Source organism: Teleopsis dalmanni, chromosome 1, assembly GCF_002237135.1.
Source record: "Teleopsis dalmanni isolate 2A chromosome 1, ASM223713v2, whole genome shotgun sequence".
Classification (NCBI taxonomy): domain Eukaryota; kingdom Metazoa; phylum Arthropoda; class Insecta; order Diptera; family Diopsidae; genus Teleopsis; species Teleopsis dalmanni.
Window position 1 is genome coordinate 7292144 of NC_051846.1, and position 114549 is coordinate 7406692.

Below are 114549 nucleotides of genomic sequence, written 5' to 3' on the forward strand. Positions count from 1 at the left end.
AAAAAAAACAATAACAAATAAAAAAGTAGTAAATCCACTAAAGAGGCTTTGCTTGCTGCCGCTGCCTGCCTGCGTGCCTTTGCTACATTTAAACCAGTAACTGGTGCTTGATAGATAGCAAAGATATACTATACTAGTGCGGTTCTTAGCTCTTCACTTAATAGTGCTGCTGCTGCTTCTGCTTCTACTTCAGCTTCTGCTGCTGTTGCTGTTGCTCGTCGTTCGTCATGTCACAAATGCCTTTGTTTAGTTTATTCACTTTTGTTTTTGGAATCTTAATTTTTTTGTTTTCATATATTTGTTATTATTGTTTTTTTTTATTATTTCCATTTTATTTCTATTTTTTTTGCTCTCATAAAATTTGTAGTTTTAAATACTTTGCTTTTGCGATATGCTGTGTGTATGATGTTGTTATTGTACTTGCCTGTTGTTATTGTTATTATTGTTGTTGTATGATCTGTTTGATGGGGATGAACCTGTTGAAAACACAAAATTCGAAAATAGAAATACAAACAACAAAATTTCTTTCTTTCATACGTTCAATTCTGCTTCTTACTTAGTATGTCAATGACCCTACTATAAACATCACATCAAATACAAATGATGAATGCACTTGCGTTTTGTCTTCTTGTACATAAAGGATGTCAGTCAGATTTGTGTAAAAGGATATAAATAGGTACTTTAATTTGTTGTTGTGTTGAAAAGTTTTTAGTCTGCTGCAAATGACATGTAGTGTTAATATTGAACTTTTTGATTAGGGACTTATTGAACTCCAAATATTTTCAAGTACCAAACGCATAGAATGTTTCCATTCGCACTGTAGTGTTGTTTGGTTCATGTTTTGTAGTATAAACAAAATTCTATTGTACCAGAAAGTTTTTCTTTTAGAATTCATTTATTATTTTCATAAACTGTTTGTTTTTAAAAAATTTTTTTAATTTTGGTTAAAATATTCATTAATTTGTATAGCAAAAATATTATAGATTGGAATGTTAGCATTGTTCCAAAAGTTCAATTAAGCTTAAATAATGGCAGATTGTGATATCACTGATTGGCGTTGTTCATATTCAGACTAAGAGTTCAGCGTACATATAACTTTGTTATTATGCCATTCGTTCCAACACAAAATGGCAGCCTTCCACCATATGATACACAGAATGCTAACATTACCCCTTACACAAGCAGCTATCAATGAGGAAACCACACACATCAAGGAAATAGCGGACATCAACGGATACTCCCACAACACCATCGACAGAATTATAAAAAAGAAACGCAGGCAACTATATTCCAGAAACATGACGACCTTAACAACAGAGAAGCCAAAACAAAGAAGGGTCGCCGTAGTGTATAACAACACCGTCTCCAAAGGTCTTAAAACCAAATTGAAAAAATTCAATATCGACCTAGTTTACTCCAGTAGACCACACCAACTCGAAAGTTTATTACCATCCACAAAAGACCCAATCGACTCCTTAGAAAAATGCGGGGTATACAAGATCAACTGCGGCTCCTGCAACAAAGTGTACATCGGACAAACAAAAAGACCCTTATCGGTAAGGCTCGAAGAACACCTAAAAGAAGCGAGGGAAGCACTGAAAAAAATAAACCCTCACATAAAATCAAATGTCGCCAGACATATAATAACGGAAAAACACCACATCAACAAAGAGAATGCCCAAATAATTAAAAACGTAAGGGATACTTGGAAATTAGAAACGGCAGAGAGCATCGAAATACACAAACATCAGGCAACACCGTTACTCAACGGCGATAAGGGAAACGTATCATCATGGCTTTTCAAATACATCCCAAAAAACAAATCCAACCAGTTGACCGAACTACCTGCGCATGATTAAGCCTGAACAACAAAAACTAACCCATCCCACCATTTTTTACCTAACACCCTCAAGGACAAAAACAACAATAACCCTACCAATTAGATTTAAATTATAAGACCTGTAATAAGTATAAATAGCTTGTAAGTTGCATAGATGTTTTTAATATTAGGAATCCTCCTGATGAAGGCAAAAGCGAATTTGCCGAAATACGTATAGAATTATACTAAAAAATAACGCACGAAATAAAAGTTAACATTCTTAAAAAACAAAACAGATTTTAATAGTACATATAACACTGAAAGGCATGACTCCCCTATTCAAGTGAAAGTGAAGCAAACTGAAAAATCTGTACATTTGGCCAAGTTCTAAATTTTGTATGATGACAACTAATTCTGTCGCATCGATAAGAAAAGTGTTACCGAATATCCTAGCTAATAATAGACATTACATATGGAGCGAAACACAGTTACCACCTTATCCGTAGAGCCACAACCCAAGCAAAATTCATTATAAGATACTCTTATAGTATATTTTCCTTGCACGCAGTCAGTACCCGTCAGTACCGATACTGTAGCGTTGAGCAGGTTACGCTTTAGTTGCAGCAGCTGACTGTTACGTTTCTTGTCTTGCTATATTTAAACCATATCGTTCTTTAGATCTAACAGAAGGTTCAACTACCTTTATTTCTTTAGCTATACTCAGATATTGTTTGGTTCTAGTTTCGGCGTTGCATGTAGGATAGCAATATCTGAATAATGAATGTTAGGCAATAGAGTGTCTGGCTTGGTAAACTCGCCTATAAATATTACGTGGTTGAAGCTCTCACCAAAAATTTGATGGCAGCTTAGTTGTCCGAGAAAATTACGATATTTACATCAAAACTCTTGTTGTCTAAGACCCATATTGTTGCTTAGTGCCTCGTCATTGCTTCAACCTGAATTTTTGGGTAGTTGAAGGGAAATGCTGAGACCCAGTTTATTGAAAAATATACCATATATTCTTTCAAAAAATATAGGTTAAATGAAAAATATTTTCAAGCTGTAAACGCTGAAACTGTATAAACCTTTGTATATTAAAAATATTCTTATGAAAAAAAATAATTCTGATCAGTTTATATAACAGTTGTGTAATATAGAATTGGTAGTTAGCTCATTCAAAAATCAAGGATTACTTACATAAATAAGTCATAACAATCCGTTACAAAGTTTCAGCCTGACGTAACATTCAGCCTGACACAACGACGTGATTATACCACAGAAGACATAGTCGCCTTAAACTGTCGCTTCAAATATCTTTTCCGCTGGAGCATTTTCAACTATTCTGATATTAAAATGTTGTTTCATTTCTTTACCCCAAAAATTAAGAATTTAATTTGCTTTGAAAAAAAAACAACAACATCGCTAGATATATGCGTGTCGTTGAATAATATTCTTCATAATTTTTAATGTTGCTTTCTTTGCGAGAAGGAGAATAGTTGACTTATAAAAAATGGTTAAGAGCTGAAATTTATCCCCTAATACTATCAATCTGGTCTCCTGACTTATGTAAGTTTTATGCTCTAGACTGCTATAATAATAATTACTATTACAAATACAAATCAATACACTAATAAATAATTTCACGAACATTAATGTAAAAATTTTTTCAGTCTTTAAGTGAAATACATAAATTGTTTACTGAATACTGTACGTTTGATATTATCATGCTTAATACACATGTTTTGAAAAACAATTATCATCAATAATATATTATCAATTTATTATTGATGACAATTTAATAATAATAAGTAGAAAACGCATATTCAATCTTTTCTAAATCCTCGATGAGTTTTATAGAGTAAAATAAATTCTTTTTATTAATAACATAAAACAGTAATGTATTGTTTATGTTATGTATTGTTTAATTATTATGATATTTATAAATATCTAAATAATGTAAATTAAAAAATGAACTATGCATAAAATACAAATAACACTAATTATATTATTTTGAAACACTAAATATATTATATATTCTTGTAAACCATAAAATGTGAATAAAACATTTTTTCAATGGTTTATGAAGAATATTCAATGTGTTTTGCTAAGACCGGTACTAATATTTTCCCAAAAAATAATATAGTAAAAGATATATATATATCGGTTTTAAAAAGGTCTTTAGCTAACAAATTGAAATGCCTGTAATTTTAATTTTGATTTTAAATTATTTAAAATAAGTTTTAGAAAAATATATTATGTTTTATATAGTATATACAATAGATCGTAGATTGTCTCTTTTAATAATAATAATACATATAATATTAGTAGTACCTAAATAATTCTTTAAAAATTCTTTAAAATCTTTTTTTACAAAAATCAAAATTATGATACTATACCCAATTATAATAGTTAGAACATTTATATGCTACTAATAACTAATTTCTCCCTCTTATTTATGAAATGAAAACATTCTTAATTTTGTTTGCATTAAAAATGTCACACTTCCTATAAAATTGAATTCATTTCAATAACGAAGTAAATCCTTTCACTTCACTCAACCTAGCACACTTATACAATTAAAAATAAATAGCAGTCATTGTGCCAGCTAATAGCACTACAAAATAAAGAAAATAAAAAATATAAAATAATAATAACAAATAATATAAAATAATAATAAAGAATATAAAATAATAAAAATAAAAAATATAAAATAATCAAAATAAAAAAGTGCTGGCTAACATCACTAACAACAGGGAATAACAATATAGAACAAATTTTTGTAGAATCTATTGTATTAGCATTTTAAATGTTAAAATATACTAATATTATATTTTTATATAATATATATATAATGTAAAGTCATTCTTTACAATTCATATAGTTTTTTTTCCATATAGTTTTTATTAACCGTCTCAACCTTATTTTCGGCACTTTTTAGAGTTAAATTACAAACAAAATGCAAACAATTTTTTGTTGTTTTTATGTCAAGGAACATAAAAATGGGACAGGAAATTGCAACTTGTTCACATTTTAATGATATTATAAAACCTCAAATAAACAAGTTTTTGAGCAAAATGTCAGAAAAAGTTATAAAGAAAATGGCAAAGCCATATTGTATATAACATTAACCCTTAATAAAATTTTGTTTATGTACTCATTTTATAGTATTTAATTTCAAAATGCTTTGTTGTTGTTTTTTTTTGTTTTGTTTTGTGTATTTTAAGTACATTTAACGTATTTATTTATTGTATTTTAAAAGTAAATGTTTTTATTAATTTATGTTTTTACTCTGTATATTCGTTTCAGGACCCTGCTGGCATTTTTGAGCTTATCGAAGTCGTTGGCAATGGCACTTATGGACAAGTCTATAAGGTAAGATTTTAATAAAGAAAAAGTATTAATTACCAAAATATAATTTAACGCTAAAAATTTAAAGGCAAAAGTAGATAAAAAAAACAAGAACAAATCAAAACGAAATAGGTATCTAATAAATATTACCTCTTAATGACGAGAACAACTTTGAGGGTTTTTTGGTACATTCAACTTGTAGATTTGCGTGTCTTTTTATTACACTGAACAAAAAAGTATACATACCTACATAACGACCAATTTTTATTGTTATGTTAATGAGCTCTTGCTCAAGGTCTTCAATAGAATAAATTAATAGATACAATGTTTTGTACGAGTATTTACGTCAAATTGATAAAGTCTGCATTGTGGTTTCAAATAAACAGAAATTATGTGCAAATTGCTGAAACACGATTACGCACGAACCGAACGCACAGACTAAGATACAAAATAGCCCACTGACTAATCTTGGTCTGTCTTCTCTTAATTATTTTTCATCTTTAATTTTTCTTAATTTTAATGCAATCATCACATTTTTACTTTTAAATGCTAACAATGGCTTTGTTTATTAGCCTAACAAAGCATTATGCACGCACATATAAACTCGGTGAGTCTATAGTCGGGTCGGTGTTCTGTCTACTACGTCTACTACGGTGTTCTGTCACTTAGTGTTCGGTAGTTGGATTCAGGCCGTGGACTCTTTGTCAGTACAAAAATAGCGCGTTCTTCTGTGACTACAGCACAATTTTTTCATGTTGTCGCCGTTAAATTACTGTTAATGTTAAAGTCAACAACAAATATGGTGGCGTTGCTGTATTGAATTTGACTGTTGCTGTTGTCGTTGTTGTTCTTGTTGTTGACTGTGTTACTGTAGCCGCAGTGTTATGCTCTGCTCACTTGTCTTGAACTCTTGTCAGATACATGTCATAACTTCAGTAGAAAAACGCTTTGTGGGGGTCGGGTTGTATCCGTCGACTACTTTCTTCCACTCTAGTGCGGCGTACGTGTTAAGCTTATGTCACAGAAGACATACTTCAAGAGGAAGTTTTTGTTTTTTTTTTTGTTGCTGCTGTTTTTGTTGTTCAAGCTGTTGTTGATATTACCGTTGTTAGCAACGTGCTGTTAGTCAAATGAAGTGGAATGAGCTTCATTTATTAATTTTAAGTATTTAATTTATGTGGTTTCTTCTTTATGTTTTATTTATAATTTGGTTTTGCTCACCTGCACAAATTTAAATTTGGTTTTTTGCAGTGAGTAGAAAAAATTTCACTTAAAATTTTGTTGTAGTTTCAACTTGAGACAATAGAAATTACGAACTCTATTCATGAATAAACATTTGAGTGAAAGAAAAAGTAGATATAAATCATGTTGAACTTTCAAATTGTCTTATGACTAATTGAAATTAATTTGTCCTAGAAATGTGTATCGCACAAACATCAAAACTTCATTTTTTTTGAATAAACTCGATTATAATTTTATAAATATAATATATTCTTTTTTCAACCAAAAATTCAGTAGGTGTCTATTTGAGTTTGAGTCTTTGGAATAACAATATTATAAGTATTTTTTAAATATAATTTAATTAGACTGCCTCAAGTATTAAATTAGTATGACAAATTATAAACATAATTGAGTCTGACTGTCCAAAATTGTATTTAAATTATACTTAAAGTTTTGTTAGTCCAAAGGATGGAACTCGGACAAATATGAATTGAATTCTTCCTGCATAGTTAGGAGACTTATATTCGGACAAATATGAATTGAATTCTTCCTGCATAGTTAGGAGATGTATATTTTACCTACCAAAAATTAATTTCTGATTAGTCGTACTAATTATCGTACGTAATTATAAAAAGTTAATAAGAACAATTATTGTTTTAAAGAATGTAAATAAATGTATTTATAATATAAAAAAATCTTTAACAACCTTCCTCTAATTACCGTACTTTACTATGAAATGTTAATAAGAACAGTTGTTGTTCTGAAGTATCTGAGCAAATATATTTATAAAATACAAAATTCTTAATTCTTTTATTAAAGTAATTAATGTATAAGATTGCAAATATCACATTTACTATTAAATTATTTTTAATTCATTCTATATCAATCTCTTTAGTCCAATCAACAACCTAAATATTCAAACATACTTATATTTAAAATATATAAAACTCATTGTGCGAGTTAATAATACAACAAATTGAAGAAAATAAAAAACAAAATAATGAAAATAAAACGTGCTGGCTAACTGCACTAAAAACACGGAATAACAAGAAACAAATATCTGTAAAAAACTATTATATAATAATATTCAATGATAAAATATGCTAATATATTTTTATATAACATATATAATGTAAATAAAGTTCATTTTATATGTTCTGAATATTTATGTATGTTCTATATATTCTTGACTCAGATGAATAACTACCAATTTTTAAAGTTGGGGTTTAAAACCACTGAAATCTGAAGAGTGAAAAGCAGAGTGAAGCATGTGTTTTATTTATTCGTGTCCTATTATTGCTAGGAATATATCCAGTATCTCTAGTAATTACTTTTATCCATTTTTTCAGTTTGGCAGTTTGAATTCTTTTTAAATCTGGAATTTTATTATATTTCTACTTGTTACTTAAGAATTAGTTGTATTTTAAAAACCCGTGTTTAAAAAAACATTTTTTACACGACGCGATTGTGTTAATACGTATCAAGCAAAAAGTAATTATTTATTTAAATATCACATATGATACTATTCTTCACATTATTTATCTTATTAGGTTAATATTCATACTATTATCTTTACAAGTTTAGCTTAATTATTCTAAACTGAAAATATATCCTATTTTAATTTGAAAATTCCAAAAAGAAAACATTTTAGAAATTACATATTCGTAGTCTATTCGTAGTTTTGCAAAAACCTTCTTATCCTCCATTTTAAAATCATATGCTTTCAATAATAAACCTGAAAATTTTTTATTAAATCACAATATTTTATTACAGAAATCTTTCTGTTTAATCAACTGATCTGTTATATTCAGATGTTTATGTAGATGATCCCAATACTACTACTTAAATTAATGCAATAAATCAATATATCTAGAAAAACGTTTTCATAAATTATTTCAACTTAGTGCCTGAAATAATCGGAACCAATTATTTACGACTTTGAAACGATACTCACCAATCCCGTTTTAGTTTGAATATTCGCATAGATGGTAGACAGGCATAATGAGTACACAATATAAATCGTTGCTATAATTATTATCAACAATTCAAAGTCTCACAACAAACTCTAATACCCAGTTTTAAAGTTTATATTTAAATGTTATTAAATGTATTTTTGTTTTATTTAATAACAACCCTGTAGATTATAAATCTCTTTCAAAAAAATTTCCGAATAAGTAATTCTTCAAGTAAATCTAGTAATCTGATTTTAAAATTAGTTCAAAATGATAAACACATTGTTAAATGACTTAATGATTGGGATTAATTTTGCTTAGAGATATGTATTTTGAAAAATATTTTTGTTTAAATTGAAGATTATAAATGTGTGTTTTGTGCCCGAAAATGCATTACTGAACCTATATATGAAGACCGAAGATTATGTTTCGGTTCTAATTTCTAAAAACAATAAAAGAGTTTGTGTGGGCGTATGCTCAAGTGACTCAACACACTTAACCCATTAACGCCCGTTGATTGCCTTACAAATAGAAAAATAGGTATAAATACTTTTGCCTCATATTTCGAAGCATATAGTATCTAAAATTAAGCAGTTTTTGTTTGAGGCCACTTAAGATTTCAACATTTCGCGTATTATTATTTTTATTTTCACTTGAAAATTTTTTACTAAACTTTTTATTGAAAACCTCAACGCCCAATGCGATTGGCAAACGAAGAAACTCTGTAATATAGAAATTAATAATAGCCTTTTGGGTTCATTTTGACTGAAGTGTATGAAGTAAAAATAATAGCTTAAAATTTTTTTCTTACATTTTTTTACTCCCAAAATTTGCTTTGTTGACAAGTTGTCTAACGTTTTCTATGAATTTGCGCTTAGTCATTCGCCTTTTTTACGCGTTACAGATAAGAAAATAAAATTATATCTCACAGAGAACTATTATTTTTATAGTTTATGTTACAATTTTAATTATGATTTTTGTTATGAAAATGCGTTAAAATGTGTACTGGATGGAAAGTGGGTTAAATAAATTAGTAATTTAAGTCCCAAGACATATTAATATTATAAGGTGGTAGGTAGTTACTAATGGTTGTCGGGTTCAACACAGACTAAATTGTGTTTCGCTACTTATTATAGAATACTAATAAGACTTCTAATTAAATTATCAGACTTCGTTAAACTATTTAGTCGATGCCATAAACTATCCACTAAGTAATCTTGTTTAAGTCAAGTTAGCAAAATATGAGATACTTTCTATATAGCTGATAGGAACCTAAAATAATTATGTCTTTATTGGTATGTGCTTCTAAAGGTGTTGGTTTGTTCTTCTTCCTTAATGACTTCTGCAATAATCATTGCATGTAATAGACATGAGACATAACGACCTATAAGCTAATGTGCGGGGATACCCTTATACTACTTTATGCAGTGATGATAGCTGTTTGGCTTAAAGTTTCATCTATTCTTATAGTACACTATTTACTTCTTAAATAAAGTGTTAAATTTATAGTAAAATATTGATAAAGTATATCTGTACATTTCGCATTCTTAAGACATAAAGACCTATAAGACAATAAGCAGTGATGATTAAACCTATTTGAATTAAAAAAGTAAAATACAATATCTGCAGATATCGCATTTGAAGATACCTACTTGGATTATAATTTCATTTATTCTTATTACTATTTAATTTTTAAATAAAGTTAAAATTTATAGTAGAATACAGAATACCATATATCTTCAGATTTTGTATTTTATTTTACCTAGTAGCCTTGTATTATTTATGGTTCATTCATTATTGATAATTAAGTCCGCACCTTTTTCTAAACTCTTAATTGAATTTATATTGTTTTTATTTAACATACAAAATTTTCATATTCGAAAATGTTTTTACATATAAGTAATTTAATCCACAAGTGTTTTTGCGTTCTTGTAGTGTGTTAAGTAGTTCATTATACAGTACCATTCCCGTCTTGTATATTGTCGGTTTGTATATATATATTAAAGTCACAATCGTATATTAATTCTCTGGAAACCCACTCAAATTAGCATGAGTAATAAGCAAACGCACGTCAGCAACAACTTTACAATGCACAACAGCCATGAAACTACGAGTACAACCAAACCAGCAAACCAACAATTTAAGTGTGGAACCGACCGCGCAACCGGTAGACATATACAGTATCTGACACTTTAGTTAGGCAAACTGGCGGACGGTGGACTGACTGTCGTGCGAATTATTGCTGTTGCGACTGTGACTGTGACACAACTCATCAGTATTTTAAGAAGAAAAAAAGAGAAGAGAAAATATTAACGTGTTTGGAGGGGGTTTGGAGAAGTAAGCATTCGCACACTCATAACTTGGTTAAATTGAAAATAACAAAGAACGAACTACAAATCATGTGGTTCAGCGCATTTAAGCCTAATCTTAAGGAAATACGAAATAAAACTCCAACTACATTCACAACAACAAAGACCGCGTATGAGTCGAGTATTCGAGTATTCATATTTATTGACAGAAATAACCGGTTTACGCTTTATTGCACAACTATAACGTGTACGTGTTATTCTTATCATCACAAAAAGATACAAATTCCAGCCAAATATTGTGTACAAAAAAAACTCAAAAAAAAAAAATCACAAAAAAGCTGCTTGCATATTTTCTTAGCTTATTCATATAAGCGCAGATTGGCAAAACTCAGTTCACATCTGAACATGATTTAACTTTTTTTTTTGCAATTGATTAGCATCTTTTATATAAACTCAGTTTTGCATTTTGTTAAAATTATTTTAAAAATATTTTATTACTAATTTCTTTGCATTAATTAATATTTAAATTAAGCTACGTAAAAATATTTCACAACTTCATAATAAATGGCTAAACGCTTTTGTTACTTTGTGTCGCTAAAAAAAACGTCAATAAAACTCATAATAAATTCCGGGAACAGAAATTGTTAGGTTATAATAAAAGTCTCTACAATTTTATATAACAAAGTAATTTAAAATATTTTGTGTTTAATAATTTCTAAACTTTTATTGATAAATTTAAATTAACACAAAATATGCCGCTGAAAGTCAATTTCAGAAATTTTGATTTCTTGGAACTATTTAGTAGATATCATGAATGACAAATACAAATGTCACATGGTTTCTGAGATAGTTACATTATTATGTACTTTCGTTCGCTTAGTTTTAAAATAAAAATGTTTATTTATATTTTGAACTCCGTGTGCGAGTTAGAGTAAATTGAGGTAAAGTATATTGAAATTTCCTAGGGTTTTTTTGCACAGCACTTATGGAAGGACGTGTGCGAGTTAGGCCAAGTTGCGTTCTAAATGAGAAAAATTCTAAGTTGCGTCGATAATGTAGCTATGTGTCCATACGTGCTAATAAATGGCTAAATGTGTGCAGTGCAAAAGATCCAAAAAAATCTCCCATTTGGTTTAGCATCAACTTAGCGTCACCCGCACACCTCCTAAATATTTATTTATTATTTTTGGTTAAAAGTTTTTAAATTCTTTTTATTTCTTTTATTTTTTTATTTTATTTATTAAACATGCTAACACCTAATTTACCTAATTTTTATAAATTAACCGTACTCGAAATTCTGGTAAATACCAACATTCGCTGTCATACCGACATACCGAAATAGTAAATTATACTATTTCCTTAAATTTACCAACAATTTACTCGAACTCGCACACGTCCAGAAATACTAAATAACTTTCTTAACAAAAGATTTTATTTTAGTTATGAAACAATTGTTAATATAATTAACTTAGTTTATTATGGAAATCAACTTTAATGATATATGTATAGGTTATGTTGTGAAAAATACAAATGCAAGATTAAATAATTTGTATTAAAAAGGTTTTCTACTCAAAATATATCTGCTTATTGCATACAATTTTAAGAACGCTCTCATATTATTTTTTGATTTTTAATTTTGAGTAAATTTCTTTTTATTTTATACAATATAAAGAGCGTTTTAAAATTCTTCAGCCTTCAGTAAATAATTAGTATATACAAAGGTCAGAGCATGTTAACTTGCCGAAAAAGATGTATATAGGCGATGGAAAAGTGTGTATACTTTACCCTTAAACGTAACTATCTAAACCATACAATATGCCTTCCAAATAATAGCCAGACACCAATAAAGGCACTCAATTCTCATCAGGTGACATCTAGACTGATGATAGAGTATCTCGAAAAGCTAAATATTCTTGTTCAAAACAATTAGATTTGAATTCTATGCATTTTGGGTCACGTTAGAGTTTTCGTTAACGAAATTACAGAAAATGTGTAGCCTCGCTGCATGTAGATCCGGAACCAGGAGGAGGAAACTCTTTTGTACCCATTCAGAAAGAAAGCAGGCTATACTGAAATTATTTACCATGGCTATCACCATCGATATAATTTATAGGAGATTGCAATCTAAAACCGTTTAAGAATTGTATACAACTAAGTAAAAAGAATTTAAGAATCATTATAGAAATCTTGACAAGACACTGTAGAATAAAGTATCTCCTTACGAAACTGAGAATTTTAATTACAAAAATGAAACTTGTAGATTATATACGGAAGAGTTGTTCATTTTAATGTATATATGTGAGCTAATGTAAGTGCCGAGTGCATGTCTGAAATAAATGAATTTAGTTTTGTTAGTTGATATTAATCACCTCAAAAATAAATTATATTAGTAATTCTTTTTTGAATTGAAACTATAAATACCCATTAGTCCCTTGGTAATTCTAATATATTTCCAATGAATGGTTTAAATTATTACATAGAATTACAAAAAAATTAATATAAAAATGCTACTGAATTTGTGTTAATATTATAACTAGATATTTTTGTAAAATTTAATTAAGTCGATAATCAACTGCATATAGTTGATTATGTTATGTTAGTTTATAAAGATATATAGAGTATATATTACGAATTAATGTCAACTATTTGAAGAATATTCATATATGGCGTGCAAATAATTCTCTTATTTTTATATTATTAAATTTTTTTATCATTATAAGAGTATTATTTAAGATAAATAATATAACATATATATACTTGTAAACACAAAGTACAAATATTTGCAGAAATAAAATTCTACAAATAGTTTCAGCATTTCGAAGTATTTTTAAAAAATCAAATATACGTGTAAGTTATCTTTTCTTAAACACAATCTCTCTATTTGCGGTATCTTGAATTGGTTTTATAAATAAAAACTTATTAAATTGAATTTCGTCATTTTCGCAAAACCAATTAAGGCCGTCTTTGTTATAGCAACTATTATCTCAGTCAACAACAGTAAACTATTGTAAATCTGCTATTGTTTCTTTCAATTTGCGCTGTGTTGCTTTCTAACATTAATCACTTAACTTCAAATATTTAAGCACTCGTCTCTTTCCTTAATGACTCAATATAGTCATAAAAATCGATAAGAGTCAAGGCTGATAAATGCAATATACATTTTTGCAAATGTTATCAAAATGGTTTTTACAATGGCTTAAATATTTTGCGCATAACTTTGATTACAATAAATATAACTTCTTTCTATACATTTTTTTTTTAAAATAAAATATCTTTTTATAAGTGAATGAAATTCTAATTATATGTGAATTCATTAATAAACTTTTAAGCGATTACTTATATTTATCTTCATTATATTTTTTGCCTATATTTTTATTCATGGCTCGCTTTTTTTTTTTAGTTAAATTGAATAAAGTTCGTTTTCCTCTTCCTATATATACTCTTTAAATCGAAGAAATGATTTCTGGTTTTTTGATAATTAGAAAACCATGCTAGAGGTTTGAATTTCCCCTTCAATTCTACCTGCTGTAGTTGTGAAAAGGAGTTGTGTTCTTGCTCAGCTCATGCACGAAGGCGACTAAACATTTTAGGGACTCCCTTCCTTGAAGATCTTGAACAATTATAAGAACTCTCACTAAACAGCATTTTAAGCTTTTCCAAAGGTTCTAGGTGGTTTTAAACCCTGCGTTTTCTCACTACATGGTAACACAATGGATCAGTAGGCCTAAGTGGATCCCCTAGGGATCGCCGGTATAACTTACCTACTTACCTTTTTGCTTTTTCGTTTGTTGATGTAATCAACTCATCCAATTAGCTTCTGCGAATATTTTCATTCAACCCATATTGATTGAAACTTCACTTTTGTATCAATAATATCATCTGTTTAATAATTTTCAATTATGATGTGGATTCGTCTTTCATGGCTATTGTAACGAATATTTGAAATTATTTGTCAATATCTTTACTCTATTAAGCTACCACCACTCTACATCTCCCACTTATAGTAAATAGAGTCTCAAATTCAAGTTTAAGAATATTGTGCGGTAACGAGTATGTAATTCAAATCTTAAGAATATAGTACAGAGCTGTCCAAAGTACGGTCCGCGGCTAATGTTTGTGTGGCCTGGTAAAACTATATTATTTTATTTATATGGTATACTAAATAAATGAATTTAAATTGATAAATTCATTTCACTAAATTATAAACGTCTGTATTCGTTAATACGGCCCTCTAATCTGAACAGTGATTTGTATTGGCCCGTGATAACATCTAGTCTGGACAGTCCTGATCTAGTAGACATTAAATGGTGTATTCGCATAAGTTATTAAACGTTTACGTTTAATAATAAATATATCGATGTTATTTTATCGATTTTTAAAGTATCTAACAAAGAATAAAGTATTTATTACTTTCTGCGAATTCACTTTTATCAACAATACTTTGTAAATACTTTCTCTAAAGTAATGATTTTAATGTAGTAGGAAGAAAAAATCACACGGAAGCATATGTGACGCATATTGTGTTTTTGAGATACAATTGATATTCCGTTTTGACATATAACCGAGATTAGATAATAAGATTTGTCATAAAAAAAACATGCAAAATATTTCAAAAATTAAATACATTACTTAAAGGATCACACTAAACATTATTTGTCTTTGCTATTATTATTTATCCTGATATGCGAGGTACGTTTAAATTTCAAATATCGATTCTCATCTTAACATATGGTATTTCTTGAAAACCCAAAAGAAATTTAAGGGATTTATTAGTATGTATATTTTTGAATCAATTGTTAGGAAATAGTTTGAAATGTGTTTTACTATAGAAGTTGAAAGATAAATAATAAGTGAGTGTATATGGTATCATTGTAATTAACAATTCATTTGACGTTTTTGTAAGGTCGAGTTGCTTACAACAGATAGCTGGTGTGAGAAATATGGTTTTATCCTATGATCGGGTTCATAAAAATTTACTAAATGTGTATTGATAGGATTAGACATTGTTATAAGTTCTGGTCCTTCGCCGTGATTTATGAAAGTGAATCCTCAAATACCTGGTCATTCCTGTACTGAAGCAGATTAATTATATATAAATTGAAATGTTAAGTATTTTTTTAATAAAATGTTATTATATTTTTATTCGATTTTATATAAATAAATAAAATTTTATTACTTTTATAAAGTAAACAATAGAGCTAATATTTCTTGTAGCTATATTTAGTCGGGTTTCAGTTTATTGGTATCATTCTAAAATAAACTAAATAATGTACCCTTTCTATGTATTTTTGTCTTGTTGCAAATGTATGTTAAAGTTCTCTTAAAGTTGTAGTTTGATACATACTGCGGAGATTTGACAATACTTCGAAATGTTCTAGATTAGGATGGATGTTTTGTTTTCTATATTTAACTGGGGTTTTGTTCATGTAACACCCCTTCTCGCAAAAGACACATATAACTTAGGTCCTGAAAGTGAGCCTATTGTATAACTTAGGTTGTAGTAGCGGCCTTGTACACCAAAGCCAACTTGAGCATAAATAATGGCCCATTATATTGTATGACTTAAGTAATCAGCTTTTGGGACGAGTTTCATTTGTTGGTTTTGGTATGAATTTGCTAAAAAAATTCTACATCGGAACCTAGGTATTTTAGAACCTATGTCAAATAGTTTATTATTAAGTTTGTATAATTATATAGTGCGAATTTTTATATATTAAAATTTTTTTTTTCATACATCACAGCTTATATGGTTAACTTTTTAAGTTACTTAAACTGTTAATTATTAAGTTACTTAATCGCATTAATTTAAATGTATAATAATATTTATGTATTTATTGTTAATATAAAGCAACCTTCATTAAATGCGTACAAAGTAAATAAAAACTGAGTTCGGTAACGCAATAAACAAATTTTATCTTTGTTTTGTTAGGCCAAAAATACGATGTGTTGCCAATGTCAAAACCATTTTCAAAACAGGCAAAAATTTTTAAAAATAAATAAAAAATAAAAAAAAGCTTTACATGCATAATATGACATAAAACAATTATTACGCAAATTTAACATAAAAGTACAACAGAGTCGAAATCTTTTTAAAAAGTCATTGACATATGATAATTATTTTAGAGCGCTCGTTGTTGCCTGCCTTCCTGTGCCCGCCACAACTTAACAATATTTATTCCATTCATAGGCGAGTATCTGTATCTGTATCTGTGTATAAAACACAGTATAAAGCTACAAGCAACGCTCTATAGATTTTATATTCATAAGACCAACTATAATAGATAAAGACAAATTTACAGTCCAGACTGGTTGACGCATTGACTGACGAACTGTCGCTGGGTCCAGAGTTCATTTTTACGGAAAGAAAGATTATAACTATTAAAGAGCGAAAATGTGAACTTCAAACTAAATTTTTAAACAGTAAAAGATACAAACAATTTAACAATTTTTTCAAGTCAACTTATTCGCAAATGTAGTTTATTTTTTTAATTAAATATAACCATGACATTATTGCACAAATTTTTTTATGGCTGTTAAAGTTGTAAAAATATTTTAGGTATTAATTTAAAGTATAATAATAATGACTAAATATTTTACTTGTTACCTGTTAAATAAGACATTAAATATTTCTACATAAATACAAAAAATTTTTCCATTTTCTGTATGTTCCATTGGTTTTTCCTCTTAACGAAAACTCATCCAAATTTTATCTAAGATACTTTCCCGTTTCACCTCATATAAATTTTTCAATTTTCCCTAAGAAAAGAAAAAAAATTCCCTATGGAAGATAGCACATTTTTCTTACATTTTAGTAAATTTTTCGGCATTATTTTTAATTTTACTTAAATGACCCAATTTCTATTTACTTTTCATGTGCTCTGAAGATAAACACAACATTCACACAGATACGAAGATACAAATGTGTAGAAACTAAAATGCATGCCATAGCTTGGGAATAATTAATAAATTCCAAAAAAAAATTTATTTAATTTTAGTATTAATGTTTGCTTGCATACATAAATGCTCGTTGGTTCGGTTCGTTGGTGGATATCATTGCATTACAAACATTTTATCTATAAAGTGATTTTTTCATTACAGAGAATTAAATTACTGAATCAAGGTTTTTCGTATTTTCGTATTTTGTTTGATAAACGCATATGTTATGTGCTCACTCTAAACTCTAAATGAATTTGAAACCAATATTTGATAGCTAACAAAAATACTTTGCATTTTATGTATAAATGTTTGCGCGCTACATTTCAGAGTTTCATAATATGTTGCACTGCTACTTTATTCATATCTTTAATATAATAATATCACTGCATATATCATACACATAATGGAGGTCGTGGTTTAAGTCAAGGCGGTGGTTATATGTTGTCTGACTTTGGTTAAAGCGATAGTAAACAAATGAATTTATTATTATTCCTTTATATTTTGTTGCATTAACGTACTGTAGTTATTAATAATCAGGTTATGTGGTTAGTATAAAATAGTATCTGTCTTACTGCAGATCTATGTTAATTAGTAATAATTACGAACCGGAGAAATGATTTCCAATTCTATATTTTCTTTCTATTTTTTATAATCTCTAAATTGCTATTGCTGCCTTACACTCTGAAATACTTTTATAAGGACAGTATTTTTCAGTTAATGTAATTCTGTCTCCAAAATTAATCTTCCATTTAATGTTTGTTAGACAATAATTTTAACATTAGATCTGCGGATTTGATTTATGTTTATAAATTACTAATGTCACAACCAATTACTTGTTGATACCGTTGTATGAATCTCAGTTATAATCGCAGTTTTATCACCATTCGCTAAAATACCAATCTTCTAAGTCAGTGTTTTTTTTTGTTTTTTGATAGATAATAGACTATGCAGTCGTTCCCTTTTTGATGGCTGATAAGCAGATGCCTATCAAGAACCGTATCGCGGTCTCAAGGAACAAATGATATCAGTACGTAGATTCGAATCGTTTGTTTTGTAGTCAGTGTCAGAAATGTTTTTCCGGTTATTTTATCATTATCGTTATTGTTACAATATAAAATATAAATTTAGTGAGGAGATTATATTGATAAATACGCTATTTGGATGTGTTACAGAACAGTAGTTATAGAAAATATTATATTTCTCATAAAAAAAGGCTTAGAGGCGGGGGAAATTGAATACATATCAAAAAAATATATTGTTAACACTTTAAAAATTTTGTAACTATTTTGCTTTTTGGTTAAGGGTGGTTATTAGAGATGCTCTACTTACTTTCGCTAATTTTCCTCAATGCTCACTATATCATGCAAAATCGAAACCAGTCAGCTATATGATGCTATATCGTTGATCTTTACGATATATCAAGAAAGAATATTATTAAATCATGCAATAAATAATGACTCTAGAAAATAACAGTATAAAGTCAAGTATGACTTTGGATTAGTTGACTAACGAACACTGGCTCTGAGCCTTAAATTTGGTAGGGTACGGGTTCAATCCTTGGTACTTGCAGTCACAAAAAATTGCGAATAACTAATTATAGGAAATAATTTGATAATAGTGATAATGGTACGGCTGTATGATCTGTCAAAAACTAAACTAATTAAAAAATAATAAAAATTTTGTTGTTGAAATTCACTATTGTTCGAAAACTTTCTATATAATAATAACAATAATAAATAAAATCAAATAAAATAATAAATAAAATCAAATAAAATAATAAATAAAATCAAATAAAATAATAAATAAATAAAATTAAATAATATATTAATAATAAAAAATAAAATAATTTATAATCTAATAAAAGTGTTGCACTAAATTGATTATTATATTTTAAAAGTATCTATGAGATACTATTCTCTAAGTAACAAATATAAAATTCGTTTATAATGAAATTTTATTATTCCTTCAAGTATTTATTCGTTACTACCGATAATAATTTTATAATTTATTTATTTTTTTATCATAATTTTATTTCAATTGATTACTCATGAGTATTGTCTGTTAAGAAATATTTTGAAATTTTTATCGTTAAATCTACTTAGCAAATAAGCAGTTACGACAGTAAACATATCACATTCTGGTCGACGACGGTTCATTTTAAATTTTTCTGAGTCAGGATGTTTTCAGCATAAATTAAACAAATAAAAATTTAAAAAAAAATATATACAAATAAACCCACAAAACTAGTATTGAAATCGAAACGAATCAATTAAAATTTATTTGAGTTGAAAGTAGATTTTGCGTATTACTATGTGAATTTTTTAGTACTATTTTATTTTTATATTTATTTTTTTACATATGCATATATATTTTATATATACATATGTATTTCATATAATTTAATTTTTTCATAATTTAGTTTTTGATAAAATACATTTTTACACTAGAAATATAAACGGCTCTCTAATTTATAGTTTTTTTTTTATATAAATTATTTTGAAATTTTTATTAGAGAAAGCAAAACATTTCAAAATAATACGAGTATCTTAAAACTGAGTGAAGACAAGAAAAAAATAATGATCTGCTATTGTACATTATTTAATTTTATTTCCGAATATAACTATTAATTTATAGATACATAAAACAACGCATTGTTTACATTAAAAATAAAATATTTGCCGGTTCATTGCTCGAACCGGTGTTTCGATCCGATCATAAATTAATTCTCATATTAATCAATTCTTTCATAGTCTTTATGTTCATTGGGTTGGCTGATCTGAAGTTTTGGTTGTGATGCATGCCCGTATTTCCGTATTGTTTTATGCATAAAAACACAAATAAAAAACAATTATTATTTCATTTTAATGAACTGCACACCACACACCGCACACTGTCGCTACTTCTGAGTTGCCTTCATTTCTGAGTTGCTTAACTCACTCAATATCAATTCATTTCATTTCATTAAACTTAATTTTTTGTAGAAATTTTTATTTTATAATAATTGGGCGGCGCATGTTGGTTGTGGGCTTCTTGCCTACAACTTTTCTTTTTATATGATCCATTGACCCGTTGTGACATTTAGTTGGAACCAAATGCGATAATAACGTTTGTTAGTGTGCATCGTGAAAAACATATTTGTACATATAATAATATATCACAAAAACAAAAAAAAAACACAAAAAAATGTGCTCATGCCAATACCGACAGGCTGGATGCCGCCTGTACTGCATATCAAAGATACATTGCACACAGTAACCATTGCCTCTATACCATCAGCAGCGATATTTGCCCTCCCTTGGAGTGAACTTTAAGTTTAAGTATCTTTTATTCAATTGTGGCAAGTAAGATGTAAGATTTTAATTGCAATTTGAATTTTGTTAAATTTATAGTATAGTGTGCTTTTCCTTTTTTATTTTTATTTATAGGGTTCGCTTTTAAACTTTTTAACCTTGCATATGTGTATATAAAATATCGTATGACGACGATGTTGGCTTCGCAGTGAATCAGTATAGATTCAAAAGGCGCTAAATTTTCACAACATATGCAGTTAATTTAACTTTAATTGTATTAACAAAAGTTATGTTTCATTACTTACCCAACTCAACAGAAGTTTATATAACCGCACAACGAAACACAATAAAGGTTTCGATTCATCAGTTTGTGCAACCTACAGTGTACAGTGTGGCTTGGCTCTATAAACAATTTCCCATTGTCAGCAGCATTATGATATTAATTGACTGATTATGCATATTTTTCATTGTTTACGTTCGCATTAAGCTAACCTGTCTTAAAGCAGCACAGCCGTTACAATTGCCTTTTTAGCATTTTTTCCATATACAAGAGTTCCGACAAAAAAATTATGAAAAAAATCGTAGTAAAATATATTTGCCTTCCACTTTTGGAGCCGCACACAGTACCGCTCATACCAATAATTAAAGCCCATAAGTGAAATTTTTCATAAGAGTCAGCAAAATTAGTCAAACAGCTGCAGTTGTTTACTTACCTTAAGCTTTTATCTGCACTTTTATATTAAATGTTTTATGTAATAATTAAATTATTTTGTTTATTATATTCATATTGTTTATAATATGCAAGGCACTCCATTTTAAAGTGCATTAAATTTAAGATATGATAAAACTATGAAATCATAGCGAAATGATATTTGAAGATATTTCGTTAGGAGTTAGTAGATATAATGCCCGCAGAAACGATAGATATAAACTATAAAAGATGATATCTAAGGTTTAGCTGGAGGTGAGAAACTGAAGAAACGTAGTAGTATTATGATATGGTCAATCAATACCAGTGGTTTAAAAGCTATATACCCACAATCATGCACTCATCAACAATGTAAGATTTTTATCCGATTGCGTATGGGACATTCAAAGCTTTTTCATGAACATCTTTTGAGTGGCGATCAGCCATCAAACTGTCCATTTTGTAATAGCACACCATCCATAGATCATATACTTAACGATTGTCCTTTTAATTCTATTCGTAGTAATATCTTTCCCAATATCTCACCAACTAGCGTTTTAAAAACAATTAATGTTAAAAATATACTTTTGATGTATAAATATATTAAAACCTGTAATCTAGTAAATAAAATTTCATTTATAATATCCGAGCTGAAGGCCCTGGCAGTTAGCGCTCGTTTTTCTGATCTTAGTTATAAGATTTTATATTTTGTAATTAATTATAATAAATAAATAAATAAATAAAATATGATATGGTAATGGAAATAATGCATTGATATAAGTAAGATCGACTACACTTAGTACATAATATGCTGGCATTATACATTTAACATTATACATTTAAAGTACTTATTTAAACAAAGAACTTTGTTGTTAAATATATTAATGTCAGCCTAGACTAGAGATAAACAGAGAATACCTATAACAGCGGCCCCAAGTCATGAATTCTTTATTTAATTGGCCATTATAGGCGTGAATCCTCCTTGGACCTGTGTAGTAGTTAGACAACCTGAGAAGTGGCTTGTTGTCGTCAGTTGGTTGTACCGAGTTGGTCCTTTGATCATTCCACCAAAGATGCGGACGTTGTCTATCGCGTTTTGTACCAGTGGGTACCGAATTGAACACCTTTCTAACTGTAAAATTTTCTTCCATTCGCACGACATGACCATACCAGCGAAACCTTTGAATTTTTATGCGTTTAATTATGTTGATGTCTCGGTGTAGCTCATACAGCTCATCGTTCCATCGAATTGTCCAAACTTTAGAAATAGTCTAGAAAAATGTTAGCATGTAGCACACTAACTTTCACACTAACTAACATACTGACTTTCAGCTAATTGACATTGTTAACGAGTCTCGTAATTCTGGACCATAGAAAGTCATGGTCTTATTGCTTTAATAATTCGGACATTTTTTGATCCTTACGTAGAAACTGACAGATATTTCTGAAAAGATACTCATACAGCTCTTCGTTCCATCGAATTGTCCAAATTTTATAAATAGTCCAGAAAAATGTTAGCATGTAGCACACTAACTAACTTTCAGCTAATTGACATTGTTAACGAGTCTCGTAATTCTGCATCATAGAATAGTCTTATTGCTTTAATAAAGCGGACATTTTTTTGAAGCTTACGTAGAAACTGTCAGATATTTCTGAAAAGATACTTTAGAAAGAGTCGTTGTAACAGTCATCTTGTAATTTATATCATAGTAATAATCAATGAATGGGGTGGGATCCCCATTCACTCGTTGTGTATTTAAAAGAAAATAATTAATTAACAGAGGTTTCAATATTAACGATTATGGTAAATACAACTTCTCAAGAAAAAATTTGAGTTTTCTTTGAATATTCATTTGAGAATGAATATTCGGAATAGCTATGTGTTGAATAGCTTTTAACTTCACTAGGTTTTTTATTTCAGTATTTATGAAATTATTTTATTTAACGCATTACAAAAATAAACAAATTATTCTAAGCTATTTTTACGATCGGAGAATAACTTAATATATTTGTTGAATTAAAGATGGTATAGTCGCTCACATCAATAAGTAATATAAGACACCATTAATGAAATATAAACAGCAAATGATATAAAAATTTTTATAAATTTTGTTTTACAATATATATTTTATCGCTTTCATTTTATCTGTAATTAGTAAATAAAATCGTGTGAAACATTTTCTTTATCAAAATTATGAAATATATATGTAACTTTATTATTTAATATATTTGATAATACAAGTACATCCTTAAAATGGATTATAATAGATCCTGATGCTATATATATATTATGATTGTGTTATCAATAGAACCTATAAATGTACGTATTTCAAATTAAATAAAGTTGCTCATTAGGTTGTAATAGAGATCTAGATGCTTCTCTTTGTCTTACCACTTAAATTTTTTTTACTATTTTTAATACTGCGCTTACCATATTTATGCCATTCTTGGACTTTCATATTTCCCTTATTGGGTTAAACGCTATTAAGCCACCGCAAACTTTGAGGACTAACGCGAAGTATGTCTAAAGGCTAAGTACTTTCTAGTACGGGTTGAATGCGATATATCTCCATTCTTGAAAAATATTACTAAAGCTAGTACTAAAACTTTGTATATACTTTTATATTTTTATTACAACAAGCAATTATTTTATTAAATGAAATTATAAAGATAATATATTGTAAATAATAAATAAAATCGTTTTATGTACAAAAATACAGCTTCCTGTGCACTTTCACCATTCACATTTGATTTTCCGTTAAATTTCAGTTTCTAATTTTTCACATAATTTAGTTATTGTTTAGTCTTTTTATAATCTATTAAATGTATAATTAGTATGCAACTACGAGAAACTGGCAAAAAGCTAACCACAGATTTTTATTACTTTCACCTTTAGAATTTCTTTTTTATTAAAAAATGCGACGCACGTCTAATGTAAAATATAACAAGTAATAATTAAAATATAATAGTTTATAAAAAATGTGGTTTTAAAAATATTGGACTATTAAATTTAAAATTAACGCAGCATCTCAAATTAAAATTACGTTACCTTGTTTATTAAAAAAGTGATTTCAAAAAAATCTTTATTATTCTAATCTTTCAGGTTAATTGGATTAAAAACAATTTTTATAGCATTTTTTAAATCAAATCAAATCGCGGCTAAGCAACTATCTAAATACAATGTAAATAAATTCACTTGTTGCTATTTTATAATTGCTTAAATTAAGAGAAAATACTGCAATATGAATCAATTTTATGTTATTTTTCTTGATTCCTTAATCTGATCTAGGAAAATCTGCTTGCACAATTTCCTCTCCAGCTGTTTCAAATTAATTTCAACATTCAATTTCTGGGGCTTCGGTGTGGTGTGTTCGTCTAGTCGCACACATCTAAACATCGAAAGGTGCTATAAGCACTTTTTATTTTTTCTAAATTGCAGAATAACCAATTAGTTTGGAATTTATGCTTTACCCATTTGCTTCTCTTGATATAGATAATTAAACTGTTGTGTTACAAATAGCAGACCATCACCATGCCTCAGTTTAAATATCATGGGTTAATCATGGAAATGAGCATGAATAGCAAACAGAAACCAGAGACCAGAGACTCTATGCAAATTCATGGAAAGCATTTTTATTTTAAATACGACTTTTATAAGGAGAATGGAGTGCAAAAATATTGAATTAATCAAATTCATAATTAAATTGTTCAGCGTTGGGAATTCATGGAAGTGCAAAAGTAATAATTAAACTCTTCCATTGGTAGTAAAAATGAAATGCTTCGTTACTATTTGATTGACGTCAACATGAATTTTTACTTGAATAATTTCAATAGCAAAGTTTATTTTATACAATGTACAACGGGAGAAAAATGTTAGTTAAATGTTTTAAATGCTTCATGAATATTAAATTCATCAAAATTTAATATTTTATAAATTATTTTTATTGAAAACTTATCGATTATATGCTGTAATTTTTCATTTATTATAGTTTTAAATAATTAAACAGGTTTTTGGATAGAAACAGATTGTGACTTTTCCAGACAATACCCTGGAAACACTTACCCTGCTTATTTCTATGAATTTGATTTCTCTATATAGATACTTTTTTAAGTTTCGCGTTATAAAAAATCCATTCCGTCTATAAAAATGTAATATCATCTATTCATTAATTATGTAAAATTGAAACATCTCTCAATATCACCAATAGTGCTATAACAACCATGGAGCAGATCCTCTGTTTCTGTTTGGCTCTCTCGAAAACTAAAACTATCTCTCATAGTTCAGTTCGCTAGTAATATATTCATTTTAAATAATGTGTATTGTTATTAACTGCATTTAAAGATACTACTCTGTTACCGCTACGGACGTTTGAGGTCTATACGATGTCTTGGTCATACAGTTCTGTTTATTTACCTATTGTACTCGAGTTATATAAACTCGTGATATTTTAGATTGTAAAAGTTTTCAATATTTTAAAAGTCGAAGTTGTAATTTTTTAATCTCTTTGTTCGATATTATTATATTAGCATGTACTTGTGCATTTATATACTCTAATGTTATTATATTCAAGAAAATTATTATAAAACCATCGAATTATATTATTCTATTAACAAGAAGATAATAGAAGAAAAACTTATGGTAGTTCACATTTTGTTTTTACTAAGGAAATAATGTCACATTTCAATAAATTCTCTATTGTAAGTAAAGATCCAAGTATTATTTTTAGCTAATGGATTTCCACAATGCTGCCATTTAATATTAGACTACTTTTAGCACTCTATATATATATGTTGACTACTATACGTTTTCTTACTTTTAACTTTTTGTTTAAATAAGAACCTTCCGCATCATTATTCGCACCCACGAAATTTAAAGTTTAATATCCTCGTTCACTTTTTCAGAAGTTCTTCAAGTTGTCATCCACATTCTTCTCTGTAAAATTTATAACTGTTACATGTTACTGTTCTAGAATGGAAGTTCATTATCCTCAAATATATACCTGTACTCGTCTGTAATACTGTAATACTCGTCATTGTGTTAATCTGAATTGTGCAATGAGATCAGGTCGATCACATTGTCTTTTTTCTCATAACAGAGAGGAAATATTTTATGATAATTTTTAAGCTTTTTTTTTTTTAATTTTAAATTAAAATGTCAATATCAACACTAGTTACATCAGAATGCAATTTCAAAATAATTTTATCTGTTTTAGATAATTTATGACGTTTTAATACTTGTTATTCTATATAACGTTATATATATACATAAGTCAGTGCATTTTACTTGGAGAATGTAATTTGCACTTCATATGACTATTGATTGTTACGTTATTAATTAACTGTTTGATTATGAATTTCAAATCAAACCAACTAACTGCATTCAACTTTTATGTTTAGATTTTTTTTAGTCAATTTATTTTTAATTATATATTAATTTCCTCATCGATCCATTATCACGTCTTGTCGATAAATAAACACAAATTTTAATGCAACTTTCGCAGCCTGCACCAATGCCGGCGCATCATCTGCATTACAGTCATTTTAATTTTCCAACCCACAATTATAAATTGGTTTACGGCAATTTTCGAGGAGACATGGCTTCACTCAGCGGTAAACTTCAGTGTTCATATTGATGTTTATAATGAAGTTCCATACTTTTTTTACGGTACATAAAATATACAAGAAGTCTATTGACAAAATATGAAATGAAATGCTTGATTGAGGCTCCGAAGTGGAATGGCTTAATTTACTTACTCGTCAGACGAGAAATTTTAAATTTTATTGAATGCAAAATAGAACAAACTTAGTACAATTTACGGCTTGCTTAATGGGTTTAGTTTAGTTTTTCGTACTTGTATTTTGTACAGCAAACTAAACTCAATTTACCAGATAATTTATATTTTTAAGTTGTTTTCTTTACAAAATGTATGGGAAAAGTTTTATTTGTGCTAAATTATTGTATGAGAAGCTTGCATTTATGCAACAATTGAAACAAAAGATTTAAAACAATAAATAAATAAGACTTTTATATATTTATTTTTCATAAATGATTTATTTGTTTATTTATATATAAATAAGTTAACTTTGTGTTCATGCAGTTAAAAGCCTCACATTGATTTTAATTGTTTTTTGCACTTTATGTATGTAGCAATACTTTTTATAGTACATACCTACATATGGTATAAAAAAGTTCAAGAAAATTCAAATGTCAGCGGTGACTGCACTTCTGACGTTGACGTTTAAAACATTCAATAAAATATTATTAACTTTCTATAGTGGGGCGTGTATAATCACACGATTGTAGATTTATTTACTTTTTTTATTCGCTTCAACGGTGATTGACTGATAAAGGTCAACAGAATTTCACTACATGACGTAGTATTTTTAATTATTGTAAATTATTAATTATTTAAAGAGTTTTAAATAAATCGTATAACTATTAAAATTTATATGTTTCAATTATATTTTTAGGGTCGCCACACAAAGACTGGTCAATTAGCAGCCATAAAGGTGATGGATGTCACCGAAGACGAGGAGGAAGAAATAAAGTTAGAAATCAATGTATTAAAAAAATACTCAAATCATCGCAATATTGCTACATATTATGGCGCTTTTATCAAGAAATCTCCACCTGGTAAAGATGATCAATTATGGTTAGTTATGGAATATTGTGGTGCCGGTTCGGTTACCGATTTAGTTAAGTCAACAAAAGGACAAAGTCTTAAAGAAGAATGGATTGCATACATATGCCGCGAAATATTGCGCGGTCTTAGTTATTTACATTCAAATAAGGTTATCCATCGTGATATTAAGGGACAAAATGTGCTACTAACAGATAATGCTGAAGTGAAATTAGTAGATTTTGGTGTTTCAGCGCAATTGGATCGTACGATAGGTAGAAGAAATACATTTATAGGTAAGTAAAATAATAATAAAAGGTTAAGGTCTTATGACGACAAGAAAACTAGAAGGGCTCGAACATTAATTAATTTATTAAAATTTACTCTGTGCCGAACTTTTTAACAAAAGATGGGAAGACTCTGCGATATGCAGGCATCTGTATGCAATGTGGCCACAGACCAATAATAGAAAATTGAAATCTCTCTTAGAGATGTCCCGTAGAGATATCAGTCTTGTAGTAGGTTTACTAACAGGTCATTGTATTCTACCATAGGTAATCATGCTAGGAGACTGAATCTACTGTTCAACCATTTTTGCCGCAGTTGTGGTGAGGATGACGAAAATGCCTCTCACCTGCTTTCTTCCTGTCCGGCACATGCACGGCGTCGCCTTAAATTTTTGGGGGCTTTCTTTTTTGAGGATCTTGACGAACTTCGAGACCTCCCTCTATATAGCATCATAAGCTTTATTAAAGGTTCTGGATGGTTTTAGTCCATGGGTTCTAAACAATACGGTATCACAATGGGCATATAGGCCTAAGTGGATCCCCCTGAGATCGCCGGTATAACCTAACCTAACCTAGCTGACCATACAACGCAATTTACATGTACTCATCATCAGTGATCTTAGAAAATAATCAATAAAATTCTTGTTGTTGCCTCTTCATTACTGTTCGAATCCTTCTAAAATAATAATAAATTCAATGAAATTCATGTACTTAATTGATTGTTACAATGCTTTAAATAAACGTTTTATTCAAGGTACCCCATACTGGATGGCGCCAGAAGTTATTGCTTGTGATGAGAATCCTGAAGCCACTTATGATAATCGTTCAGATTTATGGTCTTTAGGTATTACAGCACTCGAAATGGCCGAATCTCAGCCTCCTTTATGTGACTTGCATCCAATGCGTGCATTGTTTTTAATTCCACGTAATTCACCACCACGTCTCAAATCTAAGAAGTGGTCAAAAAAATTTCAGGGTTTTATTGATACAGTTCTTGGTAATTAATTACATATAAAATATATATTTAATTTGTTAACTAACTGTTTATTTGTTTATTTAATATGAACAAAATAGTGAAAGACTATCATCAGCGGCCTTACACAGAAGAACTTTTAAAGCATTCATTTATAAAAGATCAACCCACAGATCGTCATGTTCGAATACAACTTAAAGATCACATTGATCGTTGCAAAAAACGAAAGCAAGAGAAGGAACGCGAAGACTATCGTTATTCCGGTTCGGACAATGATGATGATGAGCCGCAAATTGCTGGCGAGCCCAGCTCTATTATACAAGCACCAGGTGGTGATACATTACGTCGCAATTTCCAACAAATACAAGAAGGCCGTATAGCTGCTGAACAACAGCAACAACAACAAATAGCTGCAGCTGCTGCTGCTGCACAAGCGCAAGCACAAGCCCAGGCACAACAGCCGCAAGCTAACCGCAATCAAAAACCACAACCAGTAAATTCAGTAAAATTCAATTACTCTACTTACCCTGACTTCAAATTACTAACCTTCAAAATATCTTTTACATTTTAGCGTGATCAAAGGCAACAAATTGAAGAACCTGGACCACCATCACGGCCAGCACTGCCACAACGTTTAATTGTGGTACCAGATCCACCACATGCCAATCGCCCATTGCCACCAACTCCTAAAAGTTCAGAACCGTCGTCGCAAACGCCACAACAACAACAGCGTAATTCGCAAAATAATTTCAAGCCATCGGTGCGTATGAGTACTAAATTGTATATGTCGTATATTGTATTTGATGTGCAGTTTGCGTTTATAAATGTATATACCCTATGCATATCCCATATAACTTGTGTATATATAAATATATATGTACTTAATATATGTAACCTATACTTCAATTTTTATTTTATAATTTGTGTTTTCTTTTTCTTTCATGTGTTACCTTTTGCGTTGTGTCATGCAAACTTTAAAATAATATACAAAAATAAACATACAACATAAAAATAACTTACAACACAATGTTGAATAAACAAATTGAATACTGATTTGGATTTGCTTTAAATGTTCCCCAAACCAATAAATGTGCTAAAATAATTTTTCTTTTAATCTGCAAAATGTTTTCATATGTTTTTGCTATAAAAAATAAATATAAAAAAACAAAAACATGTACACGAACATAACAAATAATAACAAATACATGATACAACAACTATTAATACAATATACACATCATTATACAGTTACCACCAAGGAGACCTGAGGTATGTTTAGTTACATTTATTGTTATTAATTTTATTTCGAGAGTATCAACTTTTAATTTCCAATATTGCTTAAAATCATATCATAATCATATAATAATCATATAATAATCATATAATAATCATATCATATCATATCATAAAAAAATCGGAGGTACCACAAAGTTTTCAAAATCATAGCTGCCACCACCTTTGCACGAAAAAATTCCAAAAATTAAAATTATTTACAATTTTCGATGTAATAGTAGATGTTAGAGTGGTCTCCTCCTACACAAAATATCCATTAACGTTTTTTCTTTTTAATTTACTTATTCATCTATGCGTTTATTTTGAACTTACAATTAACTGACATGTTGCTTATTATTCCAAAAACAAAAAATTAAAAAAAAAACTAACAAAATATGCAAAATATGCAAAATATATTGATTGCTTGAATACTTGCTTGCATCAAACATATTTGAAAAGAAATTTAGTGTTAAATTTATTATTTTTTTTTATAACCACTCTAATTCTACTTTTACAATCTTTTTACGATTATTACTGTTTGTCCACACGATTGATTTCACTACTATTAAATGTGAAAAAAAAAATTGAAATTGTTGAAAAATCAATAAAAAATTACCATCACTGTCACCTACACACCACCACCACCAAAATTTATTCCCTTCACTTCACTTGTCAAACATATCAAAAATCCAAAACAAAAAAATACAAATCCGAAAATAGGATTTGGACATGATAGCAGCACAACTAAATGAATTGGGCGTCTCTCAACAGCCGCAACCACAAACTCCTTTTGGTCAGCAACAGGCACAACCAGAAGCACCACCAAGGAACAATCGTCAATCTGGCCCACCATCATCATCGTCATCAGCTATATCGTCACAGATGAAACCTGCTGCAGTACCGCCATTATCAAACAATCATCATGCACAACCTATAAATCCATTAGATCCATTGGATAGCAGTGATTCAGATAGTGAACCAGATGAACCTAACGAACGTGGAAGAAATGATGGCACCCTATTAGCAAGTGATCCCCCCAAGCCACTGTAAGTATATAAATGTGTTTCATTTTAATGTACATAGTATCACATATACACACTAAATCGAAAGTTTTGTATAAAAGTGTTTACACTGAAGAGAGTACAGCTTAAGTTACTAATATAACAATTCTATTGAAAATACAACAAAAATTTTATTTATTTAATTTAGGATGTGTGCGAGTTAGGCTAAGTTGCGTTCTAAATGAGAGAATTTCTAAGTTGTGCCGATAATGTAGTGCAAAAAATCCCAAAAAATTTCCCATTTGGTTTAGCATCAACTTAGCCTAACTCGCACACCTCCTTAATATGTTTGGGTGACCATGCAGATGTTGCGTATGGGTTTTGCTAAATACCCATCATTAATGATATTTGGAAATATTTCTTTGATCTTAATTAATAACAATAAGTCACTACATAATTTATGGATTGCAGCATGTCTCTAGCTACCAAAACCTAGTGAAGATGGGTTATTGGCAATATTCAAAATAGCTGTATGGTCAGACAAAAAATGCAATTAATTATACAGTTAAATAAAATGTTGGCTGTTTGCACAATATTACTTTTCTATTGAATAAAGTTTTAATTATTATTTAAAATACAATGATGTTAAAAAATTAAATTTTAAATTATTTATTTGAGTAAAGTTTTTTGTGTTTAGTGCCGTCAATTTAATTTTCGGCAATTATTACACTTAATACGAGATTATTAAATTTATATGAAATTACTACACAATATAACATACAATTTTGATTTATATATCATTGTATCCAACATCTACAGAAATGTAGGTATGTTATGTAGCATAATAGTGCCATATTCCGGCACTACCACAGTAATTATTGTGCAATAGTAGCACTAAATAATAGTATATATAAAAAATATGTTAATTAATTATTGAACTATTAAATAAAATTAAATTCAAATGTTTTGTTTTTTAAAGACTGTTAAATAATCTGTATTTCTTGTTAGGATTTTCTCTTCATATATTTTCTTGAGTTGTTAATTTGTTATTTTTAGAAGATTTAAATATTTATTATATTGTAACCATTTTTTTTTTAATATTTTGACTTTAATTTAAAGTTAACTTCAGGAACATTCTCCTGCCCAATTGAGAAAAAATTATATTTCGATTTAGTGTGTAGGTATGAGTATAAGTATTTATTGCTTGAAATTTGTAATCAATCCCAAATGTGCTCACCAATCATATTTTTTTTTCTCATCTCTTTTATGTTTTTATTTTTTAAAAATATATTTTTTCTAAAATATATTGTGTCTCTTAAACACACATTTTTAATTTCAATTGACTTTTAACTTAATTTCATTTTCATTGTGGTTGTTGTTGTTGGTTTGATTGTTATTATGGTTTGAAATTTTGGTTTATTTAGTCCTGAATTTTCATATAGGCCTGGTCTTGGACCAGTATCTGAAGACACAACGACCACACCAATTACACATGGTAGTGGTGGACCACCGAATCGCCCATTGCCTCCTACACCAGATGACGACGATCAAGCTGGTGATAGAACCTTGATCATGAAGCGGGTGAGTAATAATTTATATATAGCAAGAAAAATAATTTATCTAACAAAGAAAGCAAAAAAATCTTTTTATTATAAAATTTATATTTATTTATAATCAAAAGAAGTTTTATTTTTATAAATGCGCCTTTCGTTAAACTTTACGTTATTAGCGTCGTTAGCTTAATTTTGTGATATATATACATGTTTTTAAGATATAAAATATTTATTATACACAAACAATACTTTCATAAATAAGTATATTGTTATATGTATTGCGAAATTGGTGATTTTTTGAATAGTTATGATGAACGGACATCTAACAAATGTATGCTGCTTAGGTGGCGCAGAGTTATTTAAGTACTAAACTAAAACGAAAAGCTGATGAAAGTCTTTAAACAAGAATACATTGTAATTATTGTAAATGCTGTAAAGTTCGAAAGTACTTCTTAGGGTATAAAGGTGTAAATTATTATTATTAAAATCAAAAAACAAAAAAAAAACAAACAAAATAATCAAAATAAATTAATTTTTAGCATTCATTATAATAATTATACGAAAGCAAGTGGTTGTGGTTCTTATTAGAAAAACTGATGAATAATTGATTGATGCAAGAAAAATTGCTCTAAGAAGAATTGCGTTTGAATTTTTTTATATTTAACCACTTTAATTTTATTTTAATTAGCAACTATTTTTACTATATAAAATAAAATATCTTAATTTATAATTTAGGTACTTTACTTATTACTTACTTAATGCAGAAATTTTTTTGTGAATTTTGCTATATAAAAATTTGTTTGCTTCTTAATTTTCTCTGATTTGACTTATAATTTATTTATCATACTAAACTATTTTCTCTTAATTTGTATAAAAAACTCATTTACATCATAAAATATTAAAAATTAAAAATATTAAAAAATATGCATATAAATTATTTAGTATATTATTTCTGCACTTATGCTATAATCGCATATGCGCACAACAATACACGCGTATATATACACTTTTATATATTGTATATATATAATATATATTATACATACATATATATAAATCCATTACTATAATCAGTACATATGCAAGCAAGTTCATATACTTAGTTAACGCGTCAAATCATTGATTTAAATTCATGAAAACTTTTCTCAAAAATTTCATAAGTAACTTGAACAACAAAACAAAAATGTCAACTCTGTAAAATAAAATTCCCATACACAGAAACTCGAAAATCAAAACAGAATTCAAAAATCAGCTTCAACTTCATGTGCCAACTTGCCGCCCCGTGCTCAGCCTCAGGTAGAATCCAGAGAGGAAGCTGTGCTTCTGCGCGAATTGGACTTTGAAAAATTCTTTCCAAAACGTGATCCAAAATCTGGGGTTACAAGTCTTAATCGTGTTTCCAATTCAAGCACGCTAAAGGCAGAACAGAAATTGCATCGTAGTAGCGTAGCTGAAATGTCTCCAAGACATAAATCACATCATCAGCAACCTCCACCGCCACAAGGCTTTACCCCGCTTAAAGGTGGTAACAGTAACAATAATAGCCAAAGTACATCAAGTGTAGCAAATACAGCCAAAGATCAACGCCATTCAATAATAGCAACAACAAATAATAATAAAATTAGCCAAAGCGCTGTGAATAGTGCCAATAAAACGACAACAACTACAACAACAACAACAGCAGCAGCAGCAATAAATGTCCAACCAAGTGCCTTAACACGTAGTGCCAATGCCGCAACCAAAGTCACTGCATCAAATGCAACGACACGTTTGCAACAAGCCCAACCACAACAAATGCACAAACGTCAAGAGTCTGACTCTAAACTGCCATTTGTACGTGGTTTCCGTCGTGAAAATTCCGATTTCTTTCCGCTAACCAAAAGACATTCTGCTGTGCTGGCCAACAGCAATAATGTCAGCGCAACAACAGCACAAATGTTGCAAGCACAACGTGCCAGCGCCATGATACAGCGCTCTAGTATTTTTAATAATAAAAATGATAATATTACAACAAAACCAAAGGATACTGCCGTCACAAGCACCGGTAATAACACAGCAATAACAACGTCATCGTCATCGTCGTCTTCCAATGTTGCCAAGCAACAAAGCAAAACCAACAATCTTTCCACTCCGACGAATATTCTTCCAGCTAATACCAAATCAAGCTGGACCAGTAATTTGACACCTAAAAATTTAGATTTCCTACGTTTGAGACGCGAGAAGACTGAATCTGTAATTGTTTTACAAAACTCTGCAGCGCGACAGCAATCTTTTCTGGCACAACACTTTCTACAGCATCAACAACAACATGCGCAGGAACAACAAATGCAGCAGGTAAACATACATTGCTATTGGTAAACTGAAAAAAAAGCTCCATTTACGGATTTATTTAAAATTATTTAAAAAAAAAAATTAAAATTAAAAAATAATACATTTACTATTTTTCGTATGTACTTGTTTCATACTGTGAATGTCTACTTTTTGGCATTAAAACCAAACCATTTTCTCTTCTACTTCTTCCTGCGCTCTTAAATTCACATCCTTTTGTTTTTTGTTTTATCTTTTATATTAATTTTTGTTTTTAGTACTAAAGTATCTTATTGACATTTGGTTTTTATTTTTAAATATATTTTTTAATAAGTTTTAAACTAATATTGTTATTGTTTGTACATTGTTGGGTTTGGAGAAGGCAAATAAAATTAAGCTCTGTTATTGTTTTAAAAGATTCTCGTTTCACCATTCACAATTTTTCCCAATATTTTGAGCAAAATAAGTTTTATTCATTAAAATATTCTCTGTCAATTATAAGAAATTTATTTCCACACTTGTCTCAATTACTCTTATAAGATTAGCAGTTTTGCTTCACAGCTTTAATGCTATATCTGTCATCCTTTTGATATATAGTAATTGCTGGGTCTTAGAGTGTCGTTATGACGAAGTCACTTTTTCGGCCATAGTTACACAAGGATTTCTTAAATCCTTAGTGCATTAAAATATATTTAAAATGTGATTAAAAAGTGATGATTATGATTGTTACATAGCTACTTTTGATTGACTGTGAAGAAAAATTTTCTATACATAAATTTTTACATGCCATAACGTTCATTTGTTCTTTTGATATCCCTCCATGTCAACGATCTTTTAAACTTCAATTTGTTGACATTCAAAACAGTTATGAGTTTTTTTTAATATTTCCTTATCTAATTACTAAAAATTTGACGTCACCGATATCTGCATGCCGCCATGTAAATACAGCACATTATGAAATGACAATTAATTTTCTTAAAGAAGGATTCTCCAAAAATATATCAGACCATAATTTAACTTCCGCAAATATATTCGTGACAGGATCCAGCTTTTAAAAAACTTAAGAGACCTGCTTTTTCAATTTTTATTAAAATATTAATTGTTATTTTATGAAAATCACTATAATTTTTCATATAATGGTTCTCAAATTGTCCAAATTTTGACATATATCTTATACAGTTTTTATCTTTAGAAGAAGTGGTTTTCTTCGAGATTATAATTATTAGGTTAGGTGAAGTGACGGCAATAATGGTATATTACTTCTTTTTTAATGTATATACTTATAATAATACAAACATTATTAACAATAATGATATATGCATTGGAACTTCTAATCAAAACAGGGGTCACAGTCATACGATCTAAGTGTTAGATCAAACATTTTTCATCCCATTTATGTCTATACTTTAATGCATTTGCGGCACTTTTATTTCTTAAAATTTTCTAAAATGATTGCATTTAATCTACTTCCTGATAATATATGTAAAAAAGAAACTTCACGTAAAGTTTAATTAAAAACTATATTTTATCTAATCACTACTTAAATATCTTGTTTATGGTGTTTCCACCCATAAACAGTTATTTTGTCTTGAATTTGTATCTTTGATAGGATGAAAGTATATGAATTATATAAAACAGAGCTTAATTTACATTTGTACAAAATTTTTAATTTATTTATTTAATTATATTAAATACTAATTTTTCATATTTTTAGCTTAGAGTAAATTTGCTATAAATCACTAAATAAAAAAGCGGTTTTGCTTCTGGCTACCACTGCATCAATTACGAGCTTAACTAATTTAAAACCCTCATTTAACCACATTAAATGATTGTAATTAACACGTTCAATAGTTCACAGCATAGTAAAATAATAATATTAATTTTAAGTAATTTAACCCTCCAGTTGAAAATCATTTCTAATAGCTTTGATATAAAAAAAATCACCAATTGAAAATGTTTTATAAATGCACGATTTTTATATAACTATTTATATATATATATATACTCATATATATACATATATATAAATTATATAATTTATAAATAATTTATGTGTCTCATTTAAGCTAATTATCAATCTTACATACAATGTGTTTTATGTGTTTTTAAATTTAATTATAATTATTTATGTAAAAATTTTAAATATATAAACAAATATATTCTATTACATACTTGCTTTAATGCTTTTAATTATTTTTCATAAACATCATAAAATAATTTTTAAATATGTTTATTAATAATAATTTTTTTTTTGGTTAATTTTTGCCACTTCATTTTGTGCATTATTGCATGTTGTTTATAAGCCTTAGATGTAATAAAATATATATTATTATAACTATTATCATTTATGTACATTATTATTTATGTATTATTTTGCATAGATTTTAATTCTCTATAATTAATTGAGATGCATTTGTTTTGTATACGTTGAACACATTTAATCGCCTTGTACATTTTTTCTATAAAAGAGCCTCTACCATTTGTGTTAATCAATGATGCTCAACTTTAATTTGTTTTAAATTTAATCATTTAAGTTATCAAATATACAAGATTAAAGTATGAAGACTAAAATTTATAAAGTATTTTATTTAAAAAAAAAATCATGTAGTACTCCTGTATAATAACGAATTCTGCTTATAGAATTTTATATTTGAAGTTAAAACTTCAACTCAAAACTTTTTTAATGTGCTTAACTACTATGTGCTATCAACTTAGTATAAAATAGTTTTACAACTTTTTTTTTTGCTAGTTTAAAACTATTGAAAAGAAAAAAATTCGAATAGCAGTAAGTAGTACAATTTTTAATAAGGAACTACTTGTATGTTTATGAAAAAATTCAGTTAAACTAAAAAAAAAATAAAATACTTTCGGTATAAGATTTTACAGAACTTTAAGTAAAAATATATTTTTTAAATTTTAACGAATAAAAGTCTATCGGTAACTTGAAATCGAACACATTTTTCTAATATTTTATTGATACCAATGATGATGTATAAATAAATACATAAGTTGCTAAGTTGCTTACTTTTGTAATGATATCGATGATTATGTATCAATAGACATTAAAATTTTTGTAGATGATATACCTTATAAAACTTGAGTATTGCTTGTCTAAAATGAAGTTCTACCTACTCTTTACGAAAAAGTGCTGTCAAGTAGCACAAAGGAAGAAATAAGAACCAATTGTTATATACAGTAATCCTCCTATAACGCAGTAGATTGGTTCCGCGTTGTAGGAAAACACGTTATACGGGTATTCCCGTATACCCCGTAAACACACGTGCAAAGGTATGCGAAACTAATTATGAACTGTACACATCCCCGCGTTTTATGAAGAAATGCCCGGTGATATACGAGGGATTGAAATTGCGTAATATGAAAACATATTATAAGGGTACGGCGTTATAGAGGGGATAACTATATACTAAAGAATAAAAAAACGCTAAGTACTTTGTAAATAATCAAAACATATCCCATAAGGCATTCACCTTATTATTATATGGAATTTCTTTATTTAATTCAGTAATATTTATGTTTACTTCTTAAATTTTTAACGTACATTTTATAAAACGCACCTTCTAAAATAACTTTAAAGAATAAATTCAGAACAAAATTTAACTTAAATAGCTTTAGTAATTGTAACGAGCGACCATAAAAGTCTTTACTTCTATATAAAATATATGATTCCTATATTATCTGATAGGTATCAGAGTGAATCTTTTACAATTTTCAGGTAGACCGATTACTGGTTGCGGTTCACTAAGACTTATGTCTATATATATATATACTTAATACTATATCTAATAAGTAACTCTATGATACATAAATTTCTGATGTAAAGGTTAAAATAATTTCTTTTCTTTGAAACTTTTATGAGAATTCCCATAGCAATTTGTTTGTTATTTGAGGTCCTTAAAGAATCTATGTAGAAGGTGCCCATGACACGTAATCTCGTGATACAAGAGTTACTGGTATCATTTTAAATCATTTATTTTCTTTAATACCTCATTTTTAAGGTTTCCGATATCAGTTTTTGATTAATCTGTGGTCTCGTAGTTATAAGAAAAATTTTCGAAGTTTTTAAGTTCGAAAGTTGTTTCGCTTCCGTCTTGAATTAGACCGAAAATATCGATTGTCGATTAAAAAATCAATTCTGTGCATGTCTCAGATTACGCAATATCTGATTACAACAGAGATAATATTTTATTATTACAATTAAATAATAATTTAATAATTGTTATTAATTCTTAAACTATAAGTTGAGCAACACTGATGAATTGTAATTCTTGTAAAATTTATATAATAAATAAATAAAATATTAAATAACAATTAAAGCAATCAAACAAACATAAACACAAACATTTTGTTATTAATTATTTTTTTATGGTTGCGTATTACTTAAAAGATCGATTGTCGGCAGTGTCTGTTAAACCTTTTTAAATATTAATCAATTAAATTTTTATCAAAATTGTAAACAAATTTAATTTGTGAAATTTTTCAATTAAATTTTAAAACTGAATTAACAAAAAAATGTTTATGTTTAATTTGGCTTGCTTACGCTAATATTTAAAACTTATTTAACATTTAACTTAAAAACTAAACTAATTATCGCTTGCTTCATAATTCAATTAACAAAAAACTATGAAAAAAAATGTTAACAAACTATTAAAAAAAATCTAACGCTTAATACTGTTAATACTGCTACTGTTTTATTAGTAAAATATTCTTTAATTTTAGCTTTAAACAAATATAAACATATACATAAATATGTATATATATTTATTAATGTAGCAATTGATAACTTTTGTTAAAGAATGCTAATGAGTGGGGTAACGGTACTATTTGTATTATAACACCTACCATATATATATGGGTACATATTGTATATTTATTATAATAGAGAGCTGTAAAAAATAGTTACACTACATATACATGTATATATATATATGTTAAAATTTGTACAATGACAAATGATTACTAATTTTTTAAGGTTGCCGTCACTATTTTTGGACAACCAAAAATATATGTTCCGAAGTATAATTTATTTTAACAAAAAATTAAATTAAATTAATTATGTTTGTTAAATAAGGTAATAGAATTTTGTGTAGTTTGCTATAAAAGTGAAGTGTCTGTCTGTAGGTAGTAGTAGGTCAGTATGACAGAAAAGATATAAATTTTAATTTCATTTTTATTATGCATATTTAAGAATTTAGTATATAAAAAGGAGAAGTAGACACATTTATATATAATATCTCGACCCAATTACGAATAAAATCGATATTTAATTATATCTGATTCAGAATTTACGTTTAGTAAAAGTAATATTTAACAGATATATTATTTTGTACTCTACATTTAAATATAATTTATAAAATTATTGAGATTAAAAAATAATCAATGTATTCTCATTTAAATCTAAGGTAATTATTTCAATACTCTTCTTACAGAACGATTTGTTGTGATATCATCTATATATTAGATCACATATATATTTTATGTAACTATAATCATAAGCCAGCAATATACAATGTTTCAAGAACTAGCCATAGTAATTCAAAAGACTGCCATATCTGTTAAAATATCGTCCTACACAATTAGATAATGTTAGTGGTGTTCAGATCGATCTTAGACTGAGCTATCTGTATTCGATAAATTGCTAACGCATTTTTTAAATTCTTTTTTAGTTATTTAATGAGATTTTTAAACAAAGACTTCGATGTTAGGTTACGTTGAAGTGACAGCGTTGTGCACCAAAGTTTACTTAAGCACATTCTGATACCAAAGATTTAGGTTTACTTTTGAAAAAAAACAAAAAACATTTTTAAAAAGGTTTCTTATTTAAAAAATACTGTTAATAGATTAATTTTATTTGTGACAAGTATATATTATTTCTGCTTAAAAAAATAACAGAAATGTAATAAAGACTTATGGTCCTAGAGAAGAGCCTTGTAATCACAAACTATGTGATTATAAATCTCATCGCCTTCTAAACGGATGAGATATTATATCATATCAGACAGGCACATCTCGTTGAGATGATAGCATAGATTAATGTGTCTTAATAGTTAACAAATCAGCAACCTAAATTGCCTTGCTAGAACAGGACAACTTTTAATAGAATTGATGAAATTTTTCCTTAGCTTGAGAGTTCCCTAAAATGTCGCACCAGCAATGACGATTTCAGGTTTTATTTCTATCTAGTAGTTTCTGTGAGTTTTTCATATATATTTTTTATTTCTCCAATCGAATACAGTGTTCTTAAGATCAAATGTATATTTTACCTAACTTATAAGGTTAGATTAAAAAGCGTCTTAAATTTAGAAGAGTTTTATTCCATTTTTACTTTATTGTTTTCTTATTTTAAAATTTTAGTAAAAATTAGTATATATAAATATATATATATTTATGTGCTTTACTAATACGTATTCTTGTATTGCATTTTCTTAAAAATTAATTTATTGCTTAATATGTTATATATGTGATTGGGTGTATTAAGTAAAAACTTATTATCTTAGTAATTTTCTGTTCAAAATTGTTTTAAAGCTTATATTTGTCTAAAATATGGTTTGGTTTAATGAAAATATCGAAAAAAATTATTATTTTTAATATAAAATAAAGCCAATTGCAATTGTTTGCCAGCTGCAAAACATCGAATATATACATTACTCAGTGTCTATATATATATATATATATTTATAATAATATTCATACACAATATATCGCAAAAGTAAATGTGAACGACTAATAAATGTTTTAAATAATTATTAAATAATTTTTAAATAATTAATTATAGTAAATTTTATTGCTTTAAAACAATTTTGACTGATCAAATTATAAGCGGTAGAGTTTTTATGTATAAATCTAAGTAATATGGATTATAATATACATTTATAATAAATTGATGAATTCATTTATATTAAATTATTATAAATTATTTATATGATGGGGTTTAATATTGTAAGGATTCATTTATTAAATACAAATAAATCATGTACTGGATTTACTGGATATGAAAAAAAAAATGTGAAAAACATAATCACATATAAAGATCATGTGTTTTTCTAGTCTCATTGGCATTCATTATACACAAAAGCGCTAAAAACTATTTTAAAAGCAAAATATTTATTTTTATTTTTTATTTTAATGCATATACTAAATATATAATGATGTTAAATATTTATATCTTTAGAATCGTAGCAGTGAAAACAGTGGACTGGGTACACCCGGCACTCGCACCAGCAGTGTTTTGCCAGACTTGCTTAGTCAGGCTTCACCAGCAACACCGCCACGTCATGATAAATCCTCCAGTGAAGAGGTTAGTAATATTGCTTCATTGCAATCTATAAACTTTATTTTTGTTATAATTTTATTACGTTTTTAATTAGTTTTTTGTCTCCGTCATAAAAAGAAAAGTAATTGTCAAACAATATTTAAGAGTTTCGTATTTATATAAATAATTTGTGTATTCGTTTTATTGCAATATAAACAAATTTCTCATACCAGTTTGTTTCTTTATGCCATAAACTTTATTGTATCGTTAAATGACTCATACTTTTTAATGTCTTTAATGTTTTATTAAAATTGAAACAATTGCATTTGTATGCTAATGAATTGCATCATTTACTAATCAAGTATCTATCTGCATTCATACTCCTTATACACACACACACACATGCATTATATTCATAAAGTCATTTTGTTGCTTGTGTGTTAAATTGAAAACATAAAGTTTCATTTCATCAATATTCCAAACTACGAATATTAGGTTACTTATAGCATTTAATAGAAACCCATAAAAACCCATATTTTGTCATCCGATTCTAAAGTACTTCTATATTAAATTCTTTAATTGAGTGTATTTTGGACATAGTTTATATTGCCTTTTTAGTACTATTAAATTCATTAAATATTGTCATATGTTTTATTAAAGGATATTTAATATTCATCACATCAAGGATTTTCAATATAACGTTAGCTTTTTAAATATTTACAATTATTATCCTTTCTTTTGTATATCAGAAATCGTGTAAGGTTGGGGTGTTCACAAACCAAATTATGTTCTTAGCCGATTTAAAAAAATTTCATAAAAAATCATCGTGAACGGCTTAAAAGGCGAAATCTAATCTAAATTCCACTAACTAATTTTGGTTAAATTTTTATGATGAAAATCATCAAAACTCATTCTCATTCTCTTCACAGAATCTACAGTTTGCATCCGTATGTATACCCATAGTATTTTAGTTTACAGTGCCCTGTTAGTATTGCTGTGATGTTTCTTAGTTTTTCTTTTGATAGGTTCACACAATCCTGGCATCTCTTATTGTTATATTATAGGTATCAATAAATGATTTGGATTGTGTTAATCCTGGTATATTATCCCAGTAATGCTTTTTATTCTGGTTATTCTTTATTTTTATGAGAGAAAGACGCGTACTATGTCCTACTCTACAAAAAGGTTCCGGCCCCATCATCGATCTAACTGCTTCTTTCCTGACTAATTTGTCCGCGTACGTCAGTATGTCCCGGTACTCAAAGAATCAACATCTGATTTGATTCACCAAGTAGATTTAGCTTATCAAGGCAGTCTTATATTCTTATAGAAACCCTAAAAGCAAACCAGGGTTTTTAAGTTTCTTTTGGTAGGTGTGAACGGTATTTCGTCGTCTAAAAAGACGAGTAGTTTAGAGAGGTACAGACGGCTACTTATATACATATAATTTCTACAGGTTCAATTTGTTACTTTATTTAAAGTACACAAGTGGGTTATTAATTCTTCATAGCATGTTATGTATTTCTAAAACTATAAAAAAAAAAGTGTTATAAACTAAAAATAGTTTTATAGATATTTTTTTATTCGTCCTCATGCCTTGATTGATTTCTTATAAAAATTGAAATGAAGCTAGACAATGTGTAAAGAGGGGTTTAAAAAATACCTCGAGTTAAAAAAGAGTATAAGTGCTTAAGTGTACTAGCTCAAAACAGCTTCAACATAATAATAATAGAAAAGATAAAATGTATAAAAAATAAAATTCTAGTGAAGATTTAAAAAAAAAAAATATGTTGAATTAATTACAATTAGTGCTAATGAAGATAATACAGATGCAGATTCATTAAGTGCACAAATTTTATTTAACAAAAGCAAATTGTTTTAAATTTTAATAGCAACACACTGAAAATGAAAATTTATAATTATACATATTAAAAATAATAGTGCTGATACTATACACATTCGATATATCACATTTTATATCACGTATTATAAAAAATGTTTGTAGCTAACTTTGAAATCACCATATATGTTTAGTAAATAACATATATGTGGGTTTATTGCAGTTGTTGTTTGTATTACATTTGGTTAAATATTTAAGGGTAAATATTTAAAGCAATTAAAGTAGAGGTGTTCACGATATTTATTATTTGCTTAGCCAATTTAAAAAATCTGTATAAAAAAATCAGATGTCTATTAATCAAATTTAGTTTATTTTAATTATTGCAAGTCTTGGAAGTATTTTTTTATTGTAGTAAGTAAAAAAATTTGTGTGAGACCCTAACCTACCAGAAGCAACGCTTACAAAGGCATATAGATAAAATTCTAGCAAACAGACCGCAGAGAACCAATTGTTGGAACACTATTTTAATAATTACAGGAGAAACTCGAATGATTTGATATGTATATGGAGAAATTTTTATAAGGTTTAAATAATAAGGGGTTATAAGAATTGATAAACTGTAAAGATTTGAAAACCATTTTTAAAACTATAAACAAGCTATTATCCCTGTATAAGTTCACTAAGGTATAGGAAATGACTTGTACCACCACAATAACTCATCAGATTCTGATCAAGGCATTAAAGATGATCAGAAGATAATCCATTTGAAGTAAGTCAGAAGGTCGCTTAAGACACTTTGTAATATAACTGCGTAGATAATCATTGATTGTTTCTAATCTTGAAGTTGAATGGAAGAAATCCTTATTGTTACCATCAGATCTACGCTTTAGTTGGAAAAAAAGAAAAACCGTTTGCAAAGAAATAATATAGGATTTTTAACGAATCAACAATCTTGGCTTTAATATTAAGAGTATATCTACGCAAAGCGGTTTAAAGTTAGCATGTAATGATTAAGAAATGTGAGGAATAAAGTATTAAGATTAGATGAACTCTTTAATAAGTTGAGTAGAAAAACCTCCGGTGTTTGTATTTCATTCAAAAAGTTTGAAAGTCCGGCAACGGTACTTAGATTTGTCAGTATTCTTTTAACTTAACTGACAAGTAAATGTGTTGTCACATTCTTGTTTAGTTTTCCTCTTTCTTGTTAGTTGTTTGGTTGAACCTTTGTGCTATCCACCAGCACTTTCTAACGGAATATGCAATTATAAATAATCAAATTTAATTTATTCATGCAATCGACGAAATAGTTTATAGGTTTGAAATAGCTTAAATTATATGTTTATAGTTTTTTTTTCGTATAATATTTTTAATCAAATTAGTTAGCTAAGCATATAATCGGTTTTGTGAATACTTCTAGCATTTTTTTTTTCGTTTAAAGGTATTATATAAACAGAATTGTGTATGCATATTTGGGATTGCAAATTAACTTTGCATTGTGACTAACTTCAAATTATTTTAATTGAATTAAATTAATAATTCGAATTTATACTAATTACAATATTAACAAATTATATACGCGATAAAGAACGTTATGAATGGATGAATGAATAAATGCCTGCCAAATATTTAGTTAATTTAGTCAATATTTAGTCAGACTCAGTTTAGCATGTGAATAAATTAATTTGTTTTTTGTTCATCATTTAGATATATATTTATTAGGATTAAGAGTAAACTTAATTAATTAGAAAATGTTTAGAACTTACTGATTATAACTGATAACAAATGATTATAACAAAAATTAAAAAAATTTTTCTTCATTGTGTTTTGTCTTTCCGCGACGTTTGAGCTGATGGCCACAACGAAATTTTTAACAAATTCAAAAAGCCAAAATTTCAAAAGAATAAAATAGTAAGTATTTTTCAAAACAACAATTTAGACAAAAACATATCCAAATTAAAAGTTCTCTATATAGTTAACTATTTGTAAAATATATAAAAGCACCCAAATTAAAAATAATTTTATATAAATTTTGTTTCTCTACTGTTTTTGTGTATAGTAATAAAATGAAAATCAATTATTTTATTTAACTTTTATGTTTCATTGAATGTTTCTATCATTTATTCTTATTAATATATATATATATATGTTATTGAATTTGTTCATTATAGTGTATATATCATGATATTAGATTTTTTAAATTTTTTCAAATTTAAACAATTTAATTTTTGTATAAAAAATGAAAGTTTTTAGTTTTATAAAAAAATAAAAATAAAAATAAAATATATTGTGTGTGATTCTTTTTAAGAAGATGTATTAAATTATGTGTATAAATGCTAAATAAATATTTTTGATTACATTATAATAAATATAAATAAATAAATTTAACGTTTCTAAAATTATGTATGTAAACACTTGCGATGCATGTTAGATTTATATCAGTTGATATGATTCATACTTTATCATATGCTATATGAATATGAAATTTCTATATATACTTTAGTCAGAAACATTACCAGTATATTGTCAGTTAAATGTAAAAAATTATGAAAAGTTGGTATATAAACTATATTACAGCTTTCGTTTTTTTTTTGTTTTTTACTTTTGATTGCTGAAAAATGACTTCATTAAGCTTTCATTACTACGAGATATTTATTTTAAATCTACTGAAACTTGTGTTTGTAATGTGATTGTAATTTTAATTTTATGTTTAAAACTTTACAAACAGATCCACCAATTTTTATTAATTATTAAATATAAAATTAATATAAATGCTAACACATTCATTTAAATACACGTTTATTTATTATATGTAATAAATCATATGTGTTCTTTAATTTTAATTTTAGATCAGATACTTTAAGCTCCGATTTCACATTCGTAATTTAAGTCTGAATTAAGTCAGCAAAGTCGATTACCTATGCATTGACTATGTAATCATTGAAACTTAAGATTCGACTGTAAAATCAGGCTTAAACGTTTAAGCTGCTGAAACTATTCAGTCTATTCATCTATTCAAATGGTGCATGTAGTCAATGTTTCATTTTATTTTCATTTTGTTTAATACAAATACATACTACATATATCAGGAAATGATGTTCGAATATTTATGAGCATCCCAAACATCTATGCTCATAAACACATCTATGCTTGAAGCATCGAAAAGCTCGGTTAACATTAGAAGAGCTTTAGTGTATAACTACAAAAAACTTATATATAAACAGTGGAAATGAAATCTTTAAATAAAAAATATTTATTTGTTATATAAAAATAATTAATATTATAAGAACTCATTTACTAGAGTTTATTTTGTTTCTGTATAAAACATTACTAATCATCTAATGATATTCTTCTCTAAAGAAGAAATTCCAAAAGAATAATTTTCACTCTTTACAATGTAGTTTTAGTCTGCATTTCGCATATTCTACAGGTTTCGGTATACTTTAGTTCCATCTTTGAAGGATATTCAATTATGAAACCAAAGATTCATCTCAGTACAGATCTGTTTACACCGACAAAACTGTCGTATTTGGTGCTATATATATAAAACATAAATTCAATATCAAACTATTAAAATATACAAACTTTTCTCTTTAATAAAATAACAGGATTTGCACTTTTTAAATATTTTTCATTTAATAATAATAAAAATAATAATTATAAAATTTTATTAATAAGAAGTCATAATAATCATGACTTACATGTCTTTAACTACTTAACAATATCAAGTACAAATTTATCTACACGTTCTTAAATATTCATATCAACTGATTAATAATCACTAACAATCGTTTAATATTGTAACAATCTATAGAAACTGTAAATCTTAATTTAATTTGCTCTAAAGCTGAATTTATTTTTTACACAGAAGAAAACATATTCTCACATGTACACATAAAATAATATATATAAATTTATATAAAGAACATAATTCATGAAAAAATAATATAAATTCTCAACTACTGATTTTACGTTACTTAAACCTTTTTTAATTATCGTAGAACCTGCAATATTTCAACACTTATATATTTTTGTTCCATGGCGTCTGGGAAAGACTAATCACATTATACTTTCTACTCACTTATGTTTTTATTAGAATTATGTATTTATATTTAAATATACTTTTAGCATTCAAATATTGACTACTAACATTCTACACTACACGATCGTTGGTTTCTATAAATCTATTCTTTTTTTTTTTAATATATATAAAATTGTTGCTATTTGTTGCTTATTACTTGTTGTAATTTCTTGTAATATAGCACTTATTTTCCGTACACTTTTGCTATTTAAGCGCTCGTTTTCCTTATGCTCACTTAATGTATATATTTACTATCTATTTATATATATGTATATATTGTTTGTGAAATGAAATAAATTACTAAATAATAATTAAAATTTTTTATATTTTTTTTCAATATTTTATTCTTATGTTCTTTAGTATCAAGCGGCCATTAGTTCATCAGTTCATTCCACGCCGTCTAAATCGTTTATTGCTTCCAATAATTCTCCACAATCGACAATTTCATTGTCGTCTTCGTCACGTCAGAATAGTCCCAAAAATTCAATTTGTAAAACTCGTTCTTCCAGTAGTATTACTAATTTATTACATAAATCTGCTTCTTCTTCTTCCAATACATCGTCACCGCATTCATCTTCCGCTAACTTGCCACCGCATGCACATGCCCTACAACAGAAACAACGTAGTTTCCTTACATTTGGATTTGGTGCTGGCGGTTCGGGACCATCGCGTCGTGAGTCTCATGTCAATGTTAATGTGACACCAACATCTCATGACGCTGCTAGTGATACACCGGAAATACGTAAATACAAAAAACGTTTCAATTCTGAAATTTTGTGTGCTGCCTTATGGGGTGTTAATCTATTAATCGGTACAGAAAATGGTCTTATGTTATTGGATCGTTCGGGTCAAGGAAAAGTAAGTTTTAAAATATACATATTATTTTTATATATTTTGGTAAAATATTTGTATTTAATTCTTTTAGGTATATCAACTTATTTCTCGTCGTCGATTCCAACAAATGGAGGTGCTTGAAGGACAAAATATTCTGGTAACGATATCTGGTAAAAAGAATCGCGTACGTGTATATTACTTATCATGGTTAAAATCAAAAATTTTGCGCACTGATGGCTTATCAGACGTAAGTTGTTTAACATATATTTAATATTATTAATTAAATAACTTTTTATTTATGTATCAATATATATTTTTTTAACTTTTTAGCAAGTTGAACGCCGTAATGGTTGGATAAATGTTGGTGATCTACAAGGTGCTGTACACTTTAAGATTGTGAAATATGAAAGGATTAAGTTCCTAGTGATTGCATTAAAAGACTCAATTGAAATCTATGCATGGGCTCCAAAACCATATCACAAATTTATGGCATTTAAGGTTTGTCTTAAAATTATTTCATTAACTAAATCTAAATACTACATTATTCAAAATAGTAATAAAAATATGTACTGAATACAGCCTATAAATACAATCTATTAACACTGATCTAATAGATCTTGCATATAATAATTCTAATAGATCCGAAGTTCTATTAAAAAAATTTAATTAGTAAAAGTTCTCAAAAGAAATTCTTTAATCATTGATAATGTGTAAACAGAGATTTTCTATAGAAATGTTTGAGCCAATGGAACTTTTATTCTCACACACGTGGATGGTGTGAAATATTAAACTATTCATAAATTTATTATTGAACTTTGAAATTTCGTAAATTAATTATAGCCATATAGCCATATTTCCATATTTCTTTTTATAACAACTAAAAAGCAAATTATTAAAGCAATAAAGTTCTGTTTAATATATATTATTATATTAGTAAATAATTAAATAAAAAAGTCCAAGGAATATATAACCTTTCCCACTGTGGCTACGCCCATGAACATAACTATTTGTATGATATGTAAATTAAAAGAAAGTTATTATTTCTAATATCTGATTTTATTACACGAAGTTATTCTATATTGTCATTGTCGAAATTAATACAATACATTATAAGTCAATATATGAATGTAAAGCAATCTTAAAGAGATCGTAACAATTGAAAAAGAGGATAACAAATATGGGATTTGGGATGGGAAGCCTTGCTCTCATATTACCATAGTTAGTGAGAACGGTGTGTTAGTAGATAATTTAAATTGTAACAAGCAACTTTTTACTTCATGTTGCTATATCCTGACATTAGTTGGTACTTGGAAACAAGGTTCTACTAATAATAAAATTTTGTACATGGATACTATAAATATTATTTTCTATTTTAACAAATGTTTATATACATAACATATATATATAGCTATTTTTAGATATTAATAATTATTTTTTCATTTATTTGTATATAGAATTTTGGTGAATTGGAACATCGTCCACTTTTAGTGGATCTTACAATTGAGGATCAATCTAGACTGAAAGTGATTTACGGTTCTGCTGAGGGTTTCCATGCTGTTGATTTAGATTCTGCTGAAGTATACGATATTTATCTTCCTAAACATGTAAGTATCAAATTTTTAAAAATATTTAATAATGAAATAACAAATATCTAATTTTAAAACAAATATTCTACAGACTCAGGGTGCAATCATTCCGCATTGTATTGTGGCTCTTCCAAATTCCAATGGAATGCAACTATTGCTTTGTTATGATAACGAAGGTGTCTATGTTAATACTGTTGGTCGTGTCTCAAAGAATTTTGTATTGCAGGTAAGAATTTACTTAAAATTTTAAGCGAGATTTCAAATAGTAGTGAATTGTAACAACAACATTTTATTAATTTTCCTTTATGAATTTTGTTATGTTTTTATTACTATTGTTCGAAATCTCTCTATCAAATACAATTGTTTCTATTAAGTATAATAGTTAATATTAAAAATTTAAAAGCTGAACAATAGAGGTATTCAGATTTGCGCGGTTAAATCGTAACCTGGCAAAATCGTAAAATTTTGTGACATTAGGTCCAATAATTCTTTCGATATTCAATAACGCTTTAGTTGTTGTTGTAGCACGCAGGGATTTGCTTGTATAGTCACTTTTGGCAGTGTTGAACGGCACTTAGTCGTCCAACTCAACAAGTGACTCCGTGTAAGACGAGGAGCCAGTCATCAATTTCAACGGCAAATTGTCGTTCACCACTACACAATTCCCGCGGACTACATGTAGACCCGTCCGTTCTTGGAATCCTAAAGACATTAGTTAATTTTTAAAAATTAAAGTTTGAATCTAATTTGAAATTTAAACATGACTTATTTTTATTTTATTTAATTTTTTCACCTCTTGCTTTTATTTAACACGAAAAAAAGAAAAATGAAATCTGCTGCTATTACAGTTCAATTTTACAGATTTACTAAGCGTCTATGATTTTAGGACCTTACTGAATAACATCTGAATATTTCCAATATAAATATTATTTTATTATTATTATTATCTTTTGTATAATTTAGATCTTTATATATTTTTTTTTATCTATATTATTGTTTATTTACAAAACCTTTATTTCGTGTTACAGTGGGGAGAGATGCCAACTTCAGTGGCATATATTGGTACCGGACAAATAATGGGCTGGGGCAATAAAGCAATAGAAGTAAGTGATATACTACCATTTTGTATTAAATAAAATATATTTATAATATTTGTTTTATAAATTACAGATTCGTTCAGTTGAGAGTGGCCATTTAGATGGTGTGTTTATGCATAAAAAAGCTCAGCGTCTAAAATTCCTTTGTGAACGAAATGACAAGGTATTCTTTAGCAGTGCCAAAGGTGCTTCATCGTGTCAAATATACTTTATGACACTTAACAAGCCTGGAATGGCAAATTGGTAAATAATTATTATCAACGTCTGTAACGATCTATAAATCATAACGATAGTATCAATGAACAACAAAAGAAACAAAAACATAAATCATAAAAACCAACCGATTTGAATGATAAAAAAAAGTAAAATTTAATTTTATAAATATTATTTTAAGGTAACTGTTAATTTTTAAGTCACATTCTTATTATTATAATTAAAGAAATGCAATAATTATATAAAAAAAAAAACAAATACATATAAAATATATTTGCAAAATTATGGCCACAAACACACACACAACCACATTCATTCACTTATAAACATAAACTACAAAAAAAATCTATACAAATTCAATTACAATCTATTGAGAGAAAGTAATAATATTATATACAAAAAAATTTATATATATAAATATACATAAATGCAAAATATGTATTTAAAAGTTTTAAAATATATTTGTATATGTATTAATAATAATACAATACAATTTATTAATATATATATAAATAAATTAAATTTAAAACAATAATTAATAAAAGAGACAAAAATATTAAAAAGTTTTTAGGTATTTTGAATCATCCCCGAAAAACAAAATAATAATATAATAAAATTAATTAAATTAAAATTACAAACAAACAAAAAATTGCTAACGTTTTTATTGACGTGTATACTTTTTTTTTAATATCTTTAATAGTTATTAATGTGCAATTCTCCAATGTAGGGATTGTAGTTTTCTCCATTCGAACTGTGTGCTTAAAAAGTATTTTTTATACATATGCTGTTATTCACTTGCAGTATATGTTCAACTCTCATTAAGTGTTGTGTGCGCGTTTTGTTTTTGTTTTTGTTTTTATTTAAGTTACTAAATTTATATTAAAGTTTAAAACTTTTAGTTAATGTAGTAAAAATGAAAATTAAACTTAAATATTTATATAAAGTAATTAGCTATTTAGTAAACACTATAATCATAATCATTAACGGTCTGTCCGCATGTAATTCTTCTTACAAGTGTTTTATCCTTTAAACTTCTAAGATGATATGCAAATTTATTAATTTTTGCCTTGTTTTCATATTATTTGTATTTAATGTAAATCTTTTTTTTTTGTTTTTTTTTTTTCTTGTTTCTTATTGGCAACCATATACATATTTTTGTATATATATTTGGTTGTTTTAAAAATGTCAAAATAATTTTTTTTATAGATATATATAAATCGAATTTGTATAACTTATCTCTTCTAAACTGCATTTAAAGCGAACTTAGATATAAAGTTTTAATAAATGTTTTATAATATGTAAAATTTGTTTTAAACTATCAGTATATTGAAAACTTATTATTTATGACTAAATTATTAAATTTTTATAAAATTATTTTTCGTGCAAACTTTAATAAGAGCCAGCAAAAGGGAGTGCTTATGAAATAAAGTAGTATGTAGTAGAGAAAAGTGTCAATTGTTCAAAGCAAACGTTTGAAATAATAAAAATTATTAATATTGTAGAAATTCAGTGAGATTTTTTATATAATTTAGTTTATTTTAACATTAACAGTTAATCTTAACAAAGATTTTTATGTTAATATAAAAATATTTGATTTTAACTAATATATATGATATTATTGATAATCATTTTGGTACTATTTTATATTACTTAAAAATAAGTTAAAAAAGCTACTGTCTATATAATAACTATATTAAACATAATATATGCTACATTTTAAAAAACTTTTATGTGTAGCAAAAGGTTATACTCTTCCACTTCGATTAGATAAACGTGTTGAAGAAATCTATTGGTTATATATGAAATAAAAAAAGATACAGATACATTTGTCTGTGTTCCATTCGATTTCTAAGTAAATGGCTGCAACAAACCAACTATAGATATTTTATATATAAGTGTTGCATAATACTTTGTTTTTGTTTTTATTTTAGTTACTTCTATAATGAGCATTTAGCATCTATTGCATTTATATATAAGTTATCATTTGTTATGATCAGTTGGAATATAAAATTCTGTTTTATTCTATATATAAATATTCAAAATTTAATTTTCTTAATTTTATAATTTTATTTTTTTTATACTTATTTTTCTAAGCGTTGCTGCTATTTGATTTTCTATCACAACGAAATAACTGATTTGTTGGAGATCTCAACCGAAAGTAAATCATATACTTCTGTTCTGCTTACTGTGCTAAAGAATTCGTTTCTTAGAAAACTGTGCTGGTAACTTAATGCTTTGAATTTTTTATATAAACCTTTATACCTTTATTCTATACCAAAATGACTTGAAATTCAAGCGTAATTTAAGTATTGCTATTGACCATCAATCATTTAAAAATATCTCACTGTATTACTACTTGAAATGTGCTCCTTTTCGCTTAATTTTGTTGTTAATCATAATCGTTTATGTTTTTTTTTTCTAAATACAATTCAAGTCAAAAATACTTTTAACGTAATTACTTTTTTTTATTATTATTTAAATATATAAATATTATTATTATCAATACTGAAACGCCATTGTAAAAACTTAAGTGATAAAAATTATTTACAAAAATAAAATGAATTAAAAAATCAATTTAAAAGCATATAAAATTTAAATAAAAATTATTAAATAAACTTAAAACTCTATATTAAAGATCAACACAAAATTTAAAATGAAAATATTAAAAAACGTAGACTCTTCAAAAAAAAAAAAAAATATATAAAAACAAATTCAGAAATTTATGGATTATAATAATTAAAACGTATTTATATTAAGTAATTTTTTTACTGAAATAAAAAAAAAACTATAAAAAATAGTCAGCTAAAGGTAAAGTTCATAAAACACCATTATTCATATTAGTAACACTGCATTACAGAAAAATAAATTTATATATATGTATATATATGTTTATATATATATAAATGTATAATAAGGGAAAATTTCAAGCAAAGTTAACAAAATTTCAATCAACGCTTTAAGTAAAATAATTTCTTGTCTCTCATAAAAATGAAAATTTTTTGTGTTTTTAAATAATTTTTTAATTATTTGTTGTCGTACTTTAAAAATATCATTTATATTATAGCTTATAATGTCTATGTTTTTGATGTTTTTAATTTGTTTAGTATATATATCAAAACTTTAATATTATTATTATTATATGAATAAATACAAATATTTTATTTTAAATTATTATTTAAAAATATATATATTTTATTAATGTGTTTTTATTTAATAATAGAAAACTTTATATACAAAACCAGCTATAAATTTATGGTCTTATCAGAACAACAAACATGTAAAGCGTATTTTGTATACAAAAAAAAAATCACACAAATACAAAATATATAATCTCAAAATTAAAAGCAAAAATCAAAATAAAATTTGTTTATTTTTCTGGTTATAATTAATTATGATATGAAACGATTTTACAGTAATAAAATAGAGATATTTATTCTAAGTAATGCATACACTCATAATTAATTTATACAATGTCCAGCTAAGCGATATGATTTATTGAATTACTTATCAAAGCCGATACCTATTCACACTACAAATTTAAGATTTCTTACTAAAGAAGTTTAAAGTCTACATTTACATTCAATAATTGCTCTTAGAGTTCATGCGAATAATGAGAGGCCGCCTTTCACGTGCTGCAAGTACTGTCTTAGTTCAATTGAGATGAGAATATAGCCATGTGCGTCAAATACCGATTTAAGCGCTAACTGCAGCTCTATCTCCCATGATGTCGCCCATCCTGTCCCAATACACACAAACTTAAACCCAATTGATTTTTGAACACACCTCATTGAAATGGTTAGGTTGCTAGATTCTGACTGACTTTAATTTAATTCGCGCCCATCCCCAATCCATTCTTACTCCTAAACAATCGTCTCCCCTCTCATACTATCATTACCTATCCACAATGAAACCCATGTATGTATACGTCTTTGTAATTCATTTGATATTATCTGCTTTGTAGATCCCTGCAGGCTACAACAACAATAACAAAGCAATTTAAATGAGAAATATAATGTGCCTTCTATAATCAGTAAAACTACTGTAAAATCGTTTCAATTATTTTTTTCTTCAGTTTTATTAGAATTATTATCTACTCGTTGAATTATTGATGTACCCATACTGAAATTGCATTATATGTCTACAACCCACCTTGTAAGTTTATAGATCTCCAATGCATGTTTAACATACTTTTACTTGTTATCCTAAAATAAAGGCTTATAAAATATATATCCACAACCTAATAATATTTCTGGCTTAAATAAATACATTGATTGATCTATTCTATAATATGATAATGATCTCATAAGATATAGCTTATGTGCTATACTACCTCATATTTTTAAAAATACTCGTATTAAAGAATAGTATATTGTGTAACTGTAACAATATAACGTGACGTTATAAAAGAAAGCCTGGCAATTATTTTTACGTCGAAGTCAGTTCATTGTTAAAATATTTTCTTCTCTGTACTATTGTATAAAATTTTTACGTCATAACTAGACATAGAAAATCTGCTGAGAAAAACCATATAAGAAAGATAAGTTTTAATATAGTGGTCGACGTCTTTGAGCTATTTGTTTATGTAACCGATGTCGTGCGATCATACAAGTTCAGGTAAAACTTTGAAATGTTAACTTTTTAAGAAATTAAAAAGATTACTTATTTTTAGAGTATTATAAGAATCTTTAGCGAGCATTTGGAAGAAATGGTAGAGAAAATAAAATAATGCAATTTTTTTTACAGTGAAATGTACCAAAAAACATCGATGAAAAGCATCGAAGTGGCCTTTCATTCTTGTAGAAAGAATGAATACAACACTCAGACCTTAAAGTTCCAATATATTATGAGTCTCATGCCAATTATTTACAAAAATGTGCAGTTCCTTTTGAAAAAGTGAAGCACATTTAAAAGAGATAAGCTACTTACAAAGTTGGACTCATGAACTTTAAGTCTGAATCTGGAAAAATCGGGACAAAATCATGGAAAATGTTCCAATACATTATCGTCTTCCAAACTAAGTGAACAAAAGCAGTTGTCTTTAATTTGAATATTGAGAGGTCGGGACAAAAGCATTGGAAATGTTCCTTGATGTCTTCAAACAAAGTGGACAAAAACAGTTATATTAACGTCTGAGTCTTGAGAGGTTGGCATAATAGTATTGGATATTTTCCATCATATTGTTATCCTTTAAACAATATAAACTGAACACAAGCTTTGTGAGCAAAGTCAACAATAGTGAGGTGTCATGCTTTAAATGAGTGCAGTAAATCCCAAACTAAAAACATAAATTTTAATGAAAGTTTTTCAATTTAATTTTTATATTTATTTAAAACATACATATTTATTTTATTAACTAGTTATTATATAAATTATAGATCAAAAATATATATAAAAAATTAATTGATTAACCATCATAATGATGGAGTAACCATCATAATTGGACGATCATCACCATCATCGGTGTCTGTACGACCATGTTTAAATTCATCAAACCAATAAAAAATGGTTCTTTCCGATGGGGCAGAGTCCGGATAAAACTTTTGAAGCCAATGCTAAGCTTGTTCAATATTTTTTTTTCATCAAGAAGCAATGATAAATCAACACACGCAATTGTTTTGAATCCATTGTTTTGAAAATAACAAAAGTAGCTCCACATAAACGGCTGTTACTTTTTTTCTGACTAATCGAAATGTCATGAAATTTAGCAACGTTGCTGGAAAACGCAAAGCTGTATTTTTAAAAAATTTATAAAAAATGATATTTTCGTTAATATAAGGAATTAAAATAAAAGGCATTATTCTTATAGACTTTTGAAAGATCTTTCGATTGGCATTTAACAATTTAAAATACGATGCGTATTTTTCAAATTATAGGGAAAATAAAAATTGACCAAAATCGACTTTTTTAAAAAAATTTATTTTTAGAAAAATCTAGAAAAGGTACAATATTGCACGCAAATACATCTAATAGAGAATAGAGAATCAAGCTATCAATAGCAAAAAAAACATAAAAATCGAGTAGAACAATTCTGCGAAATTTGAGAAATTTATTTGTAATTCTCTGCACAGATGAATATTGACGACCAATATCTTCAGCAATTTTTTTTTGGCTCACGTCATCTTTCCAAAATTTAACAGTTATTTGTCGCTCACAAACTAATTTCACGTGTTTTATTTTATATTGTTCGCTCGAAAATCTGAAATACTCCCTTTATAGTACAAGTATTCACTGATTCATTGATTTGTTTGCTAACTATTCACAAATTAAAAATAATAGCAGTAATTTTTTCGTTTAGAGAGTAACGAAAATACTTGCAACTTACGAAAGCAAACATATAAAGCAACAACAATGCTCCAAAAGTCTTCAGAATCTTCGAAAATTTTCATGCCAAATTTTAACGGGCGCTGCTAAATTTTGTTGAAGTAAAAAAACTCCTAGTAAAAATATGGTTTCATTTCCCAAAGTTCTTTAGAGAGTTACGCGACAATAAAAGTAAAACAGTCTTCTGATATCTTCTTCAATGTATTGTAAAAACTGCAAAAAATAAATATATATATATATATATATGTATATATACAGTATATAATTATCATTTCAATTTTCGATTCTTAACAGTGCTGTTGAGTACTTCAGCGTAATTTCAAATTCTTCATAATATCAAATCTATAATTTACAATTGTAAGTTTGCAAACTATTTCTTATATATACCCTTCTCTTGGCAATTTTAAATATTACTATAAAACAGCACTCAGCAGATATATAAAAGCTCTACACTATGTATTTATGTGGCTATGTATGAACATTTGTGTTTACCAAAGTTTCTATTGAAAGAGTTAACATATGATAAAAAAATAAAATAAGGATAAGGAAGTAAAGATGATAATCTTCGTAGTTCGAAGATAAAAGGAATATACATACGTGTATTTATGTTAAATCGTAACAGGCAGTGCTAAATTTAGTACAGGATATCAGTTATGTAACAAAGATTTATATTAAAATTATACTATTGAGTAATACATATAATCACAGTCATTTAAAAATCATCTCAAATAAATATAAATCAAATTGATTTAAGTAATATACCATTATAACTAATTGCAATTTATGAAACTAATAAAGAATGCTTACCATTATTCTTCTATTATTCATTTTGTTGTTTATTATTTATATTGTTTAATTTTTAATGTTTACAATATATATATATATCTATATATTTATATGTATTCATTAAAAAAAAATTATGACTAATAAAAGAAATAATTTTAAAATCTATTATTTTTAAATATAAATAAAAAATTATAGTTTATTAGCCCGCTAAATATTTAAAATCTATATTGTTTTATTCATGAAAATTGTATTTAGAATTTAATATTTAAAAATCTAACAACCCTGTGCGGAAGTGAAATGCTAGTGAAAAAGAAAATGTCAAAATTTGACATTTGTCGCGCTTGTTGGCAACATTGTCGCGATTGTCATTTATGCATGTTTTGCGTACTTCTTCCTTCCACCTTTTCTTTTCTTTTTTAACAGGCTTTCGGTAGGTGTAGTATGCTTAAATTTAATCTTTTAAAATTATGAAATTGTTTGACCATCGTAAAGCAAAAATAATAACAATGCAATTGAAAAGTAAAATTCTTTTGAAAATAAAATTTATTTTGATAAATTATATTGTGTTGTGCGTTTTACATTGTTAAATCTAAAGCGCAACATTCTGCTTGGAATTTGTGAAAAATTTGAGTGTGTCTTATTAGTGAATGTGTGTTCTAATGAAGCAATTGTTAATACAATATTTTGTATCTTTAAAGGTTCTAAAAGCCAAAAATGGGTCGCGTTATTCGTGCACAACGTAAAGGTGCTGGGTCAGTATTCAAGGCCCACGTAAAGAAACGTAAGGGAGCCGCTAAATTGAGACCATTAGATTTTGCTGAACGCAACGGCTACATACGCGGTGTAGTTAAGGTATGTTATTAACTTTTTAATTAAAGAAAATATGGTATTAATAATTTTGTTTTTCATATATAATAGGAAATTGTACATGATCCCGGTCGTGGCGCCCCTTTGGCTGTCGTTCACTTCCGTGATCCTTATCGCTACAAGATCCGTAAGGAACTTTTCATTGCTCCCGAGGGTATGCACACCGGTCAATTCTTATATTGCGGACGTAAAGCAACACTACAAATTGGCAATGTAATGCCATTGTCGCAGATGCCTGAAGGTACCATTATTTGCAATTTGGAGGAGAAGACTGGCGACCGTGGTCGTTTGGCTCGTACCTCTGGCAATTATGCTACTGTTATTGCCCACAATACAGATACCAGAAAGACACGTGTTAAATTGCCATCTGGTGCCAAGAAGGTTGTACCATCTGCCAATCGTGCTATGGTCGGTATTGTTGCTGGTGGTGGTCGTATTGATAAGCCAATTCTTAAGGCTGGTCGTGCCTACCACAAATACAAGGTTAAACGTAACTGCTGGCCTAAGGTACGTGGTGTTGCTATGAACCCTGTTGAGCATCCTCACGGTGGTGGTAACCATCAACATATTGGTAAAGCTTCCACAGTTAAACGTGGTACATCAGCTGGTCGCAAAGTCGGTCTTATTGCTGCCCGTCGTACCGGTAGAATACGTGGTGGCAAGGGTGACCCCAAGGAGAAATAGATTAATAAGTGATAACTGTGTTATCGTACGGATCGCAATCATTGTGTATAGTTGTAACATAGATGTACGATTTGGAATGCTATGCAGTGAAAATAAAACAATTATTAAACAAAATTAACTCTGGAATGTTTGTGAATTTGATTAAGTGGTTTTTTTTTATAAATACTCTAATACTCCTTCAAAAATGTGAAAATATTTAAATGTATGAAAGAAAGCTGAAAGAGATTAAGAAGATTGTTTATAATAGTATAGGATAGGATTTTTGATAATATTGTTAACATTATCAACATTTTAGAGTAAAGATTTTCTCTTCTTTTGACTATTATTAAACTTAAATTAATCGCTTTAAGAGTTAGCTTATAGAAATACTCTAGGTGTTATTGTTCATGGATCAATAATGTTTTTTGTTGATATCATAAATCAATGGATATAAAAATTTTCAAAATATTTTAATATATTAAGTCTAACATTCAAAGATATATAATTTGTTAGATAAACTTTATTCGTACTGCTATAAATACAAGATCGTAAAATTTTCTGGTCGATAGTATCGGTAAAGGATTTTAAAATTATGTTTTTATTAATTATCGGTAAGAATTATATGTATAACCGATTTTAAATGATGTTATATATTCCCATTGACAGAACCTGTGCTTATAATGGGAAATATTCCTATGCAGTAAGTATTCCTTTGAGACTAAACATTCAGGTGGTGTCATATATCACAATTCTCTTATATTATGTTTAAGTTTGGCCCCTTAGTATAGACCTCGTTCAAGAATAATACTTTGATGAAATATGATTATATTGTATAATTAAAAATTTATGATATTCTATAGAAGTTAGTGTCTATTTTTATTTTCAAAAAATATTAAACTTATTTCATTCTTTATATATGTAGCATGAGTACGTTAGATATTATATTGTCTAAAAATATCTTTTTAATTCTCTCATACAAAAATTGGTAAAGATTCGGAAAGTAATTGGGACCAAAATGTTAACAGCTATATACATTGTGACCGAAAAGTTTCCGGAAATTTTAAATAAAACGCAAAATTCTTAATCTTCATCAATATTTATTTTATCTCCTTCAAAATCAAACGAGCCATCTCACGACCGATGCCTAGCTCTCGTGCTATCTCTCTAACACTCACATGAGGATTTTGGAACACGATTTCCTTTGCCTTTTCAATGTTTTCGTCGGTGGTAGAGGTCGAAGGTCGTCCAGAACGCGGCATGTCTTCGACGGTCGTACGACCGTCCTGAAAGGCTTTGTACCACTCATAAACTTGAGTTTTCGATAAAACTGATTCCCCATAAGCCTTTTGTAGCATTCGCAACGATTCTGCACACGAAATTTCGTTCGAAACACAAAATTTGATGCAAACTCTTTGTTCAATATTTTTTTCCATTGTTTTTTTCGCAACGCACTACTGAGGTGAACTGGTTTCAACAGCTGCCGTAAACGAACTGTCTGACAGATCGCGCTCATTTTTGGCATAGTAATTAAGGACAGTGCTGCCAAACTACATAAACTTAAAATATCGAAAAATATACAGCGCGCGAATTTTAAATGAGAATTTCCGAAAACTTTTCGGTCACAATGTAGTCTAGTAAAGAATTTGGCAACTATAATTTTTTGGATTATATGAACCCAACTATTGGGTTCATTTTGGAACTCAAGGCATTATTAAAAATTTGTTTAACCGTGGATACATTTTGCATATTCATGATACACTTAATAACTTTTTCTACTAACCTATTTTCCAATAGATCAATTAAAGTATAGATGAGAGGACTAACAAGATGCAAAGAGCCTGAAGGTGCATGGTAAAGTTACCACACCTGCTGGTATACCCCTTGGGACTGGTTAGCCGCTCTTGGTCGTAGTGATTGTCGAGTAGTTCCGGAACAAATATCTGACCGCTCTTCTATTTTAAGAAAAAATGGAATTGTAAAAAAATTGTGTACGAATGTAGTGGTAACTGGTAAATATTTTATAACGATTGAGGACTTGAGAAACGATTGAGAATACTTTGTTATACTTGTAATATTGGAGAAATTGGTTATAAATGTTTCGTATTATCATTTTGTTAGTTTTTATTTTTAGTTATCTTTTTATTTATTTACCTTTTCAGTCAAACGCGTATTGTTATTATATTTAATATATTGTTTTGAAAAACGGATATATATATTTTGTTTAATATATTGCTAAATTTTTTTATTTTTACAAGGATTATGGTCAGTTATTTAACAATAAAAATAATAATAAAAAACTTATTACTTTGTGTTTAAATTGTTATTATTATGTTAAATAGGTGTATTAAAAGAATATATAGCAAAAATAAATAAATAATAATAAAAAATAAATTTATTAATAATTTTTGAAAAAACTTAATTTTTAAAAATTAGGTATTAACAATTTTAAAAAAAATTAATAAGTGTCTTATTATTATTTTTTAGTGTTAAATTAACTGACCTTTAGCCGTAACAATTTAGGACGTAACAGTTAATTATTAATTTATTGTTTTAAAATGAGTCGTATTAACTTTAACTTTAATATTGAAAATAGCAAAATCAATTATTTAATTTTAAATTAAAAAATATTCGTATAAAGCACCGGCGACTTATTGCGCTATTCAAAAGTATTTAATAAAAAATAGATTATTTTTAAAAGATGAACAGCAACTAATTTATTTAATTTTATTTGAATTTATATTAATATGATAGGAATACTAATAAAACATCTCGGAGTTAATAACAAAAACATTATTATTGATTTATTAATTTTTATATTAAATTTGATTTTAACGTTAATATGATAGGAGTGATTATTTTTACTTTAATAGAAACTGTTTCGAAAAATAGTGAACTACAACAACAAAAAAAATTTTTATATTATTTTAATTAATTGAAATTTTGACTTACCATACATCTATTTCGAAATTATTTTTCATATTAAATTATTCGTAAATAATTTTTTGAAACTGAAAGTACTAAGGATTAAACTCGTGCCCTCCCAAATTTGAATTTCAGAGTCAGTGTTCATTAATAAACTGACCCAAAACCATACAAAATAACTTGCTATGCTACATTAGAACGAAATCAAAAATCAGCTGTAGAATAATTGAATTAATTAATTATATTTTTAATTTGAATTGTTAAATTTTATTTATTTTTTATAAAAAAATATTTGATATTTCTTGTTGGCATAGGACTTACGAAAGACATTTCTTTATTTAAATCTTTAAAATTACATATTTTGTATTCTTCGTGAGCAAATGGGATTTATTGCTATTATTTGTATTAATTTTTTTTTATTTAAATTTTAAAAATGATATATTTTGTACTCTTGCAGAACAATTGCGATTTGATTGTTATTATTCGTTATAAAATTATTTTATTTAAATCTTAAAAATGATATTTTTGTACTCTTTTTGAGGAACTGCGATTTAATCGTTATTATTTGTACATATTACCATTTTTTTATTTAAATTTTAAAAAAGATATATTTTGTACTCTTGCTGATTAATTTCTATTTATTTAAATCATAAAAATGATATATATTGTACTCTTCTGGATCTATGCGATTTAATCGCTATTAATTATATCAACATATTTTTATTTAAAACTTAAAAATCACAAACTTTGTATTCTTCCTGAGTAATTACAATTTGATTGCTATTATGCGTATTAACATTTTTTAATTTAAATGATATATTTTGTACTCTTCTGGACCTCTGCGATTTAATCGCTATTATTCGTATTAATATTTTTTTATTTAAAACTTAAAATCACATAATTTGTATTCTTCCTGAGCAATTGCAATTTGATCAGTTTTGTTTGTATTAATTTCTTTTTATTTAAATCTTAAAAATGTTATATTTTGTACTCTTCTCAAGCTTTGCGATTTAATCGCTATGAAAAATGTCGAAAGCGTATTTGAAGAAGCAAATGCAGTACCATTTTAGCTTTTTCCACTGCAATGCAACCCTGAAGTAAGAGTAAAAACGAAAATTTTATTTTACTTAATTCATTTTCTGTTCATACGACAAATTGGAACGAAGAAAAGTTGAGGGCACGCAATTGTTTTTGTTCCTTGAGGTGTTTTTGTAAAAAAGTCAATAAATAAATAACAAAAACATTACCAATAATATTTATCAAATCAAATTGTAAAAAAAGTTAAAAGTGAAAATAATCATTACGTATAAAGTGTTGAGTTTTTCTTAAAGAAAGAAAAAAAAAAACGGAAGAAAGCAATTAAAAAAGGTGAATACAAAAGAAAAAACTAAAATAAAATGATAATGGGCTTATTTAAATATTGATAAAAAATATATAAATGTATTACTATTAGCCTCAAACGGAACTTAAACATTTAGTTAAACTTATTTAAAATATATTTTTCGTGCTTAGTGTTAGTGAGTAAAATTGTTAATGTAATTATTACTAAAAACATGAACTGACTGACTTCATTTTCACTGTACTTGTGTACTGTGTACTTGTTGGTATTCGCATTAAGATGTTAATTTAATTAAATTTATGCTTTATTTATTTATTTTCAATAACTTTACTTGTTGTTGCTGTTGCTGTTGCTGCTGCTTTTAGCACTAGTGTTTTTATTGTTTTTGCTATTACTGTTGTTGTTGCGTGTTTAGTGTTGAGTGTTGTGTGTTGTGTGCTCGCCCTTGCGTTCCGCAGCATCAATAACTTACCTATTGATAAATATTGGACGTGCTCAGGTTGCGCTTGCCGAGCTTAAGCTTGGGTGTTTCGAAAACTAGTTTTCTTGGCATCGAGTTGAATGAATTCAATGAAGCTAGTTTAGTTTTTTTTTAATGGACCTGAGTTTTGATCTTAAATGTAAAAAGGTGAAACGTAGTATTCCCATATTTAGTGTACCAGTGTACCAAATAAGTACAAACATACAAACAATTAATGTACATATATTAAAAAGCGGAGAACATTTTTTCTTTTCGTTTGAAATTTCATAATATTGCAAAAGTTTGTCAAAGTTCAAGTGGAAGTAATTTCCTGCGCCCACCAATGCCCACGTACATAGGTACATATATCCGCTTCACTCTCGATTTGCCAGGGAGTTTTTGCTTCAATTGTCATTCGTTATTTGGCTTTCTGTGGTTTGAAGTGCCACCTGCTGTAGTGCAACTGTCATCATTAATCCCTCATCATTTTTATGCCAGACTAAAGGGATTATAAAAATATACTTCAAAAGTTATTTAATGCATATTTAATAATTATTTTAAGCTCTGGTGTTATATTTAATCACCTGAGAGTTGAGACAGAACCAGGCGGTTGCGGTTTATGGTTTGTTATCTTATATTTTATTTCTCTCAAAGTTTATAAGAAATATTTCTTAAGTCTGCAATCATTTCAATAAGTGAAACTCAATATTAATATATTAAATAGATATCAAACTAAGGCCGTGTGCGAGTTCAAGTAAATTGAGGTAAACTAAAGTGGACATTTCTAGGGATTTTTCACACTGCATTTATGTAAATATTTATTTATTATTTTTGGTTAAATTTATTTATTAAAACATCTTATAAAAATTCCACAATGGTAACGCCAAATTTACTTTATTCTACTCGAAATTTTGGTAAATACCAACATTCGCTGCCATATCGACATAATTTACTATTTTCCCCAATTTACCATCAATTTCCTTGAACTCGCACACGGTCTAAGCATATTTTTTCAATATCACGTTACGTTAATAAATTTAATTTAATTTAACTGATATAAAATTCATTATTAAAAATAAAATTTCTCTAACGAGGTTTTAGTAGTGAACTACAACAACAAATATTAATTTTATATTATTTTAATTAATTACATTTAATTAATTAATTGAATTTTTAGCTGACCATATAGCTATTTCGAGTATTGTCAAATACTCATCATCAGTGGACTTGGAAATAATTCTTCTATTTTTTTTTATACTACAAGTACCAGGAATCGAACTCGTGTCCTGCCAAATTTGAAGTTCAGAGTCAGCGCACCTTAATTAACTGACCTATAGTTGTATTTGACTTTGATGTTCGCATATTTTTCTGGAGTTTTGTTACTTCATTCTTAATACTTACTTAATACTTAATATCTGACAATAAATTTAGACTACTGCTAATCTATGAAATCTAAACAAACTCAAATAGTTGTAATGTGTGCTAAAAATGTAGAAATTGCACTGAGTACCTTAGTCAAATTTTCAGTTTAGTTTAGATATAAGTAGATATATATGCTATGAAGTAGTTTAAATATACGTAAATATAAATTTGAGGCACTGCAAGTACTTTTATAATAGTACTTGTAATATTGCAAAGAGACCAATATAAAACACTTAGAAGCATTGTCAAGAGAGTCTTTTATTTTTAAAGTCAATACACCGGTCTTTGATACTGGGTATCAAATAAAAGACAACCTAAAAAGTTTAGTCACAAAATGTTTAATAGTTTAAAAATATTGATATTTTAAAAAATAATATCACTAATACTAAATCGATAGAAGAAATCTCCTTTGTTAAAAAAATATGATCTTCACTTTTTAGATAGAATTTAACACAACAGAAGTCATTGTTTTATTTCAGCTTAATGTCGGTTTAAATAATATGAAATACTGGAAAAAACCAAATAAATTGTTTCACTTATAATCTAAGAATCCAAACGTAAAATATTTTTTCAATGAATTGTTCATTGATCATACTACATGCCTTATCTACAGTTGACATTATTTTATTACTGAGGCAAGACATATGCCCTTTCAGTAAGAGACGTTCACGGTGGCTTTTGATGTTTTCCATATTATTAAGAAGCAAAAAAAGAATTATATTATCATGATAAGCAAGTGTTTGGTACATTATCATACCCTGACATAAATTAAAAGAGCATATATGAGTATATTAACATTGAGATTCTTTCCAAAAAAAAAAAGCATTTTCTGCCTGCATTTTTATTTCTTTTTTGTCGATACTGTCGATACTTTGAATTAGTTGATCCCAATGTTATTGGTTTTATTGATGTTTTATGCTCAAATATGAATGTAAGTAAATATTAAATTTGCTAAGACGTCGAATAAATCACTACTGGCGTTTTCTTAAGTTTGAACCATTTGTTGTGTAATTCTATCCATCTTTTTGATCTGATAAAAAAAGACTTAATCAGTCAATTGTTAGAGCTGAATTCGTTTTATTACCTGAAGAGCGTTTTGGAAGATATATTAATATGAATTTATATTTTTCATATTCTATTGAGCCACATATGTGAAAGTTTCTAAATAAAATATTCCATAAAAATGTGTTTTCATCTGCATAAACTGCAAGTCTAGACACTAAATGTTAGTAATTTCATGACTCTATACTAATGTTTATTAGTAAAATCAATTGCGAAATAAAAAATCATTAAATAGAATAAAACGTTTTAATGATAGTAGCAACATCTGCTTTATAAGTTATTTGCTTATCGCATTGGGAATAAAATATAGTCATAATATATTTAAAATGACTTACCTATATATACATACATACGTACTTACCCACATTCAAAAATATTTATTGCATATGACTACTAAGCTTTTATAGTATAAATACCACTTATATACCGCATATATCGTACTTATGTTGATTCTATCGTTTAAATAGTCGATAACGATAAGTTATCTTGGCATTAAAGCATTAACAAAGGCAAATAAACTTTATTTGCTATTAAAAAAAAATGAAAAAAAATGTTTTTGTGCTAATTTCAATATCAATTGAAAACAGTTCTTAATATCTGACGTCGCATTCTTTGTATTTTTTGTTTAACTAACTTATCACACATATGTATTCTGTGTTCTGTTACTGATCTATTTCGCTCTAGGAAACAGTTCAGATCAGGTGACTTAAAAGTTTAATTTTAAAAATCTGTTTTTGTTAATTAAAAGTAAACTTGTAATTTAAAACATTTCTGAAGTTATGAGTAATATAAAATATTGTTTTTTATATGTATTCTTATATAAAACCTAATTTTTATTTAATTAATACATGTTGTTACTAAAGGCTCGTAGCAAAAACAAGATGAGCTGACTTTGTAATCACGTTTTAACTTCAATCATCTAATTTGTGTATCATGCCTCAAATCTTCTTAAGTAGAGTGTTAAGTTTGAAAAAGCAAAAATCGTAACTACCTGAATAAAGAATTACCATCCGTGTTCACTGGATACAGTGTATAGGAAGAATTTTTAAGAAATGATTTTAATTAAAACGACTGTAGTTCAGGTATGTGTTGGAAGTAGTAATTGGAGATAGTTATCTGCAAGAAACTCAGTTATTGGATTTTTCTGTCTCCCACTTCAGTACGGTCATTAAAATCTATACTGAACTGATAATAAAACATTGATTCGAATACCAATTTTCATGACCGGCGTTGCACATGTCTCACTATGGTTAAACGCAGAACAATCATTTTAAGAATCGGGACTTTAGAATCCACTATTTTATATAAAATAAATTGTAAAGAAGTTTAGAACTTAGAAGTCCTTAAAGGTCTAGTTTCCAAACTGGATTTGCGCTTCAATCAACACATATCAAATATACGCATATCACATATCAAAAATAATAGTGAATACTGACATTGTCGATTTTATGAAATGTAAAGTGAAACATCCATTGTCTTTTAACGAGTCTTACGATAATTAGGAAAGTGTCCATTTTCGTAAATCGAAGTCTTGGTTTATTGTAGAGACAGGAATAGTACCATATATCTCATAACTTACAATAAAATTATATCGCTTCTAATAATTATAACATCAATACTAGCTACTATAGATATAAATTAATATCTATTTTCGTTTCGAACATAAACAAGAAGAATGCATTATATATCTTTCTTTTCTTGATCGGCACGATCATGGTTTTGTAGTACATTTGACAAAAACCTTTATAATTTTTTTAACTGACAGCATATTTTTGTAAATTCTACAATCACAGTCAGTACAGTCTTTCCCTCCAAATTCGCTAGTTTAGCTTTTGTATCTCGAATACATCGACAACTACTGAAGCGGTGGAAGCGTCAATAACGTTGAATATTTAAGGTTGAATTAGTCCTTTAAAGCGATATATTATTTTCAAGACTTCATATTCCTTGCAATTTCAAATCTCAACACTATTTTCTTCTCATACCTTCTAAAAACAGAGAGAATTTCACAGTGTAGCACAGTGTTTTCTGTTTTGGTCAGAGTAAAGTCACTTGCTTAATAATTACTAATAATGAATTAATCTATCTATATTTAACATTGCAGTCATAACTTTAACTGCAATGCTCATAAATTATTCCAAAGCACACACTGATTTAAATATAATTGACCTGTAGTTTGTTCGATCGATGTGGTTGTGTTCCTGAAACTTAATAAAGGTTAGATTTAATTTCCCTATAACACCTCTCTACCTCGTTAGTTTATGTCTCCACACAAAATCTTCTCACAATTAACACCTTTCATCTCGTTGGTAGGGTTGGTGTTCCTGTCGGGCCTACTGTGTCCTATATCTCGTTACAACGACAACAACAATTACATGTTGTCTTAAGCAGTGGTCGCATTCAATTGTAAATATCATAATCTTGGCAATTCTGAATAGTTAATTAATGTTTATTTCTTGGACCAAAAATCTTTTGATTTACAATATTTCTCTTTTAAAAACATAAAAATTACCATTAAAGCCACTGGAATAAAAACTTTTTCTGTGGGCACTATAATTTTAAATAGTTTCTAGTCTAACCGCTTGATCTGTCTTCGAGAGTGTCTCTTCTTGTTTTTTTCAGTATTTATGAAAATCCTCCTTTACAAAAAAATACAGTTAAATTTTGAGGAATAAACATCTTCGGGCTTTGCCAATAACTGTTTGATGCTGACGTTGTCTTTGATACTGTTTTGAAGATAATGTCTTCAAAGATTAGCTCTGCAATTGGGAGTACTTTCGAGTATCGTGTGCAAGCCCAAGTGAAATGAAGGAGTTTACTTTGTATTTGATATGAATTCAATTAAGTCACGTAATTCATATGCAATGTGTCATTTTCAATAATTAATTATTTCAGTTATTGTGTTCGTTCAGATTTTTTTACTCTCTCTCTGCAATTGACATTATACAAAAGTCAATTGGTAGTTATATTTTTAGAGAAATGAATCAATTGAATTTCATTTCATAGTACTAATTTAATGGTACTTGAAAAATTGTTTATGAGTTTCTATAAATCTATATCTGAGCATTGCTGACTATTATTAGTAATTCTCATATTTTATTGTATCTTATTTTGTATTTATTTACTTCTAACTTATGTTATTATTTGTATTTTTAGATTTCTTGTAGTTCATTTACAAATTGATTGTGCTTTTAGCAATTATGATTGCTCAGAAACGCCATTAACTTACGACAAATTTTCATGACAGTCGATTATGGTGTGTTGGTCGGAATTGTATATTTTTTGTCACTTCTGATTGTTAATAACTTGATTAGTAAACTAACTATAGATTTTAGTTGCTAAACAATTATTTTTGCTATAAAATCAATATTTGCTATTTTTAGTTTTTAATGTAAACAATTTATTTATTATTTACCTCTCTTGCTGCTTGAATTGAAATCGCAAATTAATGTTTCCGTTGATAAATTATAACTTAAACAACCGTAGATTAATCTCGTCTCAAGACGAGCTTACTTACCACTTTTTGAGTATCTAATGTGACTTCTATCGACAGACAGAGGAGGCAAGTTGTTTTGATTAAAATCAGTATAATTCTATTCGTTATTCTCAAGAAATTCAAGTGTTTAATTGGTATTTGCTGTGCTTTCTCAAAGACGCCATTTACGAGTCACTTTTAATATTATCAATGAGATAATTTAGCAGACACTTTAGCTTCAGCTGGGAAAAAATTTTGCGACAATTGAAGCCGGAAAAATTAATATAATCTTCATATTAAGCTGTTTTAGCATAATTTTTTGCTTTATTGTAAAATTTATAAGATAAAATTGCTTGACTCGAGTGGATTTTCTCATTGTTTTAGGGTTTCTTTTCATATATCTTAGTTTACTATTATAATAGACTAACGTCATTCACAATAATTTAGTTGTAAATAAAAAAGAGGAGTTAAATCGTTAATACTAGAAGAAAACTAACAAATTGTTTTTGATACCACCAAATAAAAGCTTTTTAAAACCCGACAATGAGACAACGTGGCTTTTTTCAATAGCAACCTCAGAACTGGTCTGAGATCTTATAGGAAGCCTACAAGCTTCTTCGTTTACGTGTCGAGCTACCATTTGTTCCATAAATTTCTAAACAACTTTGAGGCTTTGAGTTCTCGGTGAAAATTGAGGTAAGAAATGAGGAATTTGTTTTTGAGTACTTGTTCTCTCAATTCCTTAAGTGTTAAGAAGTTAAGATCTTAAGGAATATCGAGGTTACGAACGCACCTTCGGGCACTGACAGTGCTCCAGAAAACTTTATTTGTAGTTGTTGAATTATGTTGATATTGCTTTGGGTAGCATCCACCCAAAATTGTGTTTCGTAAGCCCATTTTGTATACTATGCTATAATCTTAATTTATATGGAGAGTTTTTATCTTACTTCGATGTCGGTCCATATTTGCAACTTTTAAGTTGAATACGTTTATTTTATTTTTATATATTGCTTTATTTGAGCTGAGCATGAAGAGTAAAACGAAGATAGTTTGTAGTATTTGCATATCGGATTTCACCCTCTATGACCTAGAGATATACAAAAATATTCCACAGTATTTACATATGGTATTCATGCGCTTAAGACCTAAAGTTATATCAAAACTTTCTGCAGTATTTTTATATAGGATACAAGCGTCTAGAACCATTAATAAGTGTTAATTTGAAGAGTGAAGTTCTCATGAATTGATTTTCTGTTGTTAAGTTGTATTTTCCAAGCTTTCTTTTATTTTTAGACTGTGTTTACCTTACTTTGTAGCTTAACTTTGATTTGGATTGTTGTTTCTATTGTAAGCATGGCTGTGTCTTCTGAATGTTATCATGTTGTTCGTAAGTAGTGACATATCTTTTCTGCTTTGGAGATATATAAGTTTACCAGAGATGGGGCGAACTTCATTCCTTTGGGGAAGACAAAATGTATTTATTCTATCTTCTCTTCGATTGTAATACTATATTTTTTATGAACAGAAGATATAGTAGTGGACCAAGGATGCTACCTTGCAAAAAGCAAGCTTTTACTTCTTTTAAATTGAAGCGCCCATTTCGTTGTTTTATAAGTTTCGTTAGGTGTAACTTTATGAGGATAGTCTGTTGAAGTGAGAGATAAGATATTAATTTAAATTATTATTTATTATTTAGACTGATTATAAATTTAATATTTATATATTGTGACTTTATCGATATCATCTACAAAAAATTCATTTTGCTTTTTTCAAATATGTTTTATTGATTTATTTAATCACCCTTATCTTCGCATTGATTGTTTTAGTATATAACTATACTAATTTAAAAGCATTATTATATTACTTATTTCATTATGACCATAAATTTATTGGGATTTTAAAGTTTAATTAATGACCCAATAAATTAATAATGAAGTTTAACACCAACTCTTATTTGAATTGATCTAGGTTTGTGATAACTTGTGATGTCTCAGAGCGCTGTATTTTACTCGAGAAGGCAGCAGGCTGCTTGAAAAAATTTTAAGATTGCCTTGTGTTAGACCCTAAAATAAAAGAAATATTATATAAAAATGTTTGGTATTTGAGTAGTTCGAATATATTTGAATGCCTCGAGATTTTCGAACATTTGGACTGGTCGATCCAAATGTTCAAATAGGAGTATAATTGAATTGCTTGAGTATCGTTATGCTTGAATATTTTGAATTACTAACGTTAATGACCAATAGGGTCTCTTAATACATCGAACAGGCTTTAGATTTCAATAATTATGAAATGTAGGTGCTTTTATAAGTTAGAACTAATCGGGATGGAGCTGTTGCGCATAGCGACACCAAATGTAGATACAGTTGTAATCCTATTAAGGACTGTGCATCTATAATGTGTGAGAGAGTTCGTTGCGATAATATCCTATCAACATCAATCTAACTAAATTAAGTTCTTGATCATTGTCATCGGCTTAAAGTATTAACAAATAATGGAGTTAAAAAGGTTTTTTTTTCAAGTGAAATAACTGAATAAGTTGGAATATTAAATAAATACGAACATTTTGTTTTAGCGGTGATTCATTTCAAATAAATTTTTGCTTGTCTTACTTATCTTTTTGTATAATTAAATAATTAATTACATTTACTTATATAATTAAATTAAATTATTAACGGCAATATGTTAATAAGGTTGATATAATGTGTTTGTATTTTTAAAGTAATTTTAGTGAGTCAGCTTTTCTTAGTGCCATAAAAATTATACGTTTTACAAAATATTTTGTAAAATTCTAAAATTTTTATAGTTTATTACGTGATCTTACTTTTTTCTACATTTTTTAATAGTAGCCTATAAATGTTTATATAAAAAAGCGTTGTCCGTCGGGACTTTATAACAAAAATGTTATAAAGTATATCAGTGTATGTGTAGTTAAGTGCCAATAACTGTAACCCTAGAACAGCTTTTCAAAAAGATGACAAAAAGACACCTTTGGTGGGGTTCTAAAATAGTTTTTTTTGAGTGCCATTAATATTTTATCAGGTAAATTTTCTGTGATTTTGTTGTCTTATTTGATTTAAACAATTGCAATTAATTAACGTTATTTTTCTCAGGTTGGACAACGCTTCAGGGTACAGCAATAACAAAAAGGATAAAATGTCAGGGAGCTTTGCAGTGCTAAGGATTTTGGGCTATATATGTGTGTGTGTGTCTTCATACAACAACAGATCAATTAATTTAGTTAGCCATATAATGTGAATCCTTTTTTGTTTATTGTTTTTTTTTACCTTTAAATTGGCCACTCTATGTAGTAGTTGTAGAGTTTATTATTTAAGCGCTTAATATTATTTAAATTTTATATTGAATTAAATAAAGATTAAAGTTTTTAATTACAATTTATAATTTGTTTTTATAATTTTAATTAACAAATTGCATTAATTTTCAGCATTTCTACGATTTGTACTCAAAAAGCACCAAAAACGCGCACTTTTATGCATGCACATAGCACCCAGGATTACCATAGCAAAGCATCAGATGTACATATAAAACAATGTTGCAGGTGTTCAGCAAAACTTAGTACATACAATATTTATAATGCAGGTCGTTTTTAAAGACTACAACAACAAAAACAACAACGAATTAATAAAAAAGGAATCTCAACATTACCAAAATATCCTTAATATGCATTTTATGCATATTAAAACGCTTAGAGCGCTTCTATTATGCTCAGCTTTATTAGGTTGCATATCATTAGCAACAGCATGTTCCAGTAGAGCCATACCAAAACCACGTCCAACGTTGGCCGCTATGACAACACCAAGACCAAATATATCATTTCCCATATTTAATTGTCCACCAACGTATGATGCTTGGTATTGTTTGAATGATGCCACATGTTTTACAGTTGAAATACATAATGAAATACTTTACAATTGTGAGTGTGCCAATGGTTTTATGGGCCCACGTTGTGAATATAAAGAAATCGATGGTTCATACTTGCCAACCAGACAACGTGCTATGCTTGAGACAGCCAGTATTGCCAGTGGCGCTACACTAGCACTTATTTTCATGCTTATATTGTGCCTTACCCTTTATATACGCCACGAAAAGAAGCTTAAGCTGAAACTGAACGAAAGTGCTGCAATGGCACATGCTAACGAGGGCATGGATGAGGTAGACGGCATGACACGCGTACCCGAAATGCGTCCATTTGGACCTCACCACTATAAGATATTGCCTTTAGCTTCTGCATTTAAGCGATAATTTAAAGCGCAGCTTTTTATTTACTTTTATTTATTTTAATTTAAATGACTAAAAATTTTAATTAATTATTTAATTTATAAAATTATATAAGCTTAACAACGAATATTAATTAATTTCAAGTACTAAAGCAAAAACATAAACGAAAACAAAAAACAAAAAACAACAGCAACAACAATGCAAATGATAGACGCTTTTTGAACACTGAACTAAATTTTGTTTATATTTTACTAATTATACTCTTTTTTTTTATTGTTTGTTTGTTTTTATTAAATTATTTTGTTATAATTACTATTCAAAAATTAAAAAAAATTAAAAATGAAATATACATTATATTGCCAATGAAAAAAAAAAATGTTCTACACAAATGAAGAATTTTAAAGAAGAATTTTTTATCCTTTAAAATGTTTAAAGATTAATAATTATTATATTATTTATTTAATTAACAAAGTAATTAAATGTATGAACTTTATACTTTGCCATATTTTTGTATTTGAAATTTTTTTTAGAATAAATTATGAGAATTAATTTTTTTACGAGTATTTGAAGAATAAGAAATTACGACACTATTTTTATTTATTAATATATATTTAAGAAACAAATTTCACTTCGTTACCTTGTCATAACTTGAAATAGTTTATTTAATAATTTTTTTTATAAAGATCCTAGATGCTTTAAAGTTACTCAAATATAAAAGGCTTTATTATATATTACAGTTTATTTTTTATATACAGTTTACGTTATGAAATTAATATTGGAATTTAAATGAAATCATAGTTTATAAAGGATTTTCAATTATAATGTATAAATACTTCATGTTATACTTTAATACGGGAAATGAAATTATGATACATATACATAAATATATACAATCTATAATTAATGATACGTAAATATATATATTGATCCAATGGTCCCTTGGGAACGTACTAGATTGATTGATTGAAATATATATATTAACTTCTTAACTGTTAACTTATTACGATTTTGATATATTACTATTGTTAAAAAGTTGTATTAAAACAAAAAAAAATTTAATTGATTATAATATATAATTCATTTCAAAAATTTGTTGTATATTATTTTGTTTTCATCTTATAAAATTTTTGTTATTTAATATTTATTGTATTGTTATTTAAATGTTAACTTTTAGAATTTATATATATAAATAAATATATAAATATAATATTAATAAATCAAAATTCGCAATGAAATAATATATCAAAATTATAATATAATTATAGTAGTATATATTGTTAAACAACTTTATATGTACATTAATATATTGTACATATGTATTTAAGAAGGACATATATATATATATATATATATATCTAAATATATATTATTTAAAATATTGTAGTAAATATTCAAATTCTTAGCTAAATAATTTCTTTATCAAAATTGTCTACTTTTAAGCTAAATTTCATAGTGCAATTTCTATTTAACTATTTATATATTATAAACCCATTAATAATGGGTTTAGTTATAGATTGCCTCAAAAATATTTTATTATTAATGTTTTGTATAAATTATAATAACAAGTTTTGCGTTGAATTTTTAAATGCTCAGTAGTATATTAGATATTTATTTCCCGAAACCTCTTCAACCTCTCCAACAGTACTATTTACATATACCTTATTACAAATTTTACTTTTGTATATTTAATCTTTTAATAATAAGAAATTGAGATTGCTATAAGCCCGTGAAACAAAAACAGAAATAATATTCACAACTACTTAAGACGAATATATAACGGTCGACAAAATAAACTAGAGTTAGCCTTATAGAAATAAACTTTCAGTTAATAGATTTTTTATGTCATTGGAAATTATAGTGTATATTTCATTTTTACTTTTTTTTTTTTGTTAAAAAATGTCAAAAGAAAAATATAGAAATTTGTTCAATATCTTTAACAAAGTATACTTATATTTAATAATAATAATAATAAAATATAACAAAAAAAAAATAATAATATTAATAATTTTAATAGAGCAGCTTTAGATTTAGTTTTATTTACACCACTATAAAATTCTGAGTTAATATTAAAATATGAGCTATATAAAAAGAAAGTATTAAAATAAACTACCCAGTCTAACAAAACAAAAAAAAATTGTGTATTCAATTATTATTACCATACATTATAACATTTTACATAATTCGCAGATTAATTTAATATAATAATTTTTATTTTTTACAGATAACTTTACTGCTTTGTCCAAAATGTCTGAAAACCATCAATCAGCGCAGGAGCTAGGGCCGCCGAAAGCAGATTTTAGTGCACCGCCACCTTATGAGCTAACAAATAGCTCAGCTTTGACACCACCAACACAGCCGCTACCTTTACCAATAGCACAACAACAACAACACCAACAGCAGCAACAGCAACAACAACATCTTCATTTAGCACAAAATGAGACACAACAATTGTCACAGGATATCAATTTACTAACACAACAACAGCAATTTCAACAGGATGTGCCACAAATTCATCACAGCAAATTGCCTACCTACGAGGAGGTACAAATGGAGAAATCACTAAACGGTGAATTACCACCAGCATTCTTGACTACGCACACATTACATCAACCGCCGCCACCACCAAATCCACTATTGCCCAATATACGTGATGGTACTACCGCTGGCGGTGCGCCACCAGCACTTACTTTCATTGCAATCGATGCGTCAGATGCTGAGAACTTGACTAACTCTGATAACAGCTTACTTGGCACCGACATCATGTTCATCACAGCTTTTATGGTGGCTTTTCTCTTCAACTGGGTTGGTTTCTTGATGCTTACATGTTTCTGTCACACAATTGCTGCACGTTATGGTGCTCTATCTGGTTTCGGTTTGTCTTTGGCAAAGTGGACTCTTATTGTAAAGAACTCAACTGATTTGGCTTCGCATGAGAACTCCTGGCTATGGTGGCTTATTATGGTATTTGGTCTGTTGATCTGTGTTCGCGCATTGATACAATATGTCAGTATTAAACGCACTTGGCGCTTGCTGTCCACTTCGGCACAGGAGCGTTTGCTCTTCTTCTATTAAATAATCCTTTTTAACAATTTTGGTGCAATGAAGCAGAAATAATTATTTATTTATTTATTTAATATATTAATGTTTATTGCAAAAAACAAAAAATATTTGTGAGAACTAAAGCTGGTAAATACTATGTAAAATATATTGGAACCGAACTGTATGGACACGTGGACGTAGTTGCAGTTCATCGTTGCAGTGGCGAAACTTAGTCTGATTTTCACACATATCCGTATCTTAACCAGCTTTAGACGTATATTTTTTCTTGGTATTTCTGAGCACTTGTTTAATTTTTGTAAATAAAATAAAAAAAATCACTATTTGGCCATAATCAATATGTTGTGAAATTGATTGAGTATAAATATATGTGAATCCTATTTTTTGTTATTGTACTTTAGTATTACGTATTTTAGTAGTAAATTTAATAATTAACAATTAATTAACTTTACACATGTTATCCATGTTACCCTACCTACCCATTCGTTGTTAGGTTACACCGTTCAGACTGTGTTGATCGATCCTTTAAACCAAATGTCAAATAATATTTCTCGCTTTAAATTTAAAATAAAAATTCATACAATTCATGACACAAAGAAAAAAAAAATAAAAACAAAAAAGAAAAAAAATAAAACAAATTAAATTAAAATTAAGAAAATTATCTAAAAATTTGCCTGAAGCGTACTAGTAACAGCGTCAATATTTTTAATACTTTGCACATAAAATAAATTTTCTAAAGTGAAATAGTGAAATAGTATAGAATAAATAAAGAAAACTGTACATAATTGTACGAATAATTGCTAAAATTATATATTAAAGTTTTATATACATAAAAAGATATTTTTAGAATCAACATATTTGCATAAATGGTACTTAAAATGTTAACCAATTTTAGTTATTTAAGTTTTTGGCAAAGTACATGCAGTAAAGTAAATCAGTTTTAAAAGTTTAAATAAAAATAAATCAAATCAAATCAAAAAAAAAAAAAACAAATTGTATCCTGTTATTATATTTTATCAATATTCAATATGTAATGAGCGCATATATGTGATTTAGGCGTTTATTTTCAATAAAAATTTTAAAATTCCAAAAATTTGTTAAATTAACTTTAGTTTATAAAATTATAGATTTCATATGAATTTTACCTTCTCACTCTCCATCGATAAAATAATATAAACTTTTATTAAAATAGCTTTAATTAATAGAAACATAGATTTCATATGAATTTCACTCATCCACTCTTCATCGATAAAATAATATAAACTTTTATTAAAATAACTTTAATTAATAAGAACATGGATTTCATATCAATTCCACTTACTCTGCATCGATAAAATATAAAATTTTATTAAAATAATTTAAAATAATAAAAACATAGAATTTCACTCATCCACTCTTCATCGATAAAATAATATAAACTTTTATTAAAACAACTTTAATTAATAAAAACATAGATTTCATATCAATTCCACTTACTCTGCATCGATAAAATATAAAATTTTATTAAAATAATTTAAAATAATAAAAACATAGAATTTCACTTATTCACTCTTCATCGATAAAATAATATAAACTTTTATTAAAATAACTTTAATTAATAAAAACATAGATTTCATATGAATGTCACTTACTCACTCTTCACGGATAAAATAAAAACTCCTCTCATGTTATACACTCTCCATGGATAAATGCATCCTCAAAGTGTGCCATAACCGCATCTCCTTTCATCGATTTTCACATCCCAATTCAGACACTAATGTAAATCCAATTAATCATTGGCTTCATACCATTGAAGTGGCGGGTTTTTCCACTTTTACCCTGGTTAGCTGCAATTAAAATTCCACCCATTTATAATCTACTCTTCTCCGCAAACAATCCCCTCCTCTTTCATACTTCTTTTACTCAAGCATATCCTAACTCGTCTATTCTTACTTAAAATTAAGCTGGTGTTCTTTCATACAATCTGCCATATAGATCTCCATGGGCTACTACAACAACAGCTCTCCATGGATAATAGGTTTTGAAAAGTTAATAAATTTGTTGCCTTAACTCTTACATAAATCACTATTGCTAACACTAAACCTTTTATCTGACAACAACAACAAAACTATGTTGTTGTTATATATAGAATTTTTCTTTAATTTGGGAAGAATCGGACGTTGTGGGTGTAGAGATTTGATAATGAATTTTTGTAAATTTAAATATTCTAAGTAACTTCTTCCCATCATACTATATTTATATTATTGTAATCTGAGGAGATCTACATAGCAGAAGGCATGAATTACAAAGTACGAAAACATAGGTTAACATGTATTAGGAAAGGAGAGAAAAAGAGCGATTGTTAAGGATATTGAAGGTAAGTGGGTTTTAATTGAAGCTTGGGGTGAAGTGGATCATAGAGGGAAGGGAAAAAAGAGTTAGGAGTTGAGAAATTCCTTGCGACTAGTGATACTTCATAGGAAGTAGAGAGCTGCATCGCTGGTTGGTTGCAGATTTTAAGGGATGCTTGTAATAAATCGACATAATCTCAATATGCATGGAGTTTCTCACAAGTTTCTAACTATTTTTATTTTGTAATGAGAAGTGAACCCCAAACATCATAACCGTTGTTCTTCAGTTTCCATGTTTCGACATAATACTTATAGCTAATTTTCAAGACTGGCCCCTAGAAGTAGACACAACTGTCAGTATTCAGTATTCAGTTTCTAGATGTGAACATATTTTTATTATAAACATAAAATTAAATTTCCGAATATTGCAGATTTTATGACTTTTATTAAAAATTGTTAAAATTATAAACATTGTACTTACAAACAATTTGTTTGTTTTATTTAACATATAAATGATTATATTTGTATAAAAATGTAAAGAGAATTATTAATGACAGTAAAAATATGCTATGAAAGAACATAAACTAACAGGTTTACATGAATGTAATTTTTGTACGCGCTTGATTAACTTGCCAAACGTTGAGCTGCTCGTAGTCTTCAATACATTTGTCAACTTGGTCGGGTTTAAATCCTTTGGTGGCGCAGCGATCCATCACATCGGCAATGCTGACGGTATTCCGTGAGCCGGCCAATTCTCGTACAACAGCAAATATCTTGTCCGACGTGTTTGGTATGCTAAGGAAAATAATTAATTAATTTTAAATCGCTTTACACACACACTTATTAGAAACTTACTGTCCAGTTTGATGTTCGTGTATTTGGTTCAAAGAATCCTTAGACATTTCCAATAAACGTAGTGCTTCGGCAACATCATCTTTCTCCACTTTATCTGATAAACGCAGGCGTGCCAAAGCAGTGGATAAACGTAAAATACCCAATAAATTACGAGCTGAAGTGAATGTCATATCCTTCTGATTACGTGCTTCTCGTCTCAATTCTACGTAAGCATCAACAATATAATCTGTCAGCTCATCTGGTATAGTTGGATGCATACGCTTGCAAAGATTTATATAGCGTCTCATCAAGTTCATCTCCAAGGCCTTCACACGCGTTGGTGGTTGTTTGCTGTGACTGTGCACATACGTAATGTGCTTGGCCAGACGTAAATCATTCTCACGATCTGGCTTATCCTGCATTAGCCATAACAAATCAAAACGTGATAATAAAGCAGCTGGCAATTGTATATTCTGTTCGACAGTACGACGTGGATTATAACGACCAAATGCAGGATTTGCCGCTGCCAATATGGAAACACGTGCGTTGAGCGTTGTCATAATACCGGCTTTTGCAATGGAAATAGTTTGTTGTTCCATGACTTCATGAATAGCTGTACGATCGGTATCTGCCATTTTGTCGAACTCGTCAATGCAGCATACGCCTTGGTCAGCCAAAACTAAAGCACCACCTTCGAGTGTCATTTCACCAGTGACTGAATCTTTCATGACAGCTGCTGTCAGACCAACACCTGATGAACCACGCCCTGTGGTGTATTGAGAGCGAACAGCCAAACGACTTATATAGCCAAGTAATTGTGATTTGGCTACACCAGGATCACCCATTAAGCATATGTTTATGTTGCCACGAATTTTCATACCATCTGGGCGTTTGTCGACACCACCGACGAGGAGCAATAACAAGGCTTTTTTTACGTCTAAATGACCGTAAATTTCAGGTGCCAAACTAGTCGCTAAACGTTCATAGAAATCATCCTGACCCAGTTCGGCCAATTCGTCTTCAGTAAGTTCAGCATCTTTATCGGATATTTCATCATTTTTATTTATGCACATTATGCGCTGCATTTGAAAATAATTAGATTTAAATTCAAATAATAATTATATAGTTTATAATACTCACATAAGCCTGCAAAAAGGTTTCAGATAGTAAACCTTGTATAATTTGGCTGAAACCTGAGCGTATTAGTGGCAAAAAGCAGCCAGAAATCAAGACATGATCACCAGGCTGTGCTTGACGTGTTACCTCGCCACGACACATAATAGTCATAGTGCGTGGTATATGACCAACGGGTACCTGATCGCTGTGTTCTTGTATTTTAACTTCTTGAAATTTAATAAATTTGGAACCACGCGTTTGCAGAAATAAACGGCCACCAGCTTTGTTGACGCGACAATCATCAGATGGGCAGTCTTGTACTGGTATAAATGATAATGAACTGACTGGCTGATATGTTTCCGCACCGCAACGATCACAAGTGTAAGTAGCCACAACCATCATAGGTTTAACCTCTGTGCAGCGAGTAACAATACCACGTACAGTTACCAATTTACCAATGTGTTCTGCTTTGATTTCACGTATAGAATGCGCTTTCTCATTGGAAAGTGGCTTGAAACCAACTTCACTATAAAAAAAAATATTTATTTAATTATAAGAAATATAATATAAAAATGATTAAAAATTCAAACTTACAAACGCTTCATTAATTCTGGTGGGAAACTATTGCGTTGATCGTGTTGTTCCATGGGGTTGCGTCTCGCTTCCATAAGCAAACGATGTTCTATGTAAACATCTAAGGCATCTTTTGCATGCACTTCACGCTCTTTATAACTTGGTAATAGTTCAGCTATCACATCACTGAAAATTGCTGTATAGCGTCGGCTATTGGCTATAACAGCTTCAGCTAGCGATTCATTGTATTCTGTTATATGATCCAAGTCTACTGTTATAAGCACTTGTTCACGATGCGCTAACTTTACCAGTTGACGTCCATACACAAAATCCTTTTTGCCGTCTTCATCATCCTTACAGAACTCACACAGAAATGTACGAATGGAATCTATTAGGTATAATGAGTTGTAAAATTATGCATTAATTATTAAATAAAAATTAATAATGTATGTATATTTCATAAACATCTCGTGGTATATACCTTTGTCTTGTGCATAATCCCGACGTGCCATATTCTCTGCTATTAAATTAATTTAATAAATTGTATTTATATTTTTTATTGTTATTATTGATTTTAAATCACTGCTTTCTATTCCGCTTGGCTTTTATTAAATGTCTATCTTCGCTGTAAAGTAATGTTTCCCTTTAGCTGCGTATTACACGCTTTGGCGCCAAAACGAAATTGTATGAAGGGTTGCATTGCGCATGTAGTGTGTTCCGTGTATGCTTATGCATATGAAATGAATGGAATCACATACGCATAAATTGTATGTATATCAATGCATTGCAATATATGAATTTTATGTATTTATATAAAATATTTTTTATTAAAGTTAGAGTGAAATATTTCTTCATAAAATGAAAAAAATATTTATATAATAAGATATAAATAAAATATTTTTTATTGCAGTGTTAGTTAATTCAAATTTTTTCTTAGTGTTTTGAGCGCCATCTCTAAACAAATTTTTTATTTCAACTGTTATTATTTCACTTGATTATTAAGCTGTGTTTAGTATACATAACACAAAAGTCGTTTAATTTAAAGGAATTTTAAATTATTTAGAGTTTTAAATAATTAAAAAGATATATACTAAAAAGAAAGCATTATACACAAAGCGATGAGTAATTGATATGGAAACTTTTACTTTTCTTTTGTAAATGCATAAATAAATTATTAGTAAGGGACGAACTATTTTTTTTCATAATGTAAAATTTAATAACGGGCTATTCTTTGAAATCAATTGAGCTTTGGTTACAACCTCATCACTCCAATCTAACCTAACCAGTTATGTTAAAATGCAATGAAATGCAAATTTGCAGTGCATATTATTAAGAAATTAATATTATAATATAATACATAATATAATATAATATTAATATAATATATAAGATATTATAAATTGGCTTGAAACTAAATAAATTTTAACTATTGGTATAGGTTATGGTTACATTATATTGCGTCATTGTCTTTCTGTATTAGAACTTAGAAGTTTAAAAACCACCTTGAACCTTTCGAAAAAGTCTAAAACACTTCTTAAAGGGAGGTCCTGCAACTAATGGTAAAACGTAAGTTTTATTTCTAAGATTAAAGGTTTTCAGACGAATGATACAATAAATTAATTAATAAACAGTGAAATTAAAGTACAATATGTTAAATCGGACTATAATGACTTGCTTAGTACAGGATTATGAGATTTTTCAAATATCTTCTTTAATGATACAAAATGTTTAGGAGACGAAAATTAGAACGATATATGGTATCCAGCAAATCAAAGTATATTTATAGTAACTTTTTATAAAACCACGCTTTTCTTATATAGTTAACGCATGGAGGCTTTTCGTCAAGTACCCATATGTAGCTAAAGATTTTTTAAACGATTTCTTAAGAATGTAAATAAAAATGGTTGATTGTTTCTACGATATAGTAAAATGATAATGTGGCTGTCATAATAGATATAAAGATTTCTCAATTGAGCTACCCAAGACATATCCTTAAACTTTGTCAAATTTTCCTTAAATAGAAACCAATTCCTTTCGATGTACCATTAAAATTTTAAATAATTATAATAATAATTAAACTAAACAACTGAATAGATCTACAGTGCCTTGTTTAATGATTCAGAGTATTTCTCTAAGTACGATTTTATCAGAAAATTATAGTGTTGAACCTACACTAGCGAGTCTTATATGTTCAACCGATATGATATGCCTTCCTTAGTACTTACTACGCTTATGCATCAGTACCGAGCAAACTCCTAATATTATATCCGATTTTTTAAGATACTAATTTAACCTTTTGTGCCCTATCGGAATTTATACAATTATTAATTAATTTTTGCTTTGTTAGATAAAAACGTCACATCATTTTAGGTTGAAGGCTCTTACAAGTGATTTCGATTGTGCTAACCCTGATAATTATAGTATATATTGCTTTATATGTCATCTTTTTTGAAATGAGTTAGAAGAAATTATCACCAATCACGTCATTGAATAGTTAAATTAATGAAATTGAAGTTTAAATAATTACAATGAAAGAAACTATTTTTTAAGAGAAACTATTGCTTTAATTGAGCGATCTGTGAACAGTAGTTAATTACAACAACAAAATTTTTATTATTTTTGATTTATTGAATTTTTAGCTGACCATTTATGTCTTAAAATTCGAAGCTCAGTCGTTGTTAAAAAAAATGTTTTTAAAAAAATCACTCAAATATTTTTATTAATTTATATTTATTTAAATTAATTTTACAAAATAACTTACAAATCATATAAACAATTCATGCGATTTGTTTTATTTTAATATTAACAAAATCAGCATAGCATTAAGATTTTGTGTTAATTACTACATTTTAAATATATTTAATAGCTTTTTTATATCATTTTCACAATTTTAACTACTACGTTTCTTGTAATAATTTTTAATTTTTAAATACTACATTATTTTCTAAAAAAAAGTAGTATTCGCTTATATTCGTCAAATGATTTTAATATATAAATATATTATTTAAATTTAAAATTATGGTATACGCAAAGTTCAGATACATTTATTTTTAGATATATAAATCAGGGTTTTTAGTAAGTTTTTACAGAAATTATATTTATGTATATATAGTGTAATTATTACATATGTATGTATATATATATATATATGCATTTTTTAATATTTTAATTATATTAAATATTATGTTTACGAATTAACTTAAATATTAATTAATCACATGCAAAAGGTATATATTTTTAGTTTATTATTATTATTATACTTTTACTCATAAAGTATTTATATTGTAACTATTATAGTGTTATATTATTATTTTAAATTATTTTTTATAATTAGTTTAATTTAGTTTAATTTTAAAATGATTCATAATTTATAATTCATAATTTAAAATTTATTATGCAATAATTTGCTACTAACTAATTTTTACATTTAACATTTAGTTTCATATTTATAATACACTAAAAAACACACATATTTTATCAATTCGTTTTTTAATTTATATAAATTCTTTAAAGTTTTTTATTTCGGAAAGAAATTTGCTAAAAAACACTGAAATTACAATTTCTATCATTTTTTTTTATAATTTTTTTTTGTGTTTTTTTTTGTTTTAATAATAAATTTTTATTTTTACACGTCTATATAAATTTCTTTCTAAGTATAAATTTCGAAATATGTTTTATGCGAAAGCTGTAAAGAGTCTTCTATGTTTTTTTCTATGTTTTCTAAATTAAAAGTGCATTAAATTTATTTATTTGTATATATATATTTTTTCGTTTGTTGATAAAGTAACTTCAGTTCATTAATTTTAGCTAATAATTTTGCAATAACAAATTAATTTTTTTTCAATTATTTTTTAGCAATAAAAATATATTGTTTAGTCTATTTGGATATATGTATGTACATGCATTGCTTTGAAATTATTTTTTTTTTTTGTTGCATTTAAAACTTAAATAGCTTTTCGTACAGTTTATGTATAAAAAGTCGGTATTTTGTAGAATTACGTATATTTTTATTTGAAAATTTTAATAATATATAATGGGTTGTCATGTATAAAGTTGTGCCTTTTAAATGTTTTTGTTTTATTTTGTATTCTTTATTTATTATAGAAATATTTTCTAACTTTACATCGAAGGAACAACATGTTTTGAACACTGCATTTTGTTGCTTATTTTTTATATTAAATATTTGCTGACAAATACACAAATAGTTTAAATTACAAATAAACGATTTCATAAATATTAATTTACCAATAAGATTGATTTATCAGTATATATAATATATATATATATGTATTGAGCAACAACATGCTATTGGCTATGTTTATTATGCATAAGACTTATGGCACACAAAAGTAAGTTCATGTTTCTTGAGTCCTTGAAAGCAGTTAAGGTAAATTTATAAATTTTCTAACTATATGTGCGTCTGGTTATTACCTTTTTTAATTAAAAAATTTTTACATCACTACAATTTGATACATATTTTCTGTATATTTAAATTTCACACAAAGATATTGAAAACAAACATTTTCACTAGATAAACTCTTAAGCCAGAATTTAGTTAATTACTACATTGAATTACAATTAAGTATTTTTCTTAATTTAATTGGTAAAGAATAAAACTATTTCTTATAGTTAAGCCGTAATTTTTTTTTTCAGAGTTGTAAAAAAACAGCATTAAGTCTGGTTGAAACAAATTGGCATATGTTAAATGCTTTTTTGACATATAAAAATTATAAACACTAAACATTAATTAATTTAAATACAAGAAAATAAAATTAATATTAGAACGGCAATGATAAGCATTTTTTACTTATATATTTAAATTAATTTATTTATTTGTGTATTTGAATTTATTAGTGAATGAAATGCTCATATGATTTTAAGGGATAATTGGAATTTTGCAACATATTTTTCCAGTGAACATTCACAATAGATTGATTTTTGAATTTGGCTGCACTGAAACTTAAAATTTGAAATTTTTTGCGAGTAAAACCTAACTCTGAAGATTTTAAGAGCATTGTTGTTGCTTTACATGTTTTATATCGTAACTTGCGAGTATTTGCAAGTACTTGCTACTCTGAAAGAAAAAATTACGGCTAAAGTTATAGTATTAATCTTAATGAAAGCAATGTAATCATGTTTTGAGAAATTGTTTAATACTCTTATTCAATATTAAATAAAATCACGTACATTTTCTATAAATAAAAGAAAGCATGAGAAGTATTAATAAGTGTTAAAAGTATTATTTGAACTTAAGCTGGAAAATAGGTAGATAGAATTAGATTATACAGAAAATCTATACTTGAATTATAAGAGTTTTGTAAAAAAAATTAATAATACAATTCTTTTTTTGTTGATATTAATAAGATAGTAACTTAAATTCTTTCTATTAAATTGAAAATTTTTATACACAGCTTTTTTTTTTAGAAATTTTTAAGCAGAACGGAAAATTTTTTATGTTCTTAAAGTCTCGTCTAACGCTGATTGTGATTTCGGAATGATTTTTTATTTTGCAATAATTGGATATGTTAAAATTGTTGATGTATAAGTTATAAATGTTCTTTCTAATTACAATGCAATTTAAAAAAGAATTTAGAAATAAATTATCTTCCTAAAAAATTCTCAAAATATTCCAGAGTTTTTTTTTTTTCAAAATAGAGTATTAACGGTGATAGCCTATAGTTTATAAAAACTCGGACATTTGTTTGGAATAAAGTCTCTTATTGGTAAATAATGAAATTCTGTAATCTTCTTGATTATCGGAATTAAATTTAATGGAGAATTTTGAAATTATTTAGCTTCTAATAAAATTCCTAAAATATTCTAAAAATTTTCTTCCAAAGGATTACTAGTAATTATCTAATTTTTAAAGAGAACTAGTCTTATGTTAGAAATAAATTTTCTCGTGGATAAGTAAAGGAAATTAGAATTCTTCTTTTTTATCGGAACTTAAATTAATTGAGAATTTTAACTTTTCATAAAACTCTCAACATATTTCAGAGATTTTTTCCCAAGCATTAAAAGTGATCGTTTGAGGTTATAAAAAATCCGATCATATGTCAAAAACCATAGGAGAAAACCATATATCTTCATATATCTTCTTTCTAATTGTAATAAAATTTAATTGAGAATTTTGAAGTTTATAAAACTTTTAAGAAATAAATTTTCTTGTTGATAAATAGAGAATAATATTTTCTATCTAAGAAAATAGAATGTTTTTAAATATGCAGATAATGTTTTAAATTGCACATGTTGCCAAAAATATATATAAGTAATTACATTGATCGAAAGGGTTTTTCCATAATAACCGTTATTATTCTGTACTAATGGTTTTAGAAATGTAATGGAATATGAAGTAATCCAGAACTTATTGCATTTAGACTACTACCTTCATTGCTCCACTCCTCAAACTGTTATATAGATTACTTTAGAAATTATTCGCCGTGTGTATAGTGAACATAAACTATAATTTTCATATATGTTTTAATATCAGAGTTAGTTACTATTTATAATTTTGTAAAATCTTAGAATTCAAGTATATAAAAATATTGTAAAACAAAGATATGTTTGTAACGAATATAAAATTTCTTACAACATTAAAGACAGAATGGAATAACTTAAGTTTCATTAAAGTAATTTTATCCAAAATTAAATTTATAAATATTTTAAGAATTTGTAAATATTTAATTGATTAACTAATTAACTTTACATGACATTGAAAATATGTTTAATTAATTTTATACTTAAAAAACTTCTTGAATTGTAAAAGGAGACATGTTTTCATTGCTATTCAGTACAATATATTAAGTTATCGTTTATAGTTATCGTTATCGATAAAATTCAATTAAATTTTGAATTTCTGTTTTGTTAGGTTATAAGTTCCACAGCATACTTTTTTTTGCATATGTTTTACCAATGATTTTCGTAATTGGCTAATAAAGTATAAACCCAGTCATTAATAATTATCGATTACTACCAAACACGTATTCACTATTTTGGCTTAATAGCGAGTAATCATTATTGCGCTTATTTGCTAGAACTCGTTACTTTTCTGTTTTTCTTGTTAACTGAAATTACTTTTCTATGATAAAATTTTTTTGCTGGTTTGACACATTTCAGTGCTAATTAACACTCTAAGAGCTTTAAAGTTACACACATATATATAAATATATTTAATAATTATTACAGTAATAAATTTTAATGCCTACACAGAGTTGCACCCTCTTTCTTTCTTTCTACACGTTTTGTTTCCCAATTTGTTAATAGTTTTTTTTTTGTTTTTTTCTGGTTTATAATATTTAGTGTTTCCTTGTTAATTATTAAATAACTAAATTAAATAATAATTTAAATCTAAAGAATATAGCATTTTTCCTTAATAGAAGATTTTGCGCGCAATTATTATTGTAGTGAGCGTGAGAGCGTACCCGAACGTTATGATTCGCAGCGAGTCGTAAAAGTTTAACTACTGCTCGTTAAAAATCGTGTGACTAGTGTAATGATAACTGTGCTGGTTAAGCAGTATATGGATGTTGTGGAAGATAGCGACGCACTGCCTCGTGGTTCAATGTCATTGCTGTTAATTGGTGTCAGACCGGTAGGATCGTAAGGTGATGATGTTGCACCTATGTGATAAAAATAAATAAAATAAAAAATAAATAAATATATTTAGACAATTGTTATAACTAATAATTATGAATAATTTTTATAACGAATAAGTTGTTAAGAGAAGAAATCTACACATACCATCGCCTGAGCCATCACCAGAACCATGCATACTGCCGTATTCCTCATCATCGACATCATCGGGCATTCTCCCGGAACCAACTTCATCGTCATGTCGCGCCATGTCACTTTGTATATCAGAATAGGAACGAGTAGTTGATGGCACCTATAACAGAAAATCATCGCGATTTATATATAATACATACTTAATTTATACTCCTTTAAATTACTCACAGCACTGCCAATATTTTTGCGTATTTTAATGAGTTTATCAACCAAATCATTTAATTTAGTTGATTGTGAATTAGGCTCTAATGGTACTTCGGGATTATAACGTTGTGTGTCCATAGCAGTGGCCATTACAATTTGTGTATAATCACCAATACGTTCACCAGTCCAGCAATGATGATCATTACGTTGTATATCTTCATCCTCACAAACACTATAGCATTGAAAATAGAATATAAATTAAGTTAAGTTTTTAAAAATTTTATTTTTTTATAGTAATGTTTGGTACAAGTTGTTCAAATTAAAAAATTTCAAGACTTAACATCCTTCTCCATTTTTTGGGTTCATCCTCCAAAAAATGCTTAGCGATATTGTGTCAAGGATTTGCTGTTTCATACATAGACTTTTCGTTCCGGAAGCTGGGAGAGCTAGTGCTGACACAATGGCTAGGGTAAGTTTTTTTTAGCCTTATTAAATTTTTATAACATTTAATTTTTATATTTAAAACATTTTTTTTAGGTTCGTTGTCAGTCGACGACTTATTCAACCGCCTGGACATGGGGTCTTATTATTCTAGCTCTTGCCATTTGTTCACCTTTCTATGTCACAGTGGTTGCATCCACAATAAATAGAATCAAAAACATTAAAATTAAATTAAGATAAAATAAATGTTTTTGTAAAAATGATGACGAGTGCAATATCCACCAACAACCCTGGATGACATGGATAGCATGGGAACACTGGATATTACGAAAACATAGCACATATACTTCAATGAAAGAAAACACAATATAGAAAGGATGACATGAAGGTCCAGATTTTACGTGATTCCCTGCCGTGTAAGATCAACATCACGGTGTTCGTCACACACGAATCGGTATATTGCGCCGATGAACGCCCCATTAGAATTCCAAGGAATTCCGCCGGTACCAGTTGAAGTTATGTGTTTGAGCATAACTTCCCCCTTGATGAGGAGAAGAAAGGATGTAAGAAATCAGGAGAGAACTCAATTAAAATTGCTATGAACTAGTCAAAATCGAATGTCACGAAAATAAATCACAATATCGCTAAGCCAAACGATTTTGTTTTTTTTTTAAATATGTGTAAGTCAGGCTAACGTTTGAGCTGTGGGTTATGTATGAGTTATGGATTATGGAGGCAGTTGACAGTAGTATCGGTCGGTCAAGCAATTGTGCAAAAAAGCAGCAAGCTAGTCGTTGTAAGTATATAGTTAGTATAAGTATTTACATTGGTGGTTAGGATATAGTCTTATATAGATTGTTCTATATTGAACGTAGTCTTAATTTTATTAAAAAAAAGTGTTACTTACTTGTTAACTATATTCGAGAAGAATTCCTTGGATTTATCAATAGTTGATAAAAACTGTAATATTTCTGCATCTGGAGGAGTTGCCCATTTAGTATTGTAAGGTTGAGCTGGCCGTTTTTCTTCGGTGGATTTTGATGGCAATAGTTTCGTGGCACCACAAGTTTTTTTCACCTAAAATAATACAAATATGGATTGATTAGTTAGAGAAGTTTTTGTAGTAAATGGAAATTTTGGAAGCATAAATGTGTATGAAGAGTACGCAATCATGGCTGAAAGTAGCTTGATTGCAGATGTTGATGAGTAGTTTTGGCAGCCTTGCCATCAGCAATGTAGTCGTACAACTAGACTGACCTGACTATTTGGTTATATATGTGTGCCCATAAAATCATTATTTGATGAAATATTTTATTTTTAGTGAAAATGGAAATTTTTTTGTTTTTAAATCAAAAATAAAGGTGCTAAGTTCTCATACACAATAATTTATTTTCTTCAAGAAGATGGCACATTTCGTGATACATATGTAGATGAGTATTGAATCTTAGGAAAGGTTAAAAAGCTTGTAAACACATTGTAAACAATACTGGAAGAATACACATGTTCAAGAGAGATTCTAGTTACTGTTGGATTCTTATTAGCAATACAGGTAACATCTATATTTGTAATAGTTCCTTACTACTGATAAGATCGAAATAAATGTTATTGATAGCTTTAGAGCTTATAAAGAAAGTTCTTATATGTTAAAGAGAGGAGTATTAGATTTTAAGTACACTTTTTATATGGTAATGGTAAAAACTCAGTTAAGTTGATAGATATTTGCAATAATCACTTCTATTTAACATGCTGAGTAGTTTCTAGTGTTTTCAAATAAAACCTATAACACCCACCAAATTTTATATATGGAGTGCTATATATATGGTAGGATGTTGGGACAGCGCACCACGAAACTACTTGGGTCCGTTTTCGTCCTTTTATTCTCGGATATCGTTATTGAGTTAAAGCTAGAGTGGCTTCCGTCCGCATAACTACATCTCTTGTTAATGAAAGCAGCTCATTTAGCTTGAGGTTGCTTGCCAAGTCATCACCAACCTAATGGTGTCCCAAGACAGTATTCTTCCTACTTGCCAGTGCTGGTCTTTGGCACAATATATGCACCGCTGTCTCCTTTTCTTCTAGACATAGTCTGCAAGTGTCTTCCTGAGCAAGAGTTTTCTTTTTGAGGAGATACTTGAAGTTGCCATGTCCACACAGTAATTAGTGACGCTAGCTTCACTAGAGTGCTAACAACGTTGTTAATCCTGCATTCCGCAATATTCCGCATAAAGAGTAACAACGTTGTTAAATACATCCTCACACACGATCAGGCAGGCCATAGTATTCATATAATAAGACCATTACTAAGTCACAAATATTATATGCAAATACTGAAAAAAACCCACTACAAGTAAAAATGATATAGAGAAATCATGAAAAACTAGTATTTCAGTGACAACTTCTGAAAAATCCGCCTCAATTAGCAGCAATCGCGACTGCATTAAAGTTGCTTTGAAATTAAATTAGCAATTCAAATAAAATCAAAACAATTATCTACTCAAACGATAATTGGCTTATTTACGACTGTTGTGCTTTAGTTCCCCTCCAGCAACAGACATGACTTAACCCAATTTTTGACACTTAATAATTTGACAGCTGCATTGCAACGCTGGTTGCATGACGTTACGATCTTGTAAATAGAAAATCATTACACGGCCAATGATAGTGTAATGTGTAGTGATTAGAGGAGATGTGTTATAGCGTCGGGCAATCTTGCAATCTTGCAATATAGCAGCAATGTATTGTCAATAAAGAAATATTAAAAAAATATATAAAATCACTATTTAATTTTGAAATGGAGTAAAGTGAAAAATCTACAATAAAATATAAAAAAAGAGTCCATGCAATTAATTTATAAAGCGTACGCATACGAACGGACATGCTTGCATATGCAAGTAAGTGCATTAAGCGTTTCCGTAAGTTGCTCCAAATGCAGACATCGAGTAGAGTCAGAACCACAGCAATAAATGGAGTACTGCCAACAGAGATGATGTGTGCCATTTCCTCTTCGCACAGAAGTGGGCGCCGTGTAATTACATGCATGGAGTGTGCAGTTGAACGTGTGCTCATGTTTCGGAAAATTGCAGTTATCAGTGCATCGCAAACTGAAACTGAAGCTGAAACAGCAACAACAACAACAACAACAGCAATAACAACTACAATAATAGCAACAATTATTAAATGTGCAAAATAAAGAAAGCATTAAGGCAAAGAAGTGCCAGATATGTTGCTGCATAATGAAAATTGGTCATTGCAACACATTTGTATGCAACGCACATGACAATTAAAGTCCAATAAACATCGAGCCATTCTCCGAAAGTACTGCATGGAATGGACTGCGGACTGTGGACTGCATTGCACTTAACTTTCTTCTTTAAAATATTGCTTCTCAGGTAAGAGCATTAAATTACTTTAAAAAATAAAACAATCAAAAGAATAAAAATATTTTAAGATATATAGAGACACCATTAATGGCACTAAAGGAATTAAATCATTTTTGAGTAAGAAAAATATATTTCACTTATATTTTAATGGAATTAATGGATTTTTATACACAGATTTCTGGAGACCTTATAAAGAGTTAAAGCACATTTATAATGATTATCACGTGTTATTACTGGTGATTGAAACATTGAATGAGAAGAACGAAACAAATCTATAAGATGAGGTGGTAATAAAATTTGGTGATTATAACACTGCGAGGAGAGAAAGTCATAAGGACTTTAATTAAACGATAATTATAATATATAGATACTAACAATCCTTTATGACATCGAGTTAATAGAAAGCACAGTAATAGAAATAAGAAAACCATTTTCGGGAATAAGATTACGATTCTCGGATAAGCCGATTTCGCATTAGCAAACACAACATGAAAATTTTTTTGTCAGAATCTGGGCATTGAAAACGCAGAATTAAAATTTTTGAAGTACTTAAGATATTAAGTCTTCTATGTAAACATGTATAATGATTGGGTATTGGCCATCCAAAAAGATAACATCGCTGTAAACATTTACTCTTTAGTAATGCTCTTTAAAATAGAGTAGAGAATGAACGCGTAGATAAACTTAGCTAGACACGGCTCCGCTTCTATGGAAACTTCTGTTGCAATCCCTGCCCATGCCAACCACAACTGAATGTTGATTTATAGTCATTGCGACAGATAAATAGAGAGTTAATATATCCTGAGCAGTCAGGTCAAGGGGTACTACTCTAAATGTCCAATTTACTTTAAATGTAGAACCTCTGACTTAGTAATCAGAAGCCAATCAGAAGTATTCAGGTTATTATCTGTTTTAAAAGGGCACTGGAGTATAGGATGACATGAGGGCAAGTTCAAAGAAAATACATCAGAATGCTTGCTATGTCTCTTGTCCAGGTTTGGCAAGAACCACGCATAAGCTAGTGGGTGCCACTTACTTTAACACACACGGCTACATTTTCAGTATTAACATTGACCAGGCATTTGCATTTATCATGGCTTCTGGATAGTTCTAACACGACAATTATTACAAGGAATTATAGCATCAAAATGATTCTTTTAGATAATTGAGAAGGATTCACATCTCATTTTGTTTCACCTTCAGTAACACTCTTTAAATCAGGGTTGTGTCCCCAGAATTTCACAATTACCCGCCAAATAACTATTTATGGATGTGAAGCCTATATCTAACAGTGAAGTAAAATCGATCGTTTGAAAAAACGAAACTCCATCATATAGATTCGGTGATTTGTAAGAGTAGAAAGAGGACGATATTGAATAAGAATATATGGGTTCTGAGATGACCTGATGTCAATGACTAGGAAACAGTTGCGAGAAACCGTGAGGTTTGAAGCTGTACTGTTGCAAAGGACAGGGTTAAATTTTACGTGTAGCGTCAATGAAGACTAATACAAAAAAAAGAGAAAGACAAAAAAGAGGCAGAAGAAGATGCAGCAGAAAACGCAGACGGTGAAGAAAGGGAAGTAGACGTAAAAAAGAAGAGAAAGAAAAGGTGAAGAAGCAGTAGAAGAAAAAGAAGAGGAAGCAAAGGAGAAAAAGAAAGAAGCAGAGAAAGAAAAGGAAAGGAATAAGTTATCTTAGTGATTATTTCATATTTTTACTTGAACTTGATGCCAAAAAAAGGGAAAGAAGTATAATAAATTGAATAATTGAATTGTGCAATGCACATTAATATGACCTTTTTATCACTTGCACCCAGAAAATGTGAAAACTTGAATATTTTTCTATATGAATTGTAAATTAAAGTCGTCGTAGTTGTGGGAGGTTATTGTTCCTGATGGCGTTATTGTTATTGTTGTTGTTGTTGTATTTGTTTATTGTTGTAATTTGTTTTTACATTCATCATTTGTGTAGCCTCAGCTGTGCATCAACTGCAGATTAAAATCAATTTAATATTCTCCTTTACACAACTCGTGCAACACAACAATCAGCAGCAATCCCAGCAACAACGAACAACAATTGCTGCTCAGTATGCGGCAATTTTGATTTATTCGAATTGCTACAATCTTTTTACGTACGAGCTTAAATTTATTTATATTCTGCGCGAGATACGGGTTCTATACTGTTTCACAGTTCCTACATCTGATTGTTTAGATGAATTTTTTAATGATTCTATTGAAATTGCAATTGAAAGAAACACACTTGCTTTAATTTGCTCTGAAAGCTTGTAGTACGTCAGACAACTGCTAAGAATGATTATGCCTCAGTGCAATTAATTATTTTTTTTTTTTCGTGATTTTATCGGATTGACCTTTTGGGTTAGTGGGTGATTTTGATTAAAATGCTGATGCACTTCTGTATAAATAGGTCCATATTATAATGACTTTGGCTCCGTTCGTCATCTGTTATACAATATTAAAATATTTTTTTATAGTATGTGGAATTAATTTTACTAATAGAGAAGAGTTTACAAAAAACTAAATACATTCACATCATTTAAAAATATTGACGCATTGTAAATAGTTAATAAAGTTGTTGAAAAGTGTGACTGTCGTAAATGTGGAAGATATGTTTTATAATTATTAGATATTTATTGCTAAACCTGGAGAAACTCTTTTAAGATAACGTAGATAACTAGATAAATTGATAATATCAAAATTAAGAAAATTTTATAGTTTAAGACAGCTATAGATCCAATTCGGTCCACATAATCTCAAATGGAGGTACAACATTTATTTCCCGAAAACTCCAGGATACCAGTAAATAAGATGACGGATGTTTTACTAAGCATTTTATAGAATCTACACATGTCAATGTACTCTATTTCAACTAATATGCATAATAAATCCAATATTGTATTACCAATATATATATTATCAATACATACTAATAGGTATATACTTGTTATAACTGATTATTACAGTGATGTTTAATCTAAGCGATGCTTAATTTGTGTTTGCTGAGCAGTTGAGTAAGACGTAAGGGACGAAGATGAAAAGGGAAAGTGTTGAACTAGAGAAATTGTGAACAATTTGCAATAAAAATGGATTTAAGTACTATATTGGTATTATTAATTACAATAAAATGTTATTTTTACACAGACTTTTTAGTTAATCCTACCTTTCATTAAGTGATTTATGATTAAAATTAATCATAATCACATGGTTAGAAAGAGCTTCCAATTATTCCTATCCCATGTCTAAGTTCTCGGTTAAATGAAATAGTTATTTTTATTATAAACCGGTATGATTTCTATTATATGTAGTCTTCGATCGAACCCATTTTTTTGTTCACGTAGTTTTCATTTAAAGATCACTGCATGTTTGAGTTCAAATAAGTGCGAAGCGTATCTTAAAATAATTTAGGAGACATTGAAAAGACCGAAAAGTCAGGAAGATGTAACATGTTCATCAAAGATTAAAACGCGGGTTAGAATAGATTGTTCTTATTGTAGAATTACAATAAGAAAGGCAGCTAACGGAAATAGTTATGTTATATGAGTCATGCGAGCGATTTTTACTAATGTTTTACAATGAATATACAACAAAAACAGCAACTGGTAACTATTGCTGGAGAATTCCTCCATAACTTTGCTGACAACCTAGGTTTGGCAACCTTGCTTTTGTCAGCAAACACTCAAGCGTTTTAAATGGAGTTTTTTGAAAGTTTAAGACCATATAAATTAAACAATTCTGGCATCGTTTGCTTTGATTAAATTGGAATGGTCTATATTGAACTTCTATTTAATAGTTTGTATAGTCAGAAACTGCCTAAAAGGTGTTATATTTTTAATAGCGCAATTATCGTATAAAATGGAACTGCCAATTGTGACGAATATAAGAAATGTAGAAAGCTGGGAATATAAAAGACTTTGGAAAATTTTAATGTTTATATTTTGCATTGTCACAAATATAATTAATATGATCGGAAAATTAAACTATCCAATATACCTCCTTGGTATGGATCTCTTACTTCTTAGATTTGCAAAAAACGTCGATGTTATACATAATGTTTGCTTCAAATTAAGATAAAGAGCTTATTCTATTTACAGTCACTAAGGTTTGGTACAATAGATCTATTATATGTGGCTTACAACCAGCCAAATTAACCTAACCTGATCAATGTTTTTTATTTATTTTTATTATAAATTAATCATGTCATTTAGCGTATTGGCTCTCTATGCAATTTTATTTCTACATTTTTAAAGTAAATTTTTTGTATATTCGGTATTGAGTGCACTTGAGTATGATGGTCGATATACAATATTTAGAAATGTTTCTATATCAGAGTGTAGAAATTTACTAGAAATGGCAGCTATTATAACGCTTTATCATAAACTAGCAGATTGTAGTTCAAGCTTGCAGTTCAAGTAGTAGAAATATATAAAAATAGTATATAAATAGAAAAACAAGCCTATAACAAACAAGTCGTTATTATCCACAGAAACTATATTTATTTATTAAATTATAGTGCAAAATTTATTGCATAGACTAACAAATTAAAGCACTTACTTCAGCCTAATAGCTTTTGAAATTGAGAGTATGTTTTATAATATACATATTGCAAACTGGCCAATTTTTTACTTCATTATTTAAACAAGTCCCAAGTCTTCTGTATAAAAAATTACAAGTTTTTTTTTTAATTTATGCACATTAAATCAATTAACTGCATTTTATTTTAATTGCATTTTTAAATTCAATTTATGTTAAATTATTTCAACGATTTTTGGCTTTTGACCAATAATTGATCAGAAACGTAATGCATCCCAAACAAAAAATTATTGCTTAATTAAGTTGAAATTAACATAAAACCTCGTTCTCGGATTTCGAAAATGGTGAATTTTTGCCATAATGACCCAAATTTAAAGCTACCATGAATTTTTGTGTGTTTCTGACTTCTGCAAATATTTGTGATAATTTCAGTAAATCGTAATGTGACCTTATTAATTAAATCGATACGATTGCAATTTTAATTTTCATTAACAAGCAAAAAATATGTTCGCATTTAATTTTTTTAAATTTCTTTCATTAACCAAAAACGGAGACTTCGACATCATCGAAAAACTCGGGAGATGAAAACTTGAAACTTGATTTCATTACGTTTGATGAGATCGTTTTTAATTAAATAAGCAACAATTTAACTGTAAGGATAAAAAAATCCTCCGACAAAGTAAGTAGTACAGATAAAAGATACATTCATTGCCCACCAATATGGTATTTTAAGGCAAATTGCAAAATTACGTTTATTGCAACGACATTGCTCGAGTTTTGATAGCAATTTACATTTAATTGAAGGGAATCCGTAAATTAAGAAAAAAATTACAAAATCGAAAATAAAAATCAAAATGGATTGGGCCTTGTGAAAACTGAAATACCCTCCGCACAGATTTAAAACAGTTACGGTAGGGTTTTTATAATACAAGAACAATGAGTCTTTAATCATCGACTTGATTTGTACTAGTCAGACTGCTTGCTTTAAGTTTAGTCAATATTAAAACAGAATAGGATAAATAGGACACGTGATCATTAAAGAAGATGATGATTACCCCACTTATAATCAGTACCGGATTAGACAGTGAGACAAATCGTAAATGATGGAAACGAGGACTGTTTTGGCAGAAACTAGAAAATCATTCAACATACTCAGTACAGCTGAGACTCTACATGAATTAAGAGTAGAAGGTTTTAATGAAGTATGGATAATAAAAATATAAGTGAATTCAGTTTTAAAATAACGTTAACAAATGAAATACCTTTCCCTGTCATCTTTATAAAATAGAGCTGTTTAATTGTTCACACCACAATTGAGAGGAGATAATACTACTTATGGACTTTGTTTTTCTGAGCACCTTATTGCAGTTGTATTACTCCCTCGTAAAGTATATGCTGTAGATCTACTATTGTACGTCAACAATTTAAATCATATAAAGAATTGCTTCTACCTTTTAACGTTCTAATGATGCTTAGAGAGGAAGTTATACAGAGAGGAAGTTATTGGTCTATTTTCATTCGGGTGCAAGTGTTCTCTTTTATCTGAATTCGATAATGATATGAGTAGAATAATCTTTTCAATTTATCAGATTTTCGAAATTTAAAACAGCCTAAAGCATTTTTTCAAAATTTTTGTAAGGAGAAGTATAAAGCTTTTGCTTTGGCAGTAAGTCCCATAGAATTTTTTTGTAATTTTTTTTTAACAGCTGTCAATCAAATACTAAAGGAATACAAAGGAGAAGAAAGTGAAGAGGAGGAAGCGGAAGAATTGTAGAATATAGAGAAATAGCAATATTTTTTAAATAGAGAATTAGTCCTACGGTCAGTTGGCTAATGATTATTGACCCTGAGCTTTGAATTTGGTAGGATACGAATTCAACCCTTAGTATTTGGAGTTTTAAAAAATTATTTATTAATAATAAAGTATAAAAAATAATTCCAAGACCACTGATTATGGGTATTTGGCAATACTCAAAACAGTTGTATATAATAAAAAATAAACAGTTGTAATAATATAAAAAGGATTTTTGTTGCTTTAGTTTACTATTGTTCGAAACCTTACTGTAGAGAATTAGTAGTAGAAGTAGTAGGAGAAAATGTGTTCTATTAATAAAGAATTGAAACCTATATTTTTTTTGAATACTTCTAATAAAATGCTAATTGAAAGTGAAGGAGAAGGAAGAGCAAATAGAAGAATTGGTGAAGGAGAATTGGAAGCTAGAAGAGCTACAGGAGGTAGGTAAGTAATAAGTTTTTTTCATAATAGAGAACTTAAAGTCGTATTGTTTTTGACAACTACCAATGAAATGCTAAATGAAGAAGAAGAAGAAGAAGGAGAATGTGGATTAGGGGGATTGCAAATTAGGAGGTTTGAAAATTACAAACCGAAATTTCTATTACTAATAGAGATTTGAAACACTTGTGTTTTTGACAGCTGCCAATAAAATGCCAACTGTAGTTAAACTCAATTCCACTTAAATTTAATTTAACTTTATTTCCAAAATGCTAAAATTTCCAAAGAAGCTAAAATTATTTTCATGTTTTGTTTAAATAATCAAGGAGATTTCCATTATTGCCAAGAAATGGTTCAAAATAATCTGTGTTGACTTCTTCGAAAATACACTGATTCATATAATGCATGGACAACGAAGCAAAACCAAATTACGAAAAATCTTAGAAATTCATTTTATAATGTAAAAAACGAAAACCAAAATTTTCACTTTCAAAATTTCATTCCAAAATATTTACCTTCTTCTCTAACTCAGGTCCATTCTCCATAGCACGCATAATAGCCTCTGATAATTTGCCATCCAAATGCTTTATTGTGGTAACAATGCCATTGTCCGAGCGTATGTGTGTCGTTACTAGATTGTCAATTGCATCTACGACATTCGACCAAGGACTATCCAAAACACCAGCATATTGTGCCGAACAACCACTGAAACAGAATTTCAAGAATGCAAACATTAAAGCAATTTCAATTTAATTAGATTGCAATGGCAATTGCAATTGTAGCCTTTGGCTTTCAGCTATGCCCTTGCATAGCAAGCTATGCCCCATCTATTCGAACTGTTCGAACTGCTGTTCGAACCGCCCCACTTGCAGCGGCTAAGCAAACAGATACACAACGGCAATAGTACAACACTACAATACTACAAAACTACAAACAAATTTACTTACCGCAAAACGTTCATACAATAACTGTAGCATGTTTTCGCATGCGTTTTTTGTAGGCCATTACAACTTGGACAATAGCTCATCTTGAGCAAGTGCTTCTGGCATGTATCTGTCAGATACAAAGCGTATAGCTCATCTGTTTCACTCAGTACATTTGCGCTTTGGATCAATGAATTCATGAATATTGTCGCCGTTTGTACGCTCTGCATTAGGTTGTGTTTTATCTCTTTGGGTATCGTGTCAAATGGTTGTAAATCGTCGTATGTGTGCTTAAGGCAATTGATGTAGTCATCGTGCAATTCGCCATAATTATCCTTGTTCAAATGCACAGCCTGATGGTATGCCACCGGAAATAGATTAACGAAGAATTTATGTATGGCATCCTCTAAACTACTAAGATTATTATTATTGTTGTTGTTGTTGTTGTTGCCATTGCTGTTGTCGTTTTGACTGTTGTGGTTGCCAATCTTAAGATGACTGAAAAAGTACAGAAAAAACGAAGGGGTTTTTGTTAGTTATTCTTTTTTTGAGCATACGAAGATTATTGTAAATGCAGTAACTCTTGTAATTTGTATGGCAATTATTACCTCATGAACTCCGCGTACAATTGTTGTATCAATTTCTTAGACAGCGGGACCATTCTTCTGTACACCTGTGAGAAAACATTCAATGTTTTATTTTCTGATTGCGCGGCCAATTCAAGCACGTGTCCTGCAAAGTACAAAGTGTAATCAGAGGTTTAATATGAGCATTATGAGAATTTTTTTAATTAAATTTAAATATAAATAAAATATAGTAAAAATATTGTACAGATATTGTAAAGAGTACTTATAATGGCAAACTCAGGTGTTAATATACAAATATTATATGTGTACATACACCTAATATTGGGTGTACGCACACAATATATCAATTTTGATAAGAAATCGTTCTTTTGAATCACATACTTATGTTGTTAAGCGAAGTAGTTTTAAACGTATTTTAAACCGACATTTACATATCCAATTCTTGTTAGCTGAATTAGAATTCTATCAAGCTGTTTATACATTATTATTAAAATAATATATTTTGTATAAAAAGTTAAAATAGGAGATTAGCAATCATAGTCTCGGGGAGGGAAGGGAGTGAGGATGGTATGTAGTAAGTATATAAGATAAAGTAAGTGCTTGGATTTAACTTGGTAAATGCCAGCACGATCCCTATCACTATACTATCGAAATTGATACACAGCATCTAAGTGGTTTTCTCTGGGTAGCTATAATCTCTCGTGTATAATAAACCAATGTGTTCAGCGAAACCTCTTTCATTGATATATGAGGTTATGTATAATAGGGCTTAAAACCGACTATATAAAACACCGCTCCAATGAAAAAGAAAGAAAGCCTCCGTTAAGGAAACCATTGTTGTCCGCATTTTCGGTGAAAGGACAAGGTGAATAACAATACGAAGACATCTGGTACTATGTACGGATTATCTTCAGATGGAGTTAAAAGAATAGTCAACGGAATTAATATTATTTAATTTGTTATATTTTTATATATCTAAATATATTGCTAAATTCGATTAAATTACGTTAGAATGGCAGTCATGCACCCCAAAGCTCACTTGAGATAAAATAATGATTCAAAAGATCCATAGATAAAAGGCAATGGAAAAAAAATTGAAAAACATTTTGAACCCTCTTTTTTAAAATTTCAAGTAAAAAAAAATTGAATATATAAAAAATACAGTATTTGACTCTGAAAATAGATATGTAGCTTTCTTCCTATATTTATAATTCTGCAGTCAAGTTTAAGTATTAAAAACATCTATATACAGCATGGGGTATTTGTATGTTTAAATGTTTATAGAGAAGTTATATCTACGCAATAGTATCTACAAAAAAAGATTTAAACAAAATTAAGTTGTTAACAAAACGCTTTACAAAAATCCATTATTAATTTCTTTAAATTTTTTTTTGTAGAATAAAAGTCAGTGCAACCTAGGAGATCTATTGTGTTTTACCTTAACAGATGCTTTTAAGTAAGTTTGGAGAAATATAGCCTGTTGAAAAACCTAACAATATCTTTACTGGGTTTAAAATTCTGTATCTTATCCCATTTTTTGATACTGAAATAAAGGTACTGACATCATATTCTGGCTATTGCTAAGCATTTGATTTATGCATTCTTTAGCCATTGCTTATCAAAGCAATGGATAATAATGACTAATGTTAGTAAGCTACTTAGTTGCAGGATTTTAATTTTATAAGAAAATTTAAAAAAATTTAAGTGTTAAATATTTGAGTTTCAGAAAATTGTACTCCGCAGGATAATAAAAAAGATTCAATCTTATTAGTTTTTTTATATAACAAAACAGCATTTCCGGGTATTTTAATTATAATACCCATATATCGCATTTTTTTAATTTAAAAAAAAATGTTAGTTTTATTATTTCATTTCGGACTATTTTTGTACAAAAGAAACTATTTCCAAGTAACTTAATTAATTTGGCTATATATCTCTTTTTAAATTTTCAAGAACAAAACATTTCTAAAAATTTTATGGTTGGGCGGATAAATCAAAGAGCACTCACTAGTCGCGTTAATCGAGTGGCGTTCACTGATCTTAAATATTGAAATACTTTTTGTTAATATTTAAAAAAGAAAAATTAATGAATTAATTTTTGAAACATATTTTCAGAATTGATATTTAGTTGTTGGTGTAATAAATAACAAAATTAGCATCGTTTAATTCGAAGATTTAGTGCTACTTTTTATTTGTATTAAACACTACATATCTTTAAGTCAATAGCTATTTCAAAAAAACATCCATGATGGTTACTTGATGGTATCCGAAGAAGCTGTATGGTCATTCAATGGTCATTTAAGTATATAATTTTTAGTTTTAAAAATTTCTTTCTTTTATCTTGTTTTCTAATAAAAAATACGCGAAAACTGACAGGCGGCCCTACATAGCGCTTTCTAATCTCAGAGCAATAATTAGCTGTACGGTGCGGTATGCAGATCATAGATCAGTCACCGAATTAGTCAAAGAGTAGGGAGGAAATCTGTAGAAAACCACCAGCTAAGAAAGTGTAAAAGTGCTCAGTTGCAATAACTCGGAAAAGCCTCAAAATAAGATATAATATTTTAAATACTAAATTTTACTAAAAATAATTTAAAAATATTATTGTTTAGGCTTAGGATGCATAGGCTGTATATATAAGTACTCGGGTTTGGGTGTTCCCCTTTTCAATCAATTTGGAAATTAATCCGAAGACCAATAAATATTATAAATTAGCTGTCATCGAAGCGACAATGAATTTGACAGACACTGACAACAACGAACAAGCAACATAAAAGCTTATCAATACACGAATAAATGCATGTGTGATATGCAAATAAAGTGTGGGACAGATACATATATCCTTAGATACATTTTAATGGTTTTATTAAGTTTTTTATGTGTTGAAGTTGTCAAATTAATAAACATGACTGTACCTTAACCTTTTATTTTATTCGAAGTTTTTGTTTTCAAACACAAACTCTTACCTGGGATTATACAAAAAAAAAATTAATAATAAAACAAACAAAAGTTTAAAACACATAATAAATGAATGCAAAATTAAATAAAAATATTGATATTTGTAAAAATAAAAACAAAAGGTTATATCCTTTCAATATTCACACAGTTGCTAATTAAGTGCGATTCCCATTTTGCATAGAATTTTTCAATTTCCGTTGACACAATGCGGAGGAAACGTTAATTGGGTACTTCATTGTCAGATTCGGAGTATCATGTCGGTCGGTATAAGTTGCTTAGTCGTTAAGCTTTTGAAGATTTATGTGCTATCAAGTGGTATTAAATTAACTTTATTCCAAAGGTTAAAACTGAACTTTTTTTTTTGCTAATAACACATTCAGCATGACTCATACAGAAGGACACACAAAAGGTAGAATTTTTACAGAAATAAAAAAAATTAATAAATAAAAATAAATTCAAAAATGAAATTGATTTTCAATAAACCCTCTTCAAATACAATAAGCGAAATATCAGATACATTTTATTTTATTTATTATTATTTTTTTTTTCTTTTAACAAGTAGTGCCATGTTTCAAATGATTGAATACTAATTTTTGGGGTAAAAATGGAATAATACTCGTATATGCTATGTGAATTTTCTACAGGAGGTCGAAAATGAATATTTTATATTATTCATATGTTCTGTATATATATGTATGTGTAATATATGTACATATTCATTCAATTTATTCAATCAGTAGATTGGGTTCTTTTCAAAAATATGTATAAAATAACTGTTACATGTATACAGAGCCATTCGTGTTGTGGTTCCAGAAGTGCTTGTAAATAAAATACACTAGCGATTGAGATTTTGATCACATTTTATATAGTGTTTAATGTTCGGATCTTATTATTAAATGTAAAATAAAATATTATTTAAATATCATCACGGAACCTCTTACAGCATTGGATCCATTTAAGTCAATTTTCGATGACTTGTCTGTCGATAGCTGGCAATAGTTCGGCCACAACCGGACGGTTGTTCTTTTTAAAAGCGCAATGATTCTGAAAATCTTCCGCATAAACACGATCTCTAAAGTAACTTAAAAAAAAGAAACTCCAATTCACACTCACAGTTCACTATAATATGAAATTAAACGTTTGGGAAATTTATTGCACCATAAAGTATAAATAGGACGTGTTGTCTGGCTTTTGGTCTTGCCTTAGTGAAACCAAATCTTCAAATTTACGTCAAAAAAAAAAAATTAAAAAGTATGTGGTTGCGGTGATCAGAATTGGTGGTTTAAGTCCCATATTCGTCAGACTTAGAGACTAAACTGCCCAAGTTAATATATTCACTAAGAGCAAAATTTGTTTCATCGTTAAAGATAAATAGCTATCTAAACTTTATAGATCAAGCACTTAATCGGTATATGTTCTACGGATTATCTTGTGTATATTGTCATATCGCAAACCTCATACTAACATATGCTGTCTTGGATCACAGTTTTGTTTGACATATCTCAACGGAACAGTGTTGCCGTTAACAGGGCGTCAAAATGGATAAAAAGTTAGGTAAACGGAAATGTTATTAACTACATACAGATGTGCTGTTATATATCACTTGAGTGCTATTTTATACTACTATTTATAATTGCTGAAAAGAGTGTACATATAAGAAATAGTTTGCAACCTTAGAGTTGGTTATTATAGATTTAATATTATGGAAGTTTTGAAATTTCAACGAAGTATTCAACAGCACTTTTGAGAATTGAAATGATAATTATATACAGTATAAATAGTATAAAGTAATACTTAGTACAAATATTTGTATTTATTTTTTGCAATTTTAGTAACTCAGTGAAGAAGTTATCAGGAAATTGGTTTATTTTCATTGTCGCTTAACTCTTTAAAGAACTTTGGAAAAAATAAAATAGGAAAATACGAATATAAAATAGGAAGTATTAAAATGTTATTAAAGTTTTAGTTATATTATTGATGAATAGATGGCGCTCTCTTTTTCAAAATGTTCTACATAATCCATAAATACTTTTGATCACAGTACTCGAAATTAATTGTTAATCTGTCTATGTGTTCATCTGTCTACCTCTACATTAATTTGCAGACTAATGTTAGCTTTTAAGCTTATAGATTGAAACTGCATATATACAATTTTTGCAAATTCGGGCTGATAAAATTACTAAGGGAGTAAAATTAGATAACTTGGTATCTAAGGGCCTCATATTTAACGGAACCCTATGCTTCATAAGAAGAAGAGGACTACATTAAGTAAGAAAATCTATTGAATATTACTCGTATATCAAAAACGAACTCAGAATTATGAATTAAAAACGATTATAAATTGTTTATTTTTCAAACCTAATCCTTTTTGTTCACATAGAAACACAGTTTATATTGTTTTCTCTTGGAATATTTTCCAAAAACTGTTTTTAGAACTGTAACGTAGCACTTTTGTGAAGTTATTTTTTGTGTACATCCTTTTTTAAACTTTTAATTGTCGCAATTAGCTAGTAAATTAGCTGTTGTTTTTTGTTTTTGTATATACATAAGCTTAGTTGAGTACTGACTGCATGTATGAAGAGTGGGATTAAGTGAAGGGGCTTATTTTGTATTAATTACTTTATTTAATAGGGCAAATGTGTTGCAGTATTTGTTATTTTTTGAATGTATAGATAACTTGCTGCACATCGATTTGATTTAAATGAGTAAAAATAAATTAAATAAATCTTATAATCTTAACCAGGGTATGGGTAAGAAATTGCAATTTTCCTTAAACTAGCAAAAGTAATACCTCACTTCTTCCCCTCTTCTCTCCCAGCACAATAAAAGATTAGTCATCGCATTACGCATACTTCAATAAATAAAAAGTGAAGTTCATAGCACTGTGGAATCACGTTTATTTATGTATACGTCAATTCTGAGTTATATTTTTACAACTTTGATCTGCATTGGCACCAACGTTTCAAGAAGCAGTTTTTATACGTTTTTGATATTATTTATGGTTACCAGACCACAGATCGTATCTGATGTGTTAAGATATTTTTGTGCGAATACGAGATATTCATTGTGTTGCGTTGCGAAAGGAAACTGATCGATTTCATGTAAAAGTTTTGCTATTCATTGCTTTGAGATCGCATCCAGCAGATGTTATTTTTACAAGTGTTTGAATTTGAGATTGGAAAAGTTCGTTGTTACTCGATTTGCTTGACTTAATTTATAAATACAATGTACATGCACTATTTGCTTAAGATATTGAACAACATGAATCATAAGCCTCTTTTACTAATATAAAGTTATAGACCTTTGTATTTTACAGTCTTCACTGATTTCAAAATGTAAAAATAAACTAAAGAAATGCAGCAGTTTGATTATGAGTTTTAAAAATATATATTGTGGGTAAATAATATGGAGAAACATGTGCAAATCAATGCACATATACTAAAATATATATTTGAAAAAAAAAAATCTATAACAAAAAAAAAATAAAATAATATAGAAAAAGTGTAATGCCATGTCATTAATCAATTGATTTACAATCAATAATGTGCAGTTTGTGCATAAGATCGAATTGTTCTTGTTTGTTTTAGGAATGAGATACAATTAGAGCTGGCAACAATAAATTATAGAATTACATCAATTATATATCAAACTGGCACGTTAAGTGCTGCCCAACTATGTTGCCAACACAAATTTATAGTTTATTTTTTTTTTACTGAAATGTATCTATTAACACAGCTATGAGTGCAATTATTGCAATTATCACAGAAAGGAAGTTATTAATTATTTAGTGGCATTCACCACAGAACATGTGCCAGCTGTGAGCAAAGGAAGTTGTATTGAATTTCTTGCTGTCCATGTCAATATTGATGGCATTTTAAGTGATGTACAGTGTGAGTGATGTAATTGGAGTTTCTACAATAGCCTCTTAAGACATCTTACTTAGAGTAGCTTTATAAAGCTATACTAAATAGTTTGCATAGAAATGGCTAATTTCATATCATTAAGGAGATCGAAATAAAAACACAACTGCATCCTTCGATAAGTGTTTTTAAGAGTAATAATAGTTAAGCTTGTTTATTTTTCTTTTATTTTTACTATTATTAGTTTGTTGTCAATTTAAATATAAATATAGAATAATACTGGGTTATCCAATTTGTTCAGAAAGTAGAAATATAGACAATACACTTGTAATAGGGATTTCAATTTGGTTTTTTTTAAAATATACTGTTTGGACGTTATCATCCGGTGTCGAGTGCAATAGCATTGAAGTGCAAATAATATATAAAAATGTAGATCTAGGTATGTAAATCCAATAGTTGAAATAATATTTCATCTAGTATAAGCATCAGGATAATCTGAGTATCGTCGAGTGTTATCACATGCTTACATTTAAATTAATATTTGAGGACTTGTCGGCAGAGAGTTGGCAATATATTATAAAATAGAAGGACTGTTCTAACAGTTGTTACATTAGGCATATCGATACACAGCTTAACACAACGATGAAAACAATATGAGAAATTCTGAATACTACTTTCAAGGACGTATAATGTGGCTTCTTATAGAAGTAAGAAGGAAACAAGTCCTCATACAGTCTCACTTATACATAAATATCATTACTCATACAAACGTTCTATTAAATGTAGATTTAGTCCAATTACTATGTTAAAGTCTGACATCAAAATGACACTTTGTATGCCAAGCTAAAAATCTATATGATTCTAGTTGGAACAGTACTTGATTATGTAGCTTACTATTTTCAATAAATGCCTATTCAACCTATTTAAGTTTGTCACGAAAACTTTAGTTCAATATAAATAGGTTTTATGATTGCCAAATACTTTCTTCTAAAGGCGCAATTATTCACTTACATGCCTTGACCCTTAAAGCGATATGCTACTTAAATACAAAAGACACTTAAATAATTATATAATTTATGTTTATATGTTTGTAATACTTCTATTATGTGTTTCCGAATTATATAAAACAATTAATGTAAATAAACCATCAACAATCTATTCAAGATTTCACTATACTGCTAAAGTAGAAAGACTCGATGAGCATCTGTTGCTTTAGCGAGCAGATATCCTACTCGTCTCCATATCTATCTATTTCTCTCCTGATATTCTGCACACTAGGAAACTATTTTTTGCAATTCTTGTGTTGGAGTGAGGATATCAGAAGATTTTTATTGTCAATTAAGTCCTTAGAAGTTTTGCTATGTTAATGTATTTGATTATTTTGACAAATGCTGATATATTGTTAAAATAATTTGGGTTGATCCATTCATATAAGATTATAAAAATAAGATTATACGGACGTATATGTGGTTGATTTATGCGTAATATAAATTCATATGATGATACCTTAATAAATCTACAGATCTTTTAATAAATCTCTCTCATTTAATTAATGATGGTTTACAAACATCTATTGTATTTTTGCAATGATTCCTGATCTTGATTGAGTTTTGGAATATCATAAATGTGGATTATCCTTCATTTTTCACCCTTGAAGAAACTAAGAAACTAAGAAACTTACGAATGTTTTTTAAGGAGAAGCTTCATCGAATATATTTATGAGAAATTTGGTTGAGAAAGCATAAAATTCTGATTTGAAATTTATTCTAGAATAATGCAGAAAAACTAGAAAAACTAATTTTTTCTATTGTTGTACTTATTTTGATGCAGAACGTTAGCCTAGTCTGATGATAAACTTGCTCTCAAAGCAGCCACTTCAACAGATGCCCCCTAATAATAATTTTATAATGCAGATTTTTTAATCTTTGGCTTAGATAATTTTAGTTGCTAAACGTTATGTGTATTTATCTCTCAATTTTGTCCGTGTGACACTACAAAATTATTGAAATTTTTCCTTAATTCTTTTTTGTTGCACTTTTATCTGACTTTCTTACTCTATTACAGTTTTTGTTTAGTTACAGTTAGTCATATAAAATGAAAAAGTGCTTTTATCTATTTCTGGATAGAGTGCAGAATTTACCTTATGAGTCAATTATAAAAATCACTTTATTGCATATTAGAAGTGGTAAATTGATTTCTAACATCAGTTATGACGAAAGAAAACAGTTTCTTGATATAAACTACTGTTTTCAATAGAGAGATTTTCGAATAGTAGTGAACTGCAACAACAAAATTTTATTATTTTTAATTATCAGTGTTTTTTTGGAATTATTTCTTATATATAATTATTACTAATTAATATTTTGAGACCGCAAATATCAAGGGTTAAATTCGTGTCCTGTCAAATTTGTAGCTCAGAGTCAGTGTTTATTAGCCAACTGGTCTAAAGAAATGTGTAAGCATTTCTATTAATCTTAACCATTTTTTTAATTAAATCAATTATTAATAAACTTAATTAAGTATTTTAGCTTTTATCTTTTCATACTGCCGTCATAAAAATATTAATTTTATTCTCACAGTAGCCAGACTTGGCTTTTTACATGTTAATTAAAGCGATTTGTTAATGATACATGTCCATATGATACTATTAATAAATAGTTCAACCATATATTAGTTACCATAGCAAATTAAGAATTCGATATATTAATTAAAAAAGAAATATTTTATATTAATTTTTTTCCTTTAACACATAAACCAAGCACAGGTGCCTACATTAAATTTTTTTTTTTTTTTAAATACTAAATTAAGTTACAAAATGATTAATCAACAATAATGTTTTCGCTTTGGTTTAAGATTTGAGTAGTTTTTTTTTGTTTTTTTGAAACCTAATCTAAATCGAAAACGCTTGATTACACACCTTAACATGCACCAATTCCAATCGTTTATTGTATCCATTGATCACTATTAAATTGTACAACCACAAAACCACACTTCAATGTATGAGTATCTAAAGACCAAAAAAAAAAAAGCCAACAAATCATAAAAAAACTAACTAACAACCAAACCCAAAAATGCCGCTGCACTCGAAATTATAATCAAAACTAATACGCGTGACCACCCATTGAAAAATTTTAACAAATCAAACCAAGAAAAAAAGTTTGAAAAAAAAAATAAAAACAAAAATGCTGTTAAATCTCAAGTTGCATCCTCCTTCAGAAAGATAAAATCTTTAACAAAAAAAATTAAAAATAAAAAATCCAGGTACGAAGCACTCGAGTACCCATTAAGCCTCAAACAAAGGCAACGGGTTAAGAAATTTTTACAAGCCACATTTTTCGTTTGCATATTAAAAAAAATATTTCTTGCTTTAGCTGTTTTTACTTAATTAAACGACACAAAATTAAACAGTTAATTAATTAATTAATTAATAATTTCTTAAATATTTTACAATTTACAATCTCTGATAAGAAAACTTGTTGTTAAATTGGACGCAGATCACATTAAAGTAGAGGCAAAATGAATGGGAAGCTGTTGTGTCAAGTGTGCAGAGAGAAAGAGGACCGAGTAAAACTATGTGGAAAAAAGATTTGAAGCCTAGAAAATTCAATTTATTTTTTAGAATTTTCTTAATAACTTATTGACATTTTTTACAGAGCCATAGATTAAAGTCAGGAATATTAATATTTTATTAATAAATAAAAGAAGGTATTACTTTTCTATTTAAAGCAT

At 28.1% G+C, this 114549-nt stretch overlaps 6 protein-coding genes across 17 annotated transcripts; 4 read left to right on the forward strand and 2 right to left on the reverse strand.

Annotated features, from left to right (window-relative positions):
- Positions 1-5125: 5125 nt before the first annotated feature.
- LOC119672863 (serine/threonine-protein kinase mig-15) lies at positions 5126-54959 on the forward strand (the record flags this gene model as incomplete). 10 transcript variants are annotated; one of them, XM_038084014.1, is given in 18 exon segments in its annotated part: positions 5126-5191; positions 28035-28479; positions 29225-29467; positions 29545-29945; positions 30015-30203; positions 30692-30712; positions 31436-31761; positions 33159-33297; positions 34488-35603; positions 42766-42891; positions 49125-49622; positions 49690-49845; positions 49929-50096; positions 51053-51202; positions 51276-51410; positions 52213-52287; positions 52355-52524; positions 54589-54959. In XM_038084014.1, coding segments are annotated over 18 exon segments (4440 nt in total), but the record flags the coding sequence as incomplete, so codon positions are not given.
- Positions 54960-59963: 5004 nt separating this feature from the next.
- Positions 59964-61270, forward strand: LOC119668340 (60S ribosomal protein L8). Its single transcript, XM_038077813.1, has 3 exons — positions 59964-60031; positions 60300-60453; positions 60520-61270. Exons 2-3 carry the CDS (start codon positions 60316-60318, stop codon positions 61150-61152), a joined length of 771 nt encoding a protein of 256 aa, XP_037933741.1. The 5' UTR covers positions 59964-60031; positions 60300-60315; the 3' UTR covers positions 61153-61270.
- Positions 61271-65333: 4063 nt separating this feature from the next.
- LOC119668344 (protein spitz) lies at positions 65334-76135 on the forward strand. The gene is made up of 2 exons (XM_038077818.1): positions 65334-65421; positions 75257-76135. The coding sequence occupies exon 2, from the start codon at positions 75406-75408 to the stop codon at positions 76072-76074; it is 669 nt and encodes a 222-aa protein (XP_037933746.1). The 5' UTR covers positions 65334-65421; positions 75257-75405; the 3' UTR covers positions 76075-76135.
- LOC119668343 (NEDD4 family-interacting protein 1-like) lies at positions 65334-79472 on the forward strand. 3 transcript variants are annotated; one of them, XM_038077816.1, is made up of 2 exons: positions 65334-65421; positions 78272-79472. In XM_038077816.1, the coding sequence occupies exon 2, from the start codon at positions 78295-78297 to the stop codon at positions 79120-79122; it is 828 nt and encodes a 275-aa protein (XP_037933744.1). In that variant the 5' UTR covers positions 65334-65421; positions 78272-78294; the 3' UTR covers positions 79123-79472. The 3 variants fall into 3 exon arrangements, with proteins under 3 accessions (XP_037933744.1, XP_037933745.1, XP_037933743.1); XM_038077817.1 differs by lacking the exon at positions 65334-65421 and adding an exon at positions 68961-69037; XM_038077815.1 differs by lacking the exon at positions 65334-65421 and adding an exon at positions 78100-78139.
- A 2463-nt stretch (positions 79473-81935) lies between these two features.
- On the reverse strand, positions 81936-84634 carry LOC119668341 (DNA replication licensing factor Mcm7). Its single transcript, XM_038077814.1, has 5 exons — positions 84442-84634; positions 83982-84348; positions 83412-83913; positions 82293-83350; positions 81936-82232 (listed from the first exon to the last, which is right to left on the reverse strand). The coding sequence occupies exons 1-5, from the start codon at positions 84470-84472 to the stop codon at positions 82031-82033; spliced, it is 2160 nt and encodes a 719-aa protein (XP_037933742.1). The 5' UTR covers positions 84473-84634; the 3' UTR covers positions 81936-82030.
- A 6172-nt stretch (positions 84635-90806) lies between these two features.
- Positions 90807-104142, reverse strand: LOC119668345 (division abnormally delayed protein). Its single transcript, XM_038077820.1, has 7 exons — positions 104024-104142; positions 103440-103913; positions 103008-103197; positions 93238-93407; positions 91914-92121; positions 91701-91845; positions 90807-91579 (listed from the first exon to the last, which is right to left on the reverse strand). The coding sequence occupies exons 1-7, from the start codon at positions 104074-104076 to the stop codon at positions 91416-91418; spliced, it is 1404 nt and encodes a 467-aa protein (XP_037933748.1). The 5' UTR covers positions 104077-104142; the 3' UTR covers positions 90807-91415.
- Positions 104143-114549: the final 10407 nt, after the last annotated feature.

What these genes read in the sequence shown, in the direction of transcription:
- LOC119668340 (XM_038077813.1), top strand. Translation starts at nt 60,316, where the DNA reads ATGGGTCGCGTTATTCGTGCACAACGTAAAGGTGCTGGGTCAGTATTC. An exon ending in ACATACGCGGTGTAGTTAAG is followed by an intron (nt 60,454 to 60,519) that starts GTATGTTATTAA and finishes CATATATAATAG; the next exon opens with GAAATTGTACATGATCCCGG.
- LOC119668344 (XM_038077818.1), top strand. Translation starts at nt 75,406, where the DNA reads ATGCAGGTCGTTTTTAAAGACTACAACAACAAAAACAACAACGAATTA.
- LOC119668341 (XM_038077814.1), bottom strand. Translation starts at nt 84,472, where the DNA reads ATGGCACGTCGGGATTATGCACAAGACAAAG. An exon ending in CCAGAATTAATGAAGCGTTT is followed by an intron (nt 83,914 to 83,981) that starts GTAAGTTTGAAT and finishes TTTTTTTTATAG; the next exon opens with TGAAGTTGGTTTCAAGCCAC. An exon ending in AAACCTTTTTGCAGGCTTAT is followed by an intron (nt 83,351 to 83,411) that starts GTGAGTATTATA and finishes TTTCAAATGCAG; the next exon opens with CGCATAATGTGCATAAATAA.
- LOC119668345 (XM_038077820.1), bottom strand. Translation starts at nt 104,076, where the DNA reads ATGGTCCCGCTGTCTAAGAAATTGATACAACAATTGTACGCGGAGTTC. An exon ending in TATTGTATGAACGTTTTGCG is followed by an intron (nt 103,198 to 103,439) that starts GTAAGTAAATTT and finishes ATTCTGTTTCAG; the next exon opens with TGGTTGTTCGGCACAATATG. An exon ending in GACCTGAGTTAGAGAAGAAG is followed by an intron (nt 93,408 to 103,007) that starts GTAAATATTTTG and finishes GTATTATTTTAG; the next exon opens with GTGAAAAAAACTTGTGGTGC.